At 46.5% G+C, this 115,572-nt stretch overlaps 10 non-coding genes and 8 pseudogenes across 10 annotated transcripts; all 18 read right to left on the bottom strand.

Annotated features, from left to right (window-relative positions):
• Nucleotides 1-995: 995 nt before the first annotated feature.
• Nucleotides 996-1,180, bottom strand: LOC120922151. Its single transcript, XR_005745092.1, has one exon. It is a non-coding gene; the product is annotated as a U2 spliceosomal RNA (small nuclear RNA).
• Nucleotides 1,181-3,730: 2,550 nt separating this feature from the next.
• LOC120922150 lies at nt 3,731-3,932 on the bottom strand (annotated as a pseudogene).
• Nucleotides 3,933-9,745: 5,813 nt separating this feature from the next.
• Nucleotides 9,746-9,927, bottom strand: LOC120922139. Its single transcript, XR_005745088.1, has one exon. It is a non-coding gene; the product is annotated as a U2 spliceosomal RNA (small nuclear RNA).
• A 6,422-nt stretch (nt 9,928-16,349) lies between these two features.
• LOC120922137 lies at nt 16,350-16,546 on the bottom strand. Its single transcript, XR_005745086.1, has one exon. It is a non-coding gene; the product is annotated as a U2 spliceosomal RNA (small nuclear RNA).
• A 6,331-nt stretch (nt 16,547-22,877) lies between these two features.
• LOC120922140 lies at nt 22,878-23,061 on the bottom strand. The gene has a single exon (XR_005745089.1). It is a non-coding gene; the product is annotated as a U2 spliceosomal RNA (small nuclear RNA).
• A 6,392-nt stretch (nt 23,062-29,453) lies between these two features.
• LOC120922146 lies at nt 29,454-29,649 on the bottom strand. The gene has a single exon (XR_005745090.1). It is a non-coding gene; the product is annotated as a U2 spliceosomal RNA (small nuclear RNA).
• A 6,031-nt stretch (nt 29,650-35,680) lies between these two features.
• On the bottom strand, nt 35,681-35,865 carry LOC120922154. Its single transcript, XR_005745094.1, has one exon. It is a non-coding gene; the product is annotated as a U2 spliceosomal RNA (small nuclear RNA).
• A 7,544-nt stretch (nt 35,866-43,409) lies between these two features.
• On the bottom strand, nt 43,410-43,641 carry LOC120922141 (annotated as a pseudogene).
• Nucleotides 43,642-49,680: 6,039 nt separating this feature from the next.
• Nucleotides 49,681-49,872, bottom strand: LOC120922147. Its single transcript, XR_005745091.1, has one exon. It is a non-coding gene; the product is annotated as a U2 spliceosomal RNA (small nuclear RNA).
• Nucleotides 49,873-59,461: 9,589 nt separating this feature from the next.
• On the bottom strand, nt 59,462-59,698 carry LOC120922145 (annotated as a pseudogene).
• Nucleotides 59,699-65,736: 6,038 nt separating this feature from the next.
• Nucleotides 65,737-65,919, bottom strand: LOC120922153. Its single transcript, XR_005745093.1, has one exon. It is a non-coding gene; the product is annotated as a U2 spliceosomal RNA (small nuclear RNA).
• Nucleotides 65,920-72,320: 6,401 nt separating this feature from the next.
• Nucleotides 72,321-72,555, bottom strand: LOC120922143 (annotated as a pseudogene).
• A 6,039-nt stretch (nt 72,556-78,594) lies between these two features.
• LOC120922148 lies at nt 78,595-78,797 on the bottom strand (annotated as a pseudogene).
• Nucleotides 78,798-84,854: 6,057 nt separating this feature from the next.
• LOC120922142 lies at nt 84,855-85,088 on the bottom strand (annotated as a pseudogene).
• A 6,039-nt stretch (nt 85,089-91,127) lies between these two features.
• Nucleotides 91,128-91,319, bottom strand: LOC120922136. Its single transcript, XR_005745085.1, has one exon. It is a non-coding gene; the product is annotated as a U2 spliceosomal RNA (small nuclear RNA).
• Nucleotides 91,320-100,911: 9,592 nt separating this feature from the next.
• On the bottom strand, nt 100,912-101,148 carry LOC120922144 (annotated as a pseudogene).
• A 6,039-nt stretch (nt 101,149-107,187) lies between these two features.
• LOC120922138 lies at nt 107,188-107,369 on the bottom strand. The gene has a single exon (XR_005745087.1). It is a non-coding gene; the product is annotated as a U2 spliceosomal RNA (small nuclear RNA).
• A 6,385-nt stretch (nt 107,370-113,754) lies between these two features.
• On the bottom strand, nt 113,755-113,989 carry LOC120922149 (annotated as a pseudogene).
• Nucleotides 113,990-115,572: the final 1,583 nt, after the last annotated feature.

Genomic DNA, 115,572 nt, shown 5'->3' with positions numbered 1-115,572 from the left:
ACTAATCCTTCAGCCAATAGCAGCAAGGGGGGGCCCTCCGAAGAGGAACGATCCCCCCAAGGCCGACTGTCGGGTACCCCGGGCACCTCTTGGCCAATCACCAGTGCAGCAGAACTACACTGGATTTTAGCCAAAAGGCCGAGAAGCGATAACCCAATTATTCTCTGTTCCGAGCGAGCGGCTTTCTGGCCCCACCGGAGGGCTCGCTGAGAGTTGCCTGTTTGCCTGTACCCGGCAAGCGCCCTTCCCCCCAGTCTAGGCTGTCCGGAGGTGTGAATCTTCAGCCAGACGGGTGTCGCTGGTCTACAGGCCTGACCCCCTGTCTACTGGACAATCCACCCTTTTCTGACACCTGCCCAACACTGCTGGAGCCCAGTCATGACCCTCAGTCATCCCAAAATAAGAATTGCACACGTTCAGGTGCTTCTCGTTGCTCTTCGTTCACGTTCAACAAGGAAAATCATTTGCATGGGCCGGCCTCCTAGTTAGCATAACGTGGACTTAGTTAACATAACGTGGAAGAAAATCGAGGGCCACTAGAGGGAGTCAAAGACTAAGGGATCCTCCGGATAAAAATAAAAAAGCCTTGCCACAGCAGACTTTTCTAGCTAGCTGCTGCATGCAGCAAGGCACACAGCAATGGAGCAAATTCAGCCCCCTTTTTTGTCAGCAGAGTAGTCACTGCTTATTGAAGGCTTCATTTTGGGCCTTTGGAAAGAGAGAGCGAGGAGTAGGACACTAGCTGACTTGTCGAAAATTGGATGCCCTGACTAAATCTAGGTGTTGCTGTATAGGTCACTTGATAAAGTAGTGGCATTTGGCAAAAAAGTGACAAGAAGCAATGAAGACAAAGACACAAGGGGTAAATGCCAGTTTATTGGAGCACGGAACCGAGTTTAAGCAAGAAACATTGTCAGCAGCAAGCAACAAGAACACACAAGACAAACAAGTTGGATGATGTTCCAGTTAAATCTATTTTTTGACACTGCGTAAGAGAGGGGTGCACCGGTCCTGGAGGTACTGCAATACCAGGTCGATGCGTGGAGTGGACAGAGCAAGCTCTTCTTCCATCTCCCTGTTCTAAAAATCCATTTAATATATGGTCCCCAGATAGGGGACGTATCAGATATTAAACTGATAAGAACAGATTTTTTTTTTTTTCTTATAAAATAAAACATATCCCTTAACTCATTCCCTGACTCCCCCCCACTACCACCAGCATTACCCCCTACCCCCCTCCCCCATAAGACATTACCACACCTTCCCTCCAAACGAAAAAACACAGAAACAAAAACAAAACCCAGCCCTCCCAAAAAAAAAGAAAGGCAGGGTCAAAGCAAACCAAAAATAATAATCAAAATACTACTTTCCCTTAGCCTTCCCCTTTTTTTTCTTTTTTAGGACACCCACCATCTTTGCCTCAAACTCCTTCATCCTAGAGCTCCTGCGGTACCCCATGACAGCCTGAAGGTTCTCCACCTGGCCCGCACTGGTGAAGGACTCCTCCGAACCGCCTGCCTCACTGTCCGGACCGGCCGGTGAAGGCTCCGCCTCACTTGGGAACTCCCCAATGGCCTGTGAAGGGCAAACAGACTCGGAGCCAGCTGCCCTTTGCTCCCCAGAGTCCTGTTCCTGGTCCATATCCTCCTCCACACCTTCAACAGGACCACACTCACCACCTCCATCTGCCTGCTGCTCCCCCTCAGCCGCAAGGTTATCAGGCCCACCTCCATCTGAGGGGACCCTACCCGCCCCGGCCTCATCAGAGAGCAATCCAGGCTCCGGGCCTTGTGCCTCATACCCAGCAAGGTCAGCGATAGCCTGGCCCAATGCCTCCAAGGGATCATTGGACTGCTTCTTCCCCTTCACCGCCTCCGCATAGGAGATCACAGGTGCAGCACCTCCCTCCTTTGCCGGATTGCTTGGCCCTGGCATTTTCTCCGCCCTGCTGTTGCGCGACATCTGGGGACATGCCCTCGCCAGGTGGTCCTCACCCCCACACAAATGGCATTTCTTACCTTCGGGACACTCGGCCGTTTTGTGGGTGGTCTTAAAACAGTTGCGGCAGACCTGTCCTGCCTGGCAGTCCTCCTTGGTATGACCAAAAGAGAAGCAGAACCTGCAGAAAACAGGCTGCCCGGGGTACCACAGGTAGCCCCTATTGGGCCCTATGGAGAAGGCCTGTGGTGGGTGTCTTACCCCGCCAATTCCTGCCGAATCCTCTTTGAACTGAACCCAAAATTTTCTGTGCCCATTAAATGTACCAAAAATATTGGTTTGCTTTGACCCTGCCGACACAACCTCAAAATAACGTGAAAGAAAAACCCTAATCTCCTCATCCTTCACAAACGGATTATACATGTGCACCGTCAGGGGCACACGCGTCTTGACTTCGCCGCACAAAAAAGTCATACCCTCCAGGGTTGGATCTCCCGCCTTCTCCGCTTGTCTTAGCCAACATGTCTGCATATCCGCTTTCGTCAAAAAGGTTATATCATAAAACCCACTGGACGGAAAGCATTGCACGCAAAAGATACTCTCCCGTGTCATCCCAAAAAGTTCCTCAAACACGGTCTTCTGTACAAAGTACAGTCCAACATCCGCCCTTCTCCGCTCGGTAACGACCAGCCGAATCGTGTTGGGGGCATCAGGAGCTACCACCATCCTGACACCATAACACCACACCAGCCCACAAAGGAAAGGTGGGTAAGGGGATCGCCTCTCGTTGTCTGGGGACTAAGCCTCGGGCCAATAGCAGCAAGGGGGGGCCCTCCGAAAAGGGACGCTCCCCCCAAGGCCGACCTCCGGGTACCCCAGACACCTCTTGGCCAAGAATCAGGCAGTGGAGACTACACTTGATCTTAGCCAAAAGGCCGAGAAGCGATAACCCAATTATTCTCTGTTCCGAGCGAGCGGCTTTCTGGCCCCACCGGAGGGCTCGCTGAGAGTTGCCTGTTTGCCTGTACCCGGCAAGCGCCCTTCCCCCCAGTCTAGGCTGTCCGGAGGTGTGAATCTTCAGCCAGACGGGTGTCGCTGGTCTACAGGCCTGACCCCCTGTCTACTGGACAATCCACCCTTTTCTGACACCTGCCCAACACTGCTGGAGCCCAGTCATGACCCTCAGTCATCCCAAAATAAGAATTGCACACGTTCAGGTGCTTCTCGTTGCTCTTCGTTCACGTTCAACAAGGAAAATCATTTGCATGGGCCGGCCTCCTAGTTAGCATAACGTGGACTTAGTTAACATAACGTGGAAGAAAATCGAGGGCCACTAGAGGGAGTCAAAGACTAAGGGATCCTCCGGATAAAAATAAAAAAGCCTTGCCACAGCAGACTTTTCTAGCTAGCTGCTGCATGCAGCAAGGCACACAGCAATGGAGCAAATTCAGCCCCCTTTTTTGTCAGCAGAGTAGTCACTGCTTATTGAAGGCTTCATTTTGGGCCTTTGGAAAGAGAGAGCGAGGAGTAGGACACTAGCTGACTTGTCGAAAATTGGATGCCCTGACTAAATCTAGGTGTTGCTGTATAGGTCACTTGATAAAGTAGTGGCATTTGGCAAAAAAGTGACAAGAAGCAATGAAGACAAAGACACAAGGGGTAAATGCCAGTTTATTGGAGCACGGAACCGAGTTTAAGCAAGAAACATTGTCAGCAGCAAGCAACAAGAACACACAAGACAAACAAGTTGGATGATGTTCCAGTTAAATCTATTTTTTGACACTGCGTAAGAGAGGGGTGCACCGGTCCTGGAGGTACTGCAATACCAGGTCGATGCGTGGAGTGGACAGAGCAAGCTCTTCTTCCATCTCCCTGTTCTAAAAATCCATTTAATATATGGTCCCCAGATAGGGGACGTATCAGATATTAAACTTATAAAAACAGATTTTTTTTTTTTTTTTTTTTTTTTTTCTTTTTTTTTTTTTGCCAAACATCAGCTTATTTCATGATTTTTCTCAACGTCAAGACAAAACTTCACTGAAGAACTCCTTATGTTGAGATCATATTTACATCATTTGTTTGGCATTAATAATTTTTTAATTATTATTGTATTTTGTATATTAAATTTTAAAGTTGTATATTTTATTTAAACAAATACCACTCACTTATTTTCCACACATCCTTCGCACTCTCACCCATACGTTTCAAATCCCACAAAAAATATATATGCATTTTAGACAACAAAAACTTTACACATTCATCTATACTTACAATCTCTCTCTTATTAACTAAAATACATCTACACATCCATAACACTTCTTTTCCAGAACTAATAATTTTCCACGCAACCCATTTCTTATCTTGCATTACACCTAAATTAACACCATACACCACTCTGTCAAAACTCAAACGTGCCATTCCTGTTACCACTCTCAAGATGTCACCCACTCTTTTCCAGAAATCCTGTGCAAAAATACAGTTCCACATTAAGTGCATTACCGTTTCATCGTTGCCACAAGGGAACCTAGGGCACCTTCCAGATCGGAGTAATCCTCTTCTATATTGAAACGCTCTCACAGGTAAGCATTCATGCACTATCTGCCATCCTAAATCACTTTGGCTATTTGTCAGATTCTTGTTAACAACCATATTCCAAATATTCCTTGACACCCTCTCATTGTACCTATCCACCATCTCTACATACTGAAGACTCAAAATCTTTTTGATCACCTTCTTAGGATCTTTTAATTCCTCCACATCATATTCCTGTAAATTATAACGTTTAATAAATCTGAACAAAATTTTATAATGACAACTCAAAATCTCTGTATAAGGCACATTCAAATTAACAGGCACCCATTTGTATCTTCTTAAAATCTTACCACCACCATACCGAATCATACATCCAGTTAATGTCTCCTTCCCACTCATTTTCACAATCATTCCAAGATATCTCACACTCAAAAACAATCTCACATCAGGCATCCCCCTTCCTCCTTTATTCACTTCTTTACATAACACCTCTCTCTTCACTCTCTCCATTTTTGCACCCCATATAAACATAAAGAGTTCCCTTATGATTCTTTTCAAGATCAACTCTCCAGGGTAGAAAACTAAACCGGTATAAAGTAACAATGGTAAAATAATAGCTTTAATTATTAATATTTTCCCAACAAAGGTTAATTTTCTAAATTTCCAGAAGGCCACTTTTTTCTTAACCTTATCAAACACACCTTCCCAACTTTTAACACCATTGTTCCTTTGATCAAAAACAACTCCCAGAATTTTTATTTCCTCTCTAATTACATTCACTTTCAAACTTTCACACACACTCCAATTACCAAATCCACAACACACACTCTTGTCCAAATTTATTTTAAAGCCAGACGCAGAACAAAAACACTCAGCCACAAACACTGCTCTCTTCACTGATCTCACATCCTTACACACAACAACCACATCATCCATGTAGCCCAAAACTTTTGCTTCCCTTCCACCACTTCCTGGTATAGTCACTCCACGGATTATTCTTTCTCTGTGCAGACTCACCACTAACGGCTCTATGCAACAAATAAATAATAAAGGTGATAAAGGGCAGCCTTGTCGAACACCAGAGTTAATATTAATTTTCTCCGTTAGAGCACCGTTCACCAGCACACGTGAAAAAACATTCTTATACAACACTTTCACCATACCTACAAATTCTCTCGGAAAGTTCATTCGTTCCATTACCAAAAACATAAATTCATGACTCACCCTATCATACGCTTTTTCAAAATCAAAAGAAAGTAATGCCACTCCACCATTCCTATCCAACACATCACTCACAACATCTCTCACCAAAATCAAATTTTCCCACACACTCCGACCAGGCACAGCACACACTTGACTCTCACCTACCACACATTTGACCACCTCCTTTAATCTACACGCCAACAACTTAGCTATAATTTTATAGTCCACGTTGAGTAGTGTTATAGGTCTGTAGTTTTTAATATCAGTTGGATCACCTTTTTTGAAGATCAGAGTCACCACTCCATCCTTTTGCGATTCGCATAATTCACCACACTCAAACACATAATTCACCATTTCACACAAGTCCTCTTTCACACAATCCCAAAACTTTAAATAAAGCTCTACACTCAAACCATCACACCCTGGTGTTTTCCCTTTAGCCATACTTTTCACAATCATCTCTAACTCTGCACACGTCACTCTCTCAGTTAAACTTCCATACATTCTCCTTTCCACTTTCCCATCCAATTTTTCCAAAAAATCAAGATAAAAAGAAGAATCAATTTTTTTCTTAGAAAAAAGAAACTGATAAAAATCAAAAACCTTCTTCAAAATCCCATCCATTTCCTTACATCCATCCATCTCTTTAATCACACTTTTCTTTTGCACACACTTTTTGAAGAAAAATCTTGTGCATTTCTCATCCATTTCTAACTCCTCAACTTTCGCTCTATATATAATTTCTTTCCCTCTCTCATTTATCCATTTTTTTCTTTCCTCACACACTTTCTCCATTGCATCATTCACATCCACACCAATGTCCTTTAATTTGATCAAACACTGCCATCTTGTGTTCAAAATAAAGTATTTTTTCCTTTGTTCATTTCTCCTTCTGACTCCAAATCTAATGAAAAAGTTTTTGCACTGTACTTTGAACCAGTCCCACCATTTTAACACATTCGAAAACCCTCTTTTAGCCCTCACACATCTCACATACAATACACGAAACAGTTCATCCATCCTCTCATCCTCTAATAACAACACATTCAACTTCCATAAGCCCCTTTGCACAGACACACATCCTTCCACATTTACCTGAACTAAAATTAACCGATGATCTGAAAATAAATTATCACACAACTCCCAACTCACCGCATTCACACCATTTGCAATCAGACAATGGTCAATCCGTGACTTTGTAATTGTACTTTGCCATGTAAATCTGTTGCTGTCATTGCCCACAATACTCCATACATCCTGCAGTCTCAAGTCCTCACACATTTCACCCAAAATTTTTGATGATTTATCTAAAGAGTTATCTCCACTCCTATCACCCGGACGTAAAATACAGTTAAAATCCCCCATAACTAAAACTGGCTCCTGACCCATTAAAAATAATTTTAATTTTTCAAATAAATCACATCGCTCATTTTTCCTTACTGAGCCATATATATTAATTATTTTAATTTCCTTCCCCATAAACAAAACTTTAACCAAAATAGCTCTTCCCGGCTCAATATGAGTAACAGAAATGATTTCGACATCCTTATTTTTGATCAAGATGCCAACACCAGAATTTTTAACTCCATTTTCCCCTGACCATAAAGATGGGCCATACTTCCAATCCCTTTCCAAATCATCATAATGCAACTTAAATTCCACTCCGCACTCCTGTAACAAAAAGATATCCGCTTGGATTGTAGAAAAGAAATCAAAAATTGTTATTCTACGTCGGCCATTTGCGATGGATCGCACATTAAGTGATGCCACTCTCAACTGCATTCCTATAAATTAGAGTAGTGTGAGACGCCAGCTCACTTCTTGGCTAACCAGGATCATCCTCACTGCCATCATGAAGCTTTCTAACGACTGGCTCTGATGTTATTGAGCTTCCTTCATCCTCCTCCTTTGCCACATCCAGGATCCAGGAATAGGAATCCGGTGACTCCGCCGGTCCAAACAGATCCTCTACTGTATCAGTACTCGGGTTGACTTTCCTCCTCTTCTTTGCCCCCTCCTCTTCAGGTTCTTCCTGTGGTCTTGCCTCCTTCTCAGACTGATAGTCCATCTCTTTTTCCACAGGTTTTTCCTCCACCACCATTTCACTCTCCTTCTCTGCCATCACATTTGGTTCAACTCGTTCAGTTTCACCTTCAGCATGTTCTGGTTCTTTCTCCTTACCCAGCTCCTTTTCCATCTCCACTACTTGCCTTAGGACATCCTCGTCTTCAGGCAAGTTCAGTTTTTTTCCCGTTTTGGTTCCAACCACTTTCTCAGCGAACGTTTTCACTCTGGTCGGGCATTCTTCATACAGATGGTCCGTACCTTGGCAATGCGTACATTTCTTGGGAAACGTGCAGTTCTCCAATGTATGTCCCAATCCATTACAATTCCTGCATCTTGTCAAGAGATCACATTTTGCTGTTGTATGTCCTCTATCAGCACATTTCCAGCAATAGGGAGGCATCCCTGAATACTTCAGGAACCCCCTATTACGACCTATTTGGAAAGTCTGTTTTAGATGTTCCAAGTTGTCTTCAGCGAACTCGTTCACATAAAATCTGCACCTATACAGTCTTTTACCGGACCAAACACCCACACTATTTTTAATTTTCTTTACGAATTCTACTTCCTCACATTCAATCTTCAAGAAATCTGTCACTTCACTAGTAGTCACGTATGGATTATACATCATGACAGTGACCATCTTCCATGGGTTGCGATGAAGAAATTCCACACTGAATCTCTTCATCTCAGGATCATTTTTCTTCTCTTGCCACTTCTTCTTGAAATCCTGATAATTTCCATATAAATTGAAAACCACCTCCACCACTCCCTGGTTACGATATTCTGCCATACATAGCAATTCTTCTCCTTGCACACCGCATACAGACAATAATTTTCCCATGACCAACATAGCACAGTCTTCTTCTTTGCATTCTCCTTCAATTTCAATTTTAACCGCATTGCGGAAGCGCACCTCATGGGCCGCTGAAGTATAATGGATATTGTCATCCATTACTGATTTAATGATATGCAAATTATATGCAAATCATAGGCCTTCTCTCCATGGAGAAACCTCTCTCGCTCTCAACCTTCTCCTTTCAGGGGGAACCCCCAAAAGTGATATGCTCACCTGGCCAGGCTCAGAGGCCTGGCCCGCTGATCCCCGAAAAACCGGTCACGCGCGGGAGTCCTTTGATCTAGCCAAAAGGCCGAGAAGCGATAACCCAATTATTCTCTGTTCCGAGCGAGCGGCTTTCTGGCCCCACCGGAGGGCTCGCTGAGAGTTGCCTGTTTGCCTGTACCCGGCAAGCGCCCTTCCCCCCAGTCTAGGCTGTCCGGAGGTGTGAATCTTCAGCCAGACGGGTGTCGCTGGTCTACAGGCCTGACCCCCTGTCTACTGGACAATCCACCCTTTTCTGACACCTGCCCAACACTGCTGGAGCCCAGTCATGACCCTCAGTCATCCCAAAATAAGAATTGCACACGTTCAGGTGCTTCTCGTTGCTCTTCGTTCACGTTCAACAAGGAAAATCATTTGCATGGGCCGGCCTCCTAGTTAGCATAACGTGGACTTAGTTAACATAACGTGGAAGAAAATCGAGGGCCACTAGAGGGAGTCAAAGACTAAGGGATCCTCCGGATAAAAATAAAAAAGCCTTGCCACAGCAGACTTTTCTAGCTAGCTGCTGCATGCAGCAAGGCACACAGCAATGGAGCAAATTCAGCCCCCTTTTTTGTCAGCAGAGTAGTCACTGCTTATTGAAGGCTTCATTTTGGGCCTTTGGAAAGAGAGAGCGAGGAGTAGGACACTAGCTGACTTGTCGAAAATTGGATGCCCTGACTAAATCTAGGTGTTGCTGTATAGGTCACTTGATAAAGTAGTGGCATTTGGCAAAAAAGTGACAAGAAGCAATGAAGACAAAGACACAAGGGGTAAATGCCAGTTTATTGGAGCACGGAACCGAGTTTAAGCAAGAAACATTGTCAGCAGCAAGCAACAAGAACACACAAGACAAACAAGTTGGATGATGTTCCAGTTAAATCTATTTTTTGACACTGCGTAAGAGAGGGGTGCACCGGTCCTGGAGGTACTGCAATACCAGGTCGATGCGTGGAGTGGACAGAGCAAGCTCTTCTTCCATCTCCCTGTTCTAAAAATCCATTTAATATATGGTCCCCAGATAGGGGACGTATCAGATATTAAACTGATAAGAACAGATTTTTTTTTAATTCTTTTATTTAAAATTTCACAAGTAAAATACAAAGTAACATTTGACAAAATATGTACAAAAAAGGTCTTAAAGTTTTGTACAATATTTAAAATACAACATAAAGACAATATTTACATAATACAAAAACAAAGACGATATTTACATAATACAAAAACAAAGACGATATTTACATAATACAAAAAGACAATATTTACATAATACAAAAAAATGTTGACAATATTTACATAACACACCCCTTTCCCTCCCAGAACCCACCCACAAAACCCTCCCGAAAATCCCTCCCACAAAAAGGTAAATAACAAAGCATACAACAACAAATAACAAAATACAGCAAAATATAGCAAAAAATCAAGATAACAAGAAAAAAAACATTTTACAAGAAATCCCCATCCACCCATCGATTAGCAACAACAAAGATCAAAAAACTACCCCTACAATACACTGTCCCTCAACCCTATCCCTACACAAACAAAATCACTCCTATACACTTTCTCCACACTGTCCCTTCACCACCACCTGCACTCACCCTGAAAGACAAAAAATAAAAGATTAATTCCATCAAAAACATCAAAAACATAATCCCGAACAAAAAAACACACATTATATACACCATTGCTTCCACATTTCAATTTTCCACAACCTCCGTGCATCACCCTCACCCAATCTCTTAAAATCAAAATATACATAATTAAAAATCCTTCCTCGGACCATGGCCACACATTCCCTCACTTTCACAATCTCTTGCCTAAAAACAAAGATATTTCGTACATCCCACAAACATTCCTTAACACAATTCACCACTATCCACAACAATCTCTCCTCATTCCACGTTAGATCACTCAAACCATACAACACCATCTCATATGTTAAAACATCCACACCAGTCAATCCCTTCACCATCTTCTCCATCCTACTCCATATTTTCCTAGCATACCGGCACTCCCAAAACACATGTATCACTCTCTCAATCCCCCCACACCCACTCCTCGGACACACCTCACTATCAACCAACCTTCTCCTCCTCTGAAACTCTCTCGTAGGCAAACACCCATGCACCCCCATCCATGCAACATCTTTCTGCCTATTATCCAAACCCTTACAACACACATTCTTCCAGACTTTCTTACATTCAGCAACTCTCAAACCACCTATTCCTTCCACTTCCTCCCTCTCTTTCAACAACTGCACAATCTTCTTACTCTCACACCATTTATCCCGCGTCACATCTCGCAACTCATACCTCCTCATACACCTATCAATCCTCACATAAAACCACGGCGCAACAAAACATACAGGCTTCCTCAGATCAACCTCACACAACTTACATTTCCGCAACACGCTCCCACCAGCATATCTCACCATACATCCTGCAATATTCTCTTTCTCACTTAATCTCACACACATACTTACATACTTCACCACCAGAAACTTCTCAATACTCACCATTCCTTTCCCACCATTCATTGCACCTTTCATCACTTTCTCTCTCTTCAACTTCTCCATCCGCGACGACCAAAAAAACGAAAAACACACTCTCACAATCTGCTTCATCATTCTATCAGGCGCTGGAAATACATAATACAAAAACAACAAAATAGGAATCACAACCGCTTTCACAACCAACACTTTCCCTTCCATCGATAAAGTCCTTAGAGACCAAAAGTCAACTTTCTTCTTCACTCTCGCCAACACATCCTGCCAACTCTCTCTCCCATACAAATCTCCATCAAATTTAACACCCAAAATCCTCAATCCTCCAACACAAAACTTCCAACCACATTGTTCAACCGTTCCCCACACCCCAAACAACTTGCACTCACTCTTTTCCATATTCACACAAAACCCACTTGCCATACAAAAAATCTCAATCAAAAGTTTCACCCTTCTTAACCCTACCATATCCTTGCAAACCACAGTAACATCATCCATATATCCAATCACCTTCAATACTCTACCCCCACTCCCAGGAACCTCCACTCCCCTCACACACTTATCTTTTGCCAACATCCTCAACAACGGCTCAATTACACAAACAAACAAAACAGGCGACAACGGGCATCCCTGTCTCACTCCTGACCCAATGCTAATGTCATTGGTCAGCCATCCATTCAACAACACCTTACTTACCATACCTCTATATAAACACTTAATCCACCCAATCAGAACCTCAGGCATCCCCATTCTCCTTAACACTTTAAACATAAACTCATGCGACACTCTATCAAACGCTTTCTCAAAATCCACAGCCAACACAGCCACCTCCTGCTTCCTCTCCTTACATAACCACAACACATCCCTCAGACTCAACAAGCTTTCTGCAATCGACCTCCCAGGCACCGCACACACTTGCTCCTCTCCCACCAATTTCTCCGCTACCGCACGCAACCTATTCGCCAACACTTTCGCCACAACCTTATAATCCACATTCAACAACGATATAGGCCTCCAATTTTTCAACTCACGCTTATCTCCTTTCTTATACAATAAAACAATCACACTTTTCATCATAGAATCAGGCATCCTCCCAACCTCCAGAACTTTCATCACCATCTCATACACACAATCACCAATCACATCCCAGAACGCACAATAAAACTCAACAGGCAAACCATCACTACCAGGCGTTTTCCCTTTCTTCATACTCCCAAGACATTCATCAACTTCCTCCTTACTCACTTTCTCCCCTAACATACTCTTATCATCCAAATCCAAACACATCTCCACCTGCTTCAACACATCCTTCTCAACTCTCGCATCCCTCTTCTTCTCCTTATACAACTCCGCATAAAACTTACAAACTTCTTCCCCCACTCTCTCCTTCCCATTCACTTCCAGCCCATTCTCATCCAACACACTTGACAAATCCACTCTCCCACCATACACCTTCTTAAAGAAAAACCGCGTGCACTTCTCATCCTTCTCTTTCACCACCATCCTCGCTTGTGACATAATCTCTCTCCCTCTTCGTTCCATAAAACCTCTCAACTTCCTTCTTGCTTCCACCAAATCACACCCCACATCCTCTCCCCATTCTCTCAGCTCCTCCAAATATTCTAACCTCTTCAGCCACCATTCATACACCTCACGCTCCTTCCTTGCAATCTCACACCCCTTCCTCACAAAAAACCTCTTAGTCTGCTCTTTCACCCACTCCCACCACTCAATCACACTTAAAAAATCATTCCTCCTCCTCTTCAGTCTTCCAAAAAACACCCCATACTCTCTTTTCACATTCTCATCTTCCAACAACTCCACATTCAACTTCCATACACCTTTACCATACGTTACCTCTGGATCCATACTTACAACACATTCGATCCTACCATGGTCCGAGAAAGGCTCCCGTGTGACAGTAAAATCTTGTGCCTGCAAATTTTTGGAAATAAAACAAAAATCAATACGTGATTGTACAGTTCCCCGATCACTAAAATATGTAAAACCACCACCTTCACCCACATCCCTCAAACCAAACAAACTTAAAACCTCACCCAACTCCTTCCCCGACTTATCAATATCCCCACCACCAGCCCCACACCTATCCCCCCTGCGTAAAATACAGTTAAAATCCCCACACACAATAACCGGATCCCTCCCCCCCAAAAAAAACTTCATTTTCTCCCACAGGTCCAGCCTTCCTTTTTTATCCACCGGTGCATAAACACAAAACAATTTAAAACAAACACCCCCATACTCTAAAAAAACACACAAACATCTCCCCACCTCCACCTCCACCTTCCTTAAAATCCTGATCCTCCTATTTTTAAATAAAACCCCTACACCCGTATTCCTGCTTCGGCCGAGGGACCACACCGCATCCCCTAGGGTCCATTTAGCGGTGTGGGGGGCTTCCCTCAAATTGCAGTCCTGTAGGCAAATCAAATCGGCAGCGATTCCAGATATTTTTTGGAAGATCGCTGCCCGCCTACCAGCCGTCCCAATACTTCTGCAATTGAGGGAAGACACCCGTAAGGCCATAAAATATTAGAAAAGGATCATACTCCCGTCATGACTTTTTCTTTTTCTTTGTTTTTCCGGATCGGGTACGATGGCTCACCCCCAACACTGAACTTACCCCTGCGGACTCCTTCTCCTTCCCCTTCTCCACCGAACCGGGCCTGCAGTACCCCATCACCTCCTGCAGGCTGGACACCTGACCAGTGCTCACGTATGATGGCGCCTGTGAGGAGTCCGAGTCAACAACTGCTTCCGATGATCCGGGGTCCGGGGAGTCTGGAAAGGAGCCAATGTCCTGGGAGGAAGTAGGGGCCTCTGCACCCTCCATCTTCCTTTTTAAGGAAGGCTGCCCCACTTCCATCCCTTCCACCTCGGGGCCCTCCGACTCCATGCCGCTCCCCTCCGCCTCCCCCTCGGCCATGAGGTTGTCAGGGACACTCCTCTCGGGAAGAGAAGAGGTCCCTTCCTCCCCCACGGCGTCCAGAGGGGAGGGACCGGGCTCACCCTCCATAGGGGGGCAGGCAGCCTGCTCCCCTACTTCCTTGGGTAGCCCTGTGGTCTGGTCACCGGAGTTCACCGCGGCAGCCGGAGGACCACCTCTGGCCACATCTGCGTACGACAGTGCCCTTTGCTCCACAACCGCTCCTGAAGCCTCCACCGATCTTATTCCCGCCGCCACGGTTGTGGACTCAGATGGCTTTGCTGGTTTTCCAACCTTAGGGCACTGCCTAGCCAGGTGGGTACGGCTCCCACAGATGTGGCAGCTCTTACCCTCTGGACATTGGCTCGCCCCGTGACCCTGCTTGAAGCAGTTGCGGCAGGCCAACCCGGACTCGCACTGGTCTTTGGTGTGCCCGAACGCGAAGCACTGCCTGCAGAACAGTGGTTGGCCAGGGTACCACAGATACCCCCGGTTCCGCCCTATGGAGAAGGTCTGGGGGGGGTGCCGGACGCCACCGACCCCTTCCTTGTCCGCCTGGAAGGTGACCCAGAATCTACGCTGCCCATTAAAAGTACCGAAAACATTTGTCAGTTTCACGCCCGCAGAAACTGACTCGCAGTACCTATGTAAAAAGGCAGCGATCTCCCCATCCTGTACAAAAGGGTTGAACATATGCACAGTGATGGGGAGCCGCACTGTTGTCTCACTTGACAGGAACATGATCCCATCCAATAGTTCATGGCCTTCCTTCTCCCCCTTCCGAAGCAGGCATGTCTGCAGGTCTTCTTTTTTCCAGAATGTAACGTCATACAATCCAGTAGTGGGGAAACACTGCACGCAAAATATGCTTTCTCTCCGCATCCCAAAAAGCTCTTCGATCAAACGCTTCTGAACAAAGTGCAAACCAACAACATCACGCTTAGGCTCGGCCACGGCCAGCCTCAAAGTATTGGGTGCGCTAGGCGGCCCAATCATCCTCTCGCCCACCGATCCCACCCCCACCACATGGATGGTAGGGCGAGGTGATCGCAACCCGTTGTCTGGGGACTAAGCCTCGGGCCAATAGCAGCAAGGGGGGGCTCTCCGTAGAGAACGATCCCCCCAAGGCCGACCTCCGGGTACCCCAGACACCTCTTGACTAAGAATCAGGCAGTGGAGACTACACTTGATCTTAGCCAAAAGGCCGAGAAGCGATAACCCAATTATTCTCTGTTCCGAGCGAGCGGCTTTCTGGCCCCACCGGAGGGCTCGCTGAGAGTTGCCCGTTTGCCTGTACCCGGCAAGCGCCCTTCCCCCCAGTCTAGGCTGTCCGGAGGTGTGAATCTTCAGCCAGACGGGTGTCGCTGGTCTACAGGCCTGACCCCCTGTCTACTGGACAATCCACCCTTTTCTGACACCTGCCCAACACTGCTGGAGCCCAGTCATGACCCTCAGTCATCCCAAAATAAGAATTGCACACGTTCAGGTGCTTCTCGTTGCTCCTCGTTCACGTTCAACAAGGAAAATCATTTGCATGGGCCGGCCTCCTAGTTAGCATAACGTGGACTTAGTTAACATAACGTGGAAGAAAATCGAGGGCCACTAGAGGGAGTCAAAGACTAAGGGATCCTCGGGATAAAAATAAAAAAAACCCTTGCCACAGCTGACTTTTCTAGCTAGCTGCTGCATGCAGCAAGGCACACAGCAATGGAGCAAATTCAGCCCCCTTGTTTGTCAGCAGAGTAGTCACTGCTTATCGAAGGCTTCATTTTGGGCCTTAGGACAGAGAGAGCGAGGAGTAGAACACTAGCTGACTTGTCGAAAATTGGATGCCCTGACTAAATCTAGGTGTTGCTGTACAGGTAACTTGATAAAGTAGTGGCATTTGGCAAGAAAGTGACAAGAAGCAATGAAGACAAAGACACAAGGGTTAAATGCCAGTTTATTGGAGCACGGAACCGAGTTTAAGCAAGAAACATTGTCAGCAGCAAGCAACAAGAACACACAAGACAAACAAGTTGGATGATGTTCCAGTTAAATCTATTTTTTGACACTGCGTAAGAGAGGGGTGCACCGGTCCTGGAGGTACTGCAATACCAGGTCGATGCGTGGAGTGGACAGAGCAAGCTCTTCTTCCATCTCCCTGTTCTAAAAATCCATTTAATATATGGTCCCCAGATAGGGGACGTATCAGATATTAAACTGATAAGAACAGATTTTTTTTTTTTAATTCTTTTATTTAAAATTTCATAAATAAAATACATAGTAAACATTGACAAAAACAACAAAAAATATGTACAACAACGTATTGTACATACTGTACAAGAATAAAAACAAGAAATACAAAAAAAACTTTTGACAAACATTTCACAATACAAAATACAATATTTACATAGTACAAAAAGTTTTTGACACATATTTACATATAACACCCACATTCCTCCCACGAAACCCTCCCTCAAAACCCTCCCACAAAACCCCAAAGGCAAACAACAAACAAAGCATATATCAACAAAATATCCAACAATAAAAATGGCAAAAAAAAACAAGAAAATATTTACAGAAAACCCCTTCCACCCATCAAAAATAGTACAATAAAAAACTACCCCTACAATATTCTATCCCTCAACCCTATCCCTACACAAACAAAAAACACTCCTCAACACTTGCTCCACACTTTCCCTTCACCACCGTCTGCACTCACCCTGAAAGACAAAAATGAAAAAGTTAGATACATCAAAAACCAAAAACCATAACCCTGAACACAACTTACACCCAATATTTCCACTGCCTAAAGCACCAGGTTTCCTGTGCTCTCGGCAACCCAAGCTGCTTAACGTCACACAGCCCATAGAAGTATAGCCTTCCACGGATCATGGCGGCACACTCCTTCACACTTACCACTTCACTCCTAAAAACTAAAATGTTCCTAACATCCCACAAACACTCCTTCACACAGTTAACCAACAACCAAAACAACCTCATTTTTTCATCCCCTAAATCACACAATCCATACACAACCATCTCATACGTTAAATCTTCCACTCCAGTCAAACCTTTAATTAAACCACCCATTTTCCTCCACACTTTTTTTGCAAACACACATCTCCACAATAAATGAACCACATCCTCACCCCCAATACACCCTTCCCTCGGACACACCTCACTGTCTACCAACCTCCTTCTCCGCTGAAACACCCTTGTCGGCAAACACCCATGCACAATCATCCAAGCCACATCCTTCTGCCTATTGGTCAGATCACTGACACACACATTCCGCCACACTCTTTCACTCTTAGCCTCACTCAAACCACCTATTATTTCCAAATCCTCCCTTCCGTCCATCATCTTCAATACTTTCTTACATTCACACCAAGCTTCCTTACTTACACTCTCCAAACCATACCTCCTAATACCTCTCTCAATCCTCACGTAAAACCACGGTGGGTTAAAACACACAGGCTTCCTCAAATCACACTCCACCAACTTATATCTCTTCAACACACCACCTCCCACATACCTCAGAAAACACCCTGCCAAACTCTCAGACTTACCAAGCTTCACACACATACTTATATACCTCACAACCAGAAACCTCTCAATGCACACCAACCCCTTCCCACCATTCAACTTACCTTTCACAACTTTGTCTCTTTTGAGTTTCTCCATTTTGGACGACCAAAAAAAAGTAAAACATAACTTGATAATTTTTTTTAACACCCTGTCTGGTGCTGGAAAAACATAAAATAAAAACATTAATATTGGCAACAACACAGATTTAACCACTAGGGCTTTACCCTCCAAGGACATGGATCTTAAAGACCAAAACTGGATCTTCCTCTCCAGCTTCCCTCTCACATCTTCCCAACTTTCTCTACCATACAAATCACAGCCAAACTTTACACCAAGCACCCTCAAACCACCAACACATTCTTTCCATCCACAAGATGCCACATCGCTCCACACTCCAAACACCTTACACTCGCTCTTCTCCATATTCACCCTAAAACCACTAGCCATACAGAACACATCCACTAACAATTTCACCCTCCTTAAACCTGCCACACTCCTACATAATACAGTCACGTCGTCCATATACCCAATCACACTCAGACACTTACCCCCCCCACCAGGCACTTCCACACCCCTCACAATTTTATCCTTTTTCAACATACGCAACAAAGGCTCAATCACACAAACAAACAACACAGGGGACAACGGACACCCCTGCCTCACACCCGCCTTAATCTGCACCTCCCCTGTTAACCATCCATTCACAAGCACTCTACTAACCATACCCTTATACATACTCCTAATCCACCCAATCATCCTCTCCGGCACACCCATCCTAGACAATACCTTAAACATAAAATCATGCACCACCCGATCATACGCTTTCTCAAAGTCAACTGCTAGCACAGCCACCCCCTGACACCTACTCTTACACCACCACAAAGCATCCCTCAAACTCACCAAACTCTCAGCAATCTTTCTTCCAGGCACTGCACACACTTGCTCTTCACCCACCATCTTCCCAATCACCTCCCTCATTCTATCAGCCATAACTTTCGCAATCATCTTGTAGTCTACATTCAAAAGTGAAATAGGCCTCCAATTTTTGAGATCACTCCTATCTCCCTTTTTGTGCAACAAAACAATAACACTCTCACGCATAGACTCAGACAAACTTCCACTCGCCAACACCTCCTTACATACATCAAAAACACACCCCCCAATCACTTCCCAAAAAACACAATAAAAATCCACCGGCAGCCCATCGCCACCTGGTGATTTCCCTTTTTTTAAACTCCTCATACATTTCTCCACTTCCTCTTTCGTTACATCCGCCATCAACAACTCTCTATCCTCCATACTTAAACACGCCTCAACCTCACCCAAAACCTCTTTCTCCGCACTCACATCAATCTTACCAGCCGTATATAATTCAGAATAGAAACTTCTCACCACCTCACTTATACCCTTATTTCCAACTACTACCGCACCACTCTCATCCACCACATCCTTCATTTCCATCCTCCCTCCAAACACCTTCTTAAAGAAAAATTTAGTACACCTTTCATCCTTCTCTTTCACCTCCATTTTCGCCTGAAACACAATCTTTCTCCCTTTCGCCTCCAAAAACTCATTCAACTTCTCTCTCGCCTCTCCAATCTCCACAGACACATCCTCTCCCAACTCCCTCATTTCCTCCAAATAGTCAAACCTCTTTTGCCACATTTCATACATAAATCTTTCATTCCGCGCTCTCTCACACCCCTTCCTCACAAAAAACTCTTTTGTCCTAACTTTCACCCACTCCCACCATTCAACCATGCTTCCAAAATCATTCTTCCTACCTTTCAACCTCAAAAAAAACCTACCATACTCTTCTCTTATTTTCACATCCTCCAACACATCCACATTCAACTTCCACACCCCCTTCCCATACAAACCTTCAGCACATATACTTACTCCACAATCAATCCTACCATGATCCGTGAAAGGCATCTTCTCAATTTTAAAAAATTCTTTTTTCATGTTCCTGGATAGAAAACAAAAGTCAATCCGTGAGGACACCTTCCCACCAGAACTAAAAAAGGTTGACCCCCCATCACACCCAGCATCAATAAAATTAAACGTCCTAACAATATCCCCAAGCTCCTTCCCCGACTTGTCCATTGTGCTACCACCACCACCAACCCCACCACTACTCACTCTATCCCCATCCCTAATAATACAATTAAAATCCCCAACCAAAAAAGTAGGTTCCCTCCCCCCCAAAAAAAATTTCAATTTTTCAAAAAGAGCAAGTCTTTCATTTTTCACAGCAGCCCCATATATACAAAACAAACGAAAAATAATACCCCCAAACTCAAAAAAAACCAGCAGACACCGGCCCTGGTCCACATGTACAACCCTTCGGACCTTAAAGTTTTTATTTTTAAAGAGCACACACACCCCGCCACTCTTTCTATTATTCAGGGACCACACAGCAGGTCCCTGGGTCCAACCAGCAGCCCGGGGCTCCTCACTCAAGTTGCACTCCTGCAAGCACAAAATATCGCAGGGCAGGGCAGCAAAAAGTTGGAAAATAGCTGCCCTCCTGTATGCAGATCTTATACTCCTAACATTGAGTGAAGAGATCCTTAATTTCATCTAAGGGAAGTTTTAGACAGCACACCGGTCCAAGACAAAAAAGAAAATTGACCGTCACTTCTTTTTCTTACTCGCCTTAGAACTCCGGGTCTTCACAGGAACCACCCCCCCTTTTTTTACCTCTGTTTTTTTCCTGGCCTTTGGTCTGTGGTAGCCGGTCACATCCTGCAGATGTTCCACTTTGTCAGCACTGATGTAAGATTGGCCCGAGTCGTCTGAGTCAGCCGCCACGTCCTCCTTCGGAGAGCCCACATCGCTGTAGTCCTCGATGACCTGTGAGGGAGACAAAGGAGATATTTCTTTTTTCCGCTTCAGCGAGTCATGGCTGAGGTCCATTGCCTCCTGCGCAGGACACTCAGCACTCGGGCCTGCCCCCCCCCCATCAGCCACCACTACCTCCCTTTCCTGCTCACCCTCCGCTGCCAGGGCCTCAGGCGCGCACTCAGCCCCACTGGAGTGCGCGTCCCCCACGGCAGCATCTAGAGGCTCGCGAGGAAGATCCTCAGCACGGGCTAGATCACACACAGGGGGAGGGGCACTGATGTTACTGCCCTTTACTGCATCGGCGTAGGAGGCTTTGCCTCCCCCACTCTCCAGTGACTCTCCACCTCCAGCGTCTTTCCCCTGTGGGCCCGACTGCTGGCTTGGCTGACTCCCCCGGGCCACCTTCGGGCAATTCCGGGCAAGATGCTCCCGGCTACCACAAATATGGCATTTCCTGCCCTCCCCACAGCCTGCGGTCTTATGGCCAGGTTTGAAGCAGTTCCTGCAGACCTCGCCAGTTACACACTCCTCCTTGGTGTGTCCGAAGGAATAACACAGCCGGCAAAATGTAGGCTGCCCTGGGTACCAAAGATACCCACGATTGGACCCAATAGAAAAAGTCTGGGGTGGGTGCCTTACTCCTCCAATTCCATCTGGATCCCGTTTCTGCTGGACCCAAAACTTACGTTTTCCGTTGAAAGTCCCAAAAATATTTGCCTGTTCCTGTCCAGCAGAAACGGAATCACAGTACATGGCCAAAAAGGCCACAATCTCCTCGTTCTTCACGAAAGGGTTGTACATGTGGACAATGACCGGCATCTGCAACTTGCTTTCCCGGCAATGAAAAGTTATGCCGTCTAATAAAGGGTCGCCCTCCTTCTCCGCCTGCCGTAGCCAACATGTTTGCAAGTCAGCTTTCTCCCAAAAGGTGACATCGTAAACACCAGTGGAAGGAAAGCACTGTACGCAAAAAATACTCTCACGAGCCATTCCCAACAGTTCCTCGATTACGCGCTTCTGGATATGGTGCAGCCCAACGTCATCCCTCCTCTCCTCAACAACAGACAGCCGAACTGTATTTGGTGCGTCAGGTGTAAACACCATGTTCACCTAGGGACTACTCCACATCCCACAAAGGGAAGTAAGTAGGCGATCGCTTCCCGTTGCCCGGGGACTAAGCCTAAGGCCAATAGCAGCAAGGGGGGGCCCCTCCGAAGAGGAACGATCCCCCCAGGGCCGACCGTCGGGTACCCCGGGCACCTTCTGACCAATCACCAGCACAGCAGAACTACACTGGATCTTAGCCAAAAGGCAGAGAAGCGATAACCCAATTATTCTCTGTTCCGAGCGAGCGGCTTTCTGGCCCCACCGGAGGGCTCGCTGAGAGTTGCCCGTTTGCCTGTACCCGGCAAGCGCCCTTCCCCCCAGTCTAGGCTGTCCGGAGGTGTGAATCTTCAGCCAGACGGGTGTCGCTGGTCTACAGGCCTGACCCCCTGTCTACTGGACAATCCACCCTTTTCTGACACCTGCCCAACACTGCTGGAGCCCAGTCATGACCCTCAGTCATCCCAAAATAAGAATTGCACACGTTCAGGTGCTTCTCGTTGCTCCTCGTTCACGTTCAACAAGGAAAATCATTTGCATGGGCCGGCCTCCTAGTTAGCATAACGTGGACTTAGTTAACATAACGTGGAAGAAAATCGAGGGCCACTAGAGGGAGTCAAAGACTAAGGGATCCTCGGGATAAAAATAAAAAAAACCCTTGCCACAGCTGACTTTTCTAGCTAGCTGCTGCATGCAGCAAGGCACACAGCAATGGAGCAAATTCAGCCCCCTTGTTTGTCAGCAGAGTAGTCACTGCTTATCGAAGGCTTCATTTTGGGCCTTAGGACAGAGAGAGCGAGGAGTAGAACACTAGCTGACTTGTCGAAAATTGGATGCCCTGACTAAATCTAGGTGTTGCTGTACAGGTAACTTGATAAAGTAGTGGCATTTGGCAAGAAAGTGACAAGAAGCAATGAAGACAAAGACACAAGGGTTAAATGCCAGTTTATTGGAGCACGGAACCGAGTTTAAGCAAGAAACATTGTCAGCAGCAAGCAACAAGAACACACAAGACAAACAAGTTGGATGATGTTCCAGTTAAATCTATTTTTTGACACTGCGTAAGAGAGGGGTGCACCGGTCCTGGAGGTACTGCAATACCAGGTCGATGCGTGGAGTGGACAGAGCAAGCTCTTCTTCCATCTCCCTGTTCTAAAAATCCATTTAATATATGGTCCCCAGATAGGGGACGTATCAGATATTAAACTGATAAGAACAGATTTTTTTTTTTAATTCTTTTATTTAAAATTTCACAAGTAAAATACAAAGTAACATTGACAAAATATGTACAAAACAAGATCTTAAAATTTTGTACAATATTTAAAATACAACATAAAGACAATATTTACATAATACAAAACAAAGACGATATTTACATAATACAAAAAGACAATATTTACATAATACAAAAAAGGTTTTGACAATATTTACATAACACACCCCTTTCCCTCCCAGAACCCACCCACAAAACCCTCCCACAAAAAGGTAAATAACAAAGCATACAACAAAAATAACAAATACAGCAAAATATAGCAAAATATAGCAAAAAATCAAGATAACAAGAAAAAACATTTTACAAGAACTCCCCATCCACCCATCAATTAGCAACAAAGATCAAAACATCATAAAACTACCCCTACAATACACTGTCCCTCAACCCTATCCCTACACAAACAAAATCACTCCTATACACTTTCTCCACACTGTCCCTTCACCACCACCTGCACTCACCCTGAAAGACAAAAAATAAAAGGTTAATTCCATCAAAAACATCAAAAACATAATCCCGAACAAAAAAAAACACACATTATATACACCATTGCTTCCACATTTCAATTTTCCACAACCTCCGTGCATCACCCTCACCCAATCTCTTAAAATCAAAATATACATAATTAAAAATCCTTCCTCGGACCATGGCCACACATTCCCTCACTTTCACAATCTCTTGTCTAAAAACAAAGATATTCCGTACATCCCACAAACATTCCTTAACACAATTCACCACTATCCACAACAATCTCTCCTCATTCCACGTTAGATCACTCAAACCATACAACACCATCTCATATGTTAAAACATCCACACCAGTCAATCCCTTCACCATCTTCTCCATCCTATTCCATATTTTCCTAGCATACCGGCACTCCCAAAACACATGTATCACTCTCTCAATCCCCCCACACCCACTCCTCGGACACACCTCACTATCAACCAACCTTCTCCTCCTCTGAAACTCTCTCGTAGGCAAACACCCATGCACCCCCATCCATGCAACATCTTTCTGCCTATTGTCCAAACCCTTACAACACACATTCTTCCAGACTTTCTTACATTCAGCAACTCTCAAACCACCTATTCCTTCCACTTCCTCCCTCTCTTTCAACAACTGCACAATCTTCTTACTCTCACACCATTTATCCCGCGCCACATCTCGCAACTCATACCTCCTCATACACCTATCAATCCTCACATAAAACCAAGGCGCAACAAAACATACAGGCTTCCTCAGATCAACCTCACACAACTTACATTTCCGCAACACACTCCCACCAGCATATCTCACCATACATCCTGCAATATTCTCTTTCTCACTTAATCTCACACACATACTTACATACTTCACCACCAGAAACTTCTCAATACTCACCATTCCTTTCCCACCATTCATTGCACCTTTCATCACTTTCTCTCTCTTCAACTTCTCCATCCGCGACGACCAAAAAAACGAAAAACACACTCTCACAATCTGCTTCATCATTCTATCAGGCGCTGGAAATACATAATACAAAAACAACAAAATAGGAATCACAACCGCTTTCACAACCAACACTTTCCCTTCCATCGATAAAGTCCTTAGAGACCAAAAATCCACTTTCTTCTTCACTCTCGCCAACACATCCTGCCAACTCTCTCTCCCATACAAATCTCCATCAAACTTAACACCCAAAATCCTCAATCCTCCAACACAAAACTTCCAACCACATTGTTCAACCGTTCCCCATACCCCAAACAACTTGCACTCACTCTTTTCCATATTCACACAAAACCCACTTGCCATACAAAAAATCTCAATCAATAGTTTCACCCTTCTTAACCCTACCATATCCTTGCAAACCACAGTAACATCATCCATATATCCAATCACCTTCAATACTCTACCCCCACTCCCAGGAACCTCCACTCCCCTCACACACTTATCTTTTGCCAACATCCTCAACAACGGCTCAATTACACAAACAAACAAAACAGGCGACAACGGGCATCCCTGTCTCACTCCTGACCCAATGCTAATGTCATTGGTCAGCCATCCATTCAACAACACCTTACTTACCATACCTCTATATAAACACTTAATCCACCCAATCAGAACCTCAGGTATCCCCATTCTCCTTAACACTTTAAACATAAACTCATGCGACACTCTATCAAACGCTTTCTCAAAATCCACAGCCAACACAGCCACCTCCTGCTTCCTCTCCTTACATAACCACAACACATCCCTCAGACTCAACAAGCTTTCTGCAATCGACCTCCCAGGCACCGCACACACTTGCTCCTCTCCCACCAATTTCTCCGCTACCGCACGCAACCTATTCGCCAACACTTTCGCCACAACTTTATAATCCACATTCAACAACGATATAGGCCTCCAATTTTTCAACTCACGCTTATCTCCTTTCTTATACAATAAAACAATCACACTCTTCAACATAGACTCAGGCATCCTCCCAACTTCCAGAACTTTCATCACCATCTCATACACACAATCACCAATCACATCCCAAAACGCACAATAAAACTCAACAGGCAAACCATCACTACCGGGCGTCTTCCCTTTCTTCATACTCCCAAGACATTCATCAACTTCCTCCTTACTCACTTTCTCCCCTAACATACTCTTATCATCCAAATCCAAACACATCTCCACCTGCTTCAATACATCCTTCTCAACTCTCGCATCCCTCTTCTTCTCCTTATACAAACTTGCATAAAACTTACAAACTTCTTCCCCCACTCTCTCCTTCCCATTCACTTCCAGCCCATTCTCATCCAACACACTTGACAAATCCACCCTCCCACCATACACCTTCTTGAAGAAAAAACTTGTACACTTCTCATCCTTCTCTTTCACCACCATCCTCGCTTGCGATATAATCTCTCTCCCTCTCCGTTCCATAAACACTCTCAACTTCCTTCTTGCTTCCACCAAATCACACCCCACATCCTCTCCCCATTCTCTCAGCTCCTCCAAATATTCTAACCTCTTCAGCCACCATTCATACACCTCACGCTCCTTCTTTGCAATCTCACACCCCTTTCTCACAAAAAACCTCTTAGTCTGCTCTTTCACCCACTCCCACCACTCAATCACACTTAAAAAATCATTCCTCCTCCTCTTCAGTCTTCCAAAAAATACCCCATACTCTCTTTTCACATTCTCATCTTCCAACAACTCCACATTCAACTTCCACACACCTTTACCATACGTTACCTCCGGATCCATACTCACAACACATTCGATCCTACCATGGTCCGAGAAAGGCTCCCGATGCACGGCAAAGGACTCCGCCTGCAAATTTTTAGAAACAAAACAAAAATCGATACGTGACTGTACAGTGCCTTTATCACTAAAATAAGTAGACCCACCACCCTCACCCACATCCCTTAAACCAAATAAACGCACAATCTCACCCAACTCCTTCCCCGATTTGTCAATAATACCACCACCACCTCCACCCCCACACCTATCCCCACTACGTATAATACAATTAAAATCCCCACACACAATAACCGGATCCCTCCCCCCCAAAAAAAACTTCATCTTCTCCCATAGGTCCAGCCTTTTCTTCTTCTCCACTGGTGCATACACACAAAACAACTTAAAACACACACCCCCATATTCTAAAAAAACACACAAACACCTCCCCACCTCCACCTCCACCTTCCTTAAAACCTTAATCCTCCTATTTTTAAAAAGTACCCCCACACCCGTACACCTGCTTCGGCCGAAGGACCACACCGCAACCCCCTGATCCCACTTTGCGGTGGGCGGGTCTTCCCTCAAATTGCAGTCCTGCAGGCAGAAAATGTCGGCAGTATACCCGGTCAAGATCTTAAAGACGGCTGCCCGCCTGCAGGACGTCCCAATACCTCTGCAATTGAGGGAAGACACCCGTAAGGCCATAAAATATTAGATAGGGATCATACTCCCGTCATGACTTTTTCTTTTTCTTGCTTTTTCCGGATCGGGTACGATGGCTCACCCCCAACCCCGGACTTACCCCTCCGGTCTTCTTCTCCTTGTCCTTCTCCTTAGAACCGGGTCTGCAGTACCCCATCACCTCCTGCAGGCTGGACACCTGACCAGTGCTCACATATGATGGTGCTTGTGAGGAGTCCGAGTCAATAACTGCTTCAGATGACCCGGGGTCCGGGGAATCTGGAAAGGAGCCAATGTCCTGGGAGGAAGTAGGGGCCTCAGCGCCCTCCATCTTCCTTTTCAAGGAAGGCTGCCCCACTTCCATCCCTTCCTCCGCCTCCGAGTCCTCCGACTCCATGCCGCTCCCCTCCGCCTCCCCCTCGGCCATGAGGTTGTCAGGGACACTCCCCTCGGGAAGAGAAGAGGTCCCTTCCTCCCCCACGGCGTCCAGAGGGGAGGGACCGGGCTCACCCTCCATAGGGGGGCAGGCATCGGCCCGCACCACCACTTCCTCGGGTAGCACGGGGGCCTGATCTTGGGAGACCACGGCGGTAGCCGGAGGACCACCTCTGGCCACATCTGCGTAGGACAGCACCCTCCTGCCCACAACCGTCTCAGGAGCCTCCACCGCCCTAATTTCCGCCACCACGGTTGTGGGCTCAGTTGTTCTTGATACCTTGGGGCACTGCCTAGCCAGGTGGGTTCGGCTCCCACAGATGTGGCAGCTCTTCCCCTCTGGACACTGGCTCGCCCCGTGACCCTGCTTGAAGCAGTTACGGCAGGTCAACCCGGCCTCACACTGGTCCTTCGTGTGTCCAAATGCAAAGCATTGCCTGCAGAAAAGCGGCTGGCCAGGGTACCACAAGTAGCCGCGATTACTCCCGATGGAGAAGGACTGAGGGGGGTGCCGGACGCCAAAGATGCCCTCTTTATCCGCCTTCAAGGTAACCCAGAATCTACGCTGCCCGTTGAAGGTACCGAAAACATTTGTCAGTTTCACGCCCGCAGAAACCGACTCGCAGTACCGATGCAAAAAGGCAGCGATCTCCCCATCCTGTACAAAAGGGTTGTACATATGCACAGTGATGGGGAGCCGCACTGTCGTCTCACTTGACAGGAACATGATCCCGTCCAATAATTCATGGCCCTCCTTCTCTCCCTTCCGAAGCAGGCATGTCTGCAGGCCTTCCTTTTTCCAGAAAGTAACATCATACAATCCAGTGGTGGGGAAACACTGCACGCAGAAAATGCTCTCTCTCGCCATCCCAAAAAGTTCCTCGATCAACTTTTTCTGAACAAAATGCAAGCCAACAGCTTCACGTTTAGACTCGGCCACGGCCAGTCTTAAAGTATTGGGCGCATTAGGAGGCCCAATCATCCTCTCGCTCACCGATCCCACCCCCACCACATGGATGGTAGGGCGAGGCGATCGCAACCCGTTGTCTGGGGACTAAGCCTCGGGCCAATAGCAGCAAGGGGGGTACCAATTAAGGAAACACCCCAAGGCCGAGAGGGACTGGCACCGGTCGTTACCTTAAGGCCAAGACCAAGGTAGAACTACACTTGATCCTAGCCAAAAGGCCGAGAAGCGATAACCCAATTATTCTCTGTTCCGAGCGAGCGGCTTTCTGGCCCCACCGGAGGGCTCGCTGAGAGTTGCCCGTTTGCCTGTACCCGGCAAGCGCCCTTCCCCCCAGTCTAGGCTGTCCGGAGGTGTGAATCTTCAGCCAGACGGGTGTCGCTGGTCTACAGGCCTGACCCCCTGTCTACTGGACAATCCACCCTTTTCTGACACCTGCCCAACACTGCTGGAGCCCAGTCATGACCCTCAGTCATCCCAAAATAAGAATTGCACACGTTCAGGTGCTTCTCGTTGCTCCTCGTTCACGTTCAACAAGGAAAATCATTTGCATGGGCCGGCCTCCTAGTTAGCATAACGTGGACTTAGTTAACATAACGTGGAAGAAAATCGAGGGCCACTAGAGGGAGTCAAAGACTAAGGGATCCTCGGGATAAAAATAAAAAAAACCCTTGCCACAGCTGACTTTTCTAGCTAGCTGCTGCATGCAGCAAGGCACACAGCAATGGAGCAAATTCAGCCCCCTTGTTTGTCAGCAGAGTAGTCACTGCTTATCGAAGGCTTCATTTTGGGCCTTAGGACAGAGAGAGCGAGGAGTAGAACACTAGCTGACTTGTCGAAAATTGGATGCCCTGACTAAATCTAGGTGTTGCTGTACAGGTAACTTGATAAAGTAGTGGCATTTGGCAAGAAAGTGACAAGAAGCAATGAAGACAAAGACACAAGGGTTAAATGCCAGTTTATTGGAGCACGGAACCGAGTTTAAGCAAGAAACATTGTCAGCAGCAAGCAACAAGAACACACAAGACAAACAAGTTGGATGATGTTCCAGTTAAATCTATTTTTTGACACTGCGTAAGAGAGGGGTGCACCGGTCCTGGAGGTACTGCAATACCAGGTCGATGCGTGGAGTGGACAGAGCAAGCTCTTCTTCCATCTCCCTGTTCTAAAAATCCATTTAATATATGGTCCCCAGATAGGGGACGTATCAGATATTAAACTGATAAGAACAGATTTTTTTTTTTTTTTTTTTTTTTTTTTTTTTTTCCATACCTATCAGTTTACCTGCATGCAACTTTTCTTTCAAAAAGAACCGCACAAAGATTCTCTCGTGCATCATGCTTTACACATCATCTAGGTATATATTTTTTTTTTCAATTTTTTGCAAAAAAAACAACACATACATATACACATCATAAAATACATTTCAACCCCACCCTCCCCCACCCGTCCGTCTCCCCCAACCCCAATACGTATCTGCCTCCACTTTCCCCATCCACCTCCTATCCACCAACAATACTACATAGAGTCTAGAAAAAAACAAATTGGTACAGTCCTCTACTGATAAGGTGCATTTTCGTCGCACCTCCCAACATCTGGCATCCCACAACACCTCTTTGAGGATGCTGACCATTATCCAAAGTTTTCTTTCTTTGGTTTTATCTCCTTCAAACAAACCAAAATACCAAATCAAAATGTTCACACCTTTAACCTCCACCACATTCTCCATAAAGGGTATCAGTTTCTGCCGAACTCTTTTGGCAAAAGAACAACTGAACAGGGCATGTTGGGCCACTTCTATTTCTTGGCATCCTTCTCTTGGACAGATTTCATCTCTTGCCAAGTCTCTTGCCTTCAAGAAGTTTTTAGTCAGCAACACACCATGAAATGCCATCCATGTTATTTCTTTTTGTCTATTAGACACACCTTTTATAAAAACCTTCTTCCAGCAGTTATCCGTGTGTCTAGGTCCCAGACCAAAGATATTGGCTCTGACCTCCTCCTTCCGTAGCCACTTGACCAGAATGACTTTTCCGACTGCACCAACACCCAACTCTGTCAACTTAAATTTTTTAAAAAACTCATTCAATTGGCGATAAAACAAGGGGGTCACTAGGGCTGTGGGTTTTAAAAGATCTCGCCCACACCATCCCCATTTCACCAGGGACCATCCAGCCAAATATCGCATCAGGTGCGCCTTCAAACCTCCAGCTACAAACACTTTGTAGTGTGTCAACCATAAGTGCATGGCCATAAATGTCCCTATATCTGGGAACCCATAGCCACCATGTTCCGGGCTCATCAGCACTATCTTCCGTTGTAATCTCTCCATCTTGGAGCCCCAAAAGAAAGTAAAAAGAACGCGTGTAATCTTCTGGGTCCATTTTACACCAGGGGGAAAACATGATCCAAAGTATAATAGTAACGGTAAAATAACAGATTTTACAATAAGGACTTTTCCTGTCAGTGTTAAGCGTCTGAGTTTCCAAAACTCCACTTTTTTTTGTACTTTCTCCAACATTTTTTCTGCATTCTTCTGGTTCAATAAATTTCTTTCAAAATGGGTACCCAAAATAACTAAGGACTCGGTTTGTTTCACCTTTACCTCTTCTAGATTACATGTCCCGCTCATGATACAAATTTGGCTCTTCTGCCAATTCACGTTTAGCCCTGACATGCTTCCAAATAGACTTAACTGTAATTCCGCCCTTTTTGCGTCTTTTACAGAGGAACACATAAAGGTTATGTCATCCATATAACCAACAGATTTAGCATGACTCCCGTCACTTCCAGGCACAAATATTCCTTTAAAACATTTATCGTTCTGTACATGTTGTAACAAAGGTTCGATAGCAAAAACAAACATTAAAGGGGACAGAGGGCATCCCTGTCTTACCCCCGACAAAACAGAAAAGGTTTCCGACAAATTGCCATTCACCAGCACCTGGCTCTTAATTCCACAATATAGTCCCTTTAGGGTTTTTAAAAAGGGTTCAGGCAAGCCCATCTCGGTCAATACTCTAAACAAGTATGTATGAGAGACCTTGTCATAGGCCTTCTCAAGGTCTATGCCCATCAGGGCTAATGGCATATTGTTCATTTGACCATAACAGACCAGATCTCTGAGAAATACCAGAATATCGGATATTCTGCGTCCTGGTACCGCACAAACCTGCGAGTCCCCTATCATTTTACCAACCACCCTACTCAACCTGCTAGCCAACACTTTTGCCACTAGTTTATAATCTGCGTTCAGCAGGGTAATCGGGCGCCAGTTCTTGATATCTTTTCGGTCTCCTTTTTTGAAAATCAAAGTTATCACCCCCTCTCTCATAGAAGGGGAGACTGTCCCTTCATTGACGCAATATTTCACCACCTCCACCAAATGCTCCTTGAGTATAGGCCAAAGTTTAAGATACACCTCCACCGGGAGGCCATCCTTTCCGGGTGTTTTATTTTTCTGCATACACCCAAGGACATCCTCAATCTCTTTCTCAGACACTGGGTCACATAAGCATTGCATCTCTTCTTCGTTCACACCCTTATCAACCACTGTACAATATTCTTTCAATTCTTTCTTTGGTACTTCCTTCTGTGCACCATACAAATTTTTATAGAAATTAACCACCTCCTCCATCATTTTTTCACCTTCCACCTCCTCATCACCTGATATCACAGATCTCATTACTTTATTGTTGGAAAAAACTTTCTTGAAAAAAAACCGGGTACACTGTTCCCCCTCCTCCATCTCACGTACTTTAGCATTAAATATTATGCTTTTCCCTTTCTCTTTTAACATTTTAGTTCTCTCTTCCTTTACTTCTTCCAATTCTTTTGACACCTCCACTCCACACCTCTGGCACTTATAAAGAAAGTGCAATCTTTGTATAAGTCTGTCATCGTTCCTTTTTTTTTGGGCTGCTCTGACTCTGCAAGCTCTTTGACAAAAAGCAGTAATCCGTTCCTTTGCCCAGTCCCACCATATTAATACATTGGGGAACTCTGACTTTCTTGCCACCACTTCCTCCCAATACATATACAATTGTTGAATCACCTCCTCCTCCTCCAGCACAGATACATTTAGTTTCCACACCCCGGGGCCAAACTTTACCCCTACCCCTAAATCCAATTTGCAGGAAATCACCTTGTGGTCAGAAAAAAGAACCGGGGTCACCACATACTCCTCCACCTCCAAAAACTCGGATAAAAATAAAAAATCAATTCTTGAAGAGACAGTTCCTTTGTCTGAAAAAAAGGTATGTGTAACTTTACTTTCTTCTTTTTCCATAGCGGCGTCCTTCATTCTAAAATCACTCACCAAATCGTTAAGCATTTTAGATGTTACGTCCACACTGCCCTCACCTCCAGCCCCTTGTCTTTCGTTTCTCTTCCTTACACAATTAAAGTCACCTGCGACCACCGTCGCCATCCTCCCAGGCAAATACAATCTTAAAACACTAAGGAATTCCTTTCTAGCGTTTTTGTCCGCAGGTGCGTAACAATTAATAATTCTCAATTGTTCACCCAGATAGTCCAGTGTCACCAACAAGCATCTCCCAGGTACTATTTCTTCATAGGACATGATTTTTAAATTAGGGTTTTTTATGAGTATCCCCACTCCTTCCGATCTGCAGGTGCTACTTGCGGCCCACACTGCAACTCCCTTCTGCCATTCTTTAATACCGCTCACGTTTTCAATACCGCATTCTTGTAGACATATAATGTCTGCTTTAACGGAACACATGTGTTCCATGATTACTGCATTCCTGTGGCCAGATTTCATGCTTCTCACATTAAGTGAGCTGATGATCAGCGCCATCAAAAAATAGAAATACACTGCCATCGTAATTCTTAGTTGGTATTTTCCTTCAGCTCAGTCTCCTCTTGCATCCTCTGTTTCCTCCAGGTTACTGGTGAACTGGCAGATTCTTCAGAATCCCCAGGTATATCAATTTGTAATACTCCCTCATCATCGCCTTCGATGCGAGGTCGTTTCACACCTGTCTCTGATGATGGGAGCAGTTGTTGTCCATCTTCTATACTGCCAATGCTATCCACACTGTCCATTTCTTCTTCTCCGTCGCTTGACGACAAGTTGCCAATCAAGGCCTGTCTTGAGTACTGGCTAGGGTCAGCCTCCACACCGCCCATCTTGTGCCTACCCTCTTCCTCTTTCTCCGATTCTCCTCCGGACTCTGGGAACTCCTCTTCCGATACGCCCACATCCATATTGTCCTCTTCACGGGGGGGACTTGCAACCACGTCAAGACCACCCGCGTGATCCGCCTTCTCGCCCTCTGCAGGTCCGGGGGTAACTGCGTCAGGGTCACCAACGATGGCAGCTTCCGCCGCCTTCCTGCTGATGTCCCACACGCTATCACACTTCCCATCTGCGTCCTTGGGCTGGTCGCCAAATACCACTGCAGTGGGGAGCACGCCGTCTGAACGCCCCTTTTCAGGGGGTCCTCCAGCCCCCTCCCGCATACCGCTGGTACCAGCTTCCTGTTGTTGCTCACCCCCCGACTTTGCCTTAGAGTTAGTACCCCAAAATTGTCTCTTCTGGGATGTGTAGAGCGGGCATTGGTTGGCCAGGTGGCCAGCTTCTTGACAAATATCACATGTCCTAACAGCAGTGCAATCTTTGGCCTTATGTCCAATCTGTTTGCAGAAACGACATTTTTCTGTCATTTCGCATTCTGTTGCAATATGTCCGTAGGAAAAGCATTTGCGGCAGTATCTGGGTTGTCCTTGGTAGTATAAATACCCTCTTTCACCACCAATGGAAAACACCGCAGGTGGGCGTTTAACTCCCCCAACACAACTTTTGTCCAACTTAAATTTACCAAAAAAACGGTATTTCCCAGTCCAAATCTTAAATTTATTTAGAACCTTTTCTCCCCCCTTCAACTCCTCACAATAATTTTTTAAGAAGGCTCTTACCTTTAGGACATCCGAGAATGGACTATACATATGGACAATAATCATCTTGTCCTCCTCCATAAATAGAGGGATAACTCCTATACCTTTCAGGATACCGGTCTCAGCTTTCTCCTTTGCCAACTCAAAAACATTCCAGCAAACCTCGGTAGAAAGAAACGTAACATCATAAATTCCTTGTCCAGGAAAATCCTGCAGACATAATATCTGACTCACCGCCAGGTTGAAGGTATCAATCAGGACATCCACAACGATCGTCTTCAAGTTGATCTTCTCCTTCAAATCTGGTCGCACCAGAAATCGCAGGGAATCACGAAGCCCCCGATTCGCCATCTCCAAAAAGAAAGTCCAAACCCGATTGGTTTGGACTGGATCCCAGCTCGTGAACGTCTGGCAGTTCCTTACCCAATAGCAGCAGGGGGTGTACCAATAAAGGAAACACCCCCAGGCCGAGTAAGGTTAGTGCCTTCTGATACCTCTTGGCTTAGACTTTTAAATCTTCGCCAAAAGGCCGAGAAGCGATAACCCAATTATTCTCTGTTCCGAGCGAGCGGCTTTCTGGCCCCACCGGAGGGCTCGCTGAGAGTTGCCCGTTTGCCTGTACCCGGCAAGCGCCCTTCCCCCCAGTCTAGGCTGTCCGGAGGTGTGAATCTTCAGCCAGACGGGTGTCGCTGGTCTACAGGCCTGACCCCCTGTCTACTGGACAATCCACCCTTTTCTGACACCTGCCCAACACTGCTGGAGCCCAGTCATGACCCTCAGTCATCCCAAAATAAGAATTGCACACGTTCAGGTGCTTCTCGTTGCTCCTCGTTCACGTTCAACAAGGAAAATCATTTGCATGGGCCGGCCTCCTAGTTAGCATAACGTGGACTTAGTTAACATAACGTGGAAGAAAATCGAGGGCCACTAGAGGGAGTCAAAGACTAAGGGATCCTCGGGATAAAAATAAAAAAAACCCTTGCCACAGCTGACTTTTCTAGCTAGCTGCTGCATGCAGCAAGGCACACAGCAATGGAGCAAATTCAGCCCCCTTGTTTGTCAGCAGAGTAGTCACTGCTTATCGAAGGCTTCATTTTGGGCCTTAGGACAGAGAGAGCGAGGAGTAGAACACTAGCTGACTTGTCGAAAATTGGATGCCCTGACTAAATCTAGGTGTTGCTGTACAGGTAACTTGATAAAGTAGTGGCATTTGGCAAGAAAGTGACAAGAAGCAATGAAGACAAAGACACAAGGGTTAAATGCCAGTTTATTGGAGCACGGAACCGAGTTTAAGCAAGAAACATTGTCAGCAGCAAGCAACAAGAACACACAAGACAAACAAGTTGGATGATGTTCCAGTTAAATCTATTTTTTGACACTGCGTAAGAGAGGGGTGCACCGGTCCTGGAGGTACTGCAATACCAGGTCGATGCGTGGAGTGGACAGAGCAAGCTCTTCTTCCATCTCCCTGTTCTAAAAATCCATTTAATATATGGTCCCCAGATAGGGGACGTATCAGATATTAAACTGATAAGAACAGATTTTTTCTATTGAAAAGCCTGTGGCGTGCAAAACACAACCCAAAAACTTCACCCGGTGCAGGGAAAAAGTGCACACACATAAGGAGGTGCAACAAAAACCTGTGACGGGTGCATCGTCAATAGGCCCTCCGAAGAGGGCCTGACCCTGATCCCCCGGGGCGCAAGGCTCCTGACAGGGACTGAGGTTGTCAGTGGTCCATGCAGCCGAAGCCACATGAACCCATCCAAGGCCCATGTAGCCGAAGCCAGCACGGACACAACAGTGAGGCTCCCCCGAAGGGAGACCCCATGAGAGCAGGCGAACTAAGCCAGAAGGCCATGTCCACCCACTCCCAAGACGTTCAGGGCAGGCCCGAGGACCAGCACCCTACTTATCACACATAAAGTGCAGTGCACCAAACAAAAATAAGTGACAAACTAGACAAACACGGGGAAAAATAAAAAGAAAGTGGGGAAGAAGGAAGATGGGAGAGTGAGGTAAAGTGACCAATGTGCAATACATTGGCCGGCCCTCCGGCCAGGAATCAAAAATTCCTCTGGTCCTAGCCAAAAGGCCTGGCCCTAGAGGCAGGTGCTAAAAAAGTGTGTGTGGAGATAAGTGACCAAAAAGGTGCCACACGTTGAGTGTCCCTCACACACTCAGTGCAATGTATGGCACCCCTGGACTGCCACTCCAGGGGCACTATCTCCACAGGCTTTTCAATGGACCCTGGTCCACGGCCCGGACAGCCACGGCCCCCTTCCCACCTCCACCAGAAAGGATCAGGAGCTACCGGAGGCGCACCTCTTTCGCTCCCTACCTAATTAAACCCGAGAGGTACTAGCTGCGCAGCTCCGCTTTCCCTCTCAAGGAAACTGGTAAGGCGGGTTAGGAACCGCATCAAATCCAGGCCAGAAGGCCAGGGCCCCGGCCTTCCGCTAAGATCTCATGCCTCTCTGCTCTCAATCAGGAGCACCCTTCCAGATGGCTCAGACTCGACCAGTGGCCTGCCCCCAGTACTGTCGGGTAGCAAAAGCATAGCCCCTGCTGAAACCATCCTTCCAGGTGCCTATCACATCTTTGGATTGCTTCAGCCCTCTACTAAAGAAGTGCTTCAGCGCTCCTCCGAAAACTGATAAGAACAGATTTTTTTTTAATTCTTTTATTTAAAATTTCACAAGTAAAATACAAAGTAACATTTGACAAAATATGTACAAAAAAGGTCTTAAAGTTTTGTACAATATTTAAAATACAACATAAAGACAATATTTACATAATACAAAAACAAAGACGATATTTACATAATACAAAAACAAAGACGATATTTACATAATACAAAAAGACAATATTTACATAATACAAAAAAATGTTGACAATATTTACATAACACACCCCTTTCCCTCCCAGAACCCACCCACAAAACCCTCCCGAAAATCCCTCCCACAAAAAGGTAAATAACAAAGCATACAACAACAAATAACAAAATACAGCAAAATATAGCAAAAAATCAAGATAACAAGAAAAAAAACATTTTACAAGAAATCCCCATCCACCCATCGATTAGCAACAACAAAGATCAAAAAACTACCCCTACAATACACTGTCCCTCAACCCTATCCCTACACAAACAAAATCACTCCTATACACTTTCTCCACACTGTCCCTTCACCACCACCTGCACTCACCCTGAAAGACAAAAAATAAAGGTTAATTCCATCAAAAACATCAAAAACATAATCCCGAACAAAAAAACACACATTATATACACCATTGCTTCCACATATCAATTTTCCACAACCTCCGTGCATCACCCTCACCCAATCTCTTAAAATCAAAATATACATAATTAAAAATCCTTCCTCGGACCATGGCCACACATTCCCTCACTTTCACAATCTCTTGCCTAAAAACAAAGATATTCCGTACATCCCACAAACATTCCTTAACACAATTCACCACTATCCACAACAATCTCTCCTCATTCCACGTTAGATCACTCAAACCATACAACACCATCTCATATGTTAAAACATCCACACCAGTCAATCCCTTCACCATCTTCTCCATCCTACTCCATATTTTCCTAGCATACCGGCACTCCCAAAACACATGTATCACTCTCTCAATCCCCCAACACCCACTCCTCGGACACACCTCACTATCAACCAACCTTCTCCTCCTCTGAAACTCTCTCGTAGGCAAACACCCATGCACCCCCATCCATGCAACATCTTTCTGCCTATTGTCCAAACCCTTACAACACACATTCTTCCAGACTTTCTTACATTCAGCAACTCTCAAACCACCTATTCCTTCCACTTCCTCCCTCTCTTTCAACAACTGCACAATCTTCTTACTCTCACACCATTTATCCCGCGTCACATCTCGCAATTCATACCTCCTCATACACCTATCAATCCTCACATAAAACCAAGGCGCAACAAAACATACAGGCTTCCTCAGATCAACCTCACACAACTTACATTTCCGCAACACACTCCCACCAGCATATCTCACCATACATCCTGCAATATTCTCTTTCTCACTTAATCTCACACACATACTTACATACTTCACCACCAGAAACTTCTCAATACTCACCATTCCTTTCCCACCATTCATTGCACCTTTCATCACTTTCTCTCTCTTCAACTTCTCCATCCGCGACGACCAAAAAAACGAAAAACACACTCTCACAATCTGCTTCATCATTCTATCAGGCGCTGGAAATACATAATACAAAAACAACAAAATAGGAATCACAACCGCTTTCACAACCAACACTTTCCCTTCCATCGATAAAGTCCTTAGAGACCAAAAATCCACTTTCTTCTTCACTCTCGCCAACACATCCTGCCAACTCTCTCTCCCATACAAATCTCCATCAAACTTAACACCCAAAATCCTCAATCCTCCAACACAAAACTTCCAACCACATTGTTCAACCGTTCCCCACACCCCAAACAACTTGCACTCACTCTTTTCCATATTCACACAAAACCCACTTGCCATACAAAAAATCTCAATCAATAGTTTCACCCTTCTTAACCCTACCATATCCTTGCAAACCACAGTAACATCATCCATATATCCAATCACCTTCAAAACTCTACCCCCACTCCCAGGAACCTCAACTCCCCTCACACACTTATCTTTTGCCAACATCCTCAACAACGGCTCAATTACACAAACAAACAAAACAGGCGACAACGGGCATCCCTGTCTCACTCCTGACCCAATGTTGATGTCATTGGTCAGCCATCCATTCAGCAACACCTTACTTACCATACCTCTATATAAACACTTAATCCACCCAATCAGAACCTCAGGTATCCCCATTCTCCTTAACACTTTAAACATAAACTCATGCGACACTCTATCAAACGCTTTCTCAAAATCCACAGCCAACACAGCCACCTCCTGCTTCCTCTCCTTACATAACCACAACACATCCCTCAGACTCAACAAGCTTTCTGCAATCGACCTCCCAGGCACCGCACACACTTGCTCCTCTCCCACCAATTTCTCCGCTACCGCACGCAACCTATTTGCCAACACTTTCGCCACAACCTTATAATCCACATTCAACAACGATATAGGCCTCCAATTTTTCAACTCACGCTTATCTCCTTTCTTATACAATAAAACAATCACACTTTTCATCATAGAATCAGGCATCCTCCCAACTTCCAGAACTTTCATCACCATCTCATACACACAATCACCAATCACATCCCAGAACGCACAATAAAACTCAACAGGCAAACCATCACTACCAGGCGTTTTCCCTTTCTTCATACTCCCAAGACATTCATCAACTTCCTCCTTACTCACTTTCTCCCCTAACATACTCTTATCATCCAAATCCAAACACATCTCCACCTGCTTCAACACATCCTTCTCAACTCTCGCATCCCTCTTCTTCTCCTTATACAACTCCGCATAAAACTTACAAACTTCTTCCCCCACTCTCTCCTTCCCATTCACTTCCAGCCCATTCTCATCCAACACACTTGACAAATCCACTCTCCCACCATACACCTTCTTAAAGAAAAACCGCGTGCACTTCTCATCCTTCTCTTTCACCACCATCCTCGCTTGTGACATAATCTCTCTCCCTCTTCGTTCCATAAAACCTCTCAACTTCCTTCTTGCTTCCACCAAATCACACCCCACATCCTCTCCCCATTCTCTCAGCTCCTCCAAATATTCTAACCTCTTCAGCCACCATTCATACACCTCACGCTCCTTCCTTGCAATCTCACACCCCTTCCTCACAAAAAACCTCTTAGTCTGCTCTTTCACCCACTCCCACCACTCAATCACACTTAAAAAATCATTCCTCCTCCTCTTCAGTCTTCCAAAAAACACCCCATACTCTCTTTTCACATTCTCATCTTCCAACAACTCCACATTCAACTTCCATACACCTTTACCATACGTTACCTCTGGATCCATACTTACAACACATTCGATCCTACCATGGTCCGAGAAAGGCTCCCGTGTGACAGTAAAATCTTGTGCCTGCAAATTTTTGGAAATAAAACAAAAATCAATACGTGATTGTACAGTTCCCCGATCACTAAAATATGTAAAACCACCACCTTCACCCACATCCCTCAAACCAAACAAACTTAAAACCTCACCCAACTCCTTCCCCGACTTATCAATATCCCCACCACCAGCCCCACACCTATCCCCCCTGCGTAAAATACAGTTAAAATCCCCACACACAATAACCGGATCCCTCCCCCCCAAAAAAAACTTCATTTTCTCCCACAGGTCCAGCCTTCCTTTTTTATCCACCGGTGCATAAACACAAAACAATTTAAAACAAACACCCCCATACTCTAAAAAAACACACAAACATCTCCCCACCTCCACCTCCACCTTCCTTAAAATCCTGATCCTCCTATTTTTAAATAAAACCCCTACACCCGTATTCCTGCTTCGGCCGAGGGACCACACCGCATCCCCTAGGGTCCATTTAGCGGTGTGGGGGGCTTCCCTCAAATTGCAGTCCTGTAGGCAAATCAAATCGGCAGCGATTCCAGATATTTTTTGGAAGATCGCTGCCCGCCTACCAGCCGTCCCAATACTTCTGCAATTGAGGGAAGACACCCGTAAGGCCATAAAATATTAGAAAAGGATCATACTCCCGTCATGACTTTTTCTTTTTCTTTGTTTTTCCGGATCGGGTACGATGGCTCACCCCCAACACTGAACTTACCCCTGCGGACTCCTTCTCCTTCCCCTTCTCCACCGAACCGGGCCTGCAGTACCCCATCACCTCCTGCAGGCTGGACACCTGACCAGTGCTCACGTATGATGGCGCCTGTGAGGAGTCCGAGTCAACAACTGCTTCCGATGATCCGGGGTCCGGGGAGTCTGGAAAGGAGCCAATGTCCTGGGAGGAAGTAGGGGCCTCTGCACCCTCCATCTTCCTTTTTAAGGAAGGCTGCCCCACTTCCATCCCTTCCACCTCGGGGCCCTCCGACTCCATGCCGCTCCCCTCCGCCTCCCCCTCGGCCATGAGGTTGTCAGGGACACTCCTCTCGGGAAGAGAAGAGGTCCCTTCCTCCCCCACGGCGTCCAGAGGGGAGGGACCGGGCTCACCCTCCATAGGGGGGCAGGCAGCCTGCTCCCCTACTTCCTCGGGTAGCCCTGTGGTCTGGTCACCGGAGTTCACCGCGGCAGCCGGAGGACCACCTCTGGCCACATCTGCGTACGACAGTGCCCTTTGCTCCACAACCGCTCCTGAAGCCTCCACCGATCTTATTCCCGCCGCCACGGTTGTGGACTCAGATGGCTTTGCTGGTTTTCCAACCTTAGGGCACTGCCTAGCCAGGTGGGTACGGCTCCCACAGATGTGGCAGCTCTTACCCTCTGGACATTGGCTCGCCCCGTGACCCTGCTTGAAGCAGTTGCGGCAGGCCAACCCGGACTCGCACTGGTCTTTGGTGTGCCCGAACGCGAAGCACTGCCTGCAGAACAGTGGTTGGCCAGGGTACCACAGATACCCCCGGTTCCGCCCTATGGAGAAGGTCTGGGGGGGGTGCCGGACGCCACCGACCCCTTCCTTGTCCGCCTGGAAGGTGACCCAGAATCTACGCTGCCCATTAAAAGTACCGAAAACATTTGTCAGTTTCACGCCCGCAGAAACTGACTCGCAGTACCTATGTAAAAAGGCAGCGATCTCCCCATCCTGTACAAAAGGGTTGAACATATGCACAGTGATGGGGAGCCGCACTGTTGTCTCACTTGACAGGAACATGATCCCATCCAATAGTTCATGGCCTTCCTTCTCCCCCTTCCGAAGCAGGCATGTCTGCAGGTCTTCTTTTTTCCAGAATGTAACGTCATACAATCCAGTAGTGGGGAAACACTGCACGCAAAATATGCTTTCTCTCCGCATCCCAAAAAGCTCTTCGATCAAACGCTTCTGAACAAAGTGCAAACCAACAACATCACGCTTAGGCTCGGCCACGGCCAGCCTCAAAGTATTGGGTGCGCTAGGCGGCCCAATCATCCTCTCGCCCACCGATCCCACCCCCACCACATGGATGGTAGGGCGAGGTGATCGCAACCCGTTGTCTGGGGACTAAGCCTCGGGCCAATAGCAGCAAGGGGGGGCTCTCCGTAGAGAACGATCCCCCCAAGGCCGACCTCCGGGTACCCCAGACACCTCTTGACTAAGAATCAGGCAGTGGAGACTACACTTGATCTTAGCCAAAAGGCCGAGAAGCGATCACCCAATTATTCTCTGTTCCGAGCGAGCGGCTTTCTGGCCCCACCGGAGGGCTCGCTGAGAGTTGCCCGTTTGCCTGTACCCGGCAAGCGCCCTTCCCCCCAGTCTAGGCTGTCCGGAGGTGTGAATCTTCAGCCAGACGGGTGTCGCTGGTCTACAGGCCTGACCCCCTGTCTACTGGACAATCCACCCTTTTCTGACACCTGCCCAACACTGCTGGAGCCCAGTCATGACCCTCAGTCATCCCAAAATAAGAATTGCACACGTTCAGGTGCTTCTCGTTGCTCCTCGTTCACGTTCAACAAGGAAAATCATTTGCATGGGCCGGCCTCCTAGTTAGCATAACGTGGACTTAGTTAACATAACGTGGAAGAAAATCGAGGGCCACTAGAGGGAGTCAAAGACTAAGGGATCCTCGGGATAAAAATAAAAAAAACCCTTGCCACAGCTGACTTTTCTAGCTAGCTGCTGCATGCAGCAAGGCACACAGCAATGGAGCAAATTCAGCCCCCTTGTTTGTCAGCAGAGTAGTCACTGCTTATCGAAGGCTTCATTTTGGGCCTTAGGACAGAGAGAGCGAGGAGTAGAACACTAGCTGACTTGTCGAAAATTGGATGCCCTGACTAAATCTAGGTGTTGCTGTACAGGTAACTTGATAAAGTAGTGGCATTTGGCAAGAAAGTGACAAGAAGCAATGAAGACAAAGACACAAGGGTTAAATGCCAGTTTATTGGAGCACGGAACCGAGTTTAAGCAAGAAACATTGTCAGCAGCAAGCAACAAGAACACACAAGACAAACAAGTTGGATGATGTTCCAGTTAAATCTATTTTTTGACACTGCGTAAGAGAGGGGTGCACCGGTCCTGGAGGTACTGCAATACCAGGTCGATGCGTGGAGTGGACAGAGCAAGCTCTTCTTCCATCTCCCTGTTCTAAAAATCCATTTAATATATGGTCCCCAGATAGGGGACGTATCAGATATTAAACTGATAAGAACAGATTTTTTTTTTTTTTTTTTTTTTTTTCCCTTCAGCATGAATCGCATACTCAAGACTTCTTCAAGAAAACTTTCAAAAGATCAGGCAGCATTCATATCATCATTCGGGTAAGTATCTTTATAAAACCGTAGCAGCTTAAAAGAACAACATTAAACACAAACAATAAAAACATTTCCCACCCCCTCCCATCACCTCATCACAACCTCCACCTCCCAAAATTCCAAAAAAACATTCGCCTCCTCCACTCCCAACTTTTTCCGGTCATACAGCAAAACACAGTACAACTTGCTTAGCACCCAATTCTCACATTCTTCTTCAGACACCACAAAACTTCCTTTCCTGTATCCACATCTCGCCTCCCAGATCACTTCTTTCACAATTGCAGACAGAATCCACCCTCTCCTCCTCACATCAGATGCACCACCAACCAAACCATATAAACATAACTCTGGTGTAATGTCCTTCACTTCCAAAACATTTTTCACAAACCCCACCAACCTACCCCATACATTTTTCACAAAAACACATTCGAAAAAGACGTGCCTTACAGTTTCCATGCTTCCACATCCTTCCCTTACACATCTTTCATTTCTAACCAGATCTCTGGCTTTCAGGAACACCATTGTTAGCAGACATTCATGAAAGGACATCCAAACCACTTCTTTTTGTTTGTTAGTCACCCCTTCCGTCTTTAGGTTTTCCCAACACATTTCTGCTTGTCTTGTCCTAAGGTCGGCAATATTTGTCACCACCTCCTCCTTCCTTAACCACCTACTCAAAAGGGCTTTATTCATTGCACCCTCCCCCAGATCTCTTAGGCCATGCTCGTCATACCACTTCTTGAGTTTAACGTAGTAGGGAGGGGACACCAGGGCCACAGGTCGCGTCAAGTCCCGGACCCCCCAACCCCATCCCACCACCGACCATCCCATCAAATATCTCATAAAGTACATCGCCCTTCCTCCACCTGAAAAAACTTTAAAATGCAGCAACCAGGAGTGCATCCCCAAAAACATTTCCACATTTGGGAAATTCTGTCCTCCAAACCTCTCCTCCTTCATTATTGTCACTCTGGATAGTCTCTCCATTTTGGATCCCCAGAAAAAAATAAACAATAACCTGGTAAATTTCTGCATCCATCTTTTGTTGAAAGAAAAAATCAGTCCAAAATAAAGCAGCAAAGGGAGACAAACTGCTTTTGCAATCAGGGTTTTTCCTGTCAGTGTAAGCCGCCGCAACTTCCATAACTCCACCTTTTTGGATAATTTCTTTTGACAGTTCTCTGCATTGATCTGGTTTTGCAGGTTCCTCTCGAAATGAATCCCAAGCACATTGATGGTGCCTACTTTCCTTATCTTGCTTGCTGCAAAGTCCTGCAATCCACTGAGCATGCAAAAAGCACTCTTCTCCCAATTAACCCGCATCCCAGCCATACTCCCAAACAACTGTAATTGCAATTCCACCCTTGCCAGATCCCTTTGGGACTTGCACAGAAAAACAGCGTCATCCATATAGCACAACGATTTCAATTTTTCCCCCCCTCCACCCGGGACAAAAAATCCTTCAAAGGCTTTATCTTGCTGTACGTGCTGCAATAGGGGTTCCATCACACAGATAAAGAGTAGGGGGGACAGAGGGCATCCCTGTCTTACCCCAGATTTCACTTCAAAAGGTTCCGCCAAAAACCCATTGACCAGAATCTTGCTTCTCACTGAAGTATACAGGCATTTTATCATCCCCACAAAATCTGCAGGAAAACCAAACTTTTTCAATACCTGGAACATGAATTGATGGGATACTCTGTCATAAGCTTTCTCAAGGTCAATTCCTGCGACAGCCAGCGGCAAATTATTGTTCTGTGCATAGAAGGCCAGATCTCTAAGGAGCACCAGATTGCTAGCAATCCTCCTCCCCGGGACAGCACACGTCTGCCAACTTCCTATAATCCCGCCAACCACCTCCTTCATCCTATCGGCTAAAATTTTAGCAAAAGACTTGTAGTCCACATTAAGGAGTGTGATTGGGCGCCAGTTCTTGACCTCCCTCTCATCCCCCTTTTTATAAAGCAACACGATGACCCCCTCTTTCATCGAGGCCGACAGTCTCTTCTCCGCCATACAACACCTCATCACTTCTAAGAAATGCACTTTGAGGATTGCCCAAAATTTTATATAAAACTCCACTGGAATTCCATCCCCTCCTGGAGTTTTGTTCTTGGCCATCTTCTTCAAAGTCTTCAAGACCTCTTCCTCTCCTACCTCTTCTGCCAGGAAGGCGCCTTCCTCCTCCCTCAACACCCCTGGCAGCACATCACAATACTCCTCTACTTCCTCTATTGCAGCAATGTCTTCTTCTCCATATAAATCAGCGTAAAAGCTCCTTATCACGTCTCTCATTCTTTTCCCTCTTACTTCCTCTGGTCCATCCATCATTGTCTTCATTACCTTCTTTGGGCTAAAGGCTTTCTTGAAGAAAAAGCGCGAGCACTTCTCGTCTTCCTCCATTGTCTGGACTTTTGCTCGAAAAACGATTCCTTTTCCTTTTTCCTTGATCATCTTCCTCCTCTCCTCCTGCGCTTCCTTCAATTCTTCTTCCACCTCCATTCCCAACCTCTTACACTGATACAGGAAATGTATTCTCTCCAACAACCTCCTCCCTGCCTCCCTTCTTTCTCTTGCTTTTTCCGCCCCCACCTTCTTATAAAAGGAAGCTACTTGATTTTTAAGCCAGTCCCACCACACCAACAGGTCCTCAAAACCCTCTTTTCTTTTTTCCAGGGTCTGGAAGTAAGAGGCAAAACGCCCAGAAGTCTCCTCATCCTCCAAAAGCAGGCCATTCAATTTCCATGTACCTCTCCCCACCTCCACTTCCACCTCCAACTTAAACGAACAAAAAATCAAGGAATGGTCGGAAAAAAGGACAGGGGATACGTTATAGGATTCACCCTTCAAAAACTGGGACAAGAAAATAAAATCAATACGAGACCTCACCGTCCCTCTGTCAGAAAGGTAAGTAAAGGACGTATTCCTCCCCTCCACCTCCACCGCCACGTCATGCATGTGAAAGTCATTAACCATGTCATTTAGGAGCCTGGATGTAACGTCCATCCCACCATCACCACCAGTCCCCTGACGGTCTTCATTCCTTCTCACACAGTTAAAGTCGCCCACCAGGACTGTGGGAACCCTCCCTGGTAAGTATACCTTCAAAGTTTTAAAAAAACTCACTCTCTCCTTTTTCACAGCTGGAGCATAGCAATTTATCACTCTCACTTGCTGGCCCAAAAATCGAGAGTCACCACCTGTAGCCTTCCGGGGACCAACACCTCATGCGCCACAATTTTTATATTTGGGTTTTTAACCACCAATCCAACCCCCTCACTTCGAGATTCACATGCATGCGCCCACACGGAAGGGCCCCATGACCAATCGGCTGAAGGATCACTCATTATCCCACATTCTTGTAAACACAAGACATCCACATTATAATTTTTGATTTCCTCAAACACCGCCACCCTCCTAACTTTTGCAGAAATGCTCCTCACATTAACAGACCCTACTACCAGAGCCATCATAAAGAAAATGAAAGACATAGCCATAGTCATGATCTTAAAAATCCATCCCTGCCTCATTTGCTTCAGACTTCAATCTCCTCCGGGGAACCGGAGAGCTGGCGGACTCCTCAGAATCCCCATTTCCAGACACCACTCCTGCACCCTCCACCCCACCAGTCCGAGGCAAATCCGCCCTGGCCCTCTTACTGGCAGAAGTGTCCGGCAACTCAGGAGCATCAAGCGACTCCTCCATCCTCTGACCACACTCGATGCTACCGTCACTGTCAATAACACCTCCATCCTCCGAGTCGCTGTCCGATACGCTACCGAACAATGTTGATGCTGACATGCGACGCTTCACTACGCCGGACGCAGAACCTTCCTGATTCACCTCTTCTTTTCCAGGAGGGGCAACATCACCTCCAGAGCCATCCACCTCCTCTCCACCTGTTCCACCAGAAGGATCCAAATCTCCACCGGTACCCTCTCCACCTGGCATGGCATCAGCGGCACTAGAGCTGGCACCGCCCTCAGCAGACGCCGAGGCCGTACCACCTGCTCCCGCTGCATCACCTGCCTGCCCATCGGGTGTAGCTTCATTGGCCGGGTGTTCCGGCGGGTGACTCGAAGGGCCCGTACCAGCAGCGCCCCCCCCCTGCACCCCCCTTTGCACCGCCTTGCGGCCTCTGCCTAGGTACTCTCTGCTCCTTCGGCAGCATAGTAGACTGCGACTCTCTCCTGGCTGTCTCATATACCCCACATTGCTTCGCCATATGTCCAGACTGCTTACAAATGTCACATACTCTTCCTGCTTTACAATTCCGCGCCTCATGGCCTCCTTTTCCACAAAACCGGCACTTCAATTCCTGGTCACATTCACTGCTGACATGCCCATACATCATACATTTCCTGCAATACCTGGGCTGGCCGGGGTAAAACAGGAAACCTCTTTCTCCTCCAATTGAAAAGACTGCAGGGGGTCTCTTAACCCCCCCCAAACAACTAGGGTCAGACTTGAAAGTTCCAAAGAACCTGTACTTTCCGGACCAGATCTTAAAATTATTAAAGACCATGTCTCCTCCTGTCAGATTATCACAATAGTTGCCTAGGAAAGCTCTTACCAGATTGACATCCGCGAACGGGTTATACAGATGGACAGTTATTACCTTTTCTTCCTCCATAAACAAAGGCTGTACTCCAAACTTCCTCCCGACGTCACTTTCCTCCACCGACTTGAAGCTCTCATAGGTGTTCCAGGCAACCTCAGTGGAAGAGAAGGTCACATCATAAAGACCCTGGTTCGGGAAATCTTGCAAACAAAATATCTCTCTTACCGCTAGGCCCAATGCACCCGTCAGGAGATCAACCACCACGGTCCTCAAGGTCACGTCTTTCTCGAATCCTGGCTTTACCAGGAAACGAAGCGAATCCCGCATTCCTCGGATCGCCATTCTGAAAAGAGCCTGAAGATTCGCTCGCCCACTTAGGGGGCCCCACAAGGGGAACCCCCTGGCTCCGCCAACCGTCCGACTACGCCTTGGATAAGGCGATCGCTTCCCGTTGCCCGGGGACTAAGCCTAAGGCCAATAGCAGCAAGGGGGGGCCCCTCCGAAGAGGAACGATCCCCCCAAGGCCGACCGTCGGGTACCCCGGGCACCTTCTGACTACTCACAAATGCAGCAGAACTACACTTGATCGTAGCCAAAAGGCCGAGAAGCGATAACCCAATTATTCTCTGTTCCGAGCGAGCGGCTTTCTGGCCCCACCGGAGGGCTCGCTGAGAGTTGCCCGTTTGCCTGTACCCGGCAAGCGCCCTTCCCCCCAGTCTAGGCTGTCCGGAGGTGTGAATCTTCAGCCAGACGGGTGTCGCTGGTCTACAGGCCTGACCCCCTGTCTACTGGACAATCCACCCTTTTCTGACACCTGCCCAACACTGCTGGAGCCCAGTCATGACCCTCAGTCATCCCAAAATAAGAATTGCACACGTTCAGGTGCTTCTCGTTGCTCCTCGTTCACGTTCAACAAGGAAAATCATTTGCATGGGCCGGCCTCCTAGTTAGCATAACGTGGACTTAGTTAACATAACGTGGAAGAAAATCGAGGGCCACTAGAGGGAGTCAAAGACTAAGGGATCCTCGGGATAAAAATAAAAAAACCCTTGCCACAGCTGACTTTTCTAGCTAGCTGCTGCATGCAGCAAGGCACACAGCAATGGAGCAAATTCAGCCCCCTTGTTTGTCAGCAGAGTAGTCACTGCTTATCGAAGGCTTCATTTTGGGCCTTAGGACAGAGAGAGCGAGGAGTAGAACACTAGCTGACTTGTCGAAAATTGGATGCCCTGACTAAATCTAGGTGTTGCTGTACAGGTAACTTGATAAAGTAGTGGCATTTGGCAAGAAAGTGACAAGAAGCAATGAAGACAAAGACACAAGGGTTAAATGCCAGTTTATTGGAGCACGGAACCGAGTTTAAGCAAGAAACATTGTCAGCAGCAAGCAACAAGAACACACAAGACAAACAAGTTGGATGATGTTCCAGTTAAATCTATTTTTTGACACTGCGTAAGAGAGGGGTGCACCGGTCCTGGAGGTACTGCAATACCAGGTCGATGCGTGGAGTGGACAGAGCAAGCTCTTCTTCCATCTCCCTGTTCTAAAAATCCATTTAATATATGGTCCCCAGATAGGGGACGTATCAGATATTAAACTGATAAGAACAGATTTTTGATTGAAAATGTATACTTTATTTTTCAAAGAAAATATACAAAAAAACAAATACTTCAACAGGGTACATTCAGTTCCAATCGTACAGATAATTTACATTCATTCACTCATTCTGCGGTATGATGCAACATGCATGACGCCGCATTACCCTGAAATCAGTACTTCCAAAAATCATGTCAAATTTTAAGTCATTAAACTGTCAAAAGAAAATAGCGTTCAACTGGGCAACGGGTGTGATGGGGGGGAGGGGGAGGTGGGGTGGGGGGGGAGGAAAGAGTTCACAGGCCCGAAGCTTTATTGAACTACCAATGGATACACACAGTTGGGAGAGGGGGGGGGGAGGGGAGATCTTTAGACGTCCTCTTCCTCCGTAAAGTCCATCAGGTGATAGTCTCTTAGTAGACTGAACGTCAGTCTGCGACAATCCGCGATGGACATCCTCTCCCTCTGGTGGATGAGGCGTTTTCTGGCACACCATACGGCGTCCTTGAAGCAGCACAGCACCCGCCAGGCACTGTCAATGTCCTCCTGTGAGTGAGTCCCACAGAAGAGTCCGTTTAACACACCAAAGTGTGTAATAGCAGTCTGTGGTACAAAGTCTTTAAGTTCAGGTTCCAAGGCCCTCAACAGGCTCTGTGCAAAGGGGCACTCCCAGAAAACATGAAAAGCAGTTTCCTCCTGGATGATACAAAAAGGGCAGTGCCTGTATCTGCACAGGTTTCTGGCATGCATGAATGTCCTCAGTGGCAAACCCCCTTGGATTGCCATCCATGCCAGATCTTTGTGCCTGTTGGTGAGTCTCTTTGAAGAAACATTCCTCCAGACCACTTTGCAAGTGGCTGAAGGGAGGCCTGGAATAGTCTCAATGATGTCCGATGCTCTAATCAACTTGTGGATAGTTTTTGGCTTCCACAAGTCGGGTTTAACTCCATGCAGCCCCAGCTCCTTGATGAACTTGAAAGTGTCCAAGTAATACCATGGAGTGTCCCAGTTGTAGGGGACGGAGCTGTCCCATTTGTCCCATCCGAGAGACCTCCAAAGAGGTAGGAGGAAAAAAACGGGACATGGAGTTACCGCCAGAGTCCACTGTTCTGTCAACCAATGTCCTGCGGATACAGTTACAAGCAAAGAACACCCTCAGTAGTGTTGCGATGTCGGGCACTCCCTTACCGCCTTTGAGGGGTTCCTTGAACATAACCGCCCGCTTCACTCTGTCCATTTTGGAGCTCCAGATGAAGTGAAACACCGCCCTGGTGATGGCTTTGCAAGTGTTAACCCGGGGGGGCCAAGCCTGGGCGAGGTACTGCAACACAGGGAGAATCTCGCTGCGGAGTACCAGTGTTTTCCCTTCGATGGTGAGTTCTCTGAGGCTCCAAAGTCCAAACTTCTGTCTCATTTTCGCCAGTCTTTCCTCCCAGGACTTCAGGGCTGCGCCTTCCGCTCCAAACCAGACTCCGAGAATTTTGATGAAGTCCGCTTTGATGTTGAACGGGATGGGCGCAGAAGAAGGCAGGAACCACTTTCCGAAGAGCATGACTTCCGACTTCCCGCAGTTGACCTTTGCCCCTGAAGCTTGGCCGAAGTCCTCACACGTCCGGACGAGTGTGTCGATGGAGCGCCGGTCGGCACAGAACACCGTCACGTCATCCATGTAGAGCGAGCACTTGACCTCCCGTCTTTCTGGTCCTGGTGCGGTGATCCCTCTGATCTCTGGGTTCTGTCTGATGCTTCGGGCGAATAGCTCTATACAGCAAACAAAAAGCAGAGGTGAGAGAGGGCAGCCTTGTCTGACCCCAGAGAAAATTGAAAAGGGGTCAGTTTTCCAGCCATTTACCAACACCAAACTACAAATGTCCTTGTACATCACATTCACATACGAACAAAACAGTTCCCCAAGACCAAACCTGCGCAGGGTTCTGCACATAAACTCATGGGAGACACGGTCAAAGGCCTTCTCCTGGTCAAGACTGACCAGGGCCGCGTGCACACGGCGGCCATGAATGTACTGGACCGTGTCCCGGACAAGCGCAAGGCTGTCCGCAATCCTGCGACCAGGAATGCCACAAGTTTGATCCGGGTGGATGATCTGTCCGATGACAGATTTCAGCCTGTTGGCCAAAACCTTGGCGAGGATTTTGTAGTCCACGTTCAAAAGAGAGATCGGACGCCAGTTTTTCAGGTCCGATCTCTCCCCTTTACGTTTATACAGAATCGTGATCATCCCCTCTCTCAGTGATGGAGGCATTCTACCCTCCACCACCATCTCCTCGTACAGCTCGAGCAGGTCCGGGCCCACGAGGTCCCACAGGGCTACATAGAGCTCAACTGGGAGACCATCGGAACCCGGGGTCCTGCCCCGCCTAAAGGATTTAGCGGCAGAGTGCAGCTCCTCCAACACCAGAGGGGCGTTGACGGCCGATGAACCTGCAGGATCAATTTGGTTAGTGATACCTGACAGGAACCTGTCTGCTGCCTCCGTGTTCGTTTCCTTCGGGGAGTAGAGGTTGGTGTAGTAGTCTGCGACCACTTGCATTACAGCCTCCTTTCCCTTCTGGAGCGTTCCAGTCTCGTCACGCAGTTCAGACAAGGGAGTGTGTCCTGAATGGAGTTTCCTGAAAAAGAAAGAGTTACACTTCTCACCTTTCTCAAGATTCTCCACCTTGGCACGGAAGACAATGTGCCTAGATTCTTCCTCAAAGTACCCTTTCAGGGTCTTCGCGGTGTCCTCCAGGTCCTGCCTAACGTCCCAGCCGCAGTGGTGAAGGTCCTGCAGGGACTGCAACTGACGTTGCAGTCTCCTGAGTTCCTTCTTCCTTGCACACACTTGCTGACGTCCCCTTGCCTGAAAGAAGCTACGCAGCTTAACTTTCACAAACTCCCACCAATCACTTACCTTTCCGAAGAATCTCTTTTCCTCCGTCCAGGAGGCATAGGCCTCCCGGAGTTCCCCCATCAATTCCTCATTTTCCAGCAGGGTGCTATTCAGTTTCCAGGAACCTGGTCCGCGGGCAAAGCCCTCGCCAAGTTCACCCCGAAAGTGAATAGCCCTGTGGTCAGAGAAACAGCAGGGGATCATGGAGAACTCACGATGCTTGACTGCTCTTGAAGTGAGCACGAAGTCAATCCTGGAACGCACCGATCCATCGGGACGGCACCATGAATAATTCACGGTACCTTTCCCTATGGATCCCACGGCGTCCTGCAGGGAAGCCTCCGAGATCATCTCCCTGAGCAGCCTAGAAGTAGCATCAAGTTTTGCGTATATGCTGGAGCTGCGCCCATCCTCCTCTATCGGACAGTTGAAATCACCGCCGATCACTACTGCTCTGGTGGTGACGAGTTGTGTCCTCAGGGTCTGGAAAAGTTCCAGCCGCGCACTCTTATCTGGGGGGGCGTACACGTTGATGAGCCTAATTGGCTCTCCCGCCCACGAGCCGTCTATGACCAAGTGTAGTAAAAACAGATTTTTTTTTTTTTTTTTTTTTTTTTTCGAACTTTTCAGACTGAGTATCTCCGCCAAACTTTGTATCTCACTAGTTCTCCAATGAAAACTTTAGAAAACACCTCCGGCTTTAACTCCGTCATCATTATAGTTCTTTTGTAAAAATCTTTAAACACACATAAAATAACATATATGCATCTAACACTCCTATTTCCATACAATTATCAACTATTCTATCCTACTCTTGTAAACCTTCCACCACCTACACCTTCCATCTACTCCTTCTCCAAAAATCAGAAGCCTCCTCCGCCCCCATTAACTTCACATCCCATAGATACACAACATGCAGTTTTGCCAAACATAAATTCACACAATCATCTGCGGATAAACGTACATTTTTCCTCACATATAAACATCTTGCGTCCCAAATCACTTCTTTCATTATACAGGAAAACACCCATACCTCTTCTTTGAGTTCTCTTACATCCTTTTATTTCACCCAAACATCCATATTTCTAAGGAATTTAATCCTACTCCAGAACTTCTTTTGAAAAAGGGATCAAGCTTCCTTCTTAATTTGGTTACAAACTTGCAGTCCCAAAAAACATGATATACTGACTCCATTGAAGCACATCCATCCCTCGGGCACGTCTCTTCTCTACTTAAATCTCGTGTTTTTAGGAAATATTTAGTCATCAAACATTCGTGGAAAGTTTGCCAAGCAATTTCTTTTTGTCTATTAGACACGCCTCCCCAACTCATTTTGCTCCAAACTCCTTGTGCTACTTTAGAAGGAAAATTAAAGATATTGCAAACCGTCTCATCCTTTCTCAACCATCTCAGAAGCTTAACTTTATCTGTAGATCCATCATCCATCTGGTTTAACCTATTCTTCTCAAAAAAACTTTTCAATTTTAAATAAAAAATAGGTACAATAAAAGCCTTTGGTTTGGTCAAATCGATTTTGCACCAGCCCCACTTTGCCATTTCCCAGCCAGCCAAGTATTTCATCATTTTTGCGGTTCTATTTCCACTCCTAAATATTTTGAAACAGTTTAACCAATAATGCATATCCAGAAATATTCTCAAGTCAGGGACATTGTATCCTCCGTTTTTACATTCTTTTTTGATTATTTCTCTCCGCACCCTCTCCATTTTAGAGCCCCAAAAAAATCTACACATGTGCATTTCAAATCTTTTACACCATGCGTTATTTGGTGGGAATACTACTGAAAAAAAGAGCATCAGAGGAAGCAATACTGCCTTAGAAATCAACACTTTTCCTGTTAATGTCAATCTTCTCAGTTTCCAAAACTCAATTTTCTTCTGTACTTTTCAAGGGCCTTCTCAGCATTAACTGTATTTACAAGATTTTTTTTCAAAGTGAACACCAATACCGTTTATCGATTCCGTTTTTGGGATCTTCTCAGATCGCACATTATCCATCCCACTTAAGTTACACAGCTGGCTCTTCTGCCAATTTACTTTTAGACCAGACACATTTGAAAATAACCTCAGTAACAAAATCCACTCTATTCATGTCAGACTGATTCCCACACAGGAATCCCATATCGTCCATGTAACATAATGATTTTATTTTAGTACCATCTCCTCCTGGTAGAAAAAAACCTTTCATCACTTTGTCTGTCTGGACATATCTCAACAAAGGCTCAACAACGCAAATAAACAAAATAGGGACAAGGGGCATCTTGTCTAACCCCAGACAAAATATCAACCGTTGGTGACAATCTTCCATTCACCAATATCTGACTTGTAATCCCAGTGTATAGGCTCCTTAGAGTGTTCACCACTGCACTCGGGATCCCAAGACTCAGCAAGCAAGAAAACAAAAATTTATGAGAAACCTTATCATAGGCCTTCTCCAGATCAATTCCAGCCACTGTCAGAGCTTCATTATTCGATTGTAAATGGGATATTAAATCTCTCAACAAAATTAGACCATCAGACATCCTGCGTCCTGGGACCGCACATGTTTGCCATTCTCCAACCATCTTCCCTATTACTTGTCTCATCCGATTTGCAAATATCTTGGCATAGATCTTGTAGTCACTATTCAATAAGGTAATTGGACGCCAATTTTTAATTTCTCTTCGATCCCCTTTCTTCTTAAAAATTAAAGTAATCAAACCTTCTTTCATAGATTGTGATATACAATTCTTCTGTCTGCAAAATTTTAATACTTCGAGGAAATGCTTTCCTAGCACGGGCCATCCAAAATCAAAAAATTCTACCGGCAAAACCATCTCTTCCCGGGGTTTTGTTTCTCTGCATACTTTTGACTGCATCCAAAAGTTCAGGTTCCGTAATCTCATAATCCAACATTTCTTTATCCTCTGGGTTTAAGGCCATCTTCCAGCACTTGACAGTATTCTTTTATTTCACTAATTTTTGTATCTTCTTTACCACTATATAAGTCAGTATAGAAATCTTTTACTGCCTTCTTCAATTCTTGTTCCTGTTTCCCACCTTCCCCTCCACCAACACGGGCCGCCATGGTACTCTTTGGACTAAGCACCTTTTTGAAAAAATACCTTGTGCATTTTTCTCCTTCTTCCATATCTTTAATTTTGGCCTTTAAACAGTATTTCTTTGCCTTTTCTTTTTAGTTCTTCATTCCTCTTTCCCCCGAACTTTTTGTATTTCTTCGTCCACTTCCAGTCCCAACCTTTTACATTTATATAGGAAGTGTAGTTGTTTACAGTTTTAACATTTTCTTCTCTCCTCTCCCGGTGCTTTCCTCATTCCTAATCTTTTTAAGACTCCGCCATCTGTTTTTTAACTTCATCCTCACCAGATTAGCACATTATTAAAACTTATTCTTCTGGCACCAATTTTTCAAAAAACACTACAAACTCATTATATATCTCTGGGTCTTGTAACAGAAAGTATTCAATTTCCAGGACGCCTTAACCAAAAGCCATTTGTTGATCCACCTCCACTCTACAGCTTAAGCCACATGGTCAGAAAAAGACACCTTATAACTCTGCATCTATGAATGTTCACATTTCCAGTCACCAGTATATAATCTATTCTTGATTTACCATGTCACTTATCAGAGAAGTAAGAAAGGCTTCTTCTTCACCTCCCACCTCCACCACACATCTTTCGACTTGAAATCAGTTACAATCTCATTTAGGTTTTTTGACGTCACATCCAATTTTTGTTCACCAATTCCTTCTCTATCTTTCACAAACCGAATTAAATTAAAGTCACCTGCCACAATTGTAGGGGTTCTCCCAACTAAATGTATTCTTAGTAAGTTCAATAATTCTTTTCTCTCATTTTTATCAGCATGAGCATATACGTTAAATAATCTAAATTTAGTCCCCATGATGTTCCATATGGCACAACAGCAGTCTCCCAGGTACAATACATTCATATGATAGTATTTTTATATCTCTATTTTTGCACAATACACCCACTCCTTCATTGCGGGACACACACAGTGGAGACCACACACAACTTCCAAACCCCCATTCTGATTGTTCAGGATCATATTCCACACAACATTCTTGAAGACAAACACATCCACATCAAGATTTTTTAGCTCGTCAAACACAGCCCTTCTCCTCCATGCTGAATTTATACTTCTTACATTAATAGTACTTATTGTAAGCACCATTATTAACCAAAAAAATATGTCAGCCATAATACTTTCTTAAAGAAAAACTACGGTCTTTGCTCTCTTGCATTGAAGTATCTCCTTACATCCATAGGAGAACCGGCAGAATCAGGAGCAAACTCCGATCCCCCGTGAGTGGGTATACTAGGTTCCCACTTTCTCCCCTCCTTCTTCACCTCTAAACCTTTTAGAGGACAACTCCTCATCTTCTCCAGATGATCGCACCACACCTTGACCACATGCAAGGCTTCCACTTTCTTCATCCATCTCCTCTTCATCCTCTTCTTCATATTCCTCATCTTCATCCTCTGCCTCGCTGGAAGATAGTCCCACTTAGAGGACCTGGTAAGGGGACTGAGGCTGCATCTGTATCACAGCTCCCCACCACTACATCCTGATCAGTTGTTGTACCTGTGTCCATTCCATCTTCTCCAGTTTGACCCATCACCTTGCTCAGTGTCCACGATAGGAGGGGCAGTACCACCAACAACCACTCCTTCTGCTGAAGTGGCTCTGTCGGCTTCCTGCTCCACTCTCGCTTCATCCACATCCTTGCAAGATTCAGAACTCACATTTTTTGGTTTTTCAGGCTTGCCAACAGGACCCACACTGTCACTAGATCCTGAACTAGCTCCCCCTTTTCCCTGCGATGTTGTAGCTTGCTCCTTTTGGCCACCCGCCTTATCTCTGTCATTCATCATGTCCGAAAAAGCATAAGCCTTTTTAACATTTACGTATGTCTCACATTGGCGCGCTAAGTGACCTGACTTTTGGCAAATGTCACACACCCTAGATGCCCGACATTGTGCTGCTTGATGCTCTCCTCCACAAAATCTGCATCTCATTCCGAGTTTACATTCAGCCTTAGTGTGGCCATACTTTAAACAGTTCCTACAGTACATGGGTTGACCAGAGTAGAACAGGAACCCTCTTTCTCCTCCTACTGTAAATACAGCGGAGGTCTCTTTACACCTCCAATGCAGCTGGGATCATCTTTAAGACGTCCTACAAACCGGTATTTACAGACCAAATCCCATACTTGTTTTTCACTTTTTCTCCTCCTCTTAGTTCATCACAATATGTGAGTAAAAAAGCTCTTACCAAAGAGATGTCCGCAAACGGATTATAAAGATGTACCGTTATTACTTTCTCTTCCTTCTGAAACATTGGAAACGACTTAAACTTCTTCACCACTTTATCTTCACTTCTTGCTCTCAATCCTTCGTACACATTCCAGCAAACCTCAGAGGAAGTGAAAGTAACATCATAAATGCCTTGAGAAGGGAAATCCTGAAGACACAATATCTCGCTCACCTCTATATTAAGAGTCTCCTTCAACAGATCCACGACAACCTCATGAAGAGTCACTTCAGCTCCATCTTTTACTCTCAAACGAACTGTATCCCGTAGCCCGTAGTTGGCCATTCTGCCCACGGCAGGAAGACGATTTCTCCGATCCCGGAGCCCGGAGGACCCGGACTCCGAATATGCAAAATAGGAACGCCCTTAAAGTTCAGATCCGAATCCGCATTCAAATCCAGCCGATCTCCACTCGTACACACTAGACAGCGACCTACCCAATAGCAGCAAAAAATGCAACCCTAGGGAAGCATCTTAAGGCCGAGTAGGTCTGGTGCCAGATGTTACCTAATGGCTCAGACACAAGATCTTCGCCAAAAGGCCGAGAAGCGATAACCCAATTATTCTCTGTTCCGAGCGAGCGGCTTTCTGGCCCCACCGGAGGGCTCGCTGAGAGTTGCCCGTTTGCCTGTACCCGGCAAGCGCCCTTCCCCCCAGTCTAGGCTGTCCGGAGGTGTGAATCTTCAGCCAGACGGGTGTCGCTGGTCTACAGGCCTGAACCCCTGTCTACTGGACAATCCACCCTTTTCTGACACCTGCCCAACACTGCTGGAGCCCAGTCATGACCCTCAGTCATCCCAAAATAAGAATTGCACACGTTCAGGTGCTTCTCGTTGCTCCTCGTTCACGTTCAACAAGGAAAATCATTTGCATGGGCCGGCCTCCTAGTTAGCATAACGTGGACTTAGTTAACATAACGTGGAAGAAAATCGAGGGCCACTAGAGGGAGTCAAAGACTAAGGGATCCTCGGGATAAAAATAAAAAAAACCCTTGCCACAGCTGACTTTTCTAGCTAGCTGCTGCATGCAGCAAGGCACACAGCAATGGAGCAAATTCAGCCCCCTTGTTTGTCAGCAGAGTAGTCACTGCTTATCGAAGGCTTCATTTTGGGCCTTAGGACAGAGAGAGCGAGGAGTAGAACACTAGCTGACTTGTCGAAAATTGGATGCCCTGACTAAATCTAGGTGTTGCTGTACAGGTAACTTGATAAAGTAGTGGCATTTGGCAAGAAAGTGACAAGAAGCAATGAAGACAAAGACACAAGGGTTAAATGCCAGTTTATTGGAGCACGGAACCGAGTTTAAGCAAGAAACATTGTCAGCAGCAAGCAACAAGAACACACAAGACAAACAAGTTGGATGATGTTCCAGTTAAATCTATTTTTTGACACTGCGTAAGAGAGGGGTGCACCGGTCCTGGAGGTACTGCAATACCAGGTCGATGCGTGGAGTGGACAGAGCAAGCTCTTCTTCCATCTCCCTGTTCTAAAAATCCATTTAATATATGGTCCCCAGATAGGGGACGTATCAGATATTAAACTGATAAGAACAGATTTTTTTTTTTTTTTTTTTTTATTTCCTTTCCCTTCAGCATGAATCGCATACTCAAGACTTCTTCAAGAAAACTTTCAAAAGATCAGGCAGCGTTCATATCATCATTCGGGTAAGTATCTTTATAAAACCGTAGCAGCTTAAAAGAACAACATTAAACACAAACAATAAAAACATTTCCCACCCCCTCCCATCACCTCATCACAACCTCCACCTCCCAAAATTCCAAAAAACATTCGCCTCCTCCACTCCCAACTTTTTCCGGTCATACAGCAAAACACAGTACAACTTGCTTAGCACCCAATTCTCACATTCTTCTTCAGACACCACAAAACTTCCTTTCCTGTATCCACATCTCGCCTCCCAGATCACTTCTTTCACAATTGCAGACAGAATCCACCCTCTCCTCCTCACATCAGATGCACCACCAACCAAACCATATAAACATAACTCTGGTGTAATGTCCTTCACTTCCAAAACATTTTTCACAAACCCCACCAACCTACCCCATACATTTTTCACAAAAACACATTCGAAAAAGACGTGCCTTACAGTTTCCATGCTTCCACATCCTTCCCTTACACATCTTTCATTTCTAACCAGATCTCTGGCTTTCAGGAACACCATTGTTAGCAGACATTCATGAAAGGACATCCAAACCACTTCTTTTTGTTTGTTAGTCACCCCTTCCGTCTTTAGGTTTTCCCAACACATTTCTGCTTGTCTTGTCCTAAGGTCGGCAATATTTGTCACCACCTCCTCCTTCCTTAACCACCTACTCAAAAGGGCTTTATTCATTGCACCCTCCCCCAGATCTCTTAGGCCATGCTCGTCATACCACTTCTTGAGTTTAACGTAGTAGGGAGGGGACACCAGGGCCACAGGTCGCGTCAAGTCCCGGACCCCCCAACCCCATCCCACCACCGACCATCCCATCAAATATCTCATAAAGTACATCGCCCTTCCTCCACCTGAAAAAACTTTAAAATGCAGCAACCAGGAGTGCATCCCCAAAAACATTTCCACATTTGGGAAATTCTGTCCTCCAAACCTCTCCTCCTTCATTATTGTCACTCTGGATAGTCTCTCCATTTTGGATCCCCAGAAAAAAATAAACAATAACCTGGTAAATTTCTGCATCCATCTTTTGTTGAAAGAAAAAATCAGTCCAAAATAAAGCAGCAAAGGGAGACAAACTGCTTTTGCAATCAGGGTTTTTCCTGTCAGTGTAAGCCGCCGCAACTTCCATAACTCCACCTTTTTGGATAATTTCTTTTGACAGTTCTCTGCATTGATCTGGTTTTGCAGGTTCCTCTCGAAATGAATCCCAAGCACATTGATGGTGCCTACTTTCCTTATCTTGCTTGCTGCAAAGTCCTGCAATCCACTGAGCATGCAAAAAGCACTCTTCTCCCAATTAACCCGCATCCCAGCCATACTCCCAAACAACTGTAATTGCAATTCCACCCTTGCCAGATCCCTTTGGGACTTGCACAGAAAAACAGCGTCATCCATATAGCACAACGATTTCAATTTTTCCCCCCCTCCACCCGGGACAAAAAATCCTTCAAAGGCTTTATCTTGCTGTACGTGCTGCAATAGGGGTTCCATCACACAGATAAAGAGTAGGGGGGACAGAGGGCATCCCTGTCTTACCCCAGATTTCACTTCAAAAGGTTCCGCCAAAAACCCATTGACCAGAATCTTGCTTCTCACTGAAGTATACAGGCATTTTATCATCCCCACAAAATCTGCAGGAAAACCAAACTTTTTCAATACCTGGAACATGAATTGATGGGATACTCTGTCATAAGCTTTCTCAAGGTCAATTCCTGCGACAGCCAGCGGCAAATTGTTGTTCTGTGCATAGAAGGCCAGATCTCTAAGGAGCACCAGATTGCTAGCAATCCTCCTCCCCGGGACAGCACACGTCTGCCAACTTCCTATAATCCCGCCAACCACCTCCTTCATCCTATCGGCTAAAATTTTAGCAAAAGACTTGTAGTCCACATTAAGGAGTGTGATTGGGCGCCAGTTCTTGACCTCCCTCTCATCCCCCTTTTTATAAAGCAACACGATGACCCCCTCTTTCATCGAGGCCGACAGTCTCTTCTCCGCCATACAACACCTCATCACTTCTAAGAAATGCACTTTGAGGATTGCCCAAAATTTTATATAAAACTCCACTGGAATTCCATCCCCTCCTGGAGTTTTGTTCTTGGCCATCTTCTTCAAAGTCTTCAAGACCTCTTCCTCTCCTACCTCTTCTGCCAGGAAGGCGCCTTCCTCCTCCCTCAACACCCCTGGCAGCACATCACAATACTCCTCTACTTCCTCTATTGCAGCAATGTCTTCTTCTCCATATAAATCAGCGTAAAAGCTCCTTATCACGTCTCTCATTCTTTTCCCTCTTACTTCCTCTGGTCCATCCATCATTGTCTTCATTACCTTCTTTGGGCTAAAGGCTTTCTTGAAGAAAAAGCGCGAGCACTTCTCGTCTTCCTCCATTGTCTGACTTTTGCTCGAAAAACGATTCCTTTTCCTTTTTCCTTGATCATCTTCCTCCTCTCCTCCTGCGCTTCCTTCAATTCTTCTTCCACCTCCATTCCCAACCTCTTACACTGATACAGGAAATGTATTCTCTCCAACAACCTCCTCCCTGCCTCCCTTCTTTCTCTTGCTTTTTCCGCCCCCACCTTCTTATAAAAGGAAGCTACTTGATTTTTAAGCCAGTCCCACCACACCAACAGGTCCTCAAAACCCTCTTTTCTTTTTTCCAGGGTCTGGAAGTAAGAGGCAAAACGCCCAGAAGTCTCCTCATCCTCCAAAAGCAGGCCATTCAATTTCCATGTACCTCTCCCCACCTCCACTTCCACCTCCAACTTAAACGAACAAAAAATCAAGGAATGGTCGGAAAAAAGGACAGGGGATACGTTATAGGATTCACCCTTCAAAAACTGGGACAAGAAAATAAAATCAATACGAGACCTCACCGTCCCTCTGTCAGAAAGGTAAGTAAAGGACGTATTCCTCCCCTCCACCTCCACCGCCACGTCATGCATGTGAAAGTCATTAACCATGTCATTTAGGAGCCTGGATGTAACGTCCATCCCACCATCACCACCAGTCCCCTGACGGTCTTCATTCCTTCTCACACAGTTAAAGTCGCCCACCAGGACTGTGGGAACCCTCCCTGGTAAGTATACCTTCAAAGTTTTAAAAAAACTCACTCTCTCCTTTTTCACAGCTGGAGCATAGCAATTTATCACTCTCACTTGCTGGCCCAAAAAATCGAGAGTCACCACCTGTAGCCTTCCGGGGACCAACACCTCATGCGCCACAATTTTTATATTTGGGTTTTTAACCACCAATCCAACCCCCTCACTTCGAGATTCACATGCATGCGCCCACACGGAAGGGCCCCATGACCAATCGGCTGAAGGATCACTCATTATCCCACATTCTTGTAAACACAAGACATCCACATTATAATTTTTGATTTCCTCAAACACCGCCACCCTCCTAACTTTTGCAGAAATGCTCCTCACATTAACAGACCCTACTACCAGAGCCATCATAAAGAAAATGAAAGACATAGCCATAGTCATGATCTTAAAAATCCATCCCTGCCTCATTTGCTTCAGACTTCAATCTCCTCCGGGGAACCGGAGAGCTGGCGGACTCCTCAGAATCCCCATTTCCAGACACCACTCCTGCACCCTCCACCCCACCAGTCCGAGGCAAATCCGCCCTGGCCCTCTTACTGGCAGAAGTGTCCGGCAACTCAGGAGCATCAAGCGACTCCTCCATCCTCTGACCACACTCGATGCTACCGTCACTGTCAATAACACCTCCATCCTCCGAGTCGCTGTCCGATACGCTACCGAACAATGTTGATGCTGACATGCGACGCTTCACTACGCCGGACGCAGAACCTTCCTGATTCACCTCTTCTTTTCCAGGAGGGGCAACATCACCTCCAGAGCCATCCACCTCCTCTCCACCTGTTCCACCAGAAGGATCCAAATCTCCACCGGTACCCTCTCCACCTGGCATGGCATCAGCGGCACTAGAGCTGGCACCGCCCTCAGCAGACGCCGAGGCCGTACCACCTGCTCCCGCTGCATCACCTGCCTGCCCATCGGGTGTAGCTTCATTGGCCGGGTGTTCCGGCGGGTGACTCGAAGGGCCCGTACCAGCAGCGCCCCCCCCCCCCCCCCCCTTTGCACCCCCTTGCGGCCTCTGCCTAGGTACTCTCTGCTCCTTCGGCAGCATAGTAGACTGCGACTCTCTCCTGGCTGTCTCATATACCCCACATTGCTTCGCCATATGTCCAGACTGCTTACAAATGTCACATACTCTTCCTGCTTTACAATTCCGCGCCTCATGGCCTCCTTTTCCACAAAACCGGCACTTCAATTCCTGGTCACATTCACTGCTGACATGCCCATACATCATACATTTCCTGCAATACCTGGGCTGGCCGGGGTAAAACAGGAAACCTCTTTCTCCTCCAATTGAAAAGACTGCAGGGGGTCTCTTAACCCCCCCCAAACAACTAGGGTCAGACTTGAAAGTTCCAAAGAACCTGTACTTTCCGGACCAGATCTTAAAATTATTAAAGACCATGTCTCCTCCTGTCAGATTATCACAATAGTTGCCTAGGAAAGCTCTTACCAGATTGACATCCGCGAACGGGTTATACAGATGGACAGTTATTACCTTTTCTTCCTCCATAAACAAAGGCTGTACTCCAAACTTCCTCCCGACGTCACTTTCCTCCACCGACTTGAAGCTCTCATAGGTGTTCCAGGCAACCTCAGTGGAAGAGAAGGTCACATCATAAAGACCCTGGTTCGGGAAATCTTGCAAACAAAATATCTCTCTTACCGCTAGGCCCAATGCACCCGTCAGGAGATCAACCACCACGGTCCTCAAGGTCACGTCTTTCTCGAATCCTGGCTTTACCAGGAAACGAAGCGAATCCCGCATTCCTCGGATCGCCATTCTGAAAAGAGCCTGAAGATTCGCTCGCCCACTTAGGGGGCCCCACAAGGGGAACCCCCTGGCTCCGCCAACCGTCCGACTACGCCTTGGATAAGGCGATCGCTTCCCGTTGCCCGGGGACTAAGCCTAAGGCCAATAGCAGCAAGGGGGGGCCCCTCCGAAGAGGAACGATCCCCCCAAGGCCGACCGTCGGGTACCCCGGGCACCTTCTGACTACTCACAAATGCAGCAGAACTACACTTGATCGTAGCCAAAAGGCCGAGAAGCGATAACCCAATTATTCTCTGTTCCGAGCGAGCGGCTTTCTGGCCCCACCGGAGGGCTCGCTGAGAGTTGCCCGTTTGCCTGTACCCGGCAAGCGCCCTTCCCCCCAGTCTAGGCTGTCCGGAGGTGTGAATCTTCAGCCAGACGGGTGTCGCTGGTCTACAGGCCTGACCCCCTGTCTACTGGACAATCCACCCCTTTCTGACACCTGCCCAACACTGCTGGAGCCCAGTCATGACCCTCAGTCATCCCAAAATAAGAATTGCACACGTTCAGGTGCTTCTCGTTGCTCCTCGTTCACGTTCAACAAGGAAAATCATTTGCATGGGCCGGCCTCCTAGTTAGCATAACGTGGACTTAGTTAACATAACGTGGAAGAAAATCGAGGGCCACTAGAGGGAGTCAAAGACTAAGGGATCCTCGGGATAAAAATAAAAAAAACCCTTGCCACAGCTGACTTTTCTAGCTAGCTGCTGCATGCAGCAAGGCACACAGCAATGGAGCAAATTCAGCCCCCTTGTTTGTCAGCAGAGTAGTCACTGCTTATCGAAGGCTTCATTTTGGGCCTTAGGACAGAGAGAGCGAGGAGTAGAACACTAGCTGACTTGTCGAAAATTGGATGCCCTGACTAAATCTAGGTGTTGCTGTACAGGTAACTTGATAAAGTAGTGGCATTTGGCAAGAAAGTGACAAGAAGCAATGAAGACAAAGACACAAGGGTTAAATGCCAGTTTATTGGAGCACGGAACCGAGTTTAAGCAAGAAACATTGTCAGCAGCAAGCAACAAGAACACACAAAACAAACAAGTTGGATGATGTTCCAGTTAAATCTATTTTTTGACACTGCGTAAGAGAGGGGTGCACCGGTCCTGGAGGTACTGCAATACCAGGTCGATGCGTGGAGTGGACAGAGCAAGCTCTTCTTCCATCTCCCTGTTCTAAAAATCCATTTAATATATGGTCCCCAGATAGGGGACGTATCAGATATTAAACTGATAAGAACAGATTTTTTTTTTAATTCTTTTATTTAAAATTTCACAAGTAAAATACAAAGTAACATTTGACAAAATATGTACAAAAATAAGATCTTATAACATTTGTACAAAAAATAAAATACAAGAAATAACAAAACGGTTTACAATAAGGTACAGAAAAATAAAATACAAAGAATACAAAAAGGTTTACAATATTTACATAAAAACACCCACATCCCTCCCACAAAACCCTCCCACAAAACCCTCCCACAAAACCCTCCCACAAAACCCTCCCACAAAACCCCAATGGTACATAGCAAAATAACAAGAAATATATAACGACAAAAAAAATATAGCAACAAAAAATATATAACAACAAAATACAAGAATACAGCAAATAAAGTTCACAAGAAAAATATTGTACAAAGGAACCCCTTCCACCCATCAATTAGCACAAACTACCCCTACAATATACTATCCCTCAACCCTATCCCTACACAAACAAAAAACACTCCTGTACACTTTCTCCACACTGTCCCTTCACCACCACCTGCACTCACCCTGAAAGACAAAAACAAAAAGGTTAATTTATCACAAATAAGAACATCATCAAACATAATCCCAAAAAACATACTATACACACCATTGTTTCCACACATCTATTTTCCACAACCTCCGTGCATCACCCTCACCCAATTTCTTAAAATCATAATATGCATAGTTAAAAATCCTTCCTCGGACCATGGCCACACACTCCCTCACTTTAACAATCTCCTGTCTAAAAATAAAAATATTACGCACATCCCACAAACATTCCTTAACACAATTAACCACTATCCACAGCAATCTCTCCTCATTCCTCGGCAAATCACACAAACCATACAACACCATCTCATACGTTAAAACATCCACACCAGTCAATCCCTTCACCATCTTTTCCATCCTACTCCATATTTTCCTAGCATACCGACACTCCCAAAACACATGTATCACTCTCTCAATCCCCCCACACCCACTCCTCGGACACACCTCACTATCAATCAACCTTCTCCTTCTCTGAAATTCCCTAGTAGGCAGACACCCATGCACCCCCATCCATGCAATGTCTTTCTGCCTATTGTCCAAACCCTTACAACACACATTCTTCCAGACTTTCTTACATTCAGCAACTCTCAAACCACCTATTCCTTCCACTTCCTCCCTCTCTTTCAACAACTGCACAATCTTCTTACTCTCACACCATTTATCCCGCGTCACATCTCGCAACTCATACCTCCTCATACACCTATCAATCCTCACATAAAACCAAGGCGCCACAAAACATACAGGCTTCCTCAGATCAACCTCACACAACTTACATTTCCGCAACACACTGCCACCAGCATACCTCACCATACATCCTGCAATACTCTCTTTCTCACTTAATCTCACACACATACTTACATACTTCACCACCAGAAACTTCTCAATACTCACCATACCCTTCCCACCATTCATTGCACCTTTCATCACTTTCTCTCTCTTCAACTTCTCCATCCGCGACGACCAAAGAAACATAAAACACACTCTCACAATCTGCTTCATCACTCTGTCAGGCGCCGGAAACACACAATACAAAAATAACAAAATAGGAATCACAACCGCTTTCACAACCAACACTTTCCCTTCCATCGATAAAGTCCTTAGAGACCAAAAATCCACTTTCTTCTTCACTCTCGCCAACACATCCTGCCAACTCTCTCTCCCATACAAATCTCCATCAAACTTAACCCCCAAAATCCTCAATCCTCCAACACAAAACTTCCAACCACATTGTTCAACCGTTCCCCACACTCCAAACAACTTGCACTCACTCTTCCCCATATTCACACAAAACCCACTCGCCATACAAAAAATATCAATCAACAATTTCACCCTTCTTAACCCTATCATATCCTTGCAAACCACAGTAACATCATCCATATATCCAATCACCTTCAGAACCCTGCCACCACTCCCAGGAACCTCCACTCCCCTCACACACTTATCTTTCGCCAACATCCTCAACAATGGCTCAATTACACAAACAAACAAAACAGGCGACAACGGGCATCCCTGTCTCACTCCAGACCCAATGTCTATATCATTCGTCAACCACCCATTCACCAACACCTTACTTACCATACCTCTGTACAAACACTTAATCCAACCAATCAAAACCTCAGGTATCCCCATCCTCCTCAACACTTTGAACATAAAATCATGCGACACTCTATCAAACGCTTTCTCAAAATCCACAGCCAACACAGCCACCTCCTGCTTCCTCTCCTTACATAACCACAACACATCCCTCAGACTCACCAAACTTTCAGCAATCGACCTCCCAGGCACCGCACACACTTGCTCCTCTCCCACCAATTTCTCCACCACCGCACGCAACCTATTCGCCAACACTTTCGCCACCAACTTATAGTCCACATTCAACAATGATATAGGCCTCCAATTTTTCAACTCACGCTTATCACCTTTCTTGTACAACAAAACAATCACACTCTTCAGCATAGACTCAGGCATCCTCCCAACTTCCAGAACTTTCATCACCATCTCATACACACAATCCCCAATCACATCCCAAAACGCGCAATAAAACTCAACAGGCAAACCATCACTACCAGGCGTCTTCCCTTTCTTCATGCTTCCAAAACATTCATCAAGTTCACCCTTACTCACTTTCTCCCCTAACATACTCTTATCATCCAAATCCAAACACATCTCCACCTGCTTCAACACATCCTTCTCAACTCTCGCATCCCTCTTCTTTTCCTTATACAAACCTGCATAAAACTTGCACACTTCTTCCCCCACTCTCTCCTTCCCATTCACTTCCAGTCCATTCTCATCCAACACACTTGACAGCTCCACCTTCCCACCATACACCTTCTTAAAGAAAAACCGCGTGCACTTCTCATCCTTCTCTTTCACCACCATCCTCGCTTGCGACATAATCTCTCTCCCCTTCCGTTCCATAAACACTCTCAACTTTCTCCTTGCTTCCACTAAATCACACCCCACATCCTCTCCACATTCTCTCAGCTCTTCCAAATATTCCAACCTCTTCAGCCACCATTCATACACCTCACGCTCCTTCCTCGCAATCTCACACCCCTTTCTTACAAAAAATCTCTTAGTCTGCTCTTTCACCCATTCCCACCACTCAATCACACTTAAAAAATCATTCCTTCTCCTCTTCAGTCTTCCAAAAAACACCCCATACTCTCTTTTCACATTCTCATCTTCCAATAACTCCACATTCAACTTCCACACACCTTTACCATACATTACCTCCGGATCCATACTCACAACACATTCGATCCTACCATGGTCCGAGAAAGGCTCCCGTCGCACAGTAAAATGATCCACCTGTAAATTTTTAGAAATAAAACAAAAATCAATTCGTGACTTAACATTACCCCGATCACTAAAATACGTAAAACCACCATCTTCACCCACATCCCTTAATCCAAACAAACGTAAAACCTCCCCTAACTCCTTCCCAGATTTATCAACGTCCCCACCACCACCCCCACACCTATCCCCACTCCGTAAAATACAATTAAAATCACCACACACAATAACAGGATCCCTCCCCCCTAAAAAAAACTCCATCTTCTCCCACAGGTCCAGCCTTCCCTTCTTGTCCACCGGTGCATACACGCAAAAAAGTTTAAAACAAATACCCCCATATTGTAAAAACACACACAAACATCTTCCCACTTCCACCTCCACCTTCCTCAAAACCTTAATATTTTTATTTTTTAAAAAAATCCCCACTCCCGTATTTCTGCTTCGGCCCAAGGACCACACCGCATCCCCAAGGGTCCAATTAGCGGTGTGGGGGGCTTCCCTCAAATTGCAGTCCTGCAGGCAGTAGATATCCGCAGCATATCCGGCCAAGATTTTAAAAATAGCTGCCCGCCTGCAGGTCGTCCCAATACTTCTGCAATTGAGGGAAGACACCCGTAAGGCCATAGAAAATCAGGAAGGGGTCATATCCCTGTCATTTCTTTTTCTTCTTTTGTTTTCCCGGGTTACCCTTCGCCCTCGTCCGCAAACCTACTCCGGATCCGGTACTTACCCCACCGGCCTTCTTCTCAGCCTTCTCCTCTTGATCGGCCCTGCAGTACCCCATCACCTCCTGCAGGCTGGACACCTGACCAGTGGTCACATAAGATGGGGAGTGTGACGAGTCCGAGTCGACCACTGCTTCAGATGACCCGGGGTCCGGGGAGTCTGGAAAAGAGCCAATGTCCTGGGAGGAAGTAGGGGCCTCTGCGCCCTCCATCTTCCTTTTCAAGGAAGGCTTCCCTACTTCCATCCCTTCCACCTCCGAGCCCTCCGACTCCATACCGCTCTCCTCCACCTCCCCCTCGGCCGCGAGGTGCTCGGGGACACTCCTCTCGGGAAGAGAAGAGGTCCCCTCCTCCCCCACGGCGTCCAGAGGGGAGAGGCCCGGCTCACCCTCCATCGGTGGGCAGGCATCGGCCCGCACCACCACTTCCTCGGGTAGCACGGGGGCCTGATCTTGGGAGACCACGGCGGTAGCCGGAGGACCACCTCTGGCCACATCTGCGTAGGACAGCACCCTCCTGCCCACAACCGTCTCAGGAGCCTCCACCGCCCTAATTTCCGCCACCACGGTTGTGGGCTCAGTTGTTCTTGATACCTTGGGGCACTGCCTAGCCAGGTGGGTTCGGCTCCCACAGATGTGGCAGCTCTTCCCCTCTGGACACTGGCTCGCCCCGTGACCCTGCTTGAAGCAGTTACGGCAGGTCAACCCGGCCTCACACTGGTCCTTCGTGTGTCCAAATGCAAAGCATTGCCTGCAGAAAAGCGGCTGGCCAGGGTACCACAAGTAGCCGCGATTACTCCCGATGGAGAAGGACTGAGGGGGGTGCCGGACGCCAAAGATGCCCTCTTTATCCGCCTTCAAGGTAACCCAGAATCTCCGCTGCCCGTTAAAGGTACCGAGAACGTTTTTCAGTTTCACGCCCGCAGAAACTGACTCGCAGTACCTAAGTAAAAAGGCAGCGATCTCCCCATCACGTACAAAGGGATTGTACATATGCACAGTGATGGGGAGCCGCTCTTTCGTCTCACTCGACAGGAACACGATCCCTTCCAGCTTTTCATGGCCCTCCTTCTCTTGTGACCGAAGCAGACATGTGTGCAGATCTTCCTTCTTCCAGAAAGTAACGTCATACATTCCGGTGGTGGGGAAACACTGCATGCAAAAAATCGATTCTCTCGGCATCCCAAGCAAGTCCTCAATCAACTCCTTCTGAATGAAGTGCAACCCAACAACGCTACGTCTCAGCTCGGCCACGGCCAGCCTTACAGTGTTGGGAGCGCTCGGAGGCCCAACCATCACGCCCACCAAACCCACAGCCACCACAAGGATGGTAGGGAGAGGCGATCACGACTCGTTCACTCCCGGTGGCGTCCCCCCCAATAGCAGCATGGGGTGTACCAATTAAGGAAACACCCCAAGGCCGAGAGGGACTGGCACCGGTCGTTACCTTAAGGCCAAGACCAAGGTAGAAACTACACTTGATCCTAGCCAAAAGGCCGAGAAGCGATAACCCAATTATTCTCTGTTCCGAGCGAGCGGCTTTCTGGCCCCACCGGAGGGCTCGCTGAGAGTTGCCCGTTTGCCTGTACCCGGCAAGCGCCCTTCCCCCCAGTCTAGGCTGTCCGGAGGTGTGAATCTTCAGCCAGACGGGTGTCGCTGGTCTACAGGCCTGACCCCCTGTCTACTGGACAATCCACCCTTTTCTGACACCTGCCCAACACTGCTGGAGCCCAGTCATGACCCTCAGTCATCCCAAAATAAGAATTGCACACGTTCAGGTGCTTGTCGTTGCTCCTCGTTCACGTTCAACAAGGAAAATCATTTGCATGGGCCGGCCTCCTAGTTAGCATAACGTGGACTTAGTTAACATAACGTGGAAGAAAATCGAGGGCCACTAGAGGGAGTCAAAGACTAAGGGATCCTCGGGATAAAAATAAAAAAAACCCTTGCCACAGCTGACTTTTCTAGCTAGCTGCTGCATGCAGCAAGGCACACAGCAATGGAGCAAATTCAGCCCCCTTGTTTGTCAGCAGAGTAGTCACTGCTTATCGAAGGCTTCATTTTGGGCCTTAGGACAGAGAGAGCGAGGAGTAGAACACTAGCTGACTTGTCGAAAATTGGATGCCCTGACTAAATCTAGGTGTTGCTGTACAGGTAACTTGATAAAGTAGTGGCATTTGGCAAGAAAGTGACAAGAAGCAATGAAGACAAAGACACAAGGGTTAAATGCCAGTTTATTGGAGCACGGAACCGAGTTTAAGCAAGAAACATTGTCAGCAGCAAGCAACAAGAACACACAAGACAAACAAGTTGGATGATGTTCCAGTTAAATCTATTTTTTGACACTGCGTAAGAGAGGGGTGCACCGGTCCTGGAGGTACTGCAATACCAGGTCGATGCGTGGAGTGGACAGAGCAAGCTCTTCTTCCATCTCCCTGTTCTAAAAATCCATTTAATATATGGTCCCCAGATAGGGGACGTATCAGATATTAAACTGATAAGAACAGATTTTTTTTTTTTTTTTTTTTTTTCCTTTCCCTTCAGCATGAATCGCATACTCAAGACTTCTTCAAGAAAACTTTCAAAAGATCAGGCAGCGTTCATATCATCATTCGGGTAAGTATCTTTATAAAACCGTAGCAGCTTAAAAGAACAACATTAAACACAAACAATAAAAACATTTCCCACCCCCTCCCATCACCTCATCACAACCTCCACCTCCCAAAATTCCAAAAAACATTCGCCTCCTCCACTCCCAACTTTTTCCGGTCATACAGCAAAACACAGTACAACTTGCTTAGCACCCAATTCTCACATTCTTCTTCAGACACCACAAAACTTCCTTTCCTGTATCCACATCTCGCCTCCCAGATCACTTCTTTCACAATTGCAGACAGAATCCACCCTCTCCTCCTCACATCAGATGCACCACCAACCAAACCATATAAACATAACTCTGGTGTAATGTCCTTCACTTCCAAAACATTTTTCACAAACCCCACCAACCTACCCCATACATTTTTCACAAAAACACATTCGAAAAAGACGTGCCTTACAGTTTCCATGCTTCCACATCCTTCCCTTACACATCTTTCATTTCTAACCAGATCTCTGGCTTTCAGGAACACCATTGTTAGCAGACATTCATGAAAGGACATCCAAACCACTTCTTTTTGTTTGTTAGTCACCCCTTCCGTCTTTAGGTTTTCCCAACACATTTCTGCTTGTCTTGTCCTAAGGTCGGCAATATTTGTCACCACCTCCTCCTTCCTTAACCACCTACTCAAAAGGGCTTTATTCATTGCACCCTCCCCCAGATCTCTTAGGCCATGCTCGTCATACCACTTCTTGAGTTTAACGTAGTAGGGAGGGGACACCAGGGCCACAGGTCGCGTCAAGTCCCGGACCCCCCAACCCCATCCCACCACCGACCATCCCATCAAATATCTCATAAAGTACATCGCCCTTCCTCCACCTGAAAAAACTTTAAAATGCAGCAACCAGGAGTGCATCCCCAAAAACATTTCCACATTTGGGAAATTCTGTCCTCCAAACCTCTCCTCCTTCATTATTGTCACTCTGGATAGTCTCTCCATTTTGGATCCCCAGAAAAAAATAAACAATAACCTGGTAAATTTCTGCATCCATCTTTTGTTGAAAGAAAAAATCAGTCCAAAATAAAGCAGCAAAGGGAGACAAACTGCTTTTGCAATCAGGGTTTTTCCTGTCAGTGTAAGCCGCCGCAACTTCCATAACTCCACCTTTTTGGATAATTTATTTTGACAGTTCTCTGCATTGATCTGGTTTTGCAGGTTCCTCTCGAAATGAATCCCAAGCACATTGATGGTGCCTACTTTCCTTATCTTGCTTGCTGCAAAGTCCTGCAATCCACTGAGCATGCAAAAAGCACTCTTCTCCCAATTAACCCGCATCCCAGCCATACTCCCAAACAACTGTAATTGCAATTCCACCCTTGCCAGATCCCTTTGGGACTTGCACAGAAAAACAGCGTCATCCATATAGCACAACGATTTCAATTTTTCCCCCCCTCCACCCGGGACAAAAAATCCTTCAAAGGCTTTATCTTGCTGTACGTGCTGCAATAGGGGTTCCATCACACAGATAAAGAGTAGGGGGGACAGAGGGCATCCCTGTCTTACCCCAGATTTCACTTCAAAAGGTTCCGCCAAAAACCCATTGACCAGAATCTTGCTTCTCACTGAAGTATACAGGCATTTTATCATCCCCACAAAATCTGCAGGAAAACCAAACTTTTTCAATACCTGGAACATGAATTGATGGGATACTCTGTCATAAGCTTTCTCAAGGTCAATTCCTGCGACAGCCAGCGGCAAATTGTTGTTCTGTGCATAGAAGGCCAGATCTCTAAGGAGCACCAGATTGCTAGCAATCCTCCTCCCCGGGACAGCACACGTCTGCCAACTTCCTATAATCCCGCCAACCACCTCCTTCATCCTATCGGCTAAAATTTTAGCAAAAGACTTGTAGTCCACATTAAGGAGTGTGATTGGGCGCCAGTTCTTGACCTCCCTCTCATCCCCCTTTTTATAAAGCAACACGATGACCCCCTCTTTCATCGAGGCCGACAGTCTCTTCTCCGCCATACAACACCTCATCACTTCTAAGAAATGCACTTTGAGGATTGCCCAAAATTTTATATAAAACTCCACTGGAATTCCATCCCCTCCTGGAGTTTTGTTCTTGGCCATCTTCTTCAAAGTCTTCAAGACCTCTTCCTCTCCTACCTCTTCTGCCAGGAAGGCGCCTTCCTCCTCCCTCAACACCCCTGGCAGCACATCACAATACTCCTCTACTTCCTCTATTGCAGCAATGTCTTCTTCTCCATATAAATCAGCGTAAAAGCTCCTTATCACGTCTCTCATTCTTTTCCCTCTTACTTCCTCTGGTCCATCCATCATTGTCTTCATTACCTTCTTTGGGCTAAAGGCTTTCTTGAAGAAAAAGCGCGAGCACTTCTCGTCTTCCTCCATTGTCTGGACTTTTGCTCGAAAAACGATTCCTTTTCCTTTTTCCTTGATCATCTTCCTCCTCTCCTCCTGCGCTTCCTTCAATTCTTCTTCCACCTCCATTCCCAACCTCTTACACTGATACAGGAAATGTATTCTCTCCAACAACCTCCTCCCTGCCTCCCTTCTTTCTCTTGCTTTTTCCGCCCCCACCTTCTTATAAAAGGAAGCTACTTGATTTTTAAGCCAGTCCCACCACACCAACAGGTCCTCAAAACCCTCTTTTCTTTTTTCCAGGGTCTGGAAGTAAGAGGCAAAACGCCCAGAAGTCTCCTCATCCTCCAAAAGCAGGCCATTCAATTTCCATGTACCTCTCCCCACCTCCACTTCCACCTCCAACTTAAACGAACAAAAAATCAAGGAATGGTCGGAAAAAAGGACAGGGGATACGTTATAGGATTCACCCTTCAAAAACTGGGACAAGAAAATAAAATCAATACGAGACCTCACCGTCCCTCTGTCAGAAAGGTAAGTAAAGGACGTATTCCTCCCCTCCACCTCCACCGCCACGTCATGCATGTGAAAGTCATTAACCATGTCATTTAGGAGCCTGGATGTAACGTCCATCCCACCATCACCACCAGTCCCCTGACGGTCTTCATTCCTTCTCACACAGTTAAAGTCGCCCACCAGGACTGTGGGAACCCTCCCTGGTAAGTATACCTTCAAAGTTTTAAAAAAACTCACTCTCTCCTTTTTCACAGCTGGAGCATAGCAATTTATCACTCTCACTTGCTGGCCCAAAAAATCGAGAGTCACCACCTGTAGCCTTCCGGGGACCAACACCTCATGCGCCACAATTTTTATATTTGGGTTTTTAACCACCAATCCAACCCCCTCACTTCGAGATTCACATGCATGCGCCCACACGGAAGGGCCCCATGACCAATCGGCTGAAGGATCACTCATTATCCCACATTCTTGTAAACACAAGACATCCACATTATAATTTTTGATTTCCTCAAACACCGCCACCCTCCTAACTTTTGCAGAAATGCTCCTCACATTAACAGACCCTACTACCAGAGCCATCATAAAGAAAATGAAAGACATAGCCATAGTCATGATCTTAAAAATCCATCCCTGCCTCATTTGCTTCAGACTTCAATCTCCTCCGGGGAACCGGAGAGCTGGCGGACTCCTCAGAATCCCCATTTCCAGACACCACTCCTGCACCCTCCACCCCACCAGTCCGAGGCAAATCCGCCCTGGCCCTCTTACTGGCAGAAGTGTCCGGCAACTCAGGAGCATCAAGCGACTCCTCCATCCTCTGACCACACTCGATGCTACCGTCACTGTCAATAACACCTCCATCCTCCGAGTCGCTGTCCGATACGCTACCGAACAATGTTGATGCTGACATGCGACGCTTCACTACGCCGGACGCAGAACCTTCCTGATTCACCTCTTCTTTTCCAGGAGGGGCAACATCACCTCCAGAGCCATCCACCTCCTCTCCACCTGTTCCACCAGAAGGATCCAAATCTCCACCGGTACCCTCTCCACCTGGCATGGCATCAGCGGCACTAGAGCTGGCACCGCCCTCAGCAGACGCCGAGGCCGTACCACCTGCTCCCGCTGCATCACCTGCCTGCCCATCGGGTGTAGCTTCATTGGCCGGGTGTTCCGGCGGGTGACTCGAAGGGCCCGTACCAGCAGCGCCCCCCCCCGCCCCCCCCTTTGCACCGCCTTGCGGCCTCTGCCTAGGTACTCTCTGCTCCTTCGGCAGCATAGTAGACTGCGACTCTCTCCTGGCTGTCTCATATACCCCACATTGCTTCGCCATATGTCCAGACTGCTTACAAATGTCACATACTCTTCCTGCTTTACAATTCCGCGCCTCATGGCCTCCTTTTCCACAAAACCGGCACTTCAATTCCTGGTCACATTCACTGCTGACATGCCCATACATCATACATTTCCTGCAATACCTGGGCTGGCCGGGGTAAAACAGGAAACCTCTTTCTCCTCCAATTGAAAAGACTGCAGGGGGTCTCTTAACCCCCCCCAAACAACTAGGGTCAGACTTGAAAGTTCCAAAGAACCTGTACTTTCCGGACCAGATCTTAAAATTATTAAAGACCATGTCTCCTCCTGTCAGATTATCACAATAGTTGCCTAGGAAAGCTCTTACCAGATTGACATCCGCGAACGGGTTATACAGATGGACAGTTATTACCTTTTCTTCCTCCATAAACAAAGGCTGTACTCCAAACTTCCTCCCGACGTCACTTTCCTCCACCGACTTGAAGCTCTCATAGGTGTTCCAGGCAACCTCAGTGGAAGAGAAGGTCACATCATAAAGACCCTGGTTCGGGAAATCTTGCAAACAAAATATCTCTCTTACCGCTAGGCCCAATGCACCCGTCAGGAGATCAACCACCACGGTCCTCAAGGTCACGTCTTTCTCGAATCCTGGCTTTACCAGGAAACGAAGCGAATCCCGCATTCCTCGGATCGCCATTCTGAAAAGAGCCTGAAGATTCGCTCGCCCACTTAGGGGGCCCCACAAGGGGAACCCCCTGGCTCCGCCAACCGTCCGACTACGCCTTGGATAAGGCGATCGCTTCCCGTTGCCCGGGGACTAAGCCTAAGGCCAATAGCAGCAAGGGGGGGCCCCTCCGAAGAGGAACGATCCCCCCAAGGCCGACCGTCGGGTACCCCGGGCACCTTCTGACTACTCACAAATGCAGCAGAACTACACTTGATCGTAGCCAAAAGGCCGAGAAGCGATAACCCAATTATTCTCTGTTCCGAGCGAGCGGCTTTCTGGCCCCACCGGAGGGCTCGCTGAGAGTTGCCCGTTTGCCTGTACCCGGCAAGCGCCCTTCCCCCCAGTCTAGGCTGTCCGGAGGTGTGAATCTTCAGCCAGACGGGTGTCGCTGGTCTACAGGCCTGACCCCCTGTCTACTGGACAATCCACCCTTTTCTGACACCTGCCCAACACTGCTGGAGCCCAGTCATGACCCTCAGTCATCCCAAAATAAGAATTGCACACGTTCAGGTGCTTCTCGTTGCTCCTCGTTCACGTTCAACAAGGAAAATCATTTGCATGGGCCGGCCTCCTAGTTAGCATAACGTGGACTTAGTTAACATAACGTGGAAGAAAATCGAGGGCCACTAGAGGGAGTCAAAGACTAAGGGATCCTCGGGATAAAAATAAAAAAAACCCTTGCCACAGCTGACTTTTCTAGCTAGCTGCTGCATGCAGCAAGGCACACAGCAATGGAGCAAATTCAGCCCCCTTGTTTGTCAGCAGAGTAGTCACTGCTTATCGAAGGCTTCATTTTGGGCCTTAGGACAGAGAGAGCGAGGAGTAGAACACTAGCTGACTTGTCGAAAATTGGATGCCCTGACTAAATCTAGGTGTTGCTGTACAGGTAACTTGATAAAGTAGTGGCATTTGGCAAGAAAGTGACAAGAAGCAATGAAGACAAAGACACAAGGGTTAAATGCCAGTTTATTGGAGCACGGAACCGAGTTTAAGCAAGAAACATTGTCAGCAGCAAGCAACAAGAACACACAAGACAAACAAGTTGGATGATGTTCCAGTTAAATCTATTTTTTGACACTGCGTAAGAGAGGGGTGCACCGGTCCTGGAGGTACTGCAATACCAGGTCGATGCGTGGAGTGGACAGAGCAAGCTCTTCTTCCATCTCCCTGTTCTAAAAATCCATTTAATATATGGTCCCCAGATAGGGGACGTATCAGATATTAAACTGATAAGAACAGATTTTTTTTTTTTTTTTTTTTTTTTTTTTTTTTTTTTCCATCAGACTGAATCACTACACCAGCACGAAAACCCCGACACCATCACTGAGCAGCGTTCCTTGCATCATCTGGACGTTCTTTTCATAAAAAGGTAAGTAAAAAGTACAATCTCTATTCCCCACTAAAAATCTTTCCTCCACTTATCATACTTCCAATACAAATTCGCATCCTCCACCCCCATCCACTTTCTATCATACAACAAAACAACATATAATTTAGCCAGACACAAATTCATACAATCACCCTCTGACATGTTAACATTTTTCTTCCACTTCCAACACCTAGCATCCCAGAGGACTTCTTTAAAAATGGCAAAAAAGATCCAAGCCTTTCGTTGCTGTCGATTCCCTCCTCCCACCAAAGCATAGAACCAATTAAAAAAACACACGTTTTCCACCTCCACCACACCATGCACGAACTTCTCCACTTTCCTACATACACTTTTTACAAAGTCACATTCCCAGAAGACATGGGCTGAAGTTTCCGTTTCCCCACACCCCTCTCTTGGGCATCTGTCATCCCTAGCCAAATCCCTTGCCTTCAAAAAGGACTTCGTAAGCAAGCAGCCTTGAAAGGCCATCCACGAGATTTCTTTCTGCCTATTTGTTACTCCTCTTATCAGAAAGTTTCCCCAACACTTCTCAGCTAAGGCAGATTTCAGACCAAAAATATTAGTTACCACCTCCTCCCTCCTTATCCATTTATTAAGGCTGGTTTTAGTCATAGCTACGGCTCCCAATCCTACCAACTTGTTCTTCAAGAAAAACTGGTGTAATCGTAGATATACAGATGATGGTACCAAAGCCAAGGGCCTTCTAAGGTCCTTCTCATACCACCCCCACTTAAGCATAGACCATCCGGCAAGGTACCTCATAAACTTAGCGGCAATCCCACCTGCCGTAAAGGTCTTAAAATGACTTATCCATAACTGGATACCAATAAAATCTTGTACGTTGGGGAAATTATACCCCCCAAACTTTACTTCTCTCATCACAATAATGCGGGACACCCTCTCCATCTTTGCACCCCAGAAAAAAACAAACAGCAATCTAGAAATTTTCTGCATAGACCTCACATTGGGTGGGAATATCAGGCTGGTATATAACAGAAGAGGCAGTATCACTGCCTTTACCACCAACACCTTCCCAGAAAGAGTTAAATGCCTCAACTTCCAAAAGTCCAGTTTCTGAGATATTTTGCCAGTCACTTTTTGGGCATTACACTGGCTCATCATATTCCTTTGGAACTGGACCCCTAAGATCTCAATGGTCTCAGTGGTCTTCAAGTGGGCACGCACTGTACTACAAGACCCACTTAGTACACATACTTGGCTCTTTTCCCAATTTACCTGAAGACCAGACATGCTACCAAATAACTTTAATTGTAACTCAGATCTGTTCAAATCTGTTGGAGAAGAACAGAGGAGCGTAACATCATCCATGTAACACATGGATTTGACCCTCTCCCCATCCCCCCCTGGGACAAAGAAGCCTCGAAAACGCTTATCCCTTTGTACGTGTCGCAAAAGAGGCTCCATTACGCAAATAAACATAACAGGAGACAGGGGGCATCCCTGCCTCACTCCTGAATACACGTTAAAGGGTTCGGACACTATACCGTTAACTAGAACTTGACTAGTCATGCCAGCATATAGATTTCTAAGCGCCCCCAAGAATTTGTCCGGGAAACCCATCTGCTCTAGAACTCCAAACAAGAAAGGATGAGCCACTCTGTCATAAGCCTTCTCGATATCTATTCCGGCTACCGCCAATGGGAGATTATTAGACTGGGCATAACAGATCAAGTCCCTTAATAAAGCCAGGTTGTCTGTAATCCTTCTCCCAGGGACCGCACATGTCTGCCACTCTCCTACCAGGCTACCAACAACTCGGCTAAGGCGACTCGCCAACACCTTGGATGCAATTTTATAATCTACATTCAGCAGAGTTATCGGCCGCCAGTTCTTTAAGTCGCGATCTTCCCCTTTTTTATATAACAAGGTAACCACCCCCTCCTTCATTGAGGGAGGCAAGTTCCCGGTCTCCACACAATACTTTATCACTTCTACTAAATGACTTTTCAAAGTAGGCCAGAATTTTATATAAAATTCTGCTGGGAGCCCATCCTTCCCTGGGGTTTTGTTTTTCGGCATCTTTCTCAAATTCCCCTCCACCTCCTCCTCCGTGACCACATTTAAGAGAGACTCTGCATCCTCCTTACCCAAACTCCCCCTCAGGACCTCACAGTACTCCAAAATTTCCTCCTTAGTGGTCCCTGAATGATATTTGTATAGGTTCTCATAAAAACGTCTCACCTCTTCTACCACCTCCTTTCCACACACTTCCCCATCCTCCACAAGCACACTTTTTATCACTTTCCTTGCTCCCATGGCCTTTTTGAAAAAAAACCTAGAGCACTGCTCTCCTTCCTCCATATCACGTACCTTGGCACTAAAAATGATTTGTTTACCCTTTTCCCGAAGGAACCGGCTTCTCTCCTCCCGCACCTCCTCAAGCTCTTTATCCACCTCCACACCGATTTTTTTACATTTTAACAACACATGCAATCTTTCCACCAAGGTTTTCTCTTTCTCCTTCCTCCACCGTGCTCTTTCCACTCCTGCCTTTCTAAAAAAAACACTTATCTGTGCTTTGGCCCACTCCCACCACTGTAGTACTCCTCCAAACTCCAATTTCCTTCTTACTAAACATGTAAAGAACATTTCAAAATTTTTACATACCTCCTCCTCCTCCAAAATCATAGCATTCAGTTTCCACAACCCTTTTCCAAAAGCAACCCCCTCCTCCAATACAAAAGTACATGAAACCATCTTATGATCTGTAAACAAAAAAGGTTTGACCTCGTAGCCTTCTAGTACCACAAATTCTGTCATAAAGGCAAAGTCTATCCTTGAGCTGACCGTACCCCGATCAGAAAAATAAGTATGTGAGGTACTCCTCCCCTCCCACTCCACAGCTGCATCTTTTAGTCTAAAGTCTGACACCATTTCATTTAATAATTTAGATGAGGAATCCAGCTTACCCTCCTCCCCAGAGCCACTTCTATCACATGTTCTCCTAATGCAATTAAAATCCCCCACTATGATTGTAGGGGTTCTACCAGGTAGGTATAGTTTCAGAGTGTTCATGAGCTCCTTCCTTTCACATCTAACAGCAGACGCATAGCAGTTAAAAAGTCTGAGCCTGCACCCCAAGTATTCCAGCACCACCAATAACAATCTTCCCGGCACAATCACCTCCTGTGATATCATCACCACTTGTGGGTTTTTTATAAGCACACCCACACCTTCACATCTTGACTCGCAAGCCGGGGACCACGCACTCCCCCCATGCCTCCATTCATGAGGCCCTGGAACCCTCTCCACACCGCACTCCTGTAAGCACAAAATATCTGCTCTGCATTCTGATAAATTATTAAAAACAGCTGCACGCCTCCACCCCGCTCTCACACTCCTCACATTGATGGAACTGACAGTTAGTGCCATTAGGAGAAAAAACAACACTTTTCCAGCCATTATAAGTTCTTTAAGGAAGTCCTTCCATATTATCATCTCTTACTCCTTGACTTTCTTTCTGCCATCTTTTCGGACCAGGAGAACTGGCGGACTCTCTTTCTGAGTCCCCAGAAAGGGCAATATGGAGCGACCCTTCCCCACTCTCTGAGTCCTCCCCTTCAATCCGGGCCCTTTTCCCAGAGTGCTCCTCCCCCTCTGCTGATGAAGGCACAAATTTCTGCCCACACTCTATGTCCTCTTCTTCATCTTCTTCTTCCTCCTCAGATCCAACCATCTCCTCCTCACTGTCCGAAATTTCTCCAAGTAACCGGGTCACACTGTGACCCGACTCAGAAGTTGGTGTTCTTGCCCCGCTTACTCCCTCTGCATCCTGCTGCATGGCCACTTCATCGCCAAATCCAGGTGCTACCTCTTCTTCGCCCGGCGGAGGGTCCCCAGGCCCAAAGCCGGCCACCACAGACTCCGCTACACCAGCAGAGGCTGAAGCATCGCCTGCTCCACCAACCGGGACCCCCCCATTCTCGGGTCCGGCATCATCAGCTGTGGCAGGTCGAGGTATGCCAGATGGGGCCGCATCATTATTATCTTCCGCGGGTCCCCCCTCGGCTCCCTTCTCCCCACCACTATCTTGCCTCTGCCAAAAACTCTTCCCTTTCCTTGAGTTCCACATTCTCCGAATCTCTTCTCCTACCGCAGTCTCCGCCCAAGTCTCTTTAGTCTCCTTATATATATCACACTGTTTCGCCAAGTGTCCTTCCTTTTTACAAATGTCACAAATTCTGCCCTTTTTACAATCTCTCGCAGAATGACCCGGCTGGGCACACAACCGACACACCAACCCCTCATTGCACTCGTCGCTCATATGTCCATACTTGAAACACCTACGACAGTACTTAGGCTGCCCCGGATAGAAGAGAAAACCCCTCTCCCCTCCGATGGTAAAAACAGCCGGGGGCCTCTTCACACCTCCAATACAACTCGCATCTTTCTTAAAGCTTCCAAAGTAACGGTACTTCCCAGACCAGATACCAAAATTATTCTTCACCTTGTCACCTCCCCTTAAATCGTCACAGTACTGTCTCAAAAAGGCCCATACCAAAGCAGAGTCCGCAAAGGGATTGTACAAGTGAACTGTAATCATTTTCTCCTCTTGCAGAAAAAGAGGCTGGATTTCAAAACATTGCAAAATTTCATTCTTTCTTTTCTTTGCATCCTCAAAGATCCTCCAGCACACCTCGGAAGATTCAAAGGTAATATCATAAGTCCCCTGCTGGGGGAAATCTTGCAGACACTTTATATTGCTTACCTTTAAGCTGAAAATCTCCATCAAGACATCGACAACCACCGTCCTTAACGTCACCTTCGTCCTGAAGTCTGGCTTAACCAGGAATCGCAGCGAGTCACGGAGCCCGCGCCCCGCCATCTTGGCACCAGAGGGTACCTCGCCTTCCCACCGTCCAAGGGTACCCCAAAAGGGGCACCCTGGAGAAAACGCCTTGTCGCCTTAAGAAGGGCGATCGCTTCCCGTTGCCCGGGGACTAATCCTTCAGCCAATAGCAGCAAGGGGGGGCCCTCCGAAGAGGAACGATCCCCCCAAGGCCGACTGTCGGGTACCCCGGGCACCTCTTGGCCAATCACCAGTGCAGCAGAACTACACTGGATTTTAGCCAAAAGGCCGAGAAGCGATAACCCAATTATTCTCTGTTCCGAGCGAGCGGCTTTCTGGCCCCACCGGAGGGCTCGCTGAGAGTTGCCCGTTTGCCTGTACCCGGCAAGCGCCCTTCCCCCCAGTCTAGGCTGTCCGGAGGTGTGAATCTTCAGCCAGACGGGTGTCGCTGGTCTACAGGCCTGACCCCCTGTCTACTGGACAATCCACCCTTTTCTGACACCTGCCCAACACTGCTGGAGCCCAGTCATGACCCTCAGTCATCCCAAAATAAGAATTGCACACGTTCAGGTGCTTCTCGTTGCTCCTCGTTCACGTTCAACAAGGAAAATCATTTGCATGGGCCGGCCTCCTAGTTAGCATAACGTGGACTTAGTTAACATAACGTGGAAGAAAATCGAGGGCCACTAGAGGGAGTCAAAGACTAAGGGATCCTCGGGATAAAAATAAAAAAAACCCTTGCCACAGCTGACTTTTCTAGCTAGCTGCTGCATGCAGCAAGGCACACAGCAATGGAGCAAATTCAGCCCCCTTGTTTGTCAGCAGAGTAGTCACTGCTTATCGAAGGCTTCATTTTGGGCCTTAGGACAGAGAGAGCGAGGAGTAGAACACTAGCTGACTTGTCGAAAATTGGATGCCCTGACTAAATCTAGGTGTTGCTGTACAGGTAACTTGATAAAGTAGTGGCATTTGGCAAGAAAGTGACAAGAAGCAATGAAGACAAAGACACAAGGGTTAAATGCCAGTTTATTGGAGCACGGAACCGAGTTTAAGCAAGAAACATTGTCAGCAGCAAGCAACAAGAACACACAAGACAAACAAGTTGGATGATGTTCCAGTTAAATCTATTTTTTGACACTGCGTAAGAGAGGGGTGCACCGGTCCTGGAGGTACTGCAATACCAGGTCGATGCGTGGAGTGGACAGAGCAAGCTCTTCTTCCATCTCCCTGTTCTAAAAATCCATTTAATATATGGTCCCCAGATAGGGGACGTATCAGATATTAAACTGATAAGAACAGATTTTTTTTTTTTTTTTTTTTTTCCTTTCCCTTCAGCATGAATCGCATACTCAAGACTTCTTCAAGAAAACTTTCAAAAGATCAGGCAGCGTTCATATCATCATTCGGGTAAGTATCTTTATAAAACCGTAGCAGCTTAAAAGAACAACATTAAACACAAACAATAAAAACATTTCCCACCCCCTCCCATCACCTCATCACAACCTCCACCTCCCAAAATTCCAAAAAACATTCGCCTCCTCCACTCCCAACTTTTTCCGGTCATACAGCAAAACACAGTACAACTTGCTTAGCACCCAATTCTCACATTCTTCTTCAGACACCACAAAACTTCCTTTCCTGTATCCACATCTCGCCTCCCAGATCACTTCTTTCACAATTGCAGACAGAATCCACCCTCTCCTCCTCACATCAGATGCACCACCAACCAAACCATATAAACATAACTCTGGTGTAATGTCCTTCACTTCCAAAACATTTTTCACAAACCCCACCAACCTACCCCATACATTTTTCACAAAAACACATTCGAAAAAGACGTGCCTTACAGTTTCCATGCTTCCACATCCTTCCCTTACACATCTTTCATTTCTAACCAGATCTCTGGCTTTCAGGAACACCATTGTTAGCAGACATTCATGAAAGGACATCCAAACCACTTCTTTTTGTTTGTTAGTCACCCCTTCCGTCTTTAGGTTTTCCCAACACATTTCTGCTTGTCTTGTCCTAAGGTCGGCAATATTTGTCACCACCTCCTCCTTCCTTAACCACCTACTCAAAAGGGCTTTATTCATTGCACCCTCCCCCAGATCTCTTAGGCCATGCTCGTCATACCACTTCTTGAGTTTAACGTAGTAGGGAGGGGACACCAGGGCCACAGGTCGCGTCAAGTCCCGGACCCCCCAACCCCATCCCACCACCGACCATCCCATCAAATATCTCATAAAGTACATCGCCCTTCCTCCACCTGAAAAAACTTTAAAATGCAGCAACCAGGAGTGCATCCCCAAAAACATTTCCACATTTGGGAAATTCTGTCCTCCAAACCTCTCCTCCTTCATTATTGTCACTCTGGATAGTCTCTCCATTTTGGATCCCCAGAAAAAAATAAACAATAACCTGGTAAATTTCTGCATCCATCTTTTGTTGAAAGAAAAAATCAGTCCAAAATAAAGCAGCAAAGGGAGACAAACTGCTTTTGCAATCAGGGTTTTTCCTGTCAGTGTAAGCCGCCGCAACTTCCATAACTCCACCTTTTTGGATAATTTCTTTTGACAGTTCTCTGCATTGATCTGGTTTTGCAGGTTCCTCTCGAAATGAATCCCAAGCACATTGATGGTGCCTACTTTCCTTATCTTGCTTGCTGCAAAGTCCTGCAATCCACTGAGCATGCAAAAAGCACTCTTCTCCCAATTAACCCGCATCCCAGCCATACTCCCAAACAACTGTAATTGCAATTCCACCCTTGCCAGATCCCTTTGGGACTTGCACAGAAAAACAGCGTCATCCATATAGCACAACGATTTCAATTTTTCCCCCCCTCCACCCGGGACAAAAAATCCTTCAAAGGCTTTATCTTGCTGTACGTGCTGCAATAGGGGTTCCATCACACAGATAAAGAGTAGGGGGGACAGAGGGCATCCCTGTCTTACCCCAGATTTCACTTCAAAAGGTTCCGCCAAAAACCCATTGACCAGAATCTTGCTTCTCACTGAAGTATACAGGCATTTTATCATCCCCACAAAATCTGCAGGAAAACCAAACTTTTTCAATACCTGGAACATGAATTGATGGGATACTCTGTCATAAGCTTTCTCAAGGTCAATTCCTGCGACAGCCAGCGGCAAATTGTTGTTCTGTGCATAGAAGGCCAGATCTCTAAGGAGCACCAGATTGCTAGCAATCCTCCTCCCCGGGACAGCACACGTCTGCCAACTTCCTATAATCCCGCCAACCACCTCCTTCATCCTATCGGCTAAAATTTTAGCAAAAGACTTGTAGTCCACATTAAGGAGTGTGATTGGGCGCCAGTTCTTGACCTCCCTCTCATCCCCCTTTTTATAAAGCAACACGATGACCCCCTCTTTCATCGAGGCCGACAGTCTCTTCTCCGCCATACAACACCTCATCACTTCTAAGAAATGCACTTTGAGGATTGCCCAAAATTTTATATAAAACTCCACTGGAATTCCATCCCCTCCTGGAGTTTTGTTCTTGGCCATCTTCTTCAAAGTCTTCAAGACCTCTTCCTCTCCTACCTCTTCTGCCAGGAAGGCGCCTTCCTCCTCCCTCAACACCCCTGGCAGCACATCACAATACTCCTCTACTTCCTCTATTGCAGCAATGTCTTCTTCTCCATATAAATCAGCGTAAAAGCTCCTTATCACGTCTCTCATTCTTTTCCCTCTTACTTCCTCTGGTCCATCCATCATTGTCTTCATTACCTTCTTTGGGCTAAAGGCTTTCTTGAAGAAAAAGCGCGAGCACTTCTCGTCTTCCTCCATTGTCTGGACTTTTGCTCGAAAAACGATTCCTTTTCCTTTTTCCTTGATCATCTTCCTCCTCTCCTCCTGCGCTTCCTTCAATTCTTCTTCCACCTCCATTCCCAACCTCTTACACTGATACAGGAAATGTATTCTCTCCAACAACCTCCTCCCTGCCTCCCTTCTTTCTCTTGCTTTTTCCGCCCCCACCTTCTTATAAAAGGAAGCTACTTGATTTTTAAGCCAGTCCCACCACACCAACAGGTCCTCAAAACCCTCTTTTCTTTTTTCCAGGGTCTGGAAGTAAGAGGCAAAACGCCCAGAAGTCTCCTCATCCTCCAAAAGCAGGCCATTCAATTTCCATGTACCTCTCCCCACCTCCACTTCCACCTCCAACTTAAACGAACAAAAAATCAAGGAATGGTCGGAAAAAAGGACAGGGGATACGTTATAGGATTCACCCTTCAAAAACTGGGACAAGAAAATAAAATCAATACGAGACCTCACCGTCCCTCTGTCAGAAAGGTAAGTAAAGGACGTATTCCTCCCCTCCACCTCCACCGCCACGTCATGCATGTGAAAGTCATTAACCATGTCATTTAGGAGCCTGGATGTAACGTCCATCCCACCATCACCACCAGTCCCCTGACGGTCTTCATTCCTTCTCACACAGTTAAAGTCGCCCACCAGGACTGTGGGAACCCTCCCTGGTAAGTATACCTTCAAAGTTTTAAAAAAACTCACTCTCTCCTTTTTCACAGCTGGAGCATAGCAATTTATCACTCTCACTTGCTGGCCCAAAAAATCGAGAGTCACCACCTGTAGCCTTCCGGGGACCAACACCTCATGCGCCACAATTTTTATATTTGGGTTTTTAACCACCAATCCAACCCCCTCACTTCGAGATTCACATGCATGCGCCCACACGGAAGGGCCCCATGACCAATCGGCTGAAGGATCACTCATTATCCCACATTCTTGTAAACACAAGACATCCACATTATAATTTTTGATTTCCTCAAACACCGCCACCCTCCTAACTTTTGCAGAAATGCTCCTCACATTAACAGACCCTACTACCAGAGCCATCATAAAGAAAATGAAAGACATAGCCATAGTCATGATCTTAAAAATCCATCCCTGCCTCATTTGCTTCAGACTTCAATCTCCTCCGGGGAACCGGAGAGCTGGCGGACTCCTCAGAATCCCCATTTCCAGACACCACTCCTGCACCCTCCACCCCACCAGTCCGAGGCAAATCCGCCCTGGCCCTCTTACTGGCAGAAGTGTCCGGCAACTCAGGAGCATCAAGCGACTCCTCCATCCTCTGACCACACTCGATGCTACCGTCACTGTCAATAACACCTCCATCCTCCGAGTCGCTGTCCGATACGCTACCGAACAATGTTGATGCTGACATGCGACGCTTCACTACGCCGGACGCAGAACCTTCCTGATTCACCTCTTCTTTTCCAGGAGGGGCAACATCACCTCCAGAGCCATCCACCTCCTCTCCACCTGTTCCACCAGAAGGATCCAAATCTCCACCGGTACCCTCTCCACCTGGCATGGCATCAGCGGCACTAGAGCTGGCACCGCCCTCAGCAGACGCCGAGGCCGTACCACCTGCTCCCGCTGCATCACCTGCCTGCCCATCGGGTGTAGCTTCATTGGCCGGGTGTTCCGGCGGGTGACTCGAAGGGCCCGTACCAGCAGCGCCCCCCCCTGCACCCCCCTTTGCACCGCCTTGCGGCCTCTGCCTAGGTACTCTCTGCTCCTTCGGCAGCATAGTAGACTGCGACTCTCTCCTGGCTGTCTCATATACCCCACATTGCTTCGCCATATGTCCAGACTGCTTACAAATGTCACATACTCTTCCTGCTTTACAATTCCGCGCCTCATGGCCTCCTTTTCCACAAAACCGGCACTTCAATTCCTGGTCACATTCACTGCTGACATGCCCATACATCATACATTTCCTGCAATACCTGGGCTGGCCGGGGTAAAACAGGAAACCTCTTTCTCCTCCAATTGAAAAGACTGCAGGGGGTCTCTTAACCCCCCCCAAACAACTAGGGTCAGACTTGAAAGTTCCAAAGAACCTGTACTTTCCGGACCAGATCTTAAAATTATTAAAGACCATGTCTCCTCCTGTCAGATTATCACAATAGTTGCCTAGGAAAGCTCTTACCAGATTGACATCCGCGAACGGGTTATACAGATGGACAGTTATTACCTTTTCTTCCTCCATAAACAAAGGCTGTACTCCAAACTTCCTCCCGACGTCACTTTCCTCCACCGACTTGAAGCTCTCATAGGTGTTCCAGGCAACCTCAGTGGAAGAGAAGGTCACATCATAAAGACCCTGGTTCGGGAAATCTTGCAAACAAAATATCTCTCTTACCGCTAGGCCCAATGCACCCGTCAGGAGATCAACCACCACGGTCCTCAAGGTCACGTCTTTCTCGAATCCTGGCTTTACCAGGAAACGAAGCGAATCCCGCATTCCTCGGATCGCCATTCTGAAAAGAGCCTGAAGATTCGCTCGCCCACTTAGGGGGCCCCACAAGGGGAACCCCCTGGCTCCGCCAACCGTCCGACTACGCCTTGGATAAGGCGATCGCTTCCCGTTGCCCGGGGACTAAGCCTAAGGCCAATAGCAGCAAGGGGGGGCCCCTCCGAAGAGGAACGATCCCCCCAAGGCCGACCGTCGGGTACCCCGGGCACCTTCTGACTACTCACAAATGCAGCAGAACTACACTTGATCGTAGCCAAAAGGCCGAGAAGCGATAACCCAATTATTCTCTGTTCCGAGCGAGCGGCTTTCTGGCCCCACCGGAGGGCTCGCTGAGAGTTGCCCGTTTGCCTGTACCCGGCAAGCGCCCTTCCCCCCAGTCTAGGCTGTCCGGAGGTGTGAATCTTCAGCCAGACGGGTGTCGCTGGTCTACAGGCCTGACCCCCTGTCTACTGGACAATCCACCCTTTTCTGACACCTGCCCAACACTGCTGGAGCCCAGTCATGACCCTCAGTCATCCCAAAATAAGAATTGCACACGTTCAGGTGCTTCTCGTTGCTCCTCGTTCACGTTCAACAAGGAAAATCATTTGCATGGGCCGGCCTCCTAGTTAGCATAACGTGGACTTAGTTAACATAACGTGGAAGAAAATCGAGGGCCACTAGAGGGAGTCAAAGACTAAGGGATCCTCGGGATAAAAATAAAAAAAACCCTTGCCACAGCTGACTTTTCTAGCTAGCTGCTGCATGCAGCAAGGCACACAGCAATGGAGCAAATTCAGCCCCCTTGTTTGTCAGCAGAGTAGTCACTGCTTATCGAAGGCTTCATTTTGGGCCTTAGGACAGAGAGAGCGAGGAGTAGAACACTAGCTGACTTGTCGAAAATTGGATGCCCTGACTAAATCTAGGTGTTGCTGTACAGGTAACTTGATAAAGTAGTGGCATTTGGCAAGAAAGTGACAAGAAGCAATGAAGACAAAGACACAAGGGTTAAATGCCAGTTTATTGGAGCACGGAACCGAGTTTAAGCAAGAAACATTGTCAGCAGCAAGCAACAAGAACACACAAAACAAACAAGTTGGATGATGTTCCAGTTAAATCTATTTTTTGACACTGCGTAAGAGAGGGGTGCACCGGTCCTGGAGGTACTGCAATACCAGGTCGATGCGTGGAGTGGACAGAGCAAGCTCTTCTTCCATCTCCCTGTTCTAAAAATCCATTTAATATATGGTCCCCAGATAGGGGACGTATCAGATATTAAACTGATAAGAACAGATTTTTGATTGAAAATGTATACTTTATTTTTCAAAGAAAATATACAAAAAAACAAATACTTCAACAGGGTACATTCAGTTCCAATCGTACAGATAATTTACATTCATTCACTCATTCTGCGGTATGATGCAACATGCATGACGCCGCATTACCCTGAAATCAGTACTTCCAAAAATCATGTCAAATTTTAAGTCATTAAACTGTCAAAAGAAAATAGCGTTCAACTGGGCAACGGGTGTGATGGGGGGGAGGGGGAGGTGGGGTGGGGGGGGGAGGAAAGAGTTCACAGGCCCGAAGCTTTATTGAACTACCAATGGATACACACAGTTGGGAGAGGGGGGGGGAAGGGGAGATCTTTAGACGTCCTCTTCCTCCGTAAACGTCCATCAGGTGATAGTCTCTTAGTAGACTGAACGTCAGTCTGCGACAATCCGCGATGGACATCCTCTCCCTCTGGTGGATGAGGCGTTTTCTGGCACACCATACGGCGTCCTTGAAGCAGCACAGCACCCGCCAGGCACTGTCAATGTCCTCCTGTGAGTGAGTCCCACAGAAGAGTCCGTTTAACACACCAAAGTGTGTAATAGCAGTCTGTGGTACAAAGTCTTTAAGTTCAGGTTCCAAGGCCCTCAACAGGCTCTGTGCAAAGGGGCACTCCCAGAAAACATGAAAAGCAGTTTCCTCCTGGATGATACAAAAAGGGCAGTGCCTGTATCTGCACAGGTTTCTGGCATGCATGAATGTCCTCAGTGGCAAACCCCCTTGGATTGCCATCCATGCCAGATCTTTGTGCCTGTTGGTGAGTCTCTTTGAAGAAACATTCCTCCAGACCACTTTGCAAGTGGCTGAAGGGAGGCCTGGAATAGTCTCAATGATGTCCGATGCTCTAATCAACTTGTGGATAGTTTTTGGCTTCCACAAGTCGGGTTTAACTCCATGCAGCCCCAGCTCCTTGATGAACTTGAAAGTGTCCAAGTAATACCATGGAGTGTCCCAGTTGTAGGGGACGGAGCTGTCCCATTTGTCCCATCCGAGAGACCTCCAAAGAGGTAGGAGGAAAAAACGGGACATGGAGTTACCGCCAGAGTCCACTGTTCTGTCAACCAATGTCCTGCGGATACAGTTACAAGCAAAGAACACCCTCAGTAGTGTTGCGATGTCGGGCACTCCCTTACCGCCTTTGAGGGGTTCCTTGAACATAACCGCCCGCTTCACTCTGTCCATTTTGGAGCTCCAGATGAAGTGAAACACCGCCCTGGTGATGGCTTTGCAAGTGTTAACCCGGGGGGGCCAAGCCTGGGCGAGGTACTGCAACACAGGGAGAATCTCGCTGCGGAGTACCAGTGTTTTTCCCTTCGATGGTGAGTTCTCTGAGGCTCCAAAGTCCAAACTTCTGTCTCATTTTCGCCAGTCTTTCCTCCCAGGACTTCAGGGCTGCGCCTTCCGCTCCAAACCAGACTCCGAGAATTTTGATGAAGTCCGCTTTGATGTTGAACGGGATGGGCGCAGAAGAAGGCAGGAACCACTTTCCGAAGAGCATGACTTCCGACTTCCCGCAGTTGACCTTTGCCCCTGAAGCTTGGCCGAAGTCCTCACACGTCCGGACGAGTGTGTCGATGGAGCGCCGGTCGGCACAGAACACCGTCACGTCATCCATGTAGAGCGAGCACTTGACCTCCCGTCTTTCTGGTCCTGGTGCGGTGATCCCTCTGATCTCTGGGTTCTGTCTGATGCTTCGGGCGAATAGCTCTATACAGCAAACAAAAAGCAGAGGTGAGAGAGGGCAGCCTTGTCTGACCCCAGAGAAAATTGAAAAGGGGTCAGTTTTCCAGCCATTTACCAACACCAAACTACAAATGTCCTTATACATCACATTCACAAACGAACAAAACAGTTCCCCAAGACCAAACCTGCGCAGAGTTCTGCACATAAACTCATGGGAGACACGGTCAAAGGCCTTCTCCTGGTCAAGACTGACCAGGGCCGCGTGCACACGGCGGCCATGAATGTACTGGACCGTGTCCCGGACAAGCGCAAGGCTGTCCGCAATCCTGCGACCAGGAATGCCACAAGTTTGATCCGGGTGGATGATCTGTCCGATGACAGATTTCAGCCTGTTGGCCAAAACCTTGGCGAGGATTTTGTAGTCCACGTTCAAAAGAGAGATCGGACGCCAGTTTTTCAGGTCCGATCTCTCCCCTTTACGTTTATACAGAATCGTGATCATCCCCTCTCTCAGTGATGGAGGCATTCTACCCTCCACCACCATCTCCTCGTACAGCTCGAGCAGGTCCGGGCCCACGAGGTCCCACAGGGCTACATAGAGCTCAACTGGGAGACCATCGGAACCCGGGGTCCTGCCCCGCCTAAAGGATTTAGCGGCAGAGTGCAGCTCCTCCAACACCAGAGGGGCGTTGACGGCCGATGAACCTGCAGGATCAATTTGGTTAGTGATACCTGACAGGAACCTGTCTGCTGCCTCCGTGTTCGTTTCCTTCGGGGAGTAGAGGTTGGTGTAGTAGTCTGCGACCACTTGCATTACAGCCTCCTTTCCCTTCTGGAGCGTTCCAGTCTCGTCACGCAGTTCAGACAAGGGAGTGTGTCCTGAATGGAGTTTCCTGAAAAAGAAAGAGTTACACTTCTCACCTTTCTCAAGATTCTCCACCTTGGCACGGAAGACAATGTGCCTAGATTCTTCCTCAAAGTACCCTTTCAGGGTCTTCGCGGTGTCCTCCAGGTCCTGCCTAACGTCCCAGCCGCAGTGGTGAAGGTCCTGCAGGGACTGCAACTGACGTTGCAGTCTCCTGAGTTCCTTCTTCCTTGCACACACTTGCTGACGTCCCCTTGCCTGAAAGAAGCTACGCAGCTTAACTTTCACAAACTCCCACCAATCACTTACCTTTCCGAAGAATCTCTTTTCCTCCGTCCAGGAGGCATAGGCCTCCCGGAGTTCCCCCATCAATTCCTCATTTTCCAGCAGGGTGCTATTCAGTTTCCAGGAACCTGGTCCGCGGGCAAAGCCCTCGCCAAGTTCACCCCGAAAGTGAATAGCCCTGTGGTCAGAGAAACAGCAGGGGATCATGGAGAACTCACGATGCTTGACTGCTCTTGAAGTGAGCACGAAGTCAATCCTGGAACGCACCGATCCATCGGGACGGCACCATGAATAATTCACGGTACCTTTCCCTATGGATCCCACGGCGTCCTGCAGGGAAGCCTCCGAGATCATCTCCCTGAGCAGCCTAGAAGTAGCATCAAGTTTTGCGTATATGCTGGAGCTGCGCCCATCCTCCTCTATCGGACAGTTGAAATCACCGCCGATCACTACTGCTCTGGTGGTGACGAGTTGTGTCCTCAGGGTCTGGAAAAGTTCCAGCCGCGCACTCTTATCTGGGGGGGCGTACACGTTGATGAGCCTAATTGGCTCTCCCGCCCACGAGCCGTCTATGACCAAGTGTAGTAAGAACAGATTTTTTTTTTTTTTTTTTTTTTTTTTTCGAACTTTTCAGACTGAGTATCTCCGCCAAACTTTGTATCTCACTAGTTCTCCAATGAAAACTTTAGAAAACACCTCCGGCTTTAACTCCGTCATCATTATAGTTCTTTTGTAAAAAATCTTTAAACACACATAAAATAACATATATGCATCTAACACTCCTATTTCCATACAATTATCAACTATTCTATCCTACTCTTTTAACCTTCCACCACCTACACCTTCCATCTACTCCTTCTCCAAAAATCAGAAGCCTCCTCCGCCCCCATTAACTTCACATCCCATAGATACACAACATGCAGTTTTGCCAAACATAAATTCACACAATCATCTGCGGATAAACGTACATTTTTCCTCACATATAAACATCTTGCGTCCCAAATCACTTCTTTCATTATACAGGAAAACACCCATACTCTTCTTTGAGTTCTCTTACATCCTTTTATTTCACCAAACATCCATATTTCTAAGGAATTTAATCCTACTCCCAGAACTTCTTTGAAAAAGGGATCAAGCTTCCTTCTTAATTTGGTTACAAACTTGCAGTCCCAAAAAACATGATATACTGACTCCATTGAAGCACATCCATCCCTCGGGCACGTCTCTTCTCTACTTAAATCTCGTGTTTTTAGGAAATATTTAGTCATCAAACATTCGTGGAAAGTTTGCCAAGCAATTTCTTTTTGTCTATTAGACACGCCTCCCCAACTCATTTTGCTCCAAACTCCTTGTGCTACTTTAGAAGGAAAATTAAAGATATTGCAAACCGTCTCATCCTTTCTCAACCATCTCAGAAGCTTAACTTTATCTGTAGATCCATCATCCATCTGGTTTAACCTATTCTTCTCAAAAAAACTTTTCAATTTTAAATAAAAAATAGGTACAATAAAAGCCTTTGGTTTGGTCAAATCGATTTTGCCACCAGCCCCACTTTGCCATTTCCCAGCCAGCCAAGTATTTCATCATTTTTGCGGTTCTATTTCCACTCCTAAATATTTTGAAACAGTTTAACCAATAATGCATATCCAGAAATATTCTCAAGTCAGGGACATTGTATCCTCCGTTTTTACATTCTTTTTGATTATTTCTCTCCGCACCCTCTCCATTTTAGAGCCCCAAAAAAATCTACACATGTGCATTTCAAATCTTTTACACCATGCGTTATTTGGTGGGAATACTACTGAAAAAAAGAGCATCAGAGGAAGCAATACTGCCTTAGAAATCAACACTTTTCCTGTTAATGTCAATCTTCTCAGTTTCCAAAACTCAATTTTCTTCTGTACTTTTTCAAGGGCCTTCTCAGCATTAACTGTATTTACAAGATTTTTTTCAAAGTGAACACCCAATACCGTTTATCGATTCCGTTTTTGGGATCTTCTCAGATCGCACATTATCCATCCCACTTAAGTTACACAGCTGGCTCTTCTGCCAATTTACTTTTAGACCAGACACATTTGAAAATAACCTCAGTAACAAATCCACTCTATTCATGTCAGACTGATTCCCACACAGGAATCCCATATCGTCCATGTAACATAATGATTTTATTTTAGTACCATCTCCTCCTGGTAGAAAAAAACCTTTCATCACTTTGTCTGTCTGGACATATCTCAACAAAGGCTCAACAACGCAAATAAACAAAATAGGGGACAAGGGGCATCCTTGTCTAACCCCAGACAAAATATCAACCGTTGGTGACAATCTTCCATTCACCAATATCTGACTTGTAATCCCAGTGTATAGGCTCCTTAGAGTGTTCACCACTGCACTCGGGATCCCAAGACTCAGCAAGCAAGAAAACAAAAATTTATGAGAAACCTTATCATAGGCCTTCTCCAGATCAATTCCAGCCACTGTCAGAGCTTCATTATTCGATTGTAAATGGGATATTAAATCTCTCAACAAAATTAGACCATCAGACATCCTGCGTCCTGGGACCGCACATGTTTGCCATTCTCCAACCATCTTCCCTATTACTTGTCTCATCCGATTTGCAAATATCTTGGCATAGATCTTGTAGTCACTATTCAATAAGGTAATTGGACGCCAATTTTTAATTTCTCTTCGATCCCCTTTCTTCTTAAAAATTAAAGTAATCAAACCTTCTTTCATAGATTGTGATATACAATTCTTCTGTCTGCAAAATTTTAATACTTCGAGGAAATGCTTTCCTAGCACGGGCCATCCAAATTCAAAAAATTCTACCGGCAAACCATCTCTTCCCGGGGTTTTGTTTCTCTGCATACTTTTGACTGCATCCAAAAGTTCAGGTTCCGTAATCTCATAATCCAACATTTCTTTATCCTCTGGGTTTAAGGCATCTTCCAGCACTTGACAGTATTCTTTTATTTCACTAATTTTTGTATCTTCTTTACCACTATATAAGTCAGTATAGAAATCTTTTACTGCTTCTTCAATTCTTGTTCCTGTTTCCACCTTCCCCTCCACCAACACGGCCGCCATGGTACTCTTTGGACTAAGCACCTTTTTGAAAAAATACCTTGTGCATTTTTCTCCTTCTTCCATATCTTTAATTTTGGCTTTAAACAGTATTTCTTTGCCTTTTCTTTTTAGTTCTTCATTCCTCTTTCCCCGAACTTTTTGTATTTCTTCGTCCACTTCCAGTCCCAACCTTTTACATTTATATAGGAAGTGTAGTTGTTTTACAGTTTTAACATTTTCTTCTCTCCTCTCCCGGGCTTTCCTCATTCCTATCTTTTTAAAGAACTCCGCCATCTGTTTTTTAACTTCATCCCACCAGATTAGCACATTATTAAAATTATTCTTCTTGGCCACCAATTTTTCAAAAAACACTACAAACTCATTATATATCTCTGGGTCTTGTAACAGTAAAGTATTCAATTTCCAGACTCCTTTACCAAAAGCCATTTGTTGATCCACCTCCACTCTACAGCTTAAAGCCACATGGTCAGAAAAAGACACCTTATAACTCTTGCATCTATGAATGTTCACATTTCCAGTCACCAGTATATAATCTATTCGTGATTTACATGTTCCCTTATCAGAGAAGTAAGAAAAGGCTTCTTCTTCACCTCCCACCTCCACCACCACATCTTTCAACTTGAAATCAGTTACAATTTCATTTAGGTTTTTTGACGTCACATCCAATTTTTGTTCACCAATTCCTTCTCTATCTTTCACAAACCGAATTAAATTAAAGTCACCTGCCACAATTGTAGGGGTTCTCCCAACTAAATGTATTCTTAGTAAGTTCAATAATTCTTTTCTCTCATTTTTATCAGCATGAGCATATACGTTAAATAATCTAAATTTAGTCCCATGATGTTCCATATGGCACAACAGCAGTCTCCCAGGTACAATACATTCATATGATAGTATTTTTATATCTCTATTTTTGCACAATACACCCACTCCTTCATTGCGGGACACACACAGTGGAGACCACACACAACTTCCAAACCCCCATTCTGATTGTTCAGGATCATATTCCACACAACATTCTTGAAGACAAAACACATCCACATCAAGATTTTTTAGCTCGTCAAACACAGCCCTTCTCCTCCATGCTGAATTTATACTTCTTACATTAATAGTACTTATTGTAAGCACCATTATTAACCAAAAAAATATGTCAGCCATAATACTTTCTTAAAGAAAAACTACGGTCTTTGCTCTCTTGCATTGAAGTATCTCCTTACATCCATAGGAGAACCGGCAGAATCAGGAGCAAACTCCGATCCCCCGTGAGTGGGTATTACTAGGTTCCCACTTTCCTCCCCTCCTTCTTCACCTCTAAACCTTTTAGAGGACAACTCCTCATCTTCTCCAGATGATCGCACCACACCTTGACCACATGCAAGGCTTCCACTTTCTTCATCCATCTCCTCTTCATCCTCTTCTTCATATTCCTCATCTTCATCCTCTGCCTCGCTGGAAGATAGTCCACTTAGAGGACCTGGTAAGGGGACTGAGGCTGCATCTGTATCACAGCTCCCCACCACTACATCCTGATCAGTTGTTGTACCTGTGTCCATTCCATCTTCTCCAGTTTGACCCACACCTTGCTCAGTGTCCACGATAGGAGGGGCAGTACCACCAACAACCACTCCTTCTGCTGAAGTGGCTCTGTCGGCTTCCTGCTCCACTCTCGCTTCATCCACATCCTTGCAAGATTCAGAACTCACATTTTTTGGTTTTTCAGGCTTGCCAACAGGACCCACACTGTCACTAGATCCTGAACTAGCTCCCCCTTTTCCCTGCGATGTTGTAGCTTGCTCCTTTTGGCCACCCGCCTTATCTCTGTCATTCATCATGTCCGAAAAAGCATAAGCCTTTTTAACATTTACGTATGTCTCACATTGGCGCGCTAAGTGACCTGACTTTTGGCAAATGTCACACACCCTAGATGCCCGACATTGTGCTGCTTGATGCTCTCCTCCACAAAATCTGCATCTCATTCCGAGTTTACATTCAGCCTTAGTGTGGCCATACTTTAAACAGTTCCTACAGTACATGGGTTGACCAGAGTAGAACAGGAACCCTCTTTCTCCTCCTACTGTAAATACAGCCGGAGGTCTCTTTACACCTCCAATGCAGCTGGGATCATCTTTAAGACGTCCTACAAACCGGTATTTACCAGACCAAATCCCATACTTGTTTTTCACTTTTTCTCCTCCTCTTAGTTCATCACAATATGTGAGTAAAAAAGCTCTTACCAAAGAGATGTCCGCAAACGGATTATAAAGATGTACCGTTATTACTTTCTCTTCCTTCTGAAACATTGGAAACGACTTAAACTTCTTCACCACTTTATCTTCACTTCTTGCTCTCAATCCTTCGTACACATTCCAGCAAACCTCAGAGGAAGTGAAAGTAACATCATAAATGCCTTGAGAAGGGAAATCCTGAAGACACAATATCTCGCTCACCTCTATATTAAGAGTCTCCTTCAACAGATCCACGACAACCTCATGAAGAGTCACTTCAGCTCCATCTTTTACTCTCAAACGAACTGTATCCCGTAGCCCGTAGTTGGCCATTCTGCCCACGGCAGGAAGACGATTTCTCCGATCCCGGAGCCCGGAGGACCCGGACTCCGAATATGCAAAATAGGAACGCCCTTAAAGTTCAGATCCGAATCCGCATTCAAATCCAGCCGATCTCCACTCGTACACACTAGACAGCGACCTACCCAATAGCAGCAAAAAATGCAACCCTAGGGAAGCATCTTAAGGCCGAGTAGGTCTGGTGCCAGATGTTACCTAATGGCTCAGACACAAGATCTTCGCCAAAAGGCCGAGAAGCGATAACCCAATTATTCTCTGTTCCGAGCGAGCGGCTTTCTGGCCCCACCGGAGGGCTCGCTGAGAGTTGCCCGTTTGCCTGTACCCGGCAAGCGCCCTTCCCCCCAGTCTAGGCTGTCCGGAGGTGTGAATCTTCAGCCAGACGGGTGTCGCTGGTCTACAGGCCTGACCCCCTGTCTACTGGACAATCCACCCTTTTCTGACACCTGCCCAACACTGCTGGAGCCCAGTCATGACCCTCAGTCATCCCAAAATAAGAATTGCACACGTTCAGGTGCTTCTCGTTGCTCCTCGTTCACGTTCAACAAGGAAAATCATTTGCATGGGCCGGCCTCCTAGTTAGCATAACGTGGACTTAGTTAACATAACGTGGAAGAAAATCGAGGGCCACTAGAGGGAGTCAAAGACTAAGGGATCCTCGGGATAAAAATAAAAAAAACCCTTGCCACAGCTGACTTTTCTAGCTAGCTGCTGCATGCAGCAAGGCACACAGCAATGGAGCAAATTCAGCCCCCTTGTTTGTCAGCAGAGTAGTCACTGCTTATCGAAGGCTTCATTTTGGGCCTTAGGACAGAGAGAGCGAGGAGTAGAACACTAGCTGACTTGTCGAAAATTGGATGCCCTGACTAAATCTAGGTGTTGCTGTACAGGTAACTTGATAAAGTAGTGGCATTTGGCAAGAAAGTGACAAGAAGCAATGAAGACAAAGACACAAGGGTTAAATGCCAGTTTATTGGAGCACGGAACCGAGTTTAAGCAAGAAACATTGTCAGCAGCAAGCAACAAGAACACACAAGACAAACAAGTTGGATGATGTTCCAGTTAAATCTATTTTTTGACACTGCGTAAGAGAGGGGTGCACCGGTCCTGGAGGTACTGCAATACCAGGTCGATGCGTGGAGTGGACAGAGCAAGCTCTTCTTCCATCTCCCTGTTCTAAAAATCCATTTAATATATGGTCCCCAGATAGGGGACGTATCAGATATTAAACTGATAAGAACAGATTTTTTTTTTTTTTTTTTTTTATTTCCTTTCCCTTCAGCATGAATCGCATACTCAAGACTTCTTCAAGAAAACTTTCAAAAGATCAGGCAGCGTTCATATCATCATTCGGGTAAGTATCTTTATAAAACCGTAGCAGCTTAAAAGAACAACATTAAACACAAACAATAAAAACATTTCCCACCCCCTCCCATCACCTCATCACAACCTCCACCTCCCAAAATTCCAAAAAACATTCGCCTCCTCCACTCCCAACTTTTTCCGGTCATACAGCAAAACACAGTACAACTTGCTTAGCACCCAATTCTCACATTCTTCTTCAGACACCACAAAACTTCCTTTCCTGTATCCACATCTCGCCTCCCAGATCACTTCTTTCACAATTGCAGACAGAATCCACCCTCTCCTCCTCACATCAGATGCACCACCAACCAAACCATATAAACATAACTCTGGTGTAATGTCCTTCACTTCCAAAACATTTTTCACAAACCCCACCAACCTACCCCATACATTTTTCACAAAAACACATTCGAAAAAGACGTGCCTTACAGTTTCCATGCTTCCACATCCTTCCCTTACACATCTTTCATTTCTAACCAGATCTCTGGCTTTCAGGAACACCATTGTTAGCAGACATTCATGAAAGGACATCCAAACCACTTCTTTTTGTTTGTTAGTCACCCCTTCCGTCTTTAGGTTTTCCCAACACATTTCTGCTTGTCTTGTCCTAAGGTCGGCAATATTTGTCACCACCTCCTCCTTCCTTAACCACCTACTCAAAAGGGCTTTATTCATTGCACCCTCCCCCAGATCTCTTAGGCCATGCTCGTCATACCACTTCTTGAGTTTAACGTAGTAGGGAGGGGACACCAGGGCCACAGGTCGCGTCAAGTCCCGGACCCCCCAACCCCATCCCACCACCGACCATCCCATCAAATATCTCATAAAGTACATCGCCCTTCCTCCACCTGAAAAAACTTTAAAATGCAGCAACCAGGAGTGCATCCCCAAAAACATTTCCACATTTGGGAAATTCTGTCCTCCAAACCTCTCCTCCTTCATTATTGTCACTCTGGATAGTCTCTCCATTTTGGATCCCCAGAAAAAAATAAACAATAACCTGGTAAATTTCTGCATCCATCTTTTGTTGAAAGAAAAAATCAGTCCAAAATAAAGCAGCAAAGGGAGACAAACTGCTTTTGCAATCAGGGTTTTTCCTGTCAGTGTAAGCCGCCGCAACTTCCATAACTCCACCTTTTTGGATAATTTCTTTTGACAGTTCTCTGCATTGATCTGGTTTTGCAGGTTCCTCTCGAAATGAATCCCAAGCACATTGATGGTGCCTACTTTCCTTATCTTGCTTGCTGCAAAGTCCTGCAATCCACTGAGCATGCAAAAAGCACTCTTCTCCCAATTAACCCGCATCCCAGCCATACTCCCAAACAACTGTAATTGCAATTCCACCCTTGCCAGATCCCTTTGGGACTTGCACAGAAAAACAGCGTCATCCATATAGCACAACGATTTCAATTTTTCCCCCCCTCCACCCGGGACAAAAAATCCTTCAAAGGCTTTATCTTGCTGTACGTGCTGCAATAGGGGTTCCATCACACAGATAAAGAGTAGGGGGGACAGAGGGCATCCCTGTCTTACCCCAGATTTCACTTCAAAAGGTTCCGCCAAAAACCCATTGACCAGAATCTTGCTTCTCACTGAAGTATACAGGCATTTTATCATCCCCACAAAATCTGCAGGAAAACCAAACTTTTTCAATACCTGGAACATGAATTGATGGGATACTCTGTCATAAGCTTTCTCAAGGTCAATTCCTGCGACAGCCAGCGGCAAATTGTTGTTCTGTGCATAGAAGGCCAGATCTCTAAGGAGCACCAGATTGCTAGCAATCCTCCTCCCCGGGACAGCACACGTCTGCCAACTTCCTATAATCCCGCCAACCACCTCCTTCATCCTATCGGCTAAAATTTTAGCAAAAGACTTGTAGTCCACATTAAGGAGTGTGATTGGGCGCCAGTTCTTGACCTCCCTCTCATCCCCCTTTTTATAAAGCAACACGATGACCCCCTCTTTCATCGAGGCCGACAGTCTCTTCTCCGCCATACAACACCTCATCACTTCTAAGAAATGCACTTTGAGGATTGCCCAAAATTTTATATAAAACTCCACTGGAATTCCATCCCCTCCTGGAGTTTTGTTCTTGGCCATCTTCTTCAAAGTCTTCAAGACCTCTTCCTCTCCTACCTCTTCTGCCAGGAAGGCGCCTTCCTCCTCCCTCAACACCCCTGGCAGCACATCACAATACTCCTCTACTTCCTCTATTGCAGCAATGTCTTCTTCTCCATATAAATCAGCGTAAAAGCTCCTTATCACGTCTCTCATTCTTTTCCCTCTTACTTCCTCTGGTCCATCCATCATTGTCTTCATTACCTTCTTTGGGCTAAAGGCTTTCTTGAAGAAAAAGCGCGAGCACTTCTCGTCTTCCTCCATTGTCTGGACTTTTGCTCGAAAAACGATTCCTTTTCCTTTTTCCTTGATCATCTTCCTCCTCTCCTCCTGCGCTTCCTTCAATTCTTCTTCCACCTCCATTCCCAACCTCTTACACTGATACAGGAAATGTATTCTCTCCAACAACCTCCTCCCTGCCTCCCTTCTTTCTCTTGCTTTTTCCGCCCCCACCTTCTTATAAAAGGAAGCTACTTGATTTTTAAGCCAGTCCCACCACACCAACAGGTCCTCAAAACCCTCTTTTCTTTTTTCCAGGGTCTGGAAGTAAGAGGCAAAACGCCCAGAAGTCTCCTCATCCTCCAAAAGCAGGCCATTCAATTTCCATGTACCTCTCCCCACCTCCACTTCCACCTCCAACTTAAACGAACAAAAAATCAAGGAATGGTCGGAAAAAAGGACAGGGGATACGTTATAGGATTCACCCTTCAAAAACTGGGACAAGAAAATAAAATCAATACGAGACCTCACCGTCCCTCTGTCAGAAAGGTAAGTAAAGGACGTATTCCTCCCCTCCACCTCCACCGCCACGTCATGCATGTGAAAGTCATTAACCATGTCATTTAGGAGCCTGGATGTAACGTCCATCCCACCATCACCACCAGTCCCCTGACGGTCTTCATTCCTTCTCACACAGTTAAAGTCGCCCACCAGGACTGTGGGAACCCTCCCTGGTAAGTATACCTTCAAAGTTTTAAAAAAACTCACTCTCTCCTTTTTCACAGCTGGAGCATAGCAATTTATCACTCTCACTTGCTGGCCCAAAAAATCGAGAGTCACCACCTGTAGCCTTCCGGGGACCAACACCTCATGCGCCACAATTTTTATATTTGGGTTTTTAACCACCAATCCAACCCCCTCACTTCGAGATTCACATGCATGCGCCCACACGGAAGGGCCCCATGACCAATCGGCTGAAGGATCACTCATTATCCCACATTCTTGTAAACACAAGACATCCACATTATAATTTTTGATTTCCTCAAACACCGCCACCCTCCTAACTTTTGCAGAAATGCTCCTCACATTAACAGACCCTACTACCAGAGCCATCATAAAGAAAATGAAAGACATAGCCATAGTCATGATCTTAAAAATCCATCCCTGCCTCATTTGCTTCAGACTTCAATCTCCTCCGGGGAACCGGAGAGCTGGCGGACTCCTCAGAATCCCCATTTCCAGACACCACTCCTGCACCCTCCACCCCACCAGTCCGAGGCAAATCCGCCCTGGCCCTCTTACTGGCAGAAGTGTCCGGCAACTCAGGAGCATCAAGCGACTCCTCCATCCTCTGACCACACTCGATGCTACCGTCACTGTCAATAACACCTCCATCCTCCGAGTCGCTGTCCGATACGCTACCGAACAATGTTGATGCTGACATGCGACGCTTCACTACGCCGGACGCAGAACCTTCCTGATTCACCTCTTCTTTTCCAGGAGGGGCAACATCACCTCCAGAGCCATCCACCTCCTCTCCACCTGTTCCACCAGAAGGATCCAAATCTCCACCGGTACCCTCTCCACCTGGCATGGCATCAGCGGCACTAGAGCTGGCACCGCCCTCAGCAGACGCCGAGGCCGTACCACCTGCTCCCGCTGCATCACCTGCCTGCCCATCGGGTGTAGCTTCATTGGCCGGGTGTTCCGGCGGGTGACTCGAAGGGCCCGTACCAGCAGCGCCCCCCCCTGCACCCCCCTTTGCACCGCCTTGCGGCCTCTGCCTAGGTACTCTCTGCTCCTTCGGCAGCATAGTAGACTGCGACTCTCTCCTGGCTGTCTCATATACCCCACATTGCTTCGCCATATGTCCAGACTGCTTACAAATGTCACATACTCTTCCTGCTTTACAATTCCGCGCCTCATGGCCTCCTTTTCCACAAAACCGGCACTTCAATTCCTGGTCACATTCACTGCTGACATGCCCATACATCATACATTTCCTGCAATACCTGGGCTGGCCGGGGTAAAACAGGAAACCTCTTTCTCCTCCAATTGAAAAGACTGCAGGGGGTCTCTTAACCCCCCCCAAACAACTAGGGTCAGACTTGAAAGTTCCAAAGAACCTGTACTTTCCGGACCAGATCTTAAAATTATTAAAGACCATGTCTCCTCCTGTCAGATTATCACAATAGTTGCCTAGGAAAGCTCTTACCAGATTGACATCCGCGAACGGGTTATACAGATGGACAGTTATTACCTTTTCTTCCTCCATAAACAAAGGCTGTACTCCAAACTTCCTCCCGACGTCACTTTCCTCCACCGACTTGAAGCTCTCATAGGTGTTCCAGGCAACCTCAGTGGAAGAGAAGGTCACATCATAAAGACCCTGGTTCGGGAAATCTTGCAAACAAAATATCTCTCTTACCGCTAGGCCCAATGCACCCGTCAGGAGATCAACCACCACGGTCCTCAAGGTCACGTCTTTCTCGAATCCTGGCTTTACCAGGAAACGAAGCGAATCCCGCATTCCTCGGATCGCCATTCTGAAAAGAGCCTGAAGATTCGCTCGCCCACTTAGGGGGCCCCACAAGGGGAACCCCCTGGCTCCGCCAACCGTCCGACTACGCCTTGGATAAGGCGATCGCTTCCCGTTGCCCGGGGACTAAGCCTAAGGCCAATAGCAGCAAGGGGGGGCCCCTCCGAAGAGGAACGATCCCCCCAAGGCCGACCGTCGGGTACCCCGGGCACCTTCTGACTACTCACAAATGCAGCAGAACTACACTTGATCTTAGCCAAAAGGCCGAGAAGCGATAACCCAATTATTCTCTGTTCCGAGCGAGCGGCTTTCTGGCCCCACCGGAGGGCTCGCTGAGAGTTGCCCGTTTGCCTGTACCCGGCAAGCGCCCTTCCCCCCAGTCTAGGCTGTCCGGAGGTGTGAATCTTCAGCCAGACGGGTGTCGCTGGTCTACAGGCCTGACCCCCTGTCTACTGGACAATCCACCCCTTTCTGACACCTGCCCAACACTGCTGGAGCCCAGTCATGACCCTCAGTCATCCCAAAATAAGAATTGCACACGTTCAGGTGCTTGTCGTTGCTCCTCGTTCACGTTCAACAAGGAAAATCATTTGCATGGGCCGGCCTCCTAGTTAGCATAACGTGGACTTAGTTAACATAACGTGGAAGAAAATCGAGGGCCACTAGAGGGAGTCAAAGACTAAGGGATCCTCGGGATAAAAATAAAAAAAACCCTTGCCACAGCTGACTTTTCTAGCTAGCTGCTGCATGCAGCAAGGCACACAGCAATGGAGCAAATTCAGCCCCCTTGTTTGTCAGCAGAGTAGTCACTGCTTATCGAAGGCTTCATTTTGGGCCTTAGGACAGAGAGAGCGAGGAGTAGAACACTAGCTGACTTGTCGAAAATTGGATGCCCTGACTAAATCTAGGTGTTGCTGTACAGGTAACTTGATAAAGTAGTGGCATTTGGCAAGAAAGTGACAAGAAGCAATGAAGACAAAGACACAAGGGTTAAATGCCAGTTTATTGGAGCACGGAACCGAGTTTAAGCAAGAAACATTGTCAGCAGCAAGCAACAAGAACACACAAGACAAACAAGTTGGATGATGTTCCAGTTAAATCTATTTTTTGACACTGCGTAAGAGAGGGGTGCACCGGTCCTGGAGGTACTGCAATACCAGGTCGATGCGTGGAGTGGACAGAGCAAGCTCTTCTTCCATCTCCCTGTTCTAAAAATCCATTTAATATATGGTCCCCAGATAGGGGACGTATCAGATATTAAACTGATAAGAACAGATTTTTTTTTAATTCTTTTATTTAAAATTTCACAAGTAAAATACAAAGTAACATTTGACAAAATATGTACAAAAATAAGATCTTATAACATTTGTACAAAAAATAAAATACATGAAATAACAAAACGGTTTACAATAAGGTACAAAAAAAATAAAATACAAAGAATACAAAAAGGTTTACAATATTTACATAAAAACACCCACATCCCTCCCACAAAACCCTCCCACAAAACCCTCCCACAAAACCCTCCCACAAAACCCTCCCACAAAACCCCAATGGTACATAGCAAAATAACAAGAAAATATATAACGACAAAAAAATATAGCAACAAAAAATATATAACAAAAGAATACAGCAAATAAAGTTCACAAGAAAAATATTGTACAAAGGAACCCCTTCCACCCATCAATTAGCACAAACTACCCCTACAATATACTATCCCTCAACCCTATCCCTACACAAACAAAAAACACTCCTGTACACTTTCTCCACACTGTCCCTTCACCACCACCTGCACTCACCCTGAAAGACAAAAACAAAAAGGTTAATTTATCACAAATAAGAACATCATCAAACATAATCCCAAAAAACATACTATACACACCATTGTTTCCACACATCTATTTTCCACAACCTCCGTGCATCACCCTCACCCAATTTCTTAAAATCATAATATGCATAGTTAAAAATCCTTCCTCGGACCATGGCCACACACTCCCTCACTTTAACAATCTCCTGTCTAAAAATAAAAATATTACGCACATCCCACAAACATTCCTTAACACAATTAACCACTACCCACAGCAATCTCTCCTCATTCCTCGGCAAATCACACAAACCATACAACACCATCTCATACGTTAAAACATCCACACCAGTCAATCCCTTCACCATCTTTTCCATCCTACTCCATATTTTCCTAGCATACCGACACTCCCAAAACACATGTATCACTCTCTCAATCCCCCCACACCCACTCCTCGGACACACCTCACTATCAATCAACCTTCTCCTTCTCTGAAATTCCCTAGTAGGCAGACACCCATGCACCCCCATCCATGCAATGTCTTTCTGCCTATTGTCCAAACCCTTACAACACACATTCTTCCAGACTTTCTTACATTCAGCAACTCTCAAACCACCTATTCCTTCCACTTCCTCCCTCTCTTTCAACAACTGCACAATCTTCTTACTCTCACACCATTTATCCCGCGTCACATCTCGCAACTCATACCTCCTCATACACCTATCAATCCTCACATAAAACCAAGGCGCCACAAAACATACAGGCTTCCTCAGATCAACCTCACACAACTTACATTTCCGCAACACACTGCCACCAGCATACCTCACCATACATCCTGCAATACTCTCTTTCTCACTTAATCTCACACACATACTTACATACTTCACCACCAGAAACTTCTCAATACTCACCATACCCTTCCCACCATTCATTGCACCTTTCATCACTTTCTCTCTCTTCAACTTCTCCATCCGCGACGACCAAAGAAACATAAAACACACTCTCACAATCTGCTTCATCACTCTGTCAGGCGCCGGAAACACACAATACAAAAATAACAAAATAGGAATCACAACCGCTTTCACAACCAACACTTTCCCTTCCATCGATAAAGTCCTTAGAGACCAAAAATCCACTTTCTTCTTCACTCTCGCCAACACATCCTGCCAACTCTCTCTCCCATACAAATCTCCATCAAACTTAACCCCCAAAATCCTCAATCCTCCAACACAAAACTTCCAACCACATTGTTCAACCGTTCCCCACACTCCAAACAACTTGCACTCACTCTTCCCCATATTCACACAAAACCCACTCGCCATACAAAAAATATCAATCAACAATTTCACCCTTCTTAACCCTATCATATCCTTGCAAACCACAGTAACATCATCCATATATCCAATCACCTTCAGAACCCTGCCACCACTCCCAGGAACCTCCACTCCCCTCACACACTTATCTTTCGCCAACATCCTCAACAATGGCTCAATTACACAAACAAACAAAACAGGCGACAACGGGCATCCCTGTCTCACTCCAGACCCAATGTCTATATCATTCGTCAACCACCCATTCACCAAAACCTTACTTACCATACCTCTGTACAAACACTTAATCCAACCAATCAAAACCTCAGGTATCCCCATCCTCCTCAACACTTTGAACATAAAATCATGCGACACTCTATCAAACGCTTTCTCAAAATCCACAGCCAACACAGCCACCTCCTGCTTCCTCTCCTTACATAACCACAACACATCCCTCAGACTCACCAAACTTTCAGCAATCGACCTCCCAGGCACCGCACACACTTGCTCCTCTCCCACCAATTTCTCCACCACCGCACGCAACCTATTCGCCAACACTTTCGCCACCAACTTATAGTCCACATTCAACAATGATATAGGCCTCCAATTTTTCAACTCACGCTTATCACCTTTCTGTACAACAAAACAATCACACTCTTCAGCATAGACTCAGGCATCCTCCCAACTTCCAGAACTTTCATCACCATCTCATACACACAATCCCCAATCACATCCCAAAACGCGCAATAAAACTCAACAGGCAAACCATCACTACCAGGCGTCTTCCCTTTCTTCATGCTTCCAAAACATTCATCAAGTTCACCCTTACTCACTTTCTCCCCTAACATACTCTTATCATCCAAATCCAAACACATCTCCACCTGCTTCAACACATCCTTCTCAACTCTCGCATCCCTCTTCTTTTCCTTATACAAACCTGCATAAAACTTGCACACTTCTTCCCCCACTCTCTCCTTCCCATTCACTTCCAGCCCATTCTCATCCAACACACTTGACAGCTCCACCTTCCCACCATACACCTTCTTAAAGAAAAACCGCGTGCACTTCTCATCCTTCTCTTTCACCACCATCCTCGCTTGCGACATAATCTCTCTCCCCTTCCGTTCCATAAACACTCTCAACTTTCTCCTTGCTTCCACTAAATCACACCCCACATCCTCTCCACATTCTCTCAGCTCTTCCAAATATTCCAACCTCTTCAGCCACCATTCATACACCTCACGCTCCTTCCTCGCAATCTCACACCCCTTTCTTACAAAAAATCTCTTAGTCTGCTCTTTCACCCATTCCCACCACTCAATCACACTTAAAAAATCATTCCTTCTCCTCTTCAGTCTTCCAAAAAACACCCCATACTCTCTTTTCACATTCTCATCTTCCAATAACTCCACATTCAACTTCCACACACCTTTACCATACATTACCTCCGGATCCATACTCACAACACATTCGATCCTACCATGGTCCGAGAAAGGCTCCCGTCGCACAGTAAAATGATCCACCTGTAAATTTTTAGAAATAAAACAAAAATCAATTCGTGACTTAACATTACCCCGATCACTAAAATACGTAAAACCACCATCTTCACCCACATCCCTTAATCCAAACAAACGTAAAACCTCCCCTAACTCCTTCCCAGATTTATCAACGTCCCCACCACCACCCCCACACCTATCCCCACTCCGTAAAATACAATTAAAATCACCACACACAATAACAGGATCCCTCCCCCCTAAAAAAAACTCCATCTTCTCCACAGGTCCAGCCTTCCCTTCTTGTCCACCGGTGCATACACGCAAAAAAGTTTAAAACAAATACCCCCATATTGTAAAAACACACACAAACATCTTCCCACTTCCACCTCCACCTTCCTCAAAACCTTAATATTTTTTAAAAAAATCCCCACTCCCGTATTTCTGCTTCGGCCCAAGGACCACACCGCATCCCCAAGGGTCCAATTAGCGGTGTGGGGGGCTTCCCTCAAATTGCAGTCCTGCAGGCAGTAGATATCCGCAGCATATCCGGCCAAGATTTTAAAAATAGCTGCCCGCCTGCAGGTCGTCCCAATACTTCTGCAATTGAGGGAAGACACCCGTAAGGCCATAGAAAATCAGGAAGGGGTCATATCCCTGTCATTTCTTTTTCTTCTTTTGTTTTCCCGGGTTACCCTTCGCCCTCGTCCGCAAACCTACTCCGGATCCGGTACTTACCCCACCGGCCTTCTTCTCAGCCTTCTCCTCTTGATCGGCCTTGCAGTACCCCATCACCTCCTGCAGGCTGGACACCTGACCAGTGGTCACATAAGATGGGGAGTGTGACGAGTCCGAGTCGACCACTGCTTCAGATGACCCGGGGTCCGGGGAGTCTGGAAAAGAGCCAATGTCCTGGGAGGAAGTAGGGGCCTCTGCGCCCTCCATCTTCCTTTTCAAGGAAGGCTTCCCTACTTCCATCCCTTCCACCTCCGAGCCCTCCGACTCCATACCGCTCTCCTCCACCTCCCCTCGGCCGCGAGGTGCTCGGGACACTCCTCTCGGGAAGAGAAGAGGTCCCCTCCTCCCCCACGGCGTCCAGAGGGGAGAGGCCCGGCTCACCCTCCATCGGTGGGCAGGCATCGGCCCGCACCACCACTTCCTCGGGTAGCACGGGGGCCTGATCTTGGGAGACCCACGGCGGTAGCCGGAGGACCACCTCTGGCCACATCTGCGTAGGACAGCACCCTCCTGCCCACAACCGTCTCAGGAGCCTCCACCGCCCTAATTTCCGCCACCACGGTTGTGGGCTCAGTTGTTCTTGATACCTTGGGGCACTGCCTAGCCAGGTGGGTTCGGCTCCCACAGATGTGGCAGCTCTTCCCCTCTGGACACTGGCTCGCCCCGTGACCCTGCTTGAAGCAGTTACGGCAGGTCAACCCGGCCTCACACTGGTCCTTCGTGTGTCCAAATGCAAAGCATTGCCTGCAGAAAAGCGGCTGGCCAGGGTACCACAAGTAGCCGCGATTACTCCCGATGGAGAAGGACTGAGGGGGGTGCCGGACGCCAAAGATGCCCTCTTTATCCGCCTTCAAGGTAACCCAGAATCTCCGCTGCCCGTTAAAGGTACCGAGAACGTTTTTCAGTTTCACGCCCGCAGAAACTGACTCGCAGTACCTAAGTAAAAAGGCAGCGATCTCCCCATCACGTACAAAGGGATTGTACATATGCACAGTGATGGGGAGCCGCTCTTTCGTCTCACTCGACAGGAACACGATCCCTTCCAGCTTTTCATGGCCCTCCTTCTCTTGTGACCGAAGCAGACATGTGTGCAGATCTTCCTTCTTCCAGAAAGTAACGTCATACATTCCGGTGGTGGGGAAACACTGCATGCAAAAAATCGATTCTCTCGGCATCCCAAGCAAGTCCCTCAATCAACTCCTTCTGAATGAAGTGCAACCCAACAACGCTACGTCTCAGCTCGGCCACGGCCAGCCTTACAGTGTTGGGAGCGCTCGGAGGCCCAACCATCACGCCCACCAAACCCACAGCCACCACAAGGATGGTAGGGAGAGGCGATCACGACTCGTTCACTCCCGGTGGCGTCCCCCCCAATAGCAGCATGGGGTGTACCAATTAAGGAAACACCCCAAGGCCGAGAGGGACTGGCACCGGTCGTTACCTTAAGGCCAAGACCAAGGTAGAAACTACACTTGATCCTAGCCAAAAGGCCGAGAAGCGATAACCCAATTATTCTCTGTTCCGAGCGAGCGGCTTTCTGGCCCCACCGGAGGGCTCGCTGAGAGTTGCCCGTTTGCCTGTACCCGCAAGCGCCCTTCCCCCCAGTCTAGGCTGTCCGGAGGTGTGAATCTTCAGCCAGACGGGTGTCGCTGGTCTACAGGCCTGACCCCCTGTCTACTGGACAATCCACCCTTTTCTGACACCTGCCCAACACTGCTGGAGCCCAGTCATGACCCTCAGTCATCCCAAAATAAGAATTGCACACGTTCAGGTGCTTCTCGTTGCTCCTCGTTCACGTTCAACAAGGAAAATCATTTGCATGGGCCGGCCTCCTAGTTAGCATAACGTGGACTTAGTTAACATAACGTGGAAGAAAATCGAGGGCCACTAGAGGGAGTCAAAGACTAAGGGATCCTCGGGATAAAAATAAAAAAAACCCTTGCCACAGCTGACTTTTCTAGCTAGCTGCTGCATGCAGCAAGGCACACAGCAATGGAGCAAATTCAGCCCCCTTGTTTGTCAGCAGAGTAGTCACTGCTTATCGAAGGCTTCATTTTGGGCCTTAGGAAAGAGAGAGCGAGGAGTAGAACACTAGCTGACTTGTCGAAAATTGGATGCCCTGACTAAATCTAGGTGTTGCTGTACAGGTAACTTGATAAAGTAGTGGCATTTGGCAAGAAAGTGACAAGAAGCAATGAAGACAAAGACACAAGGGTTAAATGCCAGTTTATTGGAGCACGGAACCGAGTTTAAGCAAGAAACATTGTCAGCAGCAAGCAACAAGAACACACAAGACAAACAAGTTGGATGATGTTCCAGTTAAATCTATTTTTTGACACTGCGTAAGAGAGGGGTGCACCGGTCCTGGAGGTACTGCAATACCAGGTCGATGCGTGGAGTGGACAGAGCAAGCTCTTCTTCCATCTCCCTGTTCTAAAAATCCATTTAATATATGGTCCCCCAGATAGGGGACGTATCAGATATTAAACTGATAAGAACAGATTTTTTTTTTTTTTTTTTTTTTCCTTTCCCTTCAGCATGAATCGCATACTCAAGACTTCTTCAAGAAAACTTTCAAAAGATCAGGCCAGCGTTCATATCAATCATTCGGGTAAGTATCTTTATAAAACCGTAGCAGCTTAAAAGAACAACATTAAACACAAACATAAAAACATTTCCCACCCCCTCCCATCACCTCATCACAACCTCCACCTCCCAAAATTCCAAAAAACATTCGCCTCCTCCACTCCCAACTTTTTCCGGTCATACAGCAAAACACAGTACAACTTGCTTAGCACCCAATTCTACATTCTTCTTCAGACACCACAAAACTTCCTTTCCTGTATCCACATCTCGCCTCCCAGATCACTTCTTTCACAATTGCAGACAGAATCCACCCTTCCTCCTCACATCAGATGCACCACCAACCAAACCATATAAACATAACTCTGGTGTAATGTCCTTCACTTCCAAAACATTTTTCACAAACCCCACCAACTACCCCATACATTTTTCACAAAAAACACATTCGAAAAAGACGTGCCTTACAGTTTCCATGCTTCCACATCCTTCCCTTACACATCTTTCATTTCTAACCAGATCTCTGGCTTTCAGGAACACCATTGTTAGCAGACATTCATGAAAGGACATCCAAACCACTTCTTTTTGTTTGTTAGTCACCCCTTCCGTCTTTAGGTTTTCCCAACACATTTCTGCTTGTCTTGTCCTAAGGTCGGCAATATTTGTCACCACCTCCTCCTTCCTTAACCACCTACTCAAAAGGGCTTTATTCATTGCACCCTCCCCCAGATCTCTTAGGCCATGCTCGTCATACCACTTCTTGAGTTTAACGTAGTAGGGAGGGGACACCAGGGCCACAGGTCGCGTCAAGTCCCGGACCCCCCAACCCCATCCCACCACCGACCATCCATCAAATATCTCATAAAGTACATCGCCCTTCCTCCACTGAAAAAACTTTAAAATGCAGCAACCAGGAGTGCATCCCCAAAAACATTTCCACATTTGGGAAATTCTGTCCTCCAAACCTCTCCCTTCATTATTGTCACTCTGGATAGTCTCTCCATTTTGGATCCCCAGAAAAAAATAAACAATAACCTGGTAAATTTCTGCATCCATCTTTTGTTGAAAGAAAAAATCAGTCCAAAATAAAGCAGCAAAGGGAGACAAACTGCTTTTGCAATCAGGGTTTTTCCTGTCAGTGTAAGCCGCCGCAACTTCCATAACTCCACCTTTTTGGATAATTTATTTTGACAGTTCTCTGCATTGATCTGGTTTTGCAGGTTCCTCTCGAAATGAATCCCAAGCACATTGATGGTGCTACTTTCCTTATCTTGCTTGCTGCAAAGTCTGCAATCCACTGAGCATGCAAAAAGCACTCTTCTCCCAATTAACCCGCATCCCAGCCATACTCCCAAACAACTGTAATTGCAATTCCTTGCAGATCCCTTTGGGACTTGCACAGAAAAACAGCGTCATCATATAGCACAACGATTTCAATTTTTCCCCCCTCCACCCGGGACAAAAAATCCTTCAAAGGCTTTATCTTGCTGTACGTGCTGCAATAGGGTTCCATCACACAGATAAAGAGTAGGGGGGACAGAGGGCATCCCTGTCTACCCAGATTTCACTTCAAAAGGTTCCGCCAA

The sequence above is a fragment of the Rana temporaria genome, unplaced genomic scaffold (assembly GCF_905171775.1).
Source record: "Rana temporaria unplaced genomic scaffold, aRanTem1.1, whole genome shotgun sequence".
NCBI classification, from domain to species: domain Eukaryota; kingdom Metazoa; phylum Chordata; class Amphibia; order Anura; family Ranidae; genus Rana; species Rana temporaria.
Note: the sequence above shows the minus strand (reverse complement) of the source record. Positions and strands in the feature narration are given on the sequence as shown.